The sequence below is a fragment of the Aythya ferina genome, assembly GCF_964211825.1.
Source record: "Aythya ferina genome assembly, chromosome: 1".
In the NCBI taxonomy this organism is placed as follows: Eukaryota; Metazoa; Chordata; class Aves; order Anseriformes; family Anatidae; genus Aythya; species Aythya ferina.
In genome coordinates, this window is record NC_140296.1 from 148,228,334 (window position 1) to 148,349,685 (window position 121,352).

The 121,352-nt window shown below is 36.0% G+C and overlaps 3 protein-coding genes and 1 long non-coding RNA gene across 6 annotated transcripts; 2 read left to right on the forward strand and 2 right to left on the reverse strand.

The window, feature by feature from the left end:
* Positions 1-6,941: 6,941 nt before the first annotated feature.
* Positions 6,942-30,492, reverse strand: NUP37 (nucleoporin 37). 2 transcript variants are annotated; one of them, XM_084531252.1, is made up of 10 exons: positions 30,376-30,492; positions 28,918-29,137; positions 27,190-27,314; positions 26,093-26,165; positions 19,896-19,990; positions 10,556-10,646; positions 9,111-9,292; positions 8,563-8,613; positions 8,142-8,235; positions 6,942-7,349 (listed from the first exon to the last, which is right to left on the reverse strand). In XM_084531252.1, the coding sequence occupies exons 2-10, from the start codon at positions 29,071-29,073 to the stop codon at positions 7,236-7,238; spliced, it is 981 nt and encodes a 326-aa protein (XP_084387378.1). In that variant the 5' UTR covers positions 29,074-29,137; positions 30,376-30,492; the 3' UTR covers positions 6,942-7,235. The 2 variants fall into 2 exon arrangements, with proteins under 2 accessions (XP_084387378.1, XP_084387379.1); XM_084531253.1 differs by lacking the exon at positions 30,376-30,492 and adding an exon at positions 29,830-30,050.
* Positions 30,445-83,114, forward strand: PARPBP (PARP1 binding protein). 2 transcript variants are annotated; one of them, XM_084531241.1, is made up of 11 exons: positions 30,445-30,571; positions 32,169-32,321; positions 37,677-37,907; positions 39,720-39,827; positions 41,872-42,042; positions 44,102-44,256; positions 62,859-63,042; positions 67,011-67,219; positions 70,906-70,987; positions 81,629-81,758; positions 82,432-83,114. In XM_084531241.1, the coding sequence occupies exons 2-11, from the start codon at positions 32,172-32,174 to the stop codon at positions 82,764-82,766; spliced, it is 1,755 nt and encodes a 584-aa protein (XP_084387367.1). In that variant the 5' UTR covers positions 30,445-30,571; positions 32,169-32,171; the 3' UTR covers positions 82,767-83,114. The 2 variants fall into 2 exon arrangements, with proteins under 2 accessions (XP_084387367.1, XP_084387368.1); XM_084531242.1 differs by having other exon boundaries at positions 30,446-30,571; positions 67,041-67,219.
* On the forward strand, positions 33,270-37,000 carry LOC311442286. The gene is made up of 2 exons (XR_014696545.1): positions 33,270-33,384; positions 36,766-37,000. It is a non-coding gene; the product is annotated as an uncharacterized lncRNA (long non-coding RNA).
* Positions 83,115-83,137: 23 nt separating the features above from the next.
* On the reverse strand, positions 83,138-84,400 carry PMCH (pro-melanin concentrating hormone; the record flags this gene model as incomplete). Its single annotated transcript, XM_084531272.1, has 3 exons — positions 83,138-83,188; positions 83,453-83,654; positions 84,155-84,400. The coding sequence occupies 3 exons, from the start codon at positions 84,398-84,400 to the stop codon at positions 83,139-83,141; spliced, it is 498 nt and encodes a 165-aa protein (XP_084387398.1). The 3' UTR covers position 83,138.
* Between the last annotated feature and the right edge of the window lie 36,952 nt (positions 84,401-121,352).

A 121,352-nucleotide genomic window follows, 5' to 3' on the forward strand; every position in this document is an offset into this window, starting at 1 on the left:
CTTGATTCAGTTCCTATGCTTTGATTGGATATGTTAGCAATTGAGAAAGCAAGCCGACACACTCAGGGTGTTCTCTTAGCCTTTTAAATCACACCCCCCCTCTCTGCAGAATTCTCTTCATGTACCCTCGCAATGCCAACAAAGTCTACGAAAAAGGGTTTTCTGCTTGAAAGATAAAAGCAGTAAGCTATTTCTGTAAAGATTTAGTAGAAAGTACAGGTCTTTTCTGAGCTACAGTGTCAGCAAAGAGTTCAATGTCATACTAATTTCAGAGGCTGATGTATTCCATCAGTTTACCCTGATAAACTAGCCACGACTTTTGTCTTCTATGAAGAAGTTAGTCAAGCCACGGAAGTCTTTAGATGCGTGCACAGGTATGTTCTTATCCACTTGCTACAGGCCTGAGCAATAAGCTTCAACAAAAGAAGCCTTCAGTGCCATCCTTTGTGCGTATCACTGAAAGACGCAACACAGATGCCACTTCAAAATCCCCAAGGTTCATTGCGAACAGCACACCATGTCTGGAAGAATTTCTAGGGCCTCCTTGCCAACTTTTTTGTATCTTTCCCTCACCTGTGCAGCAAACAACAAATATTTCACCTGGCTGTGCATTCGTGTTGCTTCTACCTCCTTGGAAAAGGGCCATACAACAAAAACAAATGGAAAAGCTTACAAGGGAAGCAAACAATCACAAGCAACAAAAACATACAGCGCTCTTCTCCATACACCTCTGACTAAAAATTCATTTGGAAGCAAGCAGACTAGTCGCAGTTCTATGACCAATGGCAGTGTGAACTAAATCTCCAGAACGGCAGTAACAATAGAGCTTGCCTCTGAGACTGATAATCCCAGCCTCAGAAGGGCTTAGGCTACTTCCTGAAGGACTTGATCAAGAACGAGGACGAAGCTAGTTCCATCTCCAACTTCTTGCTCTTGCGTGTGGGAAACCTTCACAAGCATTTCTGCAGTAGGGTGCTGGACCTTTAAAAGAAGTCACACATCTTGGTCACTAACATCTCAGCTGGACTGCAGCTCCTGGTTTTTCCTGTGCGTCCAGTATAAGCTCCCGAATTTCAAGCTATATCTAAAGATACACTGAATGCATGAAGTAGGAAAAGAAGGCAATACGGTTTAACTTAACTGGGTAAGTTCACTAAAAGCCAAAAGCACAACCAGCTATGAAAAAAAAAATCACAACGACCCGAACGTCTCCCCTGCAACATCCATTAGACATCCTTGTTATTGGTTCTGTGCTATTTTGACAGTGTGCAGAGGTTTCACTGTCCCTTCTGCAACATGAGAGAAGCCTGAATTTAGACCTTTAAGCTGAATTCACATATGTGTGTCTTACGAACAAGATCTCTACATTACAGTTTAATTCTAGTGGTTTATCCACCTTGGGAATTCACTGTTTCCCCCCCTCTCGCACCAATTTTATTTATTATTACCCAAAGCGTAATAACAACACTACGTTCTTGAAAATAACTGGAGCAACTGTCACCTTATGCCAGAGAGTAAGGTGCATGACTTCCTTAGATTAAGCAACTAGTCTTCCGATTTTTATTGTTTTTTAAAATCAGAATGGAGACTTCCGTACTAGCCCTACTTAGACTGCATACATTAAGTACGGAATTACTACTGCTTTCAAGATGCTGTCCTATAGCTGGCCAGCTTTCTTGATGATTATCCTAGAAAATAATTTCTCTCTAGAAATGTGTCTAGAACTTCTGTCTAGTGTAGAACTCAGTAAAGTCTTATTTGCATAGTAAGATAGATACACTTTGGCTAGTATGAGAAAAAAGCTACAAGTCGGTCTTTCCACAATGTTGACTTTACTTTATTCAGAAGAGGATGCTGTTATATCCCCAGCTTCATATCTCTGATTCCCATATTGTAGGCAGACAAAACATGGCAACCACCACCATCAGGAGATTAATACACCAGATATTTCAGTCAGTTTTCCAAACACTGCATTGTCTAGGCGTACTCTCTTCTAAATCTGCAGTGGTTTGGGAGAACAAAGTACCCAATGACTAAGCGTCTTCTGCAACTGCTTGATCGCCATGCTGGATATAGCTCATTTACTTTCCTCCAATCCAGTGAAGAATGTAACAAAATGGCATACCCAAGTCATCTGGCAGGTGACACACTTCCAGTTAGCATCCAGAACCATCTGGACCCATGCTAAGAGAACCAGTAGTTTACAGCCTTGACATCTTCTGAAGCAAGAATGCTAGAATGCATGGAAATGGTGAAAAGCTGCAACGGTTAAGTTCAGACTGCACATTAGGAAAAAATTCTTTACTGTGGGGCGATCAAACCCTGGAACAGGCATCCTTGAGAGGTGGTTGACACCCCAGGACTTCCAGTGTTCCAGAGGCATTTGGGCAATGCCCTCATGGATATGCTTTAGCTTTTGATTATCCTCGAAGAGGTCAGACAGTTGGACTCGATCTTTGAAGGTCCCTTCCAACTGAACTATCTTATTCTAGGAAAACTCGCTTCCAGCTCTCTCAAGACAGTAGCAGCATCATTTCTAACTAAAAGCTTGGCCAGATGATTGTACCCATTTTGTTCCTTGCTAAAGGGGAAAAGAAATATCCTTTAGACTTGTTTGTAATTTAATAATCTATTTTTATTTTTTTTTTTCTGAAATAACACTCAGGAGTGTGTTACATCAAGGGGAACTCATTCATTTCTGAAGAAGCAGTTTTCTCTTCAGAAGTATTGGTACAGAATTTAACTAATCAAGACTGAAGATCGTGGTTTTGGTGTATGTGTCAGAACACAGTCTGGTTACATGCAAGATGATATCTACCAAGTTACCATCTTTTATTTTCTGTAGGTCTCCCATATAGGACTAAGACAGCAAAGAGGACACAGTGACCTTACCAGTTAGGACTCCAGTGATTCATCAAGACTTAACATTTTGTCATTTTTTTTACCATATATTTCACATTCTTCATGCCATCATCTGGTTGTAGCTACTTCACTAGTGCAGGCCTTATAGGAGCACTTCTTTTTTTCCAGGTAGGAAGCAGAATGGTTCAATGACGAAATGCTTCCTGAAAAGTTTACAGTTGTCAGCCAGAAAGTCTGTGGCTCTTTTCCTGTAGGGTCGTCTCACTTGCCAGCACTACATCATGCTAGGTGGAATGCCAGACTGGACTTCAATTACGATACCCCAAACAGTACCCGTTTGTATTAAAAACATTTCTGAGGCAGTGTATATACAGTGGTGTTACTCTCCTGTTGTGGTTTAACCTGGCAGGCCGCTAAGCAGCACGCAGCCATTCGCTCATTCCCCCACCCTCCCCGTGGGACGGGGGAGAAAATTGGGAAAACAACAAAGTTAGAACTTGTGGGTTGAGATAAAGACAGTTGAATGGTTCACTAAAGGGAGGAAAACCAATAACAACTACAATTATAATCTATCTACAAAAGGAATGATGCACAATGCAATTGCTTACCATCCACCAATTGATACCCTGCCAGGCCCCAAACAGCACCTCTCCATCCATGGGCAACCCCCAAAGTTTTGTTGTTCTGCATGATGCCATATGGAATGGGACATCCCTTGGGCCAGTTTGGGTCTCCTGTTCTGGCTGTGTCCCTTCCCGACTTGTTTTGGAGCATCTGCAGCCGCTTCGCTGGCAAGGCAGCACGAGAAGTTGACGAGTCCTTGTCTCTGGGTAAGCACTGTTCTGTCACAACTGAAACACCTCTGTGTTATCAGCAGCATTCTCATCCTAAACCCAAAACACGGCACCACACCAGCTACCTACGAAACGAACTCTCTCCGAGCCAAAACCGGGATAAGCTTTGTCATGATAATCAAAGGAGGCCTACTTTTGTTTGTCATTCCACCATCCAGAAATAACACATTATTTCTTTGACTTCAGAGGCACTTTCAGTTCTGAGGGTGTCTCCCCGGAGTCTTGGAAAAGACATACCCTGGGTAAGAAAAGAGCTCAGAGAAAGTGCAGCGTGGCATTTTGGCTCAGAATTAAGGACTAGGTAGAGATAGAGGGAAAAGCAGAAGATAAGGAGAGAGATGAGCTGGAGAGATGCTTTGGTTATGTTGGAACATGGTCAAAAGTGAATGGAGAAGGTCACAGCAGAGGCACGATGACATTACTTGGGAAGAGGCAGCTCCTAGCTCTAGCTGCATTACCACAGCTTGTCTTTCATGCCCTTTTACAATCGAAAGCCAACAGGCACTGGACAACGCCAACACTAAGACAAGTGATGAGATGCTTGGTGAAATGGAATAACCAAAGGCAAAGCCTCCAGCAGCCTGATCCTGTATGCCGAAACACAATGCACTTCAGCAAAGACACCTAGAACACTGCTGTACAATTCGTGGTTGCATGCAAAGCAGTCATGCACTTTTGAGACTTATTTGCACAACTTCTCTGTGCTATTTTGCATGTTTTGAACTTTTGGTGCTTTCCTATAACCAGCTTTTTTGTAACCAAAACGTTTTTATAAGGTTATCTGAATACTTACTTTTATTACCAAATCTGTTTTTGTTGCATTGTATGTTGGTGGGTGAATGACTGGGGGAAGAAAAAAGAAAAAATAAAAGGGGGTGGGGGTCAAAAAGTTGCATGCAGCTGATTATTATTGGATGTTACGGTAGTACCAAAATATTTACCCACATTTCAATCTGTTAGATACCCTTACACCAAATCTCTTTACTCTTTGTGGCACCTGGCTTTTGGATTACATAATGTTCTTGCTTTCCATAGAAGGATCTCTAATATTGGATTAAGAATGACTTCTTTCACAGAAAGCCTAGCAAAGTAAGCTGTCTGTCAGATTTCACGACTTTGGACTCCTCACATTTCTATCTATAGAAGTTGTTTATATTTGGGATTTGGAGTTACTTTCCTGCAAAATGCGCATACCAGCCCCTATGAAGAAAAAGAACCCTATCCTGGCTGAAACCAGGACAGCTCTTTACCTGATTTTCCCCAAGTCTCACAGCAGAAGATCCAAAGCAATGGTATTTGGCACGTTAAAGGAATGGGGTTCTCCAATTTAAAAGACTTCTCAAATGTGCAGCCATTATGATATTCTTAGAAGAGTAAAGGCTCAAGATGACTCTTTTCATAGCTTCTGAACTCTGTTCTCTGTTTTTTTTTGGGTTTGGACTCTCCAAAGCCATTGGTTTCTCAGCTCCTTCGTAAAAGTTAGCTCAGAAATCGAATCCAGGGTTGTTCCTGCCTGCCAATTTAGTGTGAACTTTGCAAGCATTCACCCGAAGGTGAATTGGGGACCTTATCAATGTGACACATATCTTAAGTGTGGGAGGCAGAGGGATTTGGCCAACCTCTTTTTGGTGGTTTGTGGGGACAGGACAAGGGGCAATGGCCACAACATGGATGACAGGAAGTTCCGCAGCAGCGTGCGAAAGAACTTCTTCACAGTGAGGGTGACAGAGCACTGGAACAGGCTGCCCAGGGAGGTTGTGGGGTCTCCTTCTCTGGAGATATTCAAGGCCCCTCTGGACGCCTACCTGGGCAAGCTGCTCTCAGGAACCTGCTTTAGGAGGGGGGTTGGACCCGATGATCTCTTGAGGTCCCTTCCAACCCCTACAATTCTGTGATTCCGTGACATTCCCTGTCTGAGTCTTCCATAATTAAAATGCTGTTATTTAATTCCTCTCTCCTATCTTTCCGTTAGAAGTCATCATTAGGAAGAGCATCCTCAGTGCATGTGGCTTGCAGACATTTTCCAGTCTTTTACTCTATGGCTAAGAAGCTAGAGAGCTGGTCTGTTCTGGAAAACGATCCAATTGATGTTAGAACAGTTGCTTCTACTTCCTTTTGAGAGACAAAATGCACATTCAATCTGAGATTTCCCCATTTCAGAATTAGACAAAAAAGACAACTGGAACGGCAAAAGTTTTATTGTTCAAATAGATTAACACCAGAGACTCCTCACATTCCTATCTATAGAAGTTGTTTATATTTGGGATTTGGAGTTAATTTCCTCCAAAATTAGGAGAAGTAAATTCAGTGATAACTGCAGGTTTTGTTCCCTTATTAAGGATAACTGAAGATGAAGCTGTAGGAAATGGGAGCCCCACTGGATAAAGTGGAACAAGGTCTTTCAGACTGTTGCAGTTGCCTGATTATATCATGATTTATGGAGATGGGGCATTACCATATAAACAATTGGAAGTTCCCAGTCTAGGCCAATTATTGCTTTTTGTTTGTATTGTGGTAAGTTTTTACTGAATATTAAGAAAGTTCACATGGAAGCAAATGGTGGTAACATACAGCAAATCTCTCCTGCTTAGAAGAGGGTAATTCAGTTTAGACTACATAGGACAACCGTGAAATTAAAAAGACCTTACAGGTTTTAACTGTACCAATTCAATTACTAAATAGTTTTTCTAAAAAAATATTTACATTGATAAATATAAATCAATAATGATAACAGATTGGAATATGTCTTTTAGTTTGCTGGTAGCTCAGATAAATCTACAAATAAACAAGAGTTAAGCCTGATTTTTTTTGTCTGTTGATATTCAAAAACTTTGTGTTAAAATAATCGTTTTTTTTAAATTAGTCCACAGTCCAAGGTGACTTAAAAACCTTAAGAGATAACTCATTAAAAAGTAGGAACATATTTTAAATGTGTATAGGAACATACAGAAAAATGAAGTGTGACTTCCAGGAGAAGAAATGTTACAGAACAACTTTATACATTTTATATTTTAAAGTGGGCAGCAGTATAATATCTTTTTGAAAAAATAAATAAATAAGCAGAACTTTAAAACTTTGATTTTCCTGTAAAAGGTTGTAAACAACAACAAGAACAAAACAAACAAACAAAACACCACACAAGCTGTTTGGTATACTGGAACTGAAACCCTATGTTATCTTAATAGAAATAATACTGCTTAAAGTTATTATGATTACACCATTAGCTTCTTCCCAGTTTGTGGAAATACTTTATTCAACAAACACATGCACAGACAACATTTTAAGATATTACATATTGTATCTCTTTCTTATAGAACAGTGATGGTACAGAAAGTTAAGGCAAAGACAGCTGTTCTTGCTGTAGGTACTCTCTGAAAACAACTGAGACTGTCAGATACAAAATCTCTTTAAAAAACTTTAAAAAAATAAATTCACACCAAATACAACATTTAAAAAGTGTATGTTTTAAGGTAAGTAACAAAGTGTCAAATGTACAAATATTGGAAGTAAATGCTTATTTTACATTTCAGTTACCCAAAAGAAAATTTTATGATCTCCTCCAACTGCACATAAGGGAAGAGTTCTGTGCCAGGTCAGTCCAGATCCTACAGCTGCAGTACCAGTAAGAATGGGCTTAAAAAAAGAACAAGACTGATATCAATACAACTTACCATGAGTGATTATTATACCACATAGACCAAGTTACACGAGCAAACCCCACATATCTAATACTCCTTAATAAACACAGTGAAAATACAACAGAAATCACACTGAAAAATCTGATTATCTGCTACCCAGTTCCAGTAGCTACTTACTACACTTAAGGAAGATGAATCAAAAACTTCCGTGATAACAAACTATTTACCTATTTTCATTATTTTTATTAACATTATTATTTTTAATGCATGCTTTCAAACCTAGAAATTGTTGTAATGACTTCCTGTCATTATGTGTACTCACAACTACTATGTTTGCAAATAATATTTTTATTGTAAACTTTGCAAATGTACACTAACATCAGCAAAACCAAAATACTTCCTGTGCTTTACTTGCAATGTCTCTGAACATATGATCATTACTAATTCAAACCTCAAAAATACACAACCAGATGATTTTTGCATCCTTAGAATTACAAATAAAAAAGAACTTATTAAATAAATAGCTATTTTTTTTTCTCTTTGTATGAATGAGACAAAGTAAAATAAAACATATAGATCAAACTGCATTTTAAATAACAAGTTGAATAGTGTGTGGGAGTTTTTTTTTTTTTAGAATGGATGAGAAAAAAAAAATAATAAAAAAAAATGACAAAGCAGCATTTCTGGATGGCTTGGGCTACTTTTTAGCTACAGCTTTTAACTATTTATGAGTTTGATTTGAAAAGGACAGATGCAATTCCACCTGAAAGCTGAATTCAAAATTTACCTGGGGATGTCCTAAATGATGAACAAGCAGTTGAGTAGTTGTCTTTCCTGGATAGCCAGTGGTTGCAAACAGGTTTTCATTCACTCGGGACCACCTATGAATTAAAGGGACATACCTTTACAATATTCCTAACAAAAGTGCACACATGCTGGAGTTCTTTCCCTTGTGAGTAACTGTGTGAAGCTATCAGATAGTCCACTGATACCAAAGAAATAAATACATCGCCCACAGCCCTGTATGCATGTTGTGTTACAGAAAAAGTTAATGGTCATTCATAAATTTCACTAAGATTACGGAGCAGGTCCCACTAATAGTGAGTGAAGAGACACAGTTGTCCCTAAACTCCCAAGTAAGTGCTTGCATATACACAGACTATATCAAAAACAAAACTTGGATAACAAAATATAGATAGCACTTATACCTGAATAATCTGGCTCGATCAACATGGACAGGTCTCTTATCCTGCGGATAACTAAAACAGACATTCCATTTAAAAAACTGTTCTGAAAACAACTATGCATTAAGTATCCAAACCATACTTTTAAGCAATGAAGGGGAAACATTGTCTACTCTTTGTGAAGAAGCTGAGGGAAAAACAGCTTTCCTGCAGCTTACATTTCAATTTGGAAGAAGAAAACTGAAGTAGGTAGTGACTCTACTGAGGTATTTATGATTGTAATAAATGCATAAACCTTACAATGAGAGGTAAACAGTAGAGATGCTGTCTGAAGTGGACCAAAAGAAACAGCATAGTATTTTTCACAGATAAATACTTATTTCACAGATAAATAAGCATGAAAAAGAATGATCTGTACTGATTCCATAGCTGCTGAAGAATGTTCATTTATTTACTGAAAAGGAGGTGTAATACACTGAGCATTTAACTGCTATTTTACCAAAGTAGCCCCATTACTTCATGGGCTGCTTAAGGAGATTCTGAAGAAATACATGTCCTCTGCATAAAAATACCTGGAGCAAGTGATATCCCATATGAGCCAATCATTTCCTGCAACTGCTCCAACTTTAAGAGTATTCTTTAAACACCAGTCTGCTGACATCAGTGGCGTTTGTTCACATTCTAGGGAGAGGATGGCCTGCTGTGTAATTAGATCATAGAATCGTATTGTCCCATTTTTCTCTGCTACCATCAGCTGTAAGAGAAATTAATAGAACTTAGACTGTAATGAATCAGATTTTATCTAAGCTTTTGCTGTTAAAATAGACTATATTTGTTTTTTGTTAAGCAATGTAGAAAGAGTTTCCTTATTAAATGATTAAAAAATGCATTCTGAATGAGGAGGATGCCTTTCAGACAGTCATGAACAACAGTTAAGGAAGGCAAAGCAGCATTAAAAATACTCTGTCCCCTCCTCTCCCATCTCCACCTACTCCCATCCCCCAACATCCAAAGCTGCTTGGGAAAACATGGCTGTCACAGAAACACACTCTGCTGCAAACTAGAAGACATGGTGCACCAAGGATTTTGAACTTCAATAAACTTTTCAGTAACCACCAGTCTGTAAGGTTTTATTAGTTTTTTTTTGAAGGGGATTTTATTTACTAAAAAAAAAATAAATTCCTTTGCGTGCTCTTTGATAAGGGTCAGACTAAAAACAAGCTAATATGTAAGATTGGTGTAATATTTCAATATTTTTGCACAGAAAAAATAGGGCTAATTAGGGCTTATCAGGGCCCTAATTAGCTTATGGCTAATCTAGTAAATTTGTTGTGTGAACTAAACTGCCCCGTATCAAATATAGTGGCAAACATTCGAGTTTGATGACACTGGAGTCAACAGTCTTCTTAGTAAGGCCTAAGATACTGGTGGAAACCACAGGAAGAACACCAAGCCTTCCTCTCTATAGCTAAATATTTTGATACCTGATTTGACTGCTTTTTTTCTGTTGTTCAGTGAGTTTTTGTGGTAACCTGAACAGCTATTTGCAGCTACTTAAGGCAGTTATTGATTCACACAACAGGAATAATAAATCCAAGATTGCAAAGACTAGAGTAATTCAGCTAATGAAGCTGAATATTTTTCTCTTGGTAACTTCAAACAGATACTTGGCTTGCTTTACAGGAGTCTGTGTTATCAGTGAATCTTGCTATCATGACTGATACAAATTGTCCTCTGGTAACTGTAAGTTATTATGCAATCAACAGTGACTGATGTATGTAATCACTAAGGAGTATTTCTCATGGGAAGAGCAAGGGATTGACAGTAAAAATAGAAGAATCTGATTGAGAATTAATTTACAGTGATTTCACATTAGCAGATCCTTCCAATATCTAGTTTCAATATCCACAGGCTCTCCAAACTTAAATCTTACTATAGCATCAAAGATACATAATTAGAGAAGTATATCCTCCTGTTATTTTAAGGGTGGTAGTGATGAAGAGCTGTAAAGCACAACCTTAAAAGCCTCATCAGGATGCCAGCACACACTCATTCCAGGAGAACGTAAAACAAAATGGGCCTTCTCATTTCCTTCCAAATCCCAGACTCTAGAATAGGAAAAAGAAAAAAAAAGAAAAAAAGGTCAAGTAATTAGCCGTGTATTGCCATTTGACTGAAATAAGTTAAGATTTGGTGCCTCAATACATCCAACAAAGGAAGAGATCAAATGAAACACTGTTCATGCTTTATCACTTCAAGAAGAAAACAGACTAATGGAACACCTAGAATTAAATTTGCAGATGCTTAATATTTGTGCATGGGAGTCAGTAAAAGCAAGCCAGTTCTGAAGAGAGTAATTAAAAAATGAACTAGGTACACCCTTGATTTGAAAGGGCAACATCCAAACAATTTGACAAGCTTAGTTGTCTAGACGTGAAATCTAGATGATACCTTCTCTCTTTATTCATAAGTCAACACTGCAGTATTGGGTCAACATAGATTGACAGGGAAGTGTATGCTGAAACACCAAAACTAGGTTATATGATGAGTGAGTTTTCTCTGGATGCACTCCATGTGAGCATTACTGAGCCATGAAGCTACACAGCTTATAAAATGCAGCAAAAACAATACAGACACTATTTTACCTCATAGCCACTGCTCAGTTGCCTTGTTTCCTACAAAATCAGGAGCTCAGTTGTAGGACAAGGACATCACAGTTGTGAACATAAATTTTAACCACAAGTTAGAGTGCTATTTATATGCATTTTAATACACAAATATATATACATACATCCTTCCTTACTGACATACGAAACCTTAGAATCAGCCAAATTTTCAAGTGTAGTGTTCTGCTCAGTCTTTAGATGAGTGGCTATATACTATTATTGTTTTTTTTTTGTTTTTTTTTTTTTTTTTTGTTTTTTTTTTGTTTTTTTTTTTTTCTAGGGGATTTTTGCTGACTTCCTCCAGACTTTTTTAGTTTGTATCTCACCAGGGTGCTGAGAACTTTATATTTAAGAGATTTCAAAAAATTCTTAAATAATACATCATAAGTCTAGACAAAATATATGGGAACAAAGTAAATATATTTAATGAACAATGTTATTTTCTTATGCCAAACCACAACAGATCAAATATTTGTTTTCCCTGCAGAAAACACAGTCTCCAATCTTGAAGGATCAGTGTCCTTATTAAAATAAAGTCAAAACAAAAACCTGACAACTGTTTAAAAAATGAAATATCTACTTGATTAGGTAATTTAGAAACATACAATACTTTCTTCTATTGCCAGAAATTTTGCCTTGTAGATTTGTCCAAGTCAAATCAACACTTTCCATTTGTATTTACTGTGCAGGGAGAAAATTATGATATAACAGAAGACGGTGAATCATTTTGGCCAAAGAAGCATGCCATCATGTTTCCTTCCCTGAACTGAGTGAGATTATTAGGTGTTGAGACAGAAATTTATGCTTTCTACCTCCCTAACTATGTTATTTATAAAATGCCAAAACTAGTATCTCTTATATTGTCAGGATGTTGGGATTGCTAGTAACAAACACTATAGAAAGAAAGAAAGAAAAAAAAAAAAAAAAAAAAAGGATAAATGCCCCTCATGTATTTCCTTCTTTCTCTATTGATAACAAACATGGTATCATTTAGTTTTGGAAAGAAACTGACAATACATATCAAAATAGATCCTTGACTGAATGCATCAAGAACATGTTGTTATGGAAATGTATTTGTGATTATGGAAATTAACTCTTTGTAATATTTCTTTTTGACTAGCACAAGTTACAAATGTGCCGACACAAGTTTTAGCCAAACTGAGTTTCAGTTACTCAGTAATCATAACCAAATCAGCTACAGATGCTAAAAAAGCCTCCTGTTTTCTCCACATTCCTATCACATAAATCAATCTATAAAGACCTAGCATCTTGGTTCCCATTCAAACCCCATGAAACTTCACTAATATTACCATGTTTTTATACTCAAACTAGTGTCTACTTTTATCCAAACATTCTTATTTTTTTGTAACTCTGCATTGCATCACCCTCTATCAACCCTCCTCCCTCCATCAACTATTGTTGAACAGACTTACTGAGCATGTGGTATTATTAATTTTTTTTTCCAATAGTTATAAAAAGATTCCAAAATAAATTTAAAGGATATAAGTTTGAATAACCCCAGTTGAAATGAAGGCCAAAGTTGGAATAATGGAAAGCCTCAAAATTACACATAATCTGCTCAGTAAATTAATTCATTTTTACATAACTAAGAATTGAGAAATCATATACTGCAATGATCACACTATTTAAACTAATACAAAGTTAGAGATAGCTACAAATGTCATTCAAGAGAACTCTTGAAATATTAGTATATTCCTCTTATCACTCACATTCTGTGATTAAACGAACAAATGATAACTGCAGTTATCTCAAAGCATGGAGCTATTCAAACTATGTTGGAACAACTATATTTTATGTAGTATACATGAATGTGGATGATGACATGCGGCGTATGTGCAGCAATTTTACCACAAAATGGACTTTTATTAAAATTGCCAAAGTATTCATTGGAACATCTGAAAACCTGTTTTGTGGCAATAGAGATTACCCTTATTGTACATTCTAACTTTCTGAATAATGAATAATTCTAGCTAGAGAGCAAAACCAAATTATAAATGAATAAAAGTCATCAAAAAGAATAGTATAAGAACAAAACCATATTGTAACTTTAAGGCATTTCTAAAATCTTCAGACAATGGAAGTAAAAAAAAAAAAAAAAAATATTTTAACATAAGGTTTCGAGCAGTCTTTGTGAGTGGGGCTGGGGCACAGAACATCTAGTATCTTTCTGTGACATCTAATACCATCTAATACCTCACCACAAAGCAGGATTGGCTATCCTTGAACTGTCTGACCTACTCTTATAAATGACCAACAATTTTTTTGTGTGTGTTTTTTGTTTTGTTTGTTTGTTTGTTTTTTTTCCTTTTCTTTTTAAAATTTGACTTAAATATCCTTAAAGTTTCTTTGTATCTCCAGCAGACATATTTGCATTGCAATTGTATAACCAAAAGTATAATGAAAAATTGATGGTTAATATTTCGGTTTTGACTGCGAGGTATAAGAAGTATCATGTAAGACTCTGGGGGGACACACAGGGATGCATACAAAAAACATGCAAAGCCACAAGCTAGACTCCTAAAAATAATTCAAGACTCCCAATTATTTTCATCAATTATAATGCACAGCTAGTTTGATAAACGCTATCAGCATAGCTCAAAAAGGATAACTATTTTACTATCATATTTCTTGTATGAAGAAATACTGTGGAATTCTATCACAACAAACTGATGAACATAGAACAACATGGAATAAAATACTTTATTAAAAAAATCTATAGTTGACAGCACAAAATGGGAACATACAAATGAAATATAAATTTAAGGCAGGAATAGGTGAGAAAGGCAATTTCACAATATGGCCAGAGACTGAATTGGTCTAACAAAGTAAGACACAAATGCAACAAGCACTGAAAACATTAAAAAAAAATAAAAAATAAAGAAAAAACACCAATCAACCAATAAAACCAACAAAAAATAATTTATCACTGACTTTTCTTGTCTACTGTCTAGTGAAATACCCATGCAAAATAACTAAGACATAAGAGTACCATGTAAACAAACACGCTGTAGGTAGAAAAATGAAACAAAACTAAACAACTAAACTACAAGCAATATAATAAACTTTGTGACTTTAGTTATATTTATTTTCCAGTGATATCAAACCTTTCCCCAGGAATCTCTGTATAGAGACTAAAACTAACCTCCTGATGGACTGATATTTGTGGTATGTGCAACAAAAACTGGAATTGACAGTGACTGACAAGCCTGGATACCTGAACAAGCTTGCAAAGTGGGCCCATGTGAACCTAAGTCCAAATGCAAGGTGCTGCACCTGGGTCAGGGTAATCCCAGACATAAGTACAGACTGGGAGAAGAACTCAGTGAGAGCAGCCCTGCAGAGAAGGACATGGGGGTGGATGAAAAGCTCAACATGAGCCAGCAGCACGTGCTTGCAGCCCAGAAGGCCAACCGTATCCTGGGCTGTATCAAAGCAGGCCAAGGGAGGTGATTGTCCCCCTCTACTCTGCCCTTGAGAGATGCTACCTGGAGCACTGTGTCCAAGTTTGGAGCCCCCAGCACAAGAAGGATGTGGGTCTGTGTGAATGGGTCCATAGGAGGGCCATGAAGTTGATCAGAGGGCTGGAGCGCCTCTCCTACGAAGACAGGCTGAAAGAGCTCTGGGGTGACCTCACTGCAATTTTTCAATACTTAAAGGGGGCGCATAAAAAAGATGGAGAGCAATTTTTTGCTCAGTCAGACAATTTTTCACTCGGGGTGGTGAGGCACTGGAAAAGGCTGTCCAGAGAAGCTGTGGATGCCCCATCCCTGCAGCTGTTCAAGGCCAGGTTGAATGAGGCCCTTGGCAACCTGATATGGTGGGGTGGCTTCCTTGCCCATGGAAGAAATGTTGGAGTTAGCTGGTGTTCCCTTCCAATCCGAGCTATTCTATGATTCTTTATTTATATTTTACTTTAACTGTGCTCCACATTAACACATATGACTCATTGATAAAACTGATTCACATTTTTCTTTACTGCAATTAATAATTTAACAGTAGTTATTTTAGCTATTTCCTCTACCAGCATTTGTAACTATTTTCTTTACAATTTTGCGATCAAATTTTAAAAATTTATTTTTTCTGTTCTTAATGAAAGAGTAAAACAATTATGAAATGCTTAAAAAAGTGAAATACAGGAAAATATCCCGCAAGTTCTTCATTAGTTTACTCTATATTATACTTTAAAATATAGAATAAGCAAAATTTGAAATTTGCAATAGCCTGCCAAAGACATAAGTAAACCATAGGTTTGTGAACTGCTTCATCCATCTTGGAATCTAGCCATCCTTGGGAAGGTAATGCACAATACACAGAACACAGGGTTTGAATTTTTCAATCAACTTTTTTGCAAGTTCTAATCTTTTATTTATTTATTTATTTTGTAATTTTTACAGCTGTGGGAATTTTGATCTTGTATATACATACAGTTGTGAATAACTGTAACATGGTGGGGTTTATGAATATTGCAAAGGTGTATTCTTTCAAAAAAAAAAAAAGATACTTTCTAAGGTTATATTAGTTTTGAGATTGTCAGTGCAGAGAATCATGATAATTTTCAAGTGTACATCAGATTTATAAACCAACACCTCTTGTCAATGAATGCCCTTCAATTTACGACTACATGGCACAGAAGACAACTGCAATTATTTTGATGCTCGAGTATTTTTAAACAGTCTCAAATAATCAGTTCTACTTTGCAGCTGGTCTTGTGAGACCAACAAGACCAAGAAATCTACATGTAAAAGCAACAAGAACTCCTGAACTAACTATTTAGAGGTAAGAACGCTGAAGGCATCACCACAGCCTCTTCTCAACTGGTATCTGACTTAACATTGTCTTCCAACAACAACAACAAAAGACCAAAGCCATCCATGAGATGTAACTGTTGCAGCAGCTTGTGGCAAGATTGTTTAATGCATGAAAATTGAAAACTTGTGCTCCTTATGAATCTCTGCTAAACTTACCGGAGTGAAGAGGAGGGAAGAACTTGTTTGTCGCTCTGTATGATATACATACTGAGGCACAGTGTTAATTATATCAAGACACAGAGGTGGAACTCTAACAGAACAACTCTGACACACTTGAAACTCCTTGTTCTTGTGCTAATTGTTCTACTACTTCATTCCAAAGGTATTAACAGATGATGTATCCTGAGAAAAATTTCTGAGTAGAAACTGAGTACAGACAGAAAAATTATTCCTCTTCTTACATTACTGCTGAAGCAAATTACACAGTAAGTAAGGAATGATTTTGGTAAGTCTGAGGGAATGCATTTTCCATTACTTTTGAAAGTTTAACCTTTAAGTTCAGTAAAAAAAAATCTTCATGCTCCACATGCATAAATGGAAAAAATAAGAACTCAGCCAAAACAAATCCTGCTTACTTCACGTGGCTTTGAACCATAGATTTTATGGTTTACTGCATAACTGTCCTTCCGTTATTAACTCCTGATAGCATACACTAATTAAATCATTTGTATTTCCTTCTCCTTTAGTATCAGACTATTGGTTTTAAAACAGTCCTCTTATCTCAGAAACACTGAGCATTTCAGAAAATAAACAAAACATGCCACATATTCAAATACCTCTTTGCTGAATAAACCCAACATTAGTTTAGATCTAATAAAAAAAAAAATCAAGAATAGAGAATAAATTGGAACAAGCTAGGAATAAGTCATACACATTTTTACTACTTATTCCTAATGATTTTGTTGGAAATAGAGACAGGGCAGCTGTGGAAAATCTGCCTGCTGGTTAAAGTACTATTTTTGAGTTCCCTAGGGGTTTTGAAAAATCACAGGCGTTTTAGATTTTCAATTCACGTAAGACAGAGTAGCTCTATTAATGCTACTAGACTGATTTACACCAGTTGATGTTCTGCCCTTTACAAAATCTCATACACAGAATAATCATCCTAACAGCTATTTCTTTCTCTCTTACCAGGTAGCAGATTGCTTCAAACACAAGATCATTTCCTTTGTTTTTATAGCACTTTTTTTCTTCCCCTGAACATTAAATGGTCATGTATATAGCAATCAATATGGTCATAACTTCAAAGAGCAAATATATAATTCATATAATCAGAGAAAAACTAAAACAGTTCCTTAACTGAGACAAATTTTAGGCTATCACAATTATACCAAGAAAAGTCAATGATGATGCTTTCTCATAAGCCTCTTCCCCTATTGCAATGGCTTGCTAAGCCTGCACAGCTGCCGTGCTGCCTTCTCCAGCTGTGAGCTGCACTGTAAGGATGAAGACCAACAGCTTTATAGATTCACAAGCACTATTAGGAGTGTAAGATGGGGGACATTTTGCCAAGGAAAAACAAACTTGTGCACTACAAAACAGTGCTTTTTAGCATACTAAGCTGGTGAAGGGCCTGGAATACAAGTCCTACGAGCAGCAGCTGAGGTAACTGGGGTTGTTTAGTCTGGAAAAGAGGAGGCTAAGGGCAGACCATATTGCTCTCTGCAACTACCTGAAAGGAAGGTGTGGGGAGCTGGGGATTGGCCTCTTCTCTCAGATTAGTAGTGATAGGATCAGAGAGAATGGCTTCAAATTGTGCCATGGAGGTTCAGGTTGGAAATTAGGAAACATTTCTTCTCAGAAAGAGCAGTCAGGCATTGGAATGGGTTTCCTAGGGAGGTGGTGGTGTCATCGTCCCTGGGGGTGTTCAAGGACCTGTTGGACGTGGTGGTTAGGGACATGGTTTAGTGGGTGACATTGGTGGTAGGGGGATGGTCGGACCAGATGATCTTGGAGGTCTTTTTCAACCTTAATGATTGTGATTTGTGTTTGCCTTTTATTTCCCACTGCAAACAATTAAATATATCATTTTGGAATGGCTATGATCATGGTATTATGAGCTGCCAGTATCACTGTGTCAGTATGATACTGTCCTTAGGCTATATAATTGCATCTCCCAGTAAGGCTAATAAGTTCAGGTAAGCAAACAATTTCACATGAGTATACTGGTTTTAAATTTGACTCATCTGAAGATAGAATGGATGGACAGAGTCTGTACAGCTCAGAGCTGTACATCATGTCTTATGTCTCCTATTCTTGGAGATCTTTTTTTTTTTTTTTATTTCTGTCCCACCTGGGGAAATTGACAGTGTACATAATCATAGAATATCTTGAGTTGGAAGACACCCACAAGGATCATCGAAACTAATTCCTGGCTCCACAAAGAACTATGTAAAAATCAGACCATGTGTCTGAGAGCATTATCCAAACATTTGATCTCCAGCAAGCTTGGTGCCATGACCACTGCCTTGAGGAGCCTGTCCGAGTGCCCGACCACCCTCTGGGTGCAGAACCTTTCCCTAACCCCCAGCCTGACCCTCCCCTGTCTCAGCTCCATGCCGTTCCCTCGGGTCCTGTCGCTGTCCCCAGAGAGCAGAGCTCAGCGCCTGCCCCTCCGCTCCCCTCGTGAGGGAGCTGCAGGCCGCCATGAGGCCTCCCCTCAGCCTGCTCTGCCCGGGGCTGAACAAACCACGGGACCTCAGCCGTTCCTCCTGTCTTGCCCTCTGGACGCTTCACCATCTTTGTAGCCTTCCTTTGGATACTCTGTAACAGTTGTATGACTCTTATACTATGGTGTCCAAAATTGCACACAGTATACTGAACGTGATGCTGCATCAGTGCAGAGTAGAGCAGCACAATCACTTCCCTTGACTAGCTAGCAGTGCTGTGCCTGATGCACCTCAGGATGTGCTTGGCCCTCCCTGCCATTTACCAAATTCCTTTCTGCAGAGCTGCCCTTCAGCCTTTTGTCCCCCAGTCTGTACATACATCCAAGGTTGTCCCTTCCCAGGTGCAGAATCTGGCACTTGCTCTTGTAAACTTCATATTGTTGGTGATTGCTCAGCCCTCTCGTTTGACAAGATCTCTTTGCAAGGCCTCTTTACCCTCGACAGAGTCAAGAGCTTCTCCTTATTTAGTATCACCTGCAAACTTAGTGCACATTTGAGTCTTGCATCCAGATCATTTATGAAAACATTGAAGAGAACTGGCCCTTGACTGAAGCTTTGTGGAACCCCACTAGTGACTGGCCTCCAGCCAGCCTGATGTAACCCCACTTACTTTAACCCTTTTAGCAGGACACTCAGCCAGCTGTTCACCCATCGCATTATGGTTTTGTCTAGCTGTATGCTGGGCATTTTGTTCAGAAGGATACTGAAAGAAACAGTAGTGAAAACTTTGCTGAAATACGAAAACATCACATCTACTGGTTTTCCTTGGTCAGCTAGATGAGTGACCTTGTCACAATAGGAAATTCAGTTCACTGAACAGAACATTCTCCCTCATCAACTTGTGCTGGCCATCACCAATAACCGCACCATGTTTCATGTGTTTTTCAATAACTCCCAGAATAATCTTCTCCATAATACCAAGGCAGAACATTTTTCTTCTCATTCATCTAGGAAGTTCAAAACCAGATAGCTTTGAAAAACAAAGAAAAAAAAAACAACCCCACAAACACACAAACAACAAGAAAAATACACACACACACACAAAAAAGCAAAACACAACCCCCCACAACCCAGTTCACATGACTAATCTTCCCTTTCAAAATGAAGACCTACTAAAAATAAGTAAGGAAGCATATACACACACAGAAAAAGCCAAACTATTATTTCAATGATATTTTGAGCAAAATGCATACCTGCAAGTGTGATCATCACTTACACTTGCAAATTCTTGACCTTCTTTGGGAGAAAACACCAGATCATTAATGTAATCTGAGTGGCCATGAAACATCTGTCAACCAGAAAAAAAGAAATATTTTTAACTTTGAGCAGACTGTTCCACCATTAGTCAACAATATATTCAACAGATCCAGACAATGAAAGATTTGAGTGTAAAATAAAGTTATAATTTCTACATGGAAGGGAAAAATATTCATTAGTAAAACTGGAGATATTTAAAACCTCTAATGCTTGTGTATATTTACACTGTAGGAGAACAGAACCCCACTGCTCCTTGTCGTTACCACAGAGGTCAGCTTGATGCTCTGGTAAGTGGATCAGACCAGAACTTCTTATTCTTTTTCAACCACTGAATTTTGGAGGTAGAAGATAATAAGTCTCAGAAAGAAAGAGGAAAATCAGCAGGAAGTGAATGTACACATAATTTATATATTTTAAAGAACTCCAATTATTCATAAGTAACTCTTATCTCTAAACAAGAGTTTTTAATTGGAACTCCTGCAAGCAGCAGGAGGGTTTTTTCCTGAAGGAGCAATAAGCCAATCACTTGTCCAGTATATTCCCTTTCCCAAGCAGTCAATACATAAATTCGTCAAGAGCAGATATCCACCAGAGATGGCAAAGGACCAAAAGGCTACCTTTAGAATAAAAAGTGAAAAAAGTCTCAATGAAACAAGTAACAATGCATGCTGAAGTCTTCATGAAAACTAAAAGTGGGGAACAACAGCACATGAAAAACAAGCAGGCCACACAATATCGCAGCCATTAATCACAGTTTCTGTTAAACATTTGAGAGAAACTGACACAGTACTTTATGCTCTTTGCTTTCTTGTACTGAAGAGTAAGGAAAATTGGGTATAGTGCACACTGTTACTGTGAAAGTAATAGATCATCCATTTTCAAATAATAGGACATAATTACCTATGGTGTGAATGTACATATGAACTAGCAGTCAAAAGCAAACATTCACAGTTGTATCAGAAAGCATGAAGTCATTTCAAAGGAAACTATTACTATGTAATTGTCCTCAGCTGAAATTTATTAATCATGACATTTTATTTCAAAGTACTGAGAATAATTTATCTATAATGAAATCCAACTTAGTAACATAGCTTCTCTGAATGAGAAGCAGAATCACAGTTCTTAGTAAAAGTTAAAAGGATATTTTTTACATATTCGGAAGGCTTTTCAACTGTCTTAGCCATAAAATCACAACACCATTTTCTTCTCAATTCTGTTAAGTGTTTTGTACTTATCTACAGATATAAGTAATCTTTTAAGCTTTACAGTATCTTCAAACATCTAAATTAAAGATCAAATACAGATTCAGCATTAAGCAAGCAGGCAAAACTCATCTCATTTAGGCTGAGTCTGAAGTACTTTCAACCCTGCTGAAATACTTTTTCAACCCTGCCCAGGGCAGGGGGGTTGAAACTAGATGATCTTTAAGGTCCTTTTCAATCCAGGCCATTCTATGATGCTATGACTCAAATTCATTCACATGGTTGTTAGGTATGAGTACATCATCTCTGATCTCATTAGAAAATCTGCAGCTAGTAAGTATCAGAGTTTGTTCAATCTGAGGATTCGTGTGTGTTTTCTCTCCCTATGGTCTTTATGCCAAAAAAATCAATTATAATTACTTAAATCACTTAAAATTTGAACTCAATTATTTGAAGCCCACATGCAGATGTTGGATCTATTACTGTTTCATCCTCTTTACTCTCACTGAGTAAGTCACTAGGCATAGCTGCTATTGTTTTGCCCAAAGTATCATAAAAAGGACACAGAAATATCCACTGGATAATGGCATGACATGAAGAGATGGCAAGGAAAAACCAGGTCGAATGAAAACAATCACTTCTCAGCTTTCTGAAAGAACAAAATACTGTTCTCTGTGTTTGTTCCTCAGAATGAGCTATGCAACTGATCAAAAAGAAAAAAAATAAATCTGTAAACCATGCACAATAATGAAGCTGCCCCTCTAAAAAGTTATGAATGTTCAATACATCAGTTCAATACAGAACCATTTTCAGCAGCCAACTTATTTTTTTTCCCCCAACAGCCCATAATTTCAATGAAACCTTGTGGATTTTACTAGAACTAATACATCCTAAGATGATGCTAAACTATTTAGACAGAAATGCAAGTCTTTTGAAAATTTTCAGCATTCAGAATTCAAATATCCTGCCTCATTTTACATACATAGTTTTGATGAAATATGCTTTTTATTAAACAACATTTGAAGCAGGAGAAGAAAGCCACAATTCATTTCCAAATGAAAACCTCAGAACAAGAAAAGACTTCATGAAGATCCATCAACCGTACTTTACCTTTTGTTTGTTGTTCTGGGCTTGATCCAGCCCATAAATTTTGGGTTAGTTGTGTTGACAAAGTAATGGAAAACTCAGTATGCTTGAAGTTCCTTGTTGATAATTACATCAAGACAGTTTTTCCACTGGGAAATCAGAGTAAGATTACTCTGTCTATCCCTCCAGAAGCAACACATACTAATTGTTTAATATAAAAGAAAATGTTCAGAGATTACATTTTGACTGTAATGACATACTTCCCTCAGCTTTTTTGCACATTTTGTACCTCCCTTGAAAACCTCATGTGTAAAGTGTGCACTGTACAATGGATCAAAGTCTTCCATGTGTTCATTATGTATTCAACCTTAGGTTCATGAAATAGTTTTTCTGAGGTTTTGATTGACTAATACTAAGAAACCATTCTATCAAACTGTTTACAATTAACTTGGCATAGCTCATAGAATATTTGTGAACCTCTGAGATTTCCAAATACTTTAGATGAGTTAGGTGGTTTTTTTTTTCCAATCACAAGACGTATATAGCTCAATGATCATCCAAGTGTAAGAAATTATGATGACTACTTGGAGAAAGTATTTTCTCCACTTTTTGTCAAAGCAACAACAAAAACACACACAAAAGCAAAAAACAAACAAACAAAAACAAAACAAACAAACAAGAGCCTGGAACGTGCTCTTAAAGACATTTTTACCAATCAAAGAATCACATAATGTTTGGGATTGGAAGGGACCTTGGAAGATCATCTAGTCCAATCCCCCAATATAAGCACACTATTCCTTTTCACTAATGAGATTCTCACTATTAGGAAATAATCCACATTTTAAGCTGTTTTCTGATCATTTTAAGCATTAGACCAAGCCCGATCCAGTAAAAACAGGAATTTTTACTTCTTCCTCAGTCTCAGTATACCCTTGATGAAGTTCTTAGACTAAGTTCCAGTGGTGAAATTGGCATAAACAGAGCTAATAACTTCATTGCTAAACTGAGGCCCAAACTTCTCATTTGCATAGCATAAGCCCCAAATGGTCTTCAGTATTCTGTTGCGTCAAAAATAAACCATCTATTGTAGCTTCATCTGGCCACATAGTCGTAACACCTCTTGTATTAATACATCCTCTGTGATCATTACAGTCAAGACTTATCATAATTTTTTTTTCAGATGTGTTACGTAATTGACATACTTTTGCAGTAGAAGCTTGTAACTGCAGGTCAGCACAGTTTGTGTTAGAAAGAAGTCCTAAGGGTAGAAGAATCAGTTCCTCAAAGAATCTTTTTGTACAAAAAATAATTGCTATCTTAATAGAAATATAAGTGTGGCATTTTAAATTTATTTGTAGGCACCCAGACAAAGCTACTGTGTAATATATTCTGCTAAATTAGAAATACATGTTTTAAAGTTTCATTTGTATTGGTCACATACCAGAAAAAAAATCTTATTAGACCTGGGAAAAACAGTAACCCATCACAGAAATTCTATTTTGAAAAAACAGCATTTTTTCAGAATAGAATAGAATAGTAGCACAGACTGTGCTACTGCATTGCCTCCTTTGCTTCTCTGGTTTTAATATTGATCATGCATTGACAGTAAACTACAAAATAACTGTCTCATCAGGTATATTCAAAATGATTATTTTAAGTGTGTTTTTTTTGTAATCTTATTATAATTCAGCAATAAACAGCTTAATATAATTCTTCATTAGAATAAACTTGCTTATTTATACTTCTATTTAAAAAAAAGTTTAAGTTCATAAGTTATCAAAAATGCGTTTGTGTGAAGTTGTAAGGCTGAATATTTATCATATGTATTTAACTGGAAGCAATGGGTTCCTATTGAGGAAAACAACAAATCCCATTGAGAATTCCTAGCATTAGTCTAGAAGGAGCCCTCAATCAATGTGCAACAGTCTGAAAGCTGGTATAGACATTAAGGCTGCTCTGGAATGTATAAAAGAATACCTTCTGGTAAAGACCAGATGATAAGAGACAGGAGACAAAAAGAGGTATGAAGGCTATGAACTACCACAGCTGTCACTTTTTCACAATTTTTGGCAAAAACACAAAAATTTGTTGGTCGTTAACACCCAGTAATTAAAGATTTCATATTCATTGCACAAGGAAAAAAACACTTATTCATGCCTTGACCCATGCTGAAATTAAGAGACTTGTCACTGATTTTAGCAGACAGTCCACCAGGCCCATTGTTAATCCAAAAAAAAAAAAAAAAAAGAGAGAGAGACTAGACAGCTGAATTTAGAGCCTGTAGTACCAGGTTCTTCTATGTGTTTGATTATTTCCACTAATTAACCATTCCATTGTCTATACTGTTATTAATGAGTCTACCTATTCTCTTTCTTCCGCGTGCTTACAGACAATTCTATAAATTTCTCAAATTAAAACAGACATACGTAATGAGTAAAGTAACTTTATACTCTGCTAAACAAGTTGAAAGATTAACTCACACCATCAAAGCTGCTTGTCTACAATATCACAAAACTGGCAGATATTATATAAAATGGTAACTTCGGTAAGGAGTGACACACATCAACTTACAAGCAAACAACATTAACAATTTCTAGAAATATTTTGCTAGAAGTGCCAGCCAAGCTGTTTGCAACTGTGTCAGTTATCCTACTTCCTGGCTGACAAGGCCATACAAGGTGATGGACCAAGCATGAAGGAAAGAAAAAATGGGAAGGTGCATGCATGAAGTAACATAGAACATCTTTTCTGAAACTGAAATACTTTTTATTTTTTAGTAATGTCCATTTTTACTTATATATAGCTTTATTTTACTCCATTATTATTTGACCAAGAGTGACATCTGCAATTAATTTACTTTCTGTATGACAAATATTGTCTTACTAATACATACTGCCAAACCACAAAGGAAAGTCAGTTCTTTTCCCCTTCATATTGAATACACAACTCTCAGAGGCATTATCATATTCCAAAGCACTGAAGAAGGAACCCTCACCCCTGATTTTTCAGCACTGATTAGCTTTGTTTGTTCTTGTCTGAAACCTCAACAAAACAAATTCAAACGAACATCTAATTAATATTAATATTTGGACTGGGGTATTGTTTCAAAGGCAAAATTTTGAAGAATATGTACATACCCAAGTGACATAGGAGTTACAAAGACAAGAATGTCTTACAAACAAAAGAAATCTCTTAGACCCGACACCTCTTACATCACTGGTGAAAGAACACTACACTGAAAGAACAGGAAGCGAAAATGTATTTGAAGGAGTCATTCCCTTTCTTTTTATTTTAGACATAAACAAGCGCTGGCCCATGGCCATGTTTTATATAACTGTCTGCAGTTATGTAAAAAATTCAGTATTCTTTCTTTAAATCTTCTACTGTATGAAATGGTTTCATTGCAACTTTCCTGTTCCCCAAGGAAAGAGACAGATCATTAAATTTGCTCTCCATATAGACAAGTCTAATAAACAATACCACATAATATTTTACAGGTCTCTATGTAAAGGAACCTTTTCCAACACAGTACTTCAAATTCACCTGTAGAATATTTTTAGACCATGTTTTAGACCACAAATAAACCTCTACTTACTTTTTGTCAATTTGTCTGTTACATAAATACTTTAAAATCAAAATATAATATAGCTGATAATCAGTTATGCCCACTTTAAAGATATAAAGGTATATTCAATACACTGATCTTTGCTAGAGATGATGGGTCTGCCAGAGTTTAGTGTTCTACATCATACTGTACATTAAGAAAAGTGAAGCACAAGGTCAGTGAAAGATTAGATTCCACTAGAGACTAAAGAAATATTCAAAATCAGCTCAGTTACCCTTACCTTATATTCATTCTTGTCCTGCAGGTCTGAAGTAAATAGCCTTAACTTCCTATCAGGAGCTGCTGTACAAAACCTACACTCAACAGAAAAAGAAAAGCCCTTCTGTCAGGTAGCATTGTAATGGCTGATTTTTTTTTTTTTATTTTATTTTATTTAAATAAACAAATAAAACAACAAACCAAACCAGATCAACCAAGAGTTTCACCCCATTTTAAACCTGCAAAATGACATGCAAAAGGAAATTTTGATTTTCAATCAAACGTATATTCTAATTTTTCTGCTTTAGCATCAAGCATTCAGAGCTATAATTGGAACTTGCCTATAAAATATGGTGTATCAAGTGCCAAGAACACTTTTTAATGGAAAGTAATACAAAACATTTTACAAAGCTAAATCTGAATCAACTATGAATTACCTGAAATCTCTCATAACTGCCACAGAATTTACCTTGGAGGAAGTGGCTGATAGAAAAAACAGAACCCTCATGATCAGTGTTTTAAATTACCTAGGGATCAATTTATTAACCAGTCTCCAACTTATTTTAAACAAAAGACTAAAAATATGTAGCAGTAAGCAAACAGTATAGTTTTGAAGAGGCTTATAAGCAATTGAGAACATCTGAATTCATGTTATGTGTATATTTAATAATTGACCATTTTTCTAGACTTGCAGCTTGACAGGTCTCACAAATAGCATCCGACTTACTCCTAATCATAGCCCATACTATGAAGAACATCATATGTAATTTTACAAAGCAGGCCACGATACTAGTATCATTCTTACAAAGATACATACACATTATACAGATACATACAACAAAAACACTAACTAGGTTGCAGATCAATTAAAATTAAAAGATCTAGTATCTACTGTGAATCCACTGTGGTGAGGAAAGAGTAAGGGGCTCAGGAAGCAGAAAAAAAATATATAAGGATGACTAAGAATGACACTGTTGTTCCAATGGTGTTCATAGACTTCCAACAGCAATTTCTTCAGAGTTAGATTTCAGCTGTAAGCATTAAAGTTAGTTCAATATTAAGGACTTAGAGAAAACAGATATGAGACAAGGATTGATTATAGTAATTTATTCAAAATACCTTATCTGGGGAGGTAAAGCATCAAGTCTAGTTTCTGGACTCCATGCTATGGCATCAACTCTGATTCCATGATGAAATGTTCGTAGTGTCTTATATTGCATGCCTTCCACTTCTGCATCCTCTTCCTACAGAAATACTGTAGTTAGCTAATTCAGAATAACAGGTTGATGACTTCTAACAAGTCAGATTGATATGAAGTTGAAAGTTAGATGTATCTGCTGCAATAAAGAAAGTATTTACTTGAAATATGTAAGTAATTAAAAATCCATGAAATGATTGCAGTTTCAGACCAAAGTCAACATAGCACAAAACCAAAACTACATTGCACAAAAAGATTTGCAAGACGAACATGCTGAGCCCATTCTTTGCACAAGCAATATCGGCATAGATACAATCAGAACCACTGACAACAGCATGATAAGCACACACTGAAATGCGAAATAATGGGAACAAAAGCAAGGAGGCCATGTAGGCTATCTTCTCTCCCAGTTGTTTTTATTTTATGGAAAAATGCTAGAACAACCTGGTTGTTCTGGAAGAACAGCAGCAGGTAGAAACGTACCCTTCATCATTTAATACGACCAAAATTACTACCTTGGCTATTCTTCCCAATGGTGAGGGAACTGGATGGTGGCAAAGATGAAACAATTGCTGGGATTGTGGACTTAATGAATCAACTGATCTCCAAAAAGTTCTCAAAAGATCCAGCATAGTACCTCAAAATAACTGAAGGCTATTTTGACAAAATGTTCTCTATGGCACAATTCTGCTTTAAGGAAAAAAATCTCTCTGTATACACTCTGCATAATGTAGAAGCTAGGAAGGACCTAGGTGATTTTCAGAAAATTTCCAACAGTAAGACTTTGGGGAATAATAAAGACCAGTTATACTGTTTTCTATATCAGATAGTAAAGTATAAAAATAGTACCATGTAACAGAAAAGTGAGCTCAAGAAAAAAAAAGTAAAAACAGATTCCAAAGATAAAGGTGTTCTACTATTGATTTTCAAGCATCCAGGGAAAAAAAAAAAAACTGCCTAGTTTAAAAAAAAAAAAAAAAAGTATTACATATAAAAATATACAGTATGTTATTTTACTTTTTAAAAACTTTCATGATATGATGACTGGAAATAACGTCAAGGTGAAAAAACATATTTTACTGTTTCTAACAGTCTGTGAGAGAGACGTAAAAAAAAAAAACAACCTAGAAAGCAGATGTATATTAACTAATTATTTGCCACTGTCCTTCCCTGAAAGAAATGTCTCTAAGCTTACTTTGGAAATTTTAATTATTCCTTTCTATTCCAGGTATTTGAAATCTTTGCTGCTTTGATAGCTACCTGAAAGCCTTAAAAAAAATAAAACACCGTACAGCAAATGTTAAGTTACATATTTCCAAAGCTACCTGCTTAAGTTCCCAGGTAGTAGTCACAAACATTTGCAAGAAATACTGAACTGAGATTACTCTTCCAGTAGAGCACTCCTGTTTTCATTGCAGCCTACTCAAAAAGAACTTTACACCAGCAGGATGCTAATACCAATATGTATTTATATATACATTTTTTCTCTTTAAGACCAAATATCCCAAAGTCATTAATGTAATAAAGGAGTAAAACACTTCTTGGCAAAATGGGGAAGGAAAGAAGCAGAAAAGTGACTTTAGTCTTTGTCAGAAGACATGCTGTCAGTTTCACGAAGCAACTAATAAAAGCAATAAACACAAACTAACCTGAAATCTACATGTCCCTATAACTACATAGTTATTGCCACCATATGCAATGAGGGAACATGCATCTCCACTATCAAATGGATTGAATTTTATCACATGCACATAATCTTCACAGTCCACAGTGTAAGCAGCATTTCTAGTAGAATCTTGCTTCATTTTCAGGGGACTATGTCAAAGGATCGTGGAAGTGATGTCTTCTTCAGGATGAAGGTCAATGTTCCTATATGGAAAGTATTACAAAGCATGTATTATGTATTTGCATAAAGAGAAAAAAGTATTTGTGGTGCAACGAATCAAGATTTCTTGTAACAATGTATTTCTGGACACAAAAGGTCAATTTAAGCTCATTATATACAGACTTAACATGTAATTCCAACAATCAAGAGATTAACTAACCTAACTGACCTAATTCACTAACAGACATTCAAAACTTTTTCTACAGACATCAGTAACAACTGCAGATTTTGTGCTACTGATGGCAACCTATCAAGACATGGGGTTAAGTAACTCTACATAACAGAAAAGTCACATACATAATTTTAAAAATTTCAACCAAATGACAACAAATTATGTATTATTACTATCAAATTCTCTTCCCTGGTGTATCTCTTTAAAGGACAATAGGTATCTAACTAAAAGCAGAATTAAAACCACCAAACTCTAAATGCAAACACTATTTTGCAGAATATTTGTTTCATGACATAAGCCAACCCAACTGCAGACAGTGCCTTTATGCCTCTGAACTTGCACAGAAAAAAGTTAATTTTCAACTGGATCAAAAGTATACCTAAACATCAATGCTTTACTCTATTCAAGCACTTTTCAAGAAAATCAGACTCCTGTGCTTGCACATAGGAGGCTGAGATACACAACTGATTTTGGGATCATCCCAGATTTGACATCAGTGCACACCTTTTGAGAAATGACAATTTTCTCCACGTGCAGCATGGAAAGACAGCGTTAAACTTCAGACCCTCGTCATATTTTGTTGCGTTAATGACCTGAAGGGCTCAGCACCGAGGCTGAACATCACGCCTGGGAGCCACCACAGTTTGATGGGGATAGCACCGGGGACTCAAAGAGGCTCCCCACGTTTGTAGCGTGTATTTATTAACCAACACAACAAACCACCACGTTGACAGAAGTATCTTAGCCACATAACTCGCATCGCCACGCTCCTAAGGCCAAACACAACTCCTAGCCACCCCGAAGGCTCCCCACCAGGGCAGACCCCATGCCTTGGGGCAGCACCAGGGGGACAACCCAGCGCCCCTCCCCACACCCTTCACCTCCCCGCTCCCTCCCTTCCCCTTGGGGGCCCAGCGGCTGCCCCAAAGGAGCCCACCCCACACCGTGCGGCCCCACAACGCTACGAGCAAGGACCCAACCCCCGCTCCTGCTCGGGTCTGGGGGGAAGCCCTGAGCCCTCTGCGGCTCCCCCCAGCCCTCCCCACGCACCTCTCCGGCCCTGCACGGCTGCGGCTCCCGGCAGCGCCTCCCAGCCCCGGGCCACCTCCTATGCTTCCGGGGCAGCGGCCCTGCGCTCCCTAATTGGGCGGCAGCGGAGGATTTAAATTAAAATCGGCGGAAAGGGCCGGCAGCCGCCTCGCACCGGAGCCCTGCCAGCAGCCCCGGTCCCCCCCCAGGGCCGGAGGTGGGTGAGCGGGGGCAGCCTCAGCCCGCTGGGGCCTCGTGTTGTGCCCGGGGAGCTGGGCGGGGGGGACCCTCAGAGTTTGGGGTGGGTCCCGGGCGGTGGTGGCAATACCGGGTATAGGGTGCAGGGCTTGTCCTGCGGGCTATTTTGGGGTTGTTAGGGTGGGTGCTGGCTCCCAATGACTTGTATTGTTCCTCAGAAGCCTCCCTCACTGAGGAGGGTGAGGGGGCAGAAACCCCTTATCGAGAGTTTGTTATGCTTGCCCTGGGCTGATTTGTACCTATCCAACGGTTTTGTTTGCTATGACTCCTGTTTTTTGTTCATTTCAAAGTAAAATGGGATAAAGTAAAGCGAATTCACTTACTTGGAGGGGGCCTGCAAGAAAGATAAGGAGGGACTCTTCATCAAGGAAGTGTAATGATAAGACAAGGAGGAATAGCTAAAAACTTAAATAACTTATTTTAATAACTCAAGTAAAACTTGTGGCTTCACATTAGATATTGGGAAGAAATTCTTTGCTTAGACAGTGGTGAGGTGCTGGCACAGGTTGCCCAGAGAAGCTGTGGATGCCCCATCCCTGGAGGTGTTCAAGGCCAGCCTGGATGGGGCACTGGGCAACCTGATATGGTGGGAGGTGTCCCTGCCCATGGCTTCCTATGGTTGGAAACTGATGGTCTTTAAGGTCTCTTCCAACCCAAATGTGATTCTAACTCTTCCCCTGCAAACATCTTGGTAAGTTGTTGCTTTGTCTTGCTTGTTGCAAGATGTTGCTTTGTTTTCCCCGCCCCTCTCCTGTTCCTGATCATACTAATTACCAATAAATAAATAAGTGCAGTGACCTACGCGTTAACAAGGTGAAATAAGGGGAAAGGTCGGGTTTGTGGTCTGAAAGTAAAAGACGGGGGTCTTCATTGTGTACTGTATGCAGCGTTAGGGAATTGTGTTTCAGAAATTAATGGGTTTAGAGAAGGCAGTTTGAGTCTCAGGTACTTTTGGCTTGGTAAATGCAAGAAGGTGAAAGACCAAAGCATGAAGTAGTCAAATACAAAACCAATGTTGAAACTCATTTCCAAAGGAAATACGGAGAATGATGACTTATGGGAGGAAAGGAAAAAAGGCTTTGTGCATAGGTAACAAAAACAACAAAAAAAAATCAGATGTCTTTATTAATAACTTGAAAACAATAGTGAATAAAACTTTCCAATTTTAAACTCTTTTAATAGATATGGACTGGACAAGCAGTGAAAGCAGGTAGTACTGAAGATACACTTTAGGGTATCAGATTGGGTCCTTGCTGAGACAAAAGTGTCCTTTGTAGTAACTTTAATTCTTTCAAGTTAGTAAAATATACAAGGAGAATAAGGGGTCTTTGTGAAGACATCATGCATAAGTATGTTTTACCCTGCCTCTTCATTGTTGCTCTGTCATTAGTGAGGTGAGTCTTAATGCACTATGTGTTTAACGGAAAGAACTTATTCTCTGGATTTGATGTGAAAAAATAAACAACAGCAGATGTGTAGCTTAATGGAAGGTGAAAACATGTTGGGCCTCTCTTATTTTTCACATTTATTTCTCTTAATTTTGTGTTCTACTCTAGGCAATGGTTGACTTCCAGCAAAAGATTTTAAACTTGATCAAACGTTTCAGAAGACAATGGCACTTATTTTCCAACTCAGAAAGAACTACTGTATGTGGAGCAGATTGCATGCTGATGGCGTTACAACTGTCAATGGCTGAAGTCAATAAACAGGTCAGCACTCTTTCAGAACATTCTTGGTACTGTGTGAAAAATCTCAAGTTTCTCAGACAGGGTCTTCTGTGAAGCTATTTTAGTCGCAGTGGTGAGTGTCCTTCAAGCAGGAGCTCACAGTAGAAGTTCATCATAACCTTATATTCCCTATTACTCGACACCCGATTTCTCCCGTTCCCTCATTGGCTGAGTACTACAGGTTCACACACTATTCGATGCACTTCTACACCATATATGTACAATTTTATTTGAGCAACTGTTAATTTCTCCTTTTCCTTTTTCCTTCTTTTGTGACTAGAGGGCCTGTGATTTTTGTTTTTACGGATTTTGTACTGCTCATCCTGGTTTTCTTAGCTATCTTAATTATTTTGGGACAGTGGGACCTACCCCTTATCTGCTTAACATACTCCCCACTGCTATGCTACTGTCATGCCTGCACAATCACTTTTGAATATTCAAGGTTAGTGGATTTTCCACTGCAAAAACAACTTTCATTGCAAAAACACAGCTTTGTTTCTCACAGTATTTAGTGCATCTTAAACCGGGTTCACTTACTGGACTTTTTGTTTGGGCACCTATTTAAAACAACCATTTTGGTCAATTCAATGTTTCATCTGAATGTTTGATGCCATGAGATGCTCTAAAAGTAATGATTAAGCACTTTGTCAAATTAGGGCTTAGAAAAAGAACACCAAGACAGATGAGAGGATAGAAGTGTTTTAAGTATGTATCTGAGTCTTCAGCTTTAAATACTAGTGTATTTTGTTTGCTTGTGCAACTTCAGTTTATTTCTACTGAGTGTTTCTCATTCTCTGCAGAGCAGAGTGAGGTAACTAGCATTTGGGATGTTCTTATCCCATCAAGGCAATTCATTTGGTCCACTGCTCAGCTCAAGGTTCTCTTTTTATCTTTTTGCTAAGGGCTCTGGAAATGCTTTGGAATGACATGAGAAGAATGAATGTAAGATGGATTGGGTATAGGCTGCACAAGTTGCTTGCAACATTGCGTTCTTGGCTGCTGTTTTTCCTAAGGCTCCTCAGTTGAAGTCCTATGCATCTGAGCTGTGAGTGTGTACCCAGTACTTCTAGGAGGTGTACAATGTTCCTTGCATGTGTATAAGATACATCAAGGGATGAAGAAGAGATTGCTCCCAACCCAGCTTTGGAAAACTCCAGAAACATTTAAGTCTCATACTTTTAGACTTAAATTTCACCAAGTGTAATGGTAGCAAACAGCATGAGAAGTTAACTGAATAGTTGTGATGAAAGGGGAAAAATGTGTTATTAGAGTTCCTCTGAATGTATCTTTTGTTGTAGCTATAAGACATAAAGCCATTGGTGGCATATAGTGTGTAGTGAAAGTTACTAATCAATCTAGGTAAATGCTTAAAAAAAACAAAAAAAAACAAAAAAAAAACTTAGGTAAACTTTCAAGAAGAGCCACCTTTCCTGAGGTTTGAAATAGAAGTAAAATTCAAGGTGAAGTTCAATTGAGAGTAACTGTCTTGTTGGTTATGTTTGTACCTGTGGACCTCCCTGTATAAAAGCAGGGCCGCCTAGAAACTGTTTCCTAGGACTGGTCCAGACACCTTTTGAGTCTCAAGGAGGGAGATTTATCCCTCCTAGGGAGTGAGATTTCATAGCCTTTATAGGCAACCTGTGCCAGAGCTCGGTGACCCTCAGTAACAAAGACTTTCCTGATGATTGGATAGACCTTCCTGTGTTTGTGCCTGTTATTATCTTCTCATGTCAGTGGGGCATTACTGCAAGGAGCCTGGCTCCCTTCCTTGCATCCTCTGCTCAGCTGTCTGTACTCATTGATGCATGCCCTGCTGAGCCTTCTCCTCTCAGGGCTGAGCAGCCCTGGCCCTCTCAGCCCCTCTTCAGAGGAGGGGTGCCTTGATCATCTTTGTGGGTCTTCACTGGGGTCTCTTCAGTATGTCAGTGTGCCTCTTGTACTGAGGACTACCCTCTAAAACATTGTGCAGTCCCAAACAACTAGCTCTGCAAGTTATACTGGCTTTTCTAAGCCTGGGATCTTGGCCTGAAAGTTCATTGCCTTTGCTTCTGCCAGACTTCAATGTCACAGCTATCAGATGCTTATGTCTCTATATTTGCTCTTACATGGATGGGTTTCTAAATCTGCATGCAGCCCTATCAACATTTCCTGGAATAGGAAACCCATTTGAAGTGTTGCTTTATATTGCTTAATGTGCTTTATAGGCCACAGTCTGGGAGCCTCCCTCTTAGAAGAGAGCACATGCAAGCACTAAAAGCTCCGTGTAGGGTTGGAGACTGCAAGATTGCAGAATCTCACAAATCAGGAAGAGTACCAGACAGGAATACTGCAATCTAGGAGTATGCCTGAAAAACTAGAATTAGAGACAACACCAGGATGATGGTTAAACATAGCAATCTTGAAAGCACATGTTTCAAAAGCAGTTAGTGGCCATTTATTTAGGGAAGGTAGGAGAGACCATAATATTGCTGGAATATGCATCGTGTTTGTGTTTTTCTTAACAACTCTATGGCAAAATAGAAACGGCTTTGCTATGTAATTAGCCCTAGAAAGTTCACAATACCTAGAAAATACTAAAAAGGTGTATTTAGGCATGAAATGTTGCTACTGGATTTCAAACATGCTAAAATAAGAATCCAAGGAGATTTAATGTGCTAAATTATCAAGAAGCAAAGGAAGTGAAGATGCTTTATAACATCTTTTTTCTATGCCCATGAAACACAATACTTGCAATGTCTATCATGGAATGAAAGTCCAGAACTTTTTGAACTTCCTTTAGACATTAGTCAGCTGGCATATGCTTGTTGGAAACCATCACGCACTTATTTTTTCATTTAACATCAGACTTGTGACAATTGACTGTGTAAGTAATAGAATACACTGCCACAGTGAGCACCTGATCATGAAAGTTAATATCTGGAGTGCGATTTTACTTATATTAGAGCTGCAAAAATATTTGAAATTTAACTTTGCTAATCTCTGCATGTCCTTTGTCTTGCAAGGAATAGCTTTGGTTTAATAGATACTATATTGAGATTCTACTTTGTTTTGAAACAAATTCTTCCACAAGTACCAAGCTAAAATGACTTTTTCCTCTGACCAACTGCTGATCTCTTTGAGTTGTGTTTATAATATTATATATTTAATTTTTGGAGGGGCTGAAGTGGAAAGAGTTCATATCATAGAATGGTTTAGGTTGGAAGAGACCTTATAGGCCATTTATTTCCAACTTCCCCTGGCAGCAGGCAGAGATACCTCCCACCAGCACAGTTGTCCAAAGCCCCATCCAACCCAGCCTTGAACATTTCCAGGGATGGGGCATCCACAGCTTCCCTGGACAGCCTGTTCCAGTGCCTCACCACCCTCACAGCAAAGAATGTCTTCCTAAGGTCTAATCTAAATCAACCCTCTTTTGGTGTAAAGCCATTCCCCCTTGTCTTATCCCTACATTCCCTGATAGAGTTCCTCCCCAGCTTTGCTGTAGGACCCCTTAAGGTCTCTGGAGCCTTCTCTTCTGAACAGTCTCAACTCCCACAGCCTGTCTTTGTAGGTGAGGTGCTCCAACCCCTTGATTGTCTTTGTGGCCTTCCTCTGCACTCGTTCTAATAGGTCTGTGCCCTTCTTGTGATGGGGGCCCCCAGATGAGTAGCAGAAGCCTTTGCTATGTATTTTAACTTAGTCAGGCTCTGACTGTAATTCTTTGTGAATGTAGTTTTGCTTAAAGGGATTGAACTTATTTTAAGTCTTTCTCATTATTGCAGTCTTTAACCGCTGATAATATTCATTTCCTTTAAATAAGAGATCCTCTAAGTAGTGTTATATACTGTACCCAAGCGCAGCATTACCTAAGCTCTCCCATCTTCTTGCTGACGATGAAGGTTGTAGGCTGCAATCCAGTTAACACATCATTCAGTTTTACTCAAATAAGACGGATGTGTCATTTACTCTTTTTGATTTAAAACTGTGAATTCCATCCCTATTTGTTCCTGCCTTCAGTAACTTTTACCTTTTTGCTTTTCACTTGTGCCCTGCTGTTGTTCTTGTAACCCCCGACTATGGCACCTTTGCTAACAGCTTTGGTCCTTTAGTTTTCCACTTACTTATATGTAGTCCATAATGCTATGTTTAGTCTTTTATTTTTAGTCTCTTCTGTTCTTCCACGTAAAGACTTAATAAAAAGCATTTTCTATATTTTCCCTTTTGGTTTCTGCATAATAAAACTGCAAGCTATTGCTTTACAGTTAAGTGTTTGCACATCTCAGAAGTGCTTAGGGATCATTATTTGACGCACCCCTATATATAAATGCATTTATAGCAGATGACCTTATTTTGATGTAAATCCTTTGGGGGGGAAGTAACTGATAGATAAATAAAATGTGATTTTAGTCCTTCCTCTTGATGTATTTTCTGTTTCTGTCCATCAAAGGTCAACAGAGTGCTCTTCTCTCGAGAGTAGGAAAGGAACTGCAGCTGTGAAACCAGCCTCTTACATTACTTGGATACACATGAATTTTATTTTTTTGCCTAGAATAGGGAAAGATTCTCCAGTTGCTGAAAACATGCTGGTGGTTATTGTGCTACCCACATTTTGTCATTTTTTGCCTACTTTATTTGCACTTTAACTCTATTAATTGCTATTAAATCTTCTATTTGACTGTCAAGTTGTAATTCTCTTTCATTTGGGGGAGAGAGGGGGAAGGGCTAAAGGGAAGGAGGCAGATGGGTGCATGGGAATGTAATCTAATCATTCTGTAAGGGAGTGTGGGCCCAAAGCTGGGTATAAGATAGTGTCATATGGTTGATGTTATTTATGATACTAGTAAGGGGTATATGGATATAATTAGGTGTGTGTTGCTTTAATGCATTTGTTAGATCTGTGTAGCAATGCTATCAACATTATAGTAAACTATTAATAAGGGAGGGGGGAAAAAAGTTCATTTTTGTTGGGAGATGGCATATGTTTTCTCAGATCACTACTTGAAGCATGTTAATATTATTTACTGCTTTTGGAAGGTAAATGCCTGCTGTGAAGAACACTATTTCTGCAAATAATTAACTATATTTATGCAGTAGTCCTGTGAAAATCAATGTATTTTCTTATGAGTAAAGTTCAAAATGTATGCCTGGCATTTTAAAGATCAGGATAAAAGACTTAATTACAAAAAGTTAGAGCTAAGACCAAAGCACTGGAATAACTTCAATTATAAGTAATACTTTGTTACAAATGCAAATATTTAGTTTATATTTTTTTTCTGTAAGATACATATATATATCTTGTTTTAAAGTAACTTTTAAAGCTATGCTGAACATAAAACATTGTTTTTTCTGTCCTATTAGCACCACGGAGACTTCACGGTATTACTTAATGATGTGATGGAAACTTGGAAATATTTGTTACATGACAAACTAGGATTATCACATGAAAACATGGAAGAAAGAGAAAATTATGCTGATGTTAAAAAAGCCTATGATTCCTTCTTAGCAAGCAGCAATATGTTAGATATCATAGATATATGTCAGAAGTGCTATGCTCTTGCACTTGTATCTGAAGAGGAAAGCATAGCCCCTGTAAGTATTTTGCTTGTTTGATCTCTGTTTTACCGTATTTCTGATTCCAGTTGTGGATTTACAGTGCTTCTAAAATATATGTGGAAGTCTTGAATTATTCACAAATGACTTCCCTTTTCTCTGGAGGAACAGATGACTTTAAATTGATAAATCTTTAAGACATCATAGATCCATTCAAAAATTGCATATTTCTGCTGTCCTGCTGGATGGGTAGATCACAGCTCCACTGAGTATATTGTTTTTTCTCACAAACAGAACTGAAAACTGAATTGTAGAGACTTGATGTAGATAGATCAAAGCTTAGTGATTAATGTGTCATGGAGTTTTGGATATATGTTGATAGACAGTCCAAATATTTTTGGTTTTCACTTTAAAAATACCTCGCTCCTAAAGGCAAAAAAATTTTCCATATTCTTCATGTATCTTCATGTTCAATTTTTTCCAGAGACTGCAAGAGGTTCCACTTCAGCTACTCAGTCAAGCATCTGTTGCAGTTTATTGTGCTTCAGATGTTATAACACCGCACATGAGGCCATGCTCCAGGCTAGAGAAGTTGTAGTACATATTGCAGTCTGACTACAAAAATAATGAAACTTTGGTTATATATTTTGATCTGATAACAAAGATCAGAATAAGATGGATACAGTTGGAAGGGACCTGCAAAAATTGAGTCCAAATGTCACACTGTGAGTCAGTTTTTCTCACAGTTAGGCAATTTGTCTAGAAGGACCATGAGGGACAAAACCAAAAACCATGTGAAAATCCAGAAAAATTACATCCACTGCCTTCCCTTCCTCTACTAAGAGTGTGATCTGACCATAGAAGGGTGTCAAATTAGTGAGATGGACTTTCCTGAACCCATGTTGCTGGGTCTGATGGTTGTGTATTAGTAGCAATTAAAAGAAGTTTAAAATACAAGCATGCCACATGATTTTATTTGATTCTGTGCTCTCTAGAGTATGGGAAGATTAAAAGACAAAGGAAACATATAATGAAAAATTAATTAACATTGGATTTAGCTGCACCTATTTCTAGCTTGTAACAAAAATTACAGAGAGGAGTTAGCTGTCTGCTTGCAGGAAGGTAACATGCATTATTAGAGGAAAAATTAGTCAATAAAGGACAGGATATTTCAATTGCTTGGAATAACTCTTCCTCCTGAGTTGGGGATAAAGCTGTGTCCATGAAAAAGTAGTCAAATACTGGAACAGGTTGCCCGGAGAAGATGTGGAATCTTGCCTTTGGAGATATTAAACTTGGCTCGGCAAGTCATCACTGAGCAACCTGGTCTAACTTGTCTTGCTTCAAGCAAGTAACTGTACTAGGTGATCTCAAAAGATCCCTACTAACCTAAATTGTTGTATGAGTCTATGACAGGTATGCTTGTAACAAACTTGCCTACTTAAGTTTAGAGAATCTGCACTCAAACAGTTCTTCAAAAGAAATAAAGTTTAGGACTAAAGTTTAGGAAGCTGTAATTGCTTTTCTTTTGTTTTTTGCTACTTTCATGGGAAAGGTAGAAAACTTTGGAGGGTTGATGAGTTCTTTATAATTATGGCATAGTGCTAACTTTTTTTTTAAAAAATAGCTGCTTTTAGGGCAGTAACTGTAAAAGTTCTCCTGAGTTAATTTGAATCTTACATGTCATTTCTCTCTTAGAACAGTTGTATTTCTAAAGACTAAAGAAAAAGTAGCTTTTGGTGTTCAAAACATTAGCAAACTGGAGAAAATCATAGTTTTACTTGGTGTTATTACTACTTTTGTGTTACAGTCATCTTTGTATTTAAATTTATGCAATTCTTTTTATTAAAGGTTCAACTGCTGGAATTTATTTCTGGCATAATGAATGTACCAGAAAATAGTGGCTGTGTTCCTTCTACTCCCACACCAGTCAACAGACAGGACCAGAGCAATGCGAAGGTAAATAAATAAATAAATAATAATAAATGTGTCTATAAATTCTTTTTTTAGTGCTTTTTAGATACAGAAAATTTAATGGAATATGGAATACAAGTTTTCTTTTGCAGTTATTTCTATTAAGATATTGTTGTGGTTTTTTAAGTATATTCAAGCTCTGTATCTCTTTGGTATGAGTGTGTGCATGGGGCAAGCGCACAAATTTATTCCCTGGAAGACAGTCCTTTTATGGTGGGCACTTGACATAGATTTAATCTGCCTTTAAACAATAGGGAATACATATTTTTTGCAAGTATATTATCATTCAAACATTGTCTTGGATGTGAGTTAAAGAATTTGCCTGATGCTGCAAAGTGAAATGGTAAGAGATAAATTTAGGTTTAACTTTTCAACTTAAGTAATGCTTATTTACTTTCAGAAGAAATCTGAGCACCAACTGTAGTGGTAGCTGTAGAAATGCAGACAATGCTGATCTGTTGCAGTAGACAACTGAGGACTTTGTGGGGATACTGAATTCAACCACCTAAACAGTATCAGTATAACAGTGTTTGAAATGGTGAAGCTTCAGTCATTTCCAAGCTTGCTTTCCTCATTAAGTGTCAATTTCAATACAATATTTGGGTGCAACTCAAAATAGTTCCCAACAAGTGAGCAAGCATCTTCCCAGCAATCTGACATCAGGATAACAAAGTGTTTCAGTTAAATGCACTTAGGTGCTTTTCTCTTTGTTACTAAGTTTATGCCCTAGATAGCACTTCTACCAATAGGCTCGCTTGGTGCTCTGACTGTGACATGTATAATAAAAAATATTCTTGGCCCCTTCTTTTTGACTGCTTACATTTGTCCTATTTCCTGTTGAATAAGAAATTCCACAGCTACAAAAGGTTTATATCTTTCTTTCTATTAATGGCCTTTTCTTGTCTTTGCTTTCTTTGCTTATGACAAAACTATAAATTATTAAATTCTGAGAATTTTGTTCTTATAGGATCCTGAACTGCAATATAAGTAATTATAATTTTATATTTTTGGATATAAGGGTAGAGCTGGGTTGTAATTTAATATAAACTCGAAAACTTCAATCAGTGGGACTTCTGTTATTTAAATCCCAGGGGAACAACCAAGGGAAAAATTAGTGCATCTGAGCTGGAGCTGGTGAGGTGTTGAAAGTCTAGCTTATTTGAAGTTAATGTAAAATCATTGTAGTTTAATGGTGTTACTATTTTGGCTTGAGATGTAAAAGGGATGTTTGTGGAGAGATTGCTAAATAGAAATAGAAAGCCAACTTTAATAACTGGAGATACAGTTCTCAAATATTTTGTGAATACTCAAGTACAGTATATAGTATGTCGAGTACTGCTTGCAGTTTTGGGCACCATAGTATAAGACACACAAAACTACTATAGAGCCTCCAAAGGAAGGCTACAAACATGGGGAAAGGTCTAGAGGGCAAGACAGGTGGGGAGTGGCTGAGGTCCCTTGGTTTGTTCAGCCCAGAGCAGGCTTTGGGGGGGGCCTCATGGCAGCCTGCAGCTCCCTCACGAGGGGAGTGGAGGGGCAGGCGCTGAGCTCTGCTCTCTGGAGACAGCGACAGGACCTGAGGGAATGGCATGGAGCTGGGACGGGGAGGATGAGGCTGGGTATTAGGAGAAGGTTCTGCACCCAGAGGGAGAGGGTGGTCGGGCACTGGGACAGGCCTCCAAGGCAGTGGTTATGGCACCAAGCTTGCTGGAGTTCAAGTGTTTGGGTAATGCACTCAGACATGGTCTGAATTTTGGGTGGTTCTATGTGGAGCCAGGATTTGGACTCAATGATCCGTGTGGGTCCCTTCAACTTTAGGTATTTTGTGAATCTAATTTTAACATATTAATCATGCTTGCCTTTGTCAGTGCTTCCGTAATTGCCATACGTGAAGTAATATTTTGAAATTATGTAAGGTAAGATTCTTACTTTTCCAGAGTCCTATTAGTACATGTGTAATTAGATTTAAAAAAGTAGCATGTAATTGAGCAGTAAGATGACCAGTTAATGTTGATGCTTTCTTATACAGGTGATGTTCTTGGCAAAGAAGTGTGTTTATTCATATTTAAGCCTGTTGGTGAATTCTAAGGATGATCTGGCATTGGCTCATATTCTAAATGTTCCTGACAGAGGACTCGGTAGAGAAGCCTTTACTAAGCTAAAACATGCCTCACAGGAGAGAAAAATGTCCATTTTCCTGGTATGTGTGTCCAATGAAACTTGTTGTAGATCAGAGATAATGGAATAGTTCTGTAAACATGAAATGTTGCTTTAGTTTCATACACAAGACTGACACTTGCAAGCCAAGCTGAATACCACCTAAATATAGTTTCTAGGTTTAAAACAAACAACAACAAAAAAAGTGACAGATACAGCCTGAAGAAATGGATGCTTGCTTGATTGTGAGATATAAAGACACAGAAAAATGTGTGCATGTGTACCTCTAGAGCACTAAAGTGTGGCATTTCAAAAACAGGAATCGGGACTGTTAACAAAAAGAATCCATTAACAGTGCATTACAATGCGTTTTACCTTTTTTGTTTTAAATGTTGAAGGTACTTTAGCTAAATGTTTTTTTTTTTTTTTTTTAAAAAAAAAACAAACACTTTTTGTGCACTTTTAGATTCAGTTTAACTCAAGTTTTAAAGTATTTCTTTTGCACAAAATCGCTTTTATAGACCAATCTAATGATAAAAATACTGCCTTTGACATGTACATGAGAACAGACTCCAAAATTTGGAGTAGCTGTATTGCAGCTTCTTCAGCTTTGGCAGAATTTTTGGAGGGTAATGCTTGTCAGTTGTCTATAGCTTGATTAGTCTTGAAATATTCTCCAAGATATGATATGGGATATTCCTGCCTATGTTATTCTCAAAGGCACAGAGCTAGAGGAAAAAAGAGGTATGCTCCCTTGCATAAGAACATAAAAAGCTATAGCATCAATTACAGTACTCAGAGCATGTGAGGTGAATTTATACTTAGAATAGTTATAGCCACCATAGAGCCATCTCAAAAATAGTTATAAGAAGTAAGAATTCTTTCTCCAAAGAACCACTGTGGTACCTCATAGTTAAAATAATCAAATTTTGCATACACAGTGCAGACAACAGTAGACAGAGGAAAAACAGTATGGGTATGTAACAGTCACTGAAGCAGCTGCAGTCTCAGATTTTATGGTTGAAAAATATGGAAAACTTCTGAAATCTCAGTTCCAGGATTAATTATCTTAGCTCCTAATGCTCCATTAAAATTGTATATTAAAAAGTTGTTTGGACTGGATTTGTTGCCTCTTCCTCATACTTGCCAGAGGGGAAACTTCTCTACTGTATAAAGAAGTTGTCTTTTCTGGCATCTATGTCTTGTAGAAGTCCTGCAAAGCCAGAATATTTTCCATTGGGAAAGCAAGGTCCTATGAACCATACTTTATCCACAATAAGTCTTTAGTGCAAAAGCAGGAATAGTGGCAGGTTTACTTTCTTTGCTAGAATAATTCCAGCTATATTTGTTACAGTCCCAAGAGCTTTATGATTTAGCTGTATAGTCTGAAATTAATATGTAGAATCAGCATTACGGCATCAAGCAGTTGTAATTGGTTTCTTATCTAACTTTTATGGAGAAATGCTAAGCTGTTTGTTTTGATCATTGCATTAAAATTTGAGGGGTCATGATCAAAAGTGTACTGCTTTGAGGCCATCTCTTATTTTCAATGTCTCTATTGTATGCTAGATATATGGAAACTTTCAGAATTGAATATCTGATGACCTTTTAATGGTCACATTTTTTCAGCTTTGAGCATTCATAGTTTTTATTTGTACCTCTGAAAATATATATGCTACTGGAATCAATTTTTACATGCTTATATTAAATATTCATAGGCTCTTAGGCCATAGACAAGGCTCTGAATGTTTGAGTATTTTTTTGATGTCAGCACAAGCATTTAGAGAGCAACAACAAAAATATATATACTCTATTAATAAAGCTTTTACCAAGCTGTCAAAAAAAAAAATCAAATTAGTTGGGTCACTTTTGTTTGGCTTGCGGATTTTTATACTGCTGCACTATTTAAGCATTGATCTTGCAAATACGTATAATGAGATGTAAAAAGCTTGCTATTAAAATTCATTCTATTGATTTTGGTTTATTTCTGCTATTATCCAGCTGTATACACTGCTTGCAAATCTGTAGGAGATGATCACTTCAACATACATGCATTTTTGGATATGCCTACATTTTGTATTCCCAAATGTTTCTCCTAATAGATGGCAACATCTTTTATCCGAACTGTAGAACTCGGAGGAAAAGGCTGTGCAGCTTCATTATTTGATCCCTTAAGAGCCCATGTAAAGGGACTTTCAAACTTTGTTAACTTTATTGACAAGCTGGAAGAAATTCTTGGTGAAATCTTGGATCCAAGGTAATAGAATTTGTTGTCTTTGTCTTGTTGAGCACCTTTTATTTTTCTTGTGTGTGTCTTGGGCTGGGGAGGGGGAGATCGAAAGAAGATCTAATCATTTACTTATTTCAGAGTAAGTGTCTCAACTTTAAACATTTTTCTGAAAAGAAAGTTTAATTTTGAAAAGCAAATGGGGTAAGCTTTTAGATTTTGAGGGTGTTCCTTGTATTAAATTTTTACCTTCACATATATGTATTTGAATAGTTCCCTAATCATAATTGAATTAGAAAAATTAAGTCTTGTGGGTCTGATGAATACATACTGTTTTGCTTTTTCTTGCTCATTTATTACTTCAATTTTAACTCACTGTATTTATTCTTGTATAAAGGACTCTTCATTGCCACTCCTTTCTTTGGTAATAAGAACCGATAAATAATATTGGTTATTTAGCCGTTCTGTTCTCTTATTTTTAACTACATATGCCAAATGTAAGAACTGTTTCTTAGGGAGGCTCTTGTAAAGTTACTGGTTTTGCATGTTTCTGAAGACCTGAAGCTAGTGTTCTTGGGCAGGATTATAAATGTGAGATTAATTACATGCAAGTGGTAGTATGACGTAATTTGAATTGGTAAGTGCTGTCTATAGGACAACAACCAAAAAAAAAGAACAGTTTAAGTATTATACAAGTTAGCAACTCTTTCATTTATAATCAGTAATTTTTCTAAACAGAATCTTAGCCAACTACCTGTAATAGTTATGTGCTAAGGAAATTTTTTTGGTTAAATTGAGTCTAATCCATGCAGCCATGAAAACAATGTTGTAAGCAAACAATAGACATTATTACCATTCAGATTCCACTGATGTTGGAAGTATCTTTGTAATTTCTTTTTTTTTTTCAGTTTTTGTTTAAATTTTTAATGTTGCTACTTGTTTCTTTCATTTGAACATCTTGAATGCCTGAGACATGCTGTCTGTGGTGATGGTTAAAGAAAACTTCCAAGTCAACTTCTAATGTATGCTTTTTTTCTATGTTTAAATCATGTCTGGCACTATACAGTCATAAAAATGAAAAAAGGAGAAACATTTATGTACCAACTTATCTTTTAGGGTGGAAAGACCACTTTTGCAGGTTTGTGTGACTCAGCAAGGTGTAACATAAAATGCTACATTGTGTTAATTACCCATCTGTTTAAAGCATGTAAGAAAAATCAAAGTATCTGGAAAAATTGCAGTGTAACTGGAAGAATTCTCTAGAGCTTAGTAATTATTTTCTAATCCCTGTTGCTGTCCCTGCTGTCCTTTTCTTCATCATTCTAGTTCCTATTTTCATTCCATATAGGTGGTATGACAATATCTTTCACTTTAGGATATAAGTTTTGTAAATAGAAAATTCTATCATGTTCAGTAGTGTTCAGGAAATTGCATATATATGTGTAGGTGTTATTGTTTGTTTCACCGACCCAAGCATAAAAGCAGGCTGTACTATGTATTTTTTGTTCTTGTACTCTTTATGGGGTTTATAACCACAAGATGTAAAATACTACTATTGTGTTTATTTGTTTCTATATTTATGTAGTAGCTAAGTGGTTATAGAAATGTACTAATTGGTTGGCTGTCTTCAGAAGAATCTTCATTAGTTTGCTGCAGTCCTCAAAAACCGTAAGGATTACAACATTGGTGAACAAAAAGAAACCACTCAATTTTCCTGAAGTTTTCAGTAAACCATGTGAGTGGGGACAGCCTGCATGTCCTGCCTGTGATTTTTTTTACAGTTGTTACAAATTCTAGAAGTACTTCTGCAAAATAAATTTCTCTACTTCTGTTTCTACTGCAGTCTGAAGAGCAGCGAAAAAAGCAACAGTGCAAAATTTTTTGTTGCTTAGTCTTTAGAAGCCAGCTCAGAAATTTGAGAGCAAACTGGGCAATCTGTCTGTGACATTGCTATTTCTTTGCTGTAAATGTTAGCCAAGCTACAAAATTAGGTCTTGGTATTTTCTATGCTACAAGAAACATGCAGTATTTTTGGCTGTTTACTTAATAATTTGAAGTCTGTTACTTCACTGTTTGAGCTTGTTAAAGTGGAAACCCTATGAAACTTGAACTTCTGTAAAATACAGAGTAGCCAAATAAATGCTGAGTTGATTGTGGAACACAATCTGTCAAAAAGACTTTCTTCATCTGCTTGAGTCATGTTCTTTCTTTTAAAACCTAGAAATTTAGTTGAGAGTGTTGGACATTGATGGGATGTGCTTAAGAATATTTTGAATGTGGAAGATATGGTGCAACCAATTGTCTGCTAATCTATGGAGAATAACAAATGTTCTCGTGCTCAAGTCTTTCATCTAAGAAAGAAAGTGAACAGTAGATGAGATGAAAGCTGTAGGATAGTGGAAATCTAATGAAACTTATTTGATTCAAGTGTGGCACAAAGTTTAAGCAGACCTGTTAGCCACAGAAATGCAAAGATTCAACAAATTTCAGTAGTTTTGAGGAATGTGCAATGAGCAGAACAAGCATTCTTATAAATCTCTGGAATGTTGAAATAGTTGAAGTTTGCCTCTCCTCTTCAGTTGTGTAAGATCAGAAGAAATTACAAATACTTCAAAAATCAGTAGCATGAACAGTCCTTAAAGTTTGGGGGTGCTCTAATACTTGTAACCCTAAAACTATTTATAAATTCTGTACATAGACTTGGGCAACGCTCACGAAGTATATTATGCAAGATCTCCATTTACTTGTTCTTGTCTCTTGACAAGAAATGTATCAATGTTGTGTTTGGAATTGAAGTAGATGATTTTACACCTGGTGATCTTGAGCCTCATTTATGATGGTATAAACAAAAGACTGCAGTACTCATCCATCATTCTAGAAATCCTTTTCTTTTAGACCAATAATGCTTCTTTCTTCCCGAAAGAACTTTTTCTATTTCTGGAATGACATTTTTCAAGGTCATAAAAGCTGTGTGTAACTTATGCTTTTCCATGACTCAGTTTAGTCTTATTTGTTGCTGTGATTTTTGCTTCGTATGCATGTGTGTCTATATAAATATACATATATACTAGTTTTATGGAGTAGCACAGTTGGTAGGCAGTAGAGTTTTCTTCTTGAATCGGGCCCTGACTTCGTTGTAAGAGTACTGGCCACTAGGTGACACTATTGCACAGCTCACAGTACTAGTAGTTTAAGCCTAACAGCTGTATTAAGTGTTCCATTCAACACCTTTGAGTGAGCGTGATACTTTGGAGAGGGTCTTCGGTTCAGGCCCAAAAATAGTCTTCTACAGTGGATTTTAGAAGTTATACACTTTTACTTGACCATGCTTGTGAATTAGTGCATTGAGCTGTCTGGTAGTAGGGAAAATGCTATTACTCAAGTTGCTTTTGTGAAACTGTGATTGTAGCTGTAGGTACAGTAGTATTTTAGGCTAGAAAGCACATGAGACTTGATCTGATCTTGTTCTGAATGTTTGGATTAATTGGTTAGCATTCACACAGCCCTAGAGTTTTGTGTTCTAAAGTTGCTGGAAAACTGTAAGCATGTGCAAAGCAGTGTCTATAAGACTCTTTAAACTTAAGATTGTAAAATAATTCAGGTTGGAAGGAACACCAGGAAGTTTTTGATCCAACATCCTGCTCAAAGCAGAGTCAATTATGAGGTCAGCCTAGGATAATCAAGGCGTTATCCAGTCAGGCTTTGAAAACGTCCAAGGACAGACACGGCAGCATCTTTCTTGGCAACCTGTTCCACTACTTGAGTGTCCTCATGGTGACTTTTTTCTTCCCTGAAACCAGTTGGGACCTGTCTGGTTTCAGTTTGTGCCTGTTCTCTCTTTTCTGTCTGCTGACAGCCAACACGAAGAGCCTGGCTTCATCTTCTTGATTACTTTCTTGTAGGTATCAGAAGGCTATTAGTAGATTCCCCTGAAGCCTTTTTCTTCTCCAGACTGAACAAGCTGTTCCCTTAGCTTCTCTTCATAGGGCATGTCTCCCTGACCATCTTGGCAGCTCTCTGCTGAATTTACTCCAGTTTATCAATGTCTTTCCTGGACTGGGGGGCCAAAAATTGGATGCAGTATTCTAAATTCGGTCCAATAAGTGCTGATTAGAGAAGGATAATCACATTCTTCAGACTACTGGCTACGCTACTGTTGATGCAGCCAAGGATACTGTTGGCCTTCTTTGCTGCCAAGGCACACTCCTGGCTTGTTTAGCTTGCTGAACATGCACCAAGACTCCCAACTTCTTTTCCACGGAGCTGCTGCTCAGCCAGTATCATTGCAAGGACTTATCCCTTTATATGACTTTGTATTTCCTGTTTTGTATTTTGTATGGTTCCTGTCACCCCTTTCTTCCAGTCTACCTAGGTATATCTGCATGGCAGCTCTTCCCTCAAGCATGTTGACTGTTCCACCCAATTTGGTGTCATCTGTAAATGTGATGAGCGTATAGTTCATCACCACCTCTAGGCCACTGACAAATATAAGTACATATATTTTTAAATAAAAAAGCAGGTTCTGGGTTAGCCCCCTATGGTGTTTCACAGAATGTGTTAACTACTGCTCTCAGTCCATTTCACTCATCTAGTCTGTTCATTCAGACTTTAACTTCCAAACTTGTCTATCTATTCAGTCTGCAATATCTAAAGTCGCGTATGGCAGTACTGTCTGACAGTGAAAGCCTTCCTCTAGGCAAAGGAAGAAGGGTGAATGGCATTTACCTTGTTTGTAAAACCAGTAATTTTATAACTGGGAGCAAGCTGATTTAAAATCCATGCCTATACTTACCAGTCACCACCTTTTCCTTCATGTACTCAAAAATGACTTCCAAGAAGTCTTGCTCCATGCTTTTTTTTTTTTTTTTTTTTTTTTTTTTTTAAGAACCTTTTCCTAACACTCAGCCTGACCTTCCTCTGTTGCAGTTCCATGCTCTTGCTGTCACTAGAGAGCAGAGCTCAGCACCTGCCCCTCCACTCCCCTTGTGAGGGAGCTGCAGGCTGCTATCAGGCTTCCCCTCAGCCTCCTCTGCTCTGGGCTGAACAAACCAAGTGGCTTCAGCCACCCCTCATGCATCTTGTTCTCTAGACCCTTCACCATTTTTATAGCCTTCATTTTTACACTCTCTAACAGTTGAATCCAATTGGACCCCTTAAAATTACAAACAGCAGGTAGAGCAGCAAATATTGTGCAAGTTTGGGATGGGTTGGGAATTTATTATTAGCACAGTCATGGTCTTCCATCTCAGGGCCCTAGGGATTTCAGAGCACATCACTGATATTGGAGACTCTTAATGCTTTTTAAGAGTCTTTGCTTTGTCTATCTGCCTATTTGTGAGGTGACCATCCTCATCAACTAATGGACCTCCTTTTGCTTTTAACATACTTTAAAAAGCCCTTTTTACTGCCCCTCACAGTACTGGCCACTCTTAATTCCATTTGAGCTTTGGTTACACAAATTTTCTCCCTACAATGACAAACAGCGCCTCTGTAGTCCTCCCCTGTTGCCTGACCTTGCTTCCAGTGGACACTTTCTTTTTCCCTATAAGCTCCAGAAGATCCCTGCTCAGCCAAGCTGACCACCTGCTTGCTTGCCTTTTGCAATTTTTGGATTGTCTGTTCCTGTGCTCTTAAAGGGTGGTACTTAAAAAGCAACCAGCACTGATGGTCCTTCAAAAGTAGTTTCCCAGGGGACCTTACCAACTATTTCCCTGAGCAGCCTAAATTTTGCTCTCCCCATATGCAGGGCTGAAGTTTTGGTGGCAGTTTTCCTTCCATCACCAAGGATTTTCAGCTCTACAACTTCATGGTCACTGTGGCCAAGACAGCCACCAATCACCACTTCACCCCTGAGACCCTCCCTCTTTACAAACAAATCTAGGAGGGCACCTTTTCTAGTTGACTTCCTTAGTACCTGTACTAAGAAGTTACAATCAACGTGTTTTAGGAATCTCCTGGATCTTTTTCTACCAGCTATGCAGTATTCTCAGTTTTGATGTCACCCATAAGGACAAAGGCTTCTGATTAAAAGGTCTCTCTTAATTCCTTAAAAAATAATTTATTGATGTTGTCATCCTGGCTGTGTGGCCTATGGTAGACTCCCGCAATGACATCTGCTTTTTTTGCTTTTTCCTTAATCCTTACTCTGAGGCTCTCAACCATGTTAGTGAGAGCTGCAAGCTCCATACAGTCCAGCCCCTGCATTACAATGCCACCCACCTGCCTTGCCTGTTCTGTTCATGCTTTCTGAAGAGCCTGTAACCATCCACTGTAACACATCAGTCACAGGACTCTTCCCACCAGTTTTTGCATATGCCAATGATGTAGCTCTGGGACTGAGCCAAGATTTCTAGCTCCTCTTGCTTGTTCATCATGCTGTGTATGTTGTTGTTGAAACACTTCAAATGTACTTTGTTGTTGCCAGCACCTCGTGGAGCAGGCTGAAGGATCTCACTAGCATGCAGTCCCTCAGATTTTGGCATGCCATTCCATAGCTTAGCACTGGCAAACTGGGTTTTATCCCTTTTCCCCTTCAAATCTCTTTTAAAACTCTATTAATCATCCTAGTTAACTTCTGGGCAAAAATCCTTTTTTTTTTTTTTTTTTTTTTTTTTCCCCCTCTGAGAAAGGTGCAACCCATCAGGTGCCAGCAGGCCTGGCATCATTTACACACCATCCTATGATCAAGAAACCCAAAATTCTGCTGATGACACCAGCCTCCAAGCCACATATTGATCAGCTGAGTCTGTCTGTTCCTTTGAATATTGCTCCCTGCTACTGGAAGGATAGAGGAAAACCCTACCTGTGCCTCAGTCCTTTAAACAATAGCCCTAAGGCCCTGAAGTCCCTTTTTCATTGTTCTTGGACCTCTCTTTGCTACTTTTTCACTGCCAACGTGAAAAACCAATAATGGATAATAATTGGAGTGCAGTAGCAGGCTAGTGAAGTTCCAATTACGTCTCTTACCTGGGAGGCAGTGGATTTCCCTATGGTTTGGGCCCAGTTGGCGTATAGCTAGGGCCTAGGTAGGGTTTTGATAGCAGGAATAGGCTGACTTGCCCTAGGTGACCCTTCCAACCTGGATTGACCTTTGTCCATGTCATTGTTTGCCCATCCATCAAGTTCCAGAGCCTCATACCTGTTGTATGGGTGCCTGGGAATGTGAGGTAGGCAAGGAGGGGGTTTGCTTGCCTCACCGAGCAGAAACCTGCTTCTATGCCCCCTGTCTCATAGGTCCTCTCCTTCTGCTTGGTAACAAGAGGGTAGGGGATCCTTCATTACTTGTGTTGTCACTGGCCGATGCACCCGTTTCTGGGATGGTAGAGTATGATTCTACCAGTTGTTCTCTTCTTCTGATTCCCTGATGTTCCTCAGCCTACCCACCTTCTCCTGAACCTCTGGCCGAGCAGTTCTACCTGAGCAAACTTCCCACAGGTGTACTCACTGCTGCCATCAGACACTGGCCCACCCTGCAGCCTGAGGCCTGGAGGGCTGCGTGTTCCCTCGGGAGCTCTGTTCGGGTTCCTGTGTTGGCTCCCTAGGGTTGCCTATTGTACATGTAGGGGTGGCCACTGCTACTCCTGGTCCTGCCACGCCTCAAGCTGCTCTCATGAGGGCTGCCAGCTCCTGGAGGGTCTCTGCGCTCCCCTAGGGTTTCCCTAGCTCAGGAAACCTCCCTGTGCACTGCAGACTCCTGCTCTGTTGCAGAATGTGCCTGCACTGGAGCTGATTGCCTTGGTGATCTGTCTGCTGTTGTAAAATCATCTGCTTTTCAGTACGTCCCATTCTCTTTGTTCAGTGTGTTAAAGCAAAATTTCAGTAGAAGCTCCTTTAACGTTGCTTGTAAGTCTCAGCTCAAGCTGAGCTTTGGCTTTCCTGACACCATCCTTATATACCCAGGTACTGTTTCTAAATTCTTTCTTTGTAACCTGTCCTTATTTCAGCATTCTGTGCAAAGCCTTTTTACACTGGAGCTCTGTCATAGGTTCACTGTTTAGCCACACTGGTCTACTGGTAGTTCTGCATAGTTTCCTAAGTATAGTGATGGACTGTTCCTGTTCTTGTAATACACTGTCTTTAATGAAATATCAGCTTAATCTCAGCTGTCTCACATGGGAGTCCGCATACCAGTTCACTGAGTAAGCTGAAGTCTGCTCCCCTAAAGCAATGCCCTATACTCTGCTGCTAGCCTTCCTTATTACCTCGGCATCTTGAACTCTGCTATGTCATGATAGCTACAGCCAAGGCTGTCATTGATTTTTTGCATCCCTGGTCACTTCCTCATTGTTAGTGAATAGTGGACCCAGCTGTGTAACTGGGGTTGGCCCATTAGTACCTTCACCCAGAAGTTATCCCAGACACCCTCTAGAAATCTTGACTTCTTGTATCCTACTGTGATGTTCTTCGAGCAGATGTCCAGGGTGGCGTTGAAGTTCCCCACAAAAATCAGGGTCTATGACATAGAGTCCTCTGAGAGTTGCTTTAATAATACTTTGCCTATTTTCTAACATTGATTGGTTGATCAGTACCAAAACAATTACGCTGACACACTTACTAGTCTCTCTTCTGATCCAAATTCACAAGCTCTCAACCAGTCTCTTGTCTGTCCCATGGAAGAGGTCCTCCATTCTTCTGAGCTGCTCCTGCATAAAAAGGGCACTCTCTGACCTAGTCTTTCCTACCTGTATTTCTGAAGAGCTTGTATTCATCTTTTGCAGCACTCCAGCTGTCAGTCTCACCAATGAAGTTGTAGTTCTGTAACCACATTTGGAGCTTGTATTCTTCCTAACTTGTTATTCGATGTTTAACTGAGTGAATCTCTTTACACTGTATAGAGTATTTGCAAAGCAAAAGACTAATAACTTAGATGCTCTAACCTTCTTAGTGTCTTAATTTATAGAACAATTGAAAATGTATATCTTGGTCTATAAATCTTTACAGTGAAAGTTACGTATATAATGACACAAATTAGACTATATCACCATTCTACCATGTTAATAAACATTGTGCTTGTAATTTAATTAAAAATATTATTGCATTGTAAAGAAATAATAAAACATCAGAAAGGCTTATGTAAGAAAAAGAAATTATAAGAACAAAACTTAGGTTTCAATCGGACTCTTGAAATATTTTCCCTGAAAATTCCTGCCACTTAGTCTAATGTGTTTCAAGATAATTTTGAAGCAAATTCTGCTTTACTCAAGAATTTAACTTCATAATGGAAATACTGATATATTTTGTCTTCTGTAATACATTTCAACCTAATATTGAGAATGTTTTAGATTTTTTTTTCAAGAAAACAGAAAAAAAAAATTACAAATCAGTTCAAACATTCTTTCAAGGGCAAGTCTGACTCATGACGTCACAGTGGAAGTGTGGTATCTTAAGTGCTCCAATTGTACGATACTATTATTGGGATTTAATTAAATCATGATTACTGTAATCTGCTGTCCTTTAACTTCATAATTCATGCTGGTGCTGGAGAATACACAGATCATTATGTCCTAGATGTAGAAGTTCAAGTATATTCCCATTATTAAAGTGAAGACACGTAGACTGTGGTTCTATGGCACTTGTATCAGTACTGGACTTCACTGAAGGAACTTGTTGTTATGGCATGATAGAGATAATAAACTGTTCATCTGTTTCCCTGGCTTTCTTTTAATCCAGATTTGAGAACTAATATGGCAGCTTCCTGCCCATAATTCCAATCCTGATAACTTTGAGAAAATTGCAGGAAACTGTGATTACATATTACATATGTGATTACATATATTGTCCAACTGTAAAGTTGGATATATTGTGGTGGAACAATGGGACTGTAACATGGAACATGCAGGGCTGCTCATCATAGTCTTATTCTGAGAAGAATACTTGTTTAGTCTTTTAGTAGCTACATCACAGGACTTGAGGAACATTGCTTGGTATGGAGAATACCCCAAATTAATCTTGGTGAGAGCAGACACTGAGAGAACACCAACTCTGTTTTTGGCAGTAAATTCTTGAGAAGGTACCAAATGTTTTAGACGGTGACACTTCCTGAGGAAGGGTTGTTTTTAGCTTGGTGGAAGATACTGAAGACAGACATTTTTGGCAATCTAGCAAAAGAGATGGTAGAAACATAGAAAAATACTAAGGAAAAGTATTTTTTTTTTTCTGTGCTTTTTTTTGGTGTGAATGTAATAACCTGCAAAACTCCAAAGGATTTTCACCATCGATGTAGTTCTGTATGGTTTAAAAAATTAGGTATTAAGGCATAAATGTTCATTGTTTGAGCTGAAGTTTTTAAAGTATGAGTATTTTGATATACTTCTTACTTTCTTTTACTGTTATTTTTTAAATATAGATAAGCTCACTGATAAAAACTTTATTGTTGAAAATTTGAAATCTACACTAACATGAACTGCTCTTTCTTTTAACAACATACTTAGCGAAAATATTGGTTGGCTTTAAAGGCACAGTTACTACTCTATTAAGAGTATCTATACTTTGTATTGCTTTTTAGATTTATTTTCTACAGCTGTTCTACCCTGATAGATGAAACTCTAGTTTAAATCTTTTTTTTTTTTTGAGAATATAATTATTTTGCTACTCTCTTCATCTAATTTACAGTTTAAATATTAGATATCTATTCAGTTCTTAAATTCTAAAGTACCTTCCTAAATCTATAATAAACAAAAAGGCTGTGATTTTGCCCTCTGCCCCATGATGACTAAGTGTTTGTAATCTGTTTCAAGACACTTTTACCCACTACATAAGTTAGATAACTACATTTGTCATCTATTTTTTCCTCTTAGAGCAGTTGAAATGAAAAAGTAAAAATGCTGAACCTAATATAATAGAATTTTGATATATTCTTTCCTGTTCTTGGAATAGGCTTCATGAGTCTGTTCTGCTTTTTATCAGATTTTGAATATTGTCCATATCCTCAACTCTTTTTTTTTTTATGTTACTTTAGTCTTTTTTCTGCAAAAGATGTATTTCCAGAAAATAAATGAAAGTGCTTCTGCATCATATTAACTTTGCACACTAGTGCCCCAGTTCTGTAAGAAGAGTTCCTGTTGATGTCATTTAGATGCTAGGTTGGCAGAGAAGCTTGTTTATTTGATAATCTCAGTAAGAGCAAAATACACAAGGCATACAGTTAGTTTTTAAATACAATTTAGCTACCTCACCATAAGAAAAGACAGTTTTAAAAAAGAAATTTAGATAATAGATAGGACTGGGACACATGATGTAAAGCAAAAGGGCATAAGCAGGCTCAGGATCTGAAAATATTTTTAATAGAAACAACCAGAGACAGAAGATATGATTTATTCAATTGTACAAATTTTACATTGTAGTTTTTATTTTTAAAACCTCCCTTTAGAAGCACTGATGCAAAGAAAACATTTCTAGCATGTGATTTATTCTTATCTTAATGTAGACATCTGTTTTTCTCTGTCTTCAGGGCAGGTGAGATGAATCCCACATGAACTGTATGCTCCTCTTTTAGTGCTAGTTCATGTTGATGATAGTAAGCCATTCCTTCTGTCAATTCTTATTAAAACTTAACCATCATAGGTATTTTATATTACACTCTGCTGAGAAGCAGGATACTAAAAATGGATAGAATTTAGAAAGTAAGAATTGTCTTATTTGAGAGCCTTGTTCACTTCTTGTATAGTTGTTCCTAAGCAGACTTTCCAAACAGTCACCTTGTCACAGGAGAATTGAGAATGGACGATGGCCTCCCAGGTTGAGAGAGCGTGTAGAGAATTGCTGGAAGAAGGAAGGCAGGAGGGAACTTTTTAAGGGAATAAGGAAATATGTTAAGTTTTTGTTGTATGCTTTCCTCACTTCTGTCAGAATCTACAGAAGTGTAAGTGCTAATTTATTATTTCTGAAATTATGATCTGGAGCTGTTCATAAGAACGAATCTAATTAATCATTTAGATTACTTTTACAAGTCTTCCTGGTTAAATATTTGATGGTAAGGATCAGCAATGGTCAAAATTAGCCAACAGGTGACAGTGATCGCAGAATCACAAAATGGTTCAGATTGGAAGGGACCTCCAGAGATCATCTAGTCCAACCCCCCTGCTCAAGCAGGGTCACCTAGAGCATGCTACACAGGAGGTCAACTAATCTAAAATATATGGGAACTTGTTAATTTAAAAAATGTTAACAGAACATTAAGTCTAAAATTAAACACTTAGAGGCTTCCTGTGAAGTCTTAATTCAGTCACCTGAGATGCATATATTAACATAGTCTTGAATTGTGTGATCACATGCTTTCCCCTCTCCCTCTCACCCTTCTGTCCTAACTGTTTTGGGCACAAAATAAAAGAATTAAGTGGGACTATGTAATAGAAGGTAATGGTGTTTTTTGGGCACCTTCTTTGTTTCAACAGCTAGAATAATGCAGGCCATCAAAGAAAGGAAGGAATATTTCGATCTAGCTCCTTTCTGCTGTGGATTTACTGTGCAGTCCTGGACCAGCCATGCTGATGGTCAGTTGAGTCCACTCGGTGGAAGATCACCACTGTATCGTTGGATCTAGGCTTTGTGTCTGAAAATTCCCTGCCAGTCAGTGCAAGGTGGTTGATTCTAAAAGTTTGCTTTGTTTTAATGTTTATAATTACTCTGGATTATCTTTGGTTATTTTTATTATAGCTAAAGATAGCATTGGGTTTTCTAGTTGACATTTCTTTCAGTACATATCTTTTGAACAAAGAAATATTGTTACTTGTGAGTCTGAACAGGAAATTATGTTGCTAGGGTTTAAAACAATTGCTATTTTACAACATCTGTCATAGTATTAACTGACAGATGTCTATTGCTAACTGGGTTTGATAGAAATCCCTCCTATAATATGACTTTAAAGACCAAGGATGTGAGACTGAAGCATTGTGTTCTAGAATATTTCATGTCAGCAGCCTGTGATCTGAATGAAACATCAGAGGAATCTTGTTAGCAGGCATACTAACTGGAAGGGGACAAGGTCTCTCCAGGTCTCTATTGTCCTAGAGGAATGGCATTACTTGGTTTAATGTACCAGGTTTATTCTTGAATTCAAGGTTTTGTGTTCCTGTTTCAGAATTAAGAAGAATTAAAAGTCTTACCTTATGCTGATGCAAAAATTACCTGAATTCAGATAACTTGGTCCATGTAATTTCATATTCAAAACAAGCCTTTGCTGCCCTTCTAGCTGTTAGGAATTGCAAGATAGCTAATAGTTTTCTGTCCTATTTAGTTCATGTAAACATTTACTATCTAGTGCTACACCAGGTATTCTACAGTGTATTTAAGTTCATCAAGTATTTCAGGAAATAAAAACCTATAGAAGAGTGATGTACCAGAGTAGTTTAGCATTGGGTGTCCCCACCCACACTTCTCCCTCCTCCTCCTCCCTCCCCCTCCCCCCCCCCAAAAAAAAATAAATCTGTTTTTACCACATTTTCCTTTCAACCTCATTTTTTAGGTAAACTTTCTATTAACGTTAGTAACAATGAAGTCTTACTAGTGGATCTGGAGTTGCTCAGGTCACTTATTTTATCACTGGAAATAGAACTGTTACATTTATTGTTTAATTTATAAATTCACCTTCAAGATGATTGTTTCTTGAAATGTTTTCTGATACAATTAATTGTTGTTTCTGGTAGACAGATGATATTCTTCTACCACTGAACAGATTCTATTGGACAGTGCCCTAACCATCTCAGTCTGTACTGTAGATGGCATATATAACTTTCAGAAGAATGCCTCTCCTGCCTCTCCTGCTTAGACTGGCCTGACTGTACATTTTGAAGCTATAAGACTTGGTCAGTTAGGGCTTTCTGTAGTACGCTGTAAGATATTTATGAAATAGCACCAAAAAAGTAGATTCAACATTTTATAAATGTATAAATGTATTCAAGATTTTAACAAGAAGAAACTCACAACATAATGTTTTTTGCTATATCATATCCTGATGTAAAATGGTGTAAGCTATGGCACAGTGTTTCAGTAACTAATCCACACACATTAGATCAGCATTTTATGTCTTGGCCTATTTATATAAATTCTAATTGAAGTATGAATAAACTTTTCCTCTTCTTTGCTCCAGTTAGTTCTGTGTATATCAGATGGGGAACTGGAACTCTTTCCTGGAAAAGAAGAAGGAATATGGGGAGAAAAAGAGATTAAATGAACTTTACTTCTAATAGCAAATATCCTTAGTTGGCATTGGGCAGTAGAAGCAAAAAAATAAACATAGAAGATGTTTTTATCACAATTTTTTTTCCTTAGAGGAAAAAATGCAAGGTAATCAAGAGTTACATATTACACATAGCATTAAAATTAAGGAAATGATTATCTTAAGTAGTCCAATGTTGTTATATATAGAATAATATATATTTCTTTTTCTTCCAGCATCTATATACATGTATATATATATATATGCACACCCATAACGTATATATTACATATGCACACACACAAGCACACATGCAAAATTTGTGGAACTGATACGGATATCCTCAAGATTTCTATAGGCAGAAGGGTCTGAACCTGGCTTTCAAAGGCAGCTTTGGTCAATCACTTCACCTGCTTGTTTGTCCTAGAGTTGTAGGCTCCACGCAGTATTGATGGAACAGATGCTACTCAATTAGTACAATGCTTTTTTCATTTGAGGGTATTATTTTGGAAAGTGTCAGTTTAGTGCTGAGGGAAATAAAACAGTTTGGCAAGAAGCATCGGGAGACTTGGCTAGAGTTCTTGTATGCATCTCTGAGGCAGAACTTTCTTCAGCAATGCTCTCTTCTTACCTCTTGACAACTTGCACTGAATGATTTTTTTTTTCCTCTTGAACTTTTCATTCTCTTGTGGTTAGACTGAACTGTGTTTTTTGGAGCAGAGGTACACCACCATCTTTTTTCCTTTTCTCTCTCTCTTTTATTTTTGTAAACTATCCTTTTTAAGATCTGGATGGTTCTTGACCCGTGTGCAGAGAGACTTCACATGGTGACTTTCCTTTGGCTAAGTGCATACGTTGTGCTTGAACTTCTGGAAAGCAAAAGTTTATCTGTTTAACCAAGCCTGCAAATCTAATGTGAACTGAATAATCTTTAATCTGTAAAAGTTCAAGCTGAGAATTGTGTAGAAATATCTGTTTCTGACCTGGAGAAAAGCCAAAAATGTTTCACATTAACTTCAGGGCTTCCAAGTTATTTACCAGGAGTCTTGTTAAGCCAGAATAATCCAAAACAGCAAGGTCTCTGGCACCATTCCCTCCATGTATTTTAACAGAAATCAATATAAACAAACTGGTTTTCCTCTGGTTTAGTCCTTGTTCTTCTCAAGCCCAACCCACTTATTTTATATTTTGGATCATGAATCTAGACAGGCAGAATTTCATTTGATGGAGGTGCTCCCAGCACGAAGAGGAATTCTAGAATTCCACTTCAGAATTTAATGTGTAGAAAACATAGTTGTCTTTGAGTTTGCAAGGTATCCTTTTAGGAGAATTAAGCAGGAGCTAATAAGCGTGGAGGAAGTTGAAAAGTTAGCCATCACCTCACTCTTGGCAAGGGCATGCAGAGTATCAAAGGTGTTGGCATTGCTTTGTGGTTTTTGGCAGAGGTGTGGTTTGCAGCATCATAGATGTATCTACAATTTCTACCACAGGTGCCAATAGTAGTTCAGACTTCAGGATGTATGAATAAATATGAAGTCATTTTGTACAGCCCATGGTATAGTAAAACCAAAACTGTCTGACCTAGATAATGTTAGGCTACACTTAATACGGTGCATTTCTACTTTGATTTGGACTGTAAACCTAACTCTTAAAAATAAATAAATAAAACTAAAACTTTAGTAAGTCTTTTGTTGAAGGCAAGATTTAATGGCCTATATTTTTCATTAGGTTTGGCCATAGTATACAATTATTAGATGTAAAGTAGCTAATGTTTCTTTAATTCCAAAAAAAGAAACTGTAGGTTATTTGGAAAAGGAAGATGGATTACTGCAATAGATCTTGAAGTAGAGAGACTGTAGAGGAAAAAATCGTAGAGCAGAGTTCAGAATGAACAGAATTGCTTTTGGTGCCTGACATACTTCGGTTTTACAAAACTGGTTTAAAAAAAAAAACAACACAACACACACACACACAAAAACCTTCTGACAGGAAATCAGTCTCATAACTGAACTTAGCATCACAAACATCTCTAACTTCATTGGAAAGTTTTTGTCACAAATGTGACTGGAATGCTGTTTTTTTTGCTTGTTTTCATTACATTTTTTGAGAGTCACTGCTGTCACTGAAGAGAATTTACATGTTTTTAAGGATATAAAATTTGAATATACTTCTTCAAAAGAAGGATTCACAAGCACAGGGTCTTGTTTCCAACAGCGATAATAAATTAAATGCCCTGTAAGGACAAAGCACACGTATATGACACTTTTCCTGAGCGCTGTCTCAATCTCTAATTTCAGTTCAGGTATCTTCTGAACACAGTCTTCTGCCTGTTTTTTTTCTGGGAATGAGATTTTTAAAGAATGAATCCTTTGGGCCTCTTGTTATGATGTTATTTCTTCCTTTTTATTACGTGTGTATCAGCTGGTGCTCAAGGGTGAAAGTAACTCCGTAAATGAAAAAGTAAAAGGACAGGGAATCAATGAACACATAAATTAGAGATAAAATAAAGTACAGAGTACCAGATACTGAAAAGGTTGAGAAAACAAACAGAAAGGGAATGAAATCAAAAACCAAGTGTCATGGGAAAATAATGAAGCCCTTAGATATAGGGGATATTAAACAGAAGATAAATGATTGCTTAGTGGGTTGAGGGGAATCTTTATTATAATCAACTTTGTCAGACCGGATGATGTGTTCCTGTTTTGAGTAGGCTGTAGAATTGATGATAAAGTTTCCAAACAGCAAGCAACTTCAAAGAGCTTTGGGAAAGAGATGCATTAGGGTGTAGGTGAGCTGATGATTCTTGCATTGCTTTTTATTTGCCCAAACTCAAGTAATGGTAAAAACATAGTCTCTCACTTAATTTGAATGTTTTACACCTCTGGAGATCTTTTTAGATTTTTTGAAACATTAATTTAACGTTTGAGTTTTGTTGTAATCAATGATTAAAATATAGTCATCATTAGTGTAATTACTGGAAAAAATTAAGCTTTAAGCTCAAGAGATTTAATCTGTCTTTCACTTCCTTATTATCTAATTAAAGTAGTCAAGACAAATTTGGTGTCTTTATATTGTTTGTGATCTCTGAGACAGGATCTGTCATCCCCAACTCATTTGCTTAGCCTGCTTCATAGGCATCATTCGTGGTAGTGGAATCCTATCTTCATATCTCTATATGGCTTTTGCACCTATTCACTACACTTTACATTTGCACACTGAACAATTCACAACTCCTAACACTTAGATTTTCCATTCTTGTGATGTGACTGACTATACTCACTCTTGTTGATTTATTAAGTTTGAGCAGTATTGTTCAGGGCAGCACTTCCAATACCTGAGAGGAAAGATGTGCTTATAAATGGCCAGTGAAGTTCTTGGAATTATAACTGCTTTTCCTCATTCACCAAGTCAGAGATAATTCAAGGCACACTCTTACAAGAGCCTTGGATCCCGTAGCCATTCTGTAGACTCCAAGATCTTTGGGTATTCTTGTGATTATTCCAGAACTGTTTTTTTTTTTTTGTCGTTTGTTTGTTTTTTGCGTACTCAGGATAATACATGTATGCTTTACCTGGGAGCCTGCTATATTTCCATTGTTATAGACATTGTTATATGTCTTGCAAGTCTGAAGACCGAAACATGGTGAAGTTCTCTCTATACTGCCTATTGGATCATCCTCTGTTAATAGCTCAAGAGTTTTGATGGAGAGACCTGGTAGTTCTAATCCAAAAGCAATCCCCAAAGTAGTCTATGCATGCAGTGTGGATGGTTCAAGCTACAGGACAATGAAATAACAAGGAACAGTCTCAACCTATAGTATAGGTGTACTCATAAGATGAGAAGGTGTTTTCCAAAAGAATTGTTGAAATACAGCTCCTATATCCATCATATTAAATTATTTGTATTTTTGATGTTGGATATTGCATAATTAAAATAGTACATTATTTTCTGTAGGTATTTTTTCTCTTGATGAAAAAGAGGATTAATATTGTATGCATTATGGCAAAAAATAATGTTCATCTAGTCTAATTACTATCTACTTAAATGTAATTGAAAGCATGTTGATGTTTTAGAGCACTTCCATGAAGCACAAAACTCTCAAAAACATAATATGATGTTAAATTGGAATCTATGTTCCAGCGAATCATTTTGTTCACACTTAACAGTTTATGAGCAAAACAGAAATTGTAGGTTTAAAGAAAGTACTTTTCTTTGAACTTCATGGAAAAGTTAGTTTTGTATTGCAGCTCAGAGTATTACAAATGCTGAATTCATTACCTTTTCTTATAATCTCTATTTTTCTTAAGCAAGCTATTATGTGTTGGACAATACTACTACACTGCTGTTTGATTTAAAAGATCAAAGCTGTTCTCTGAAGAGTTTTGATTAACTGTGAAGACTGGCTATGTTCAACACTAATAGGTATACTAAAGTGCTGCCAAGATTAATGTGGAGATGACCTCGTGCCTATTTTCAGAATCGCAGGGGGGCGAATTCTGTCAACAGTGAAGATGCATTTGATAAAAGGCCGAAGCAATGGGGATCCTTTCTGTCAGGCAGTAGAGGAAGTTGTACAAGATTTGGATTTGAAGATTAAAAATATTATCGATTCACAACATGAAGTCTTGACTGCCAGCACCACTGGAGTTAGTCCAACACGGGTAATGGGACTTCTTTTGTTCTTCTTACTATTTAACTTTACAAGAAAGCAAATGTCCGTCTCCTGTTTTGTTTCTTTTTATTTTTAAAAGACTTTTATATAGAACATTATCTCTTTTCCTGGTCATTTCTTCTGCGCTGTGGTTTTTAAATTCCTGAAAGACTTATACTTAAGGATTACGGTGTGGATTTCAAAAAGATGTTTTATTTAAACTTCCTACATCAAAATTGTAAATCAAGTACTCTTCAAAATTTAATTTGTTCTTGCAGCAGTTCTGAATGTAAATACTTATAACTATTAAATTTCACTGAAATTTAAAGGTAGTAGAGCTATTATGTTTCCAGGCAAAAACAGTGCTAATGAAAGTGTAATTAAGATTTGAGAACATGTCAATAATTTTGATTAAAATACACAGATTTTAATTAGCTCAGAGTCAAGTATTATTAACGGTAAGAAACTTAAAATAAGGTTAAATACCTTATTTTCTGTACTTTGTATCAACTCAGGTTTATATTAGAATATTTTTTTAATGAAGATGTCAACTACCTGTATTTTATATAACGGTTACTCAAAATATTGTTTAACATCATGTATTTTTGTCTAGGAAACTTTTTGAAACTTCTGGACTTTTTGATTGTGTGTATATTCTTAGTATGCTTTGTATTGTCAAATCACTGGAATTACCCCACAGTAACAGGATTTCTAACAGATTTTTATCAGACTCCCCAATATGCTTTTGCTTCTTAGTAAGAAATAAAATAGCCAGAGACTAGTGAGTAGTTCAATTGGTTTAAATATGTATTTCCACTGAACAGCATCCTCATTTTTCTGAATCTATCATTTCCCATTTTCCCTTTGGTGTCTTTGTGTTTTTCTCTATTTGTGTGATCTGAAAAATTGACCGCCATATTATTTCTCTTTGTCTTCACCTGACTACCTGGATGCTTGATAAATTTTTCTGAAAAAGATTTGGGTTGTATGGCTGTTCTGATAAGACTTCATTTCTTCAGAAAGATTTACCAACAATACCAAAAGTGGTTCATGTTTCTTATTGTTCTGCATAGGTCAAGTTTGTAGTCTAATAAGTGTGTAGAATTGTTTACCAGTATCCTTGTAGGGGCAGAAGATAGATGATTGTATCCTGATGCCAGGAAACATGGAATTACTTAATTCCATTAAGAACAGAATGAAGCTAACATTTTCTGAAAATGGGCAACTGCAGGCAGCTTATGAACTTTATGTTAATGTGAGTCTGTGGTTTTATGTTGAAATTTTTCACAATTGTTGGAACAATCTATCTGCTTGTGAATGGGAAGATTCTACTATAGCTCTTCTCTGTGAAGAAACTTGAGTATACAACAGAGGATGAAGGGCTTTAAGCTAATCTTTTTCACCATATTCACCACAGTATATCTGTATGCAACATACATGTAGTATAACTGAGAGCTGTCACAGATGACTGTGGTCTGGATATGACCGGTATGCTGGTTGGCTTGAGAAATCTAGTATTCTCTCGAAGCATAGACAAAAGTTAAGCTATTATATCAAATTGCAGACTTTATTGGAGCTTTCTGTAGATGGACATTGTACTAATACAGATTGCCATTGTTGATTTTGAAATGAAAAATTTCCTTAAGTTTTCCAAATGAATTTGAGCCATATAGGAAAACTGGAACATCTGTATAGTTTCATTAAGATCTCAGGACAGCAAAGATTAATACTCTCTGCTGAGCTTTCTATATACCGTTTTGTTTTGTTTAACAAGAATGTTACAATTTTCACAAAACTCATTCTGTATTCAGAATAAGTTATTTTTTTGATTGGGTATTTTTTTGTATATCAGAGGTTGACTTATTACTTTGAGAACAAATTACATCAGTGCTCAGTTTTCCTGAATATATCTGTTTTATAAGAACGTAGAGCTATAGAAAAAGTCAGTATTTCATGCAGAACGAAGCACAACTTTGTGTTGAAGCCTTCATAAGTGACTAATAGGAATTGTGATTAATTTCTTCCTGAAAAACTCACTGCTGCAAATGGAATCCAGTTGGCATTTCTGGAACTAGACAGAATAGTCTGAAGTAGATAACTGTTACTACCCTTGAAAGATGAATAATAATTTTATTGAAAAATATTTTGAACCATGATTTTTAATAACAAACAAGATTTTTGTGGCAGAGAATGTTGTTTTGCCTAAAGTTCTATTGTATTTGGACAATTGAATTTTAGTCCATGGTAAGTATACCAAGCTATTGTTGTAGTACAACGTGAGATTTTTGAAGGTCATCATTTGGCAGTTAGGAGGTTATGCTATACTCTCAAGATTATTATTATATTTTCTTTGTGTATAATCAGTCAAGCTGATTCCAAACTCATACTTTTTTTATTAAGACAAATTTACCATGACACTCATGACATTTTATAAAAATCTGTGATGTGGTGATGTAATGAAGAAGTTCAGAATAAATTTTGAGGAAATTAAATGTTACTGAAATAAGCCAAATTTGAAAAACCAAGTATAACAACCATTTCTGTAATTGCTATTTCTAGCTATTGATTATAACTTATAGTAACTGACTGACATGTGTTGCTATGGTTTCTTGAAAGCTACATACATAATTGATGTAATCAAATAGGCAGAGAAATAGAATTTGATCTTTTCAAGACTGTGTTTAAAAGCAGTTAACTGATTAGATAAATGCAGTTTGTTGCCTGTCCTGTCCTGAACAAAGTCAGGCTACTATATGTTTCTGTGTATTGGTAAATAAGAAAGCCAGTAGTTTTTAAAACCTACTACTGTGTATTTAGCACTAAATTTCCTTACAGAACTCCTAGAAATTTTAAAGAGAAGTGCTGCAAACGTGCAATTCTTGCAGTCCCATTGTGGCTATGAAGTTCTATATCTACCGGCTGTAGTGTTGAACACTTCCAGATGTGGATTATTATTTTCTTTAAGGACTTCTTGATTCTTGTGGAAAACTGAGGAATTCATTCTGTTCCAAACAATAGGGGATTGTGCCTCTTGTCAAATCTTGGTGGAAATCTCACTTTTAACCAACTACTTTTGCAGATTCAGTTACAGGAGCTGGACTTCTCTAGTAAGTTTGTGTGCCCCACAGCACTCAAATTGGTTGTGAGGAAATAATACATTAATTTCTGCTGTATGGTTTCATTACAGATTTGAAAATTTGTGTGACATGCTCTTCAGTGTATGCCTCCAGCTGGCAATGACCTAAACTCTAATAGTTGCTTGGGATGAAGGAGAATCTTCCCTGTAGTCAGGTTACTCCATAAATGCTTCCTGGGAAAGGGGAGGAGATCACAGAATCACAGAATCGTCTAGGTTGGAAGAGACCTCCATGATCACAGAGTCCAACCTCTGACCTAACACTAACCAGACTTCCACTAAACCATATCCCTAAGCTCTACATCTAAACGTCTTTTAAAGACCTCCAGGGATGGTGACTCCACCACTTCCCTGGGCAGCCCGTTCCAATGCCTAACAACCCTTTCGGTAAAGAAGTTCTTCCTAATATCCAACCTAAACCTCCCCTGGAGCAGCTTTAGCCCATTCCCCCTTGTCCTGTCGCCAGGCACGTGGGAGAATAGATGAACACCCACCTCGCTCCAGCATCCTTTAATGTACCTGTAGAGAGCAATAAGGTCACCCCTGAGCCTCCTCTTCTCCAGGCTGAACAATCCCAGCTCCCTCAGCCACTCCTTGTATGACTTGTTCTCCAGACCCCTCATCAGCTTCGTTGCCCTTCTCTGGACTCTCTCGAGCACCTCGATGTCCTTCTTGTAGTGAGGGGCCCAAAACTGAACACAGTACTTGAGGTGCGGCCTCACCAGAGCTGAAAGATTCTCCCGTCTTCTGCTGATACAGGTTACTTTTGGGGCTGATATACTATCTGTGTTTTTTTTTTATTATTTTCTTTTTTTTTTTTTTTTTTTTTTTCTTTTCAATAGTATGTTTTCTTTAATTTCATTTACTTTCAGCCAAAGCTGCATTCCATAAACCATGGCACTGTGTATTGTGGCAGAGATACTGTAAAGGTCTTACTAGTTCTTCTGGATGAAGAAGCAGTCAGTGCTCCTACCGAGAACAAAGAATTATTATTATGTGAAGATGAAAACTTAAATATGTTTGGAATCACCTCTGTTTTGACACTCTTCAGGTGAGTAATACAAGGTTTTTGTTTGTTTGTTTGAAGAAAAGATCTTACATTGAGTGACCTAATAAAAAACTGACATTACTTACACTAAGCTAGTGACTAAATTGCAGTCTCTTGTGAGGGTAGGTGTGAAAGGTAAGCGTTCTTAGGACAGTTTCCAGTTCTTGGAAGTATTCTACCTCCTCGTTATTTTCAGCTTGGTTTTGTAATATGGACTTTCTGGGCTATTACCTTTCTGGGCTGCACAAAACCCATAAAGAGTATCCTTTGCAACAAGTCTTCCAAATATTCATCTATATTCTTAAGTTCAAATAATGTGTGTTTGGTAGCTGATTGCATTTATATTCAGTTTGAAGATTCCTCCTTTGTCTAGGTATGGTACAAAAGATTTTTGAATGATATCCTGTTTTCTTCCTACATAGTCATTATTTTGCAGTGAAAATTTTAAAATAGTTAAATAGATTTTCATATCGTGACCCACCAGTCAGGATAGTTTCACACAAAGCATGTTGAAACAAATCCATATGCATGAAGATTTATTGGTAGGGGCTGTAGCTGATAGAATATGGTACTCTGATGGTGAAATTTATTTTGGGGGAAGAATAAAACTGAGAGTGAGAGGATAAGAAATAAAACTCTCCTCAGTTACCAGCCAGGGTTCCCATACAAGCATCTCCTACAATACAGCAGCTGGTTCCCCAGTAATACTTTTCCCATGATAACTATATTGTTTTCATAAGGACCTCCTAAACCCCACTGCTTATTGTACCTGCTTTTTGATGATACTAGCAGTGACTGGAGCATCTACTCATCAGGGCTGGGGCTACACAGCTTTTAAGCTCTGTGCTTACACATTTTTTGGTCCCTTAGCATTAAAAAGAAACAAGAAAAAAAAAAAAGCAACAATGAAAGAGTAGGAAAAGTGGGGAATTAGGAGTGTTTCTTATGCTGGTGGTAATTACGTTCCATGAGAACCCCCTATAGCAACACTATCAGAGTGTGCAGTTGCAAGGTCATGAGGAAAACAGGAAAGGAAGAGAATAACAAGTAATTAGAAAGGAAGAGAATAACAAGAATAACAAATAATGCCACAGAGAAAACTCTGCCCTAGCAGCCTGGGTGAAAAGATGCAGAGCTGTGAGTGGAAAGCAAGCACTAGACTTCCAGATATAAGGCCCTTAGCAATACAGAAGGCAAAGGTCTAAGACACTGTGCAACTCTAGGTTACTGATGTTTTTGTTTGTTTGTTTGTTTTTATATAAGAACTGTATCACCTTTGTCTGTTAGTCCTGAATTGGACAATGGATGATCCTAAATTTAGGACAATTTAAGGGTTCCATTAGATTTATAGTTCCACCTTCTTCACGAAACCAACCAAACAAGCACAGTCTAATAAAATTTAGAAAAAAATAGTTTCATTAATAAAAATTCTGATTAACCCTGTAATATTTTTTTTAATATAGAAGGCAGACTGGAACAACATATTTACATATTTTTCACTGCTCAGATATCTAGAGCTGTGTACATTACTATTGCATTAAGGAACATGTTTAAAATAACCAATATTTAAGTCTCTTATTTTTCCATTATTTCTGATTCAGGAAAATTGATCCACATTTTAACATTTAAAGTTGTTTCATTAAATTGATAAACCCTAACTGGGATGTATTTTTATCAAAATAAAAAGAGCTTAATCTGATTTTAGAATAATGCTCAAGGCCTGACTGAATTCTTCTTCCAAATAAATGTTGCTATTATTCAAAGCTAGGTCTTGATTTGTTTTCTTGAACAACTCTTTTTAATTTAAAATGAAATTAAAACCACCTATATCTGAATAAGAGTGCCTACTGAGTTTCACTTACCACATTTGATTTTTCAGCTAAATTGCCTTTCTTGATTTTTTCTCCAAAAGTTTAAGGCATTTGTTTGACTTGAAATCTTCTCCTTATTGGTGTAAGGAGGTGCTGCTATCTGGAAATTTATATTGTAACCTACACAAAATTATTGTGTTTTCCTTAATATTTCCTAGTGGACAATTTGCTTTAGATTTTATTTTCCAGTGGGCAGTTTTGTGTAGTCATTTTAAGAGAACACTGCTGCTTTCAGATGAAGGCTGAAATTAAATGAGAGCATCTCATTTTTAAAACTTGAACATTTCAGGATTTTTACTTTCTTTGATTTACTGTTTTTTAATAAACTGTGAGATTAAATTAAGTGGGTAGATTTATCTGTCTGTTTTGAAATCCTGATAAAAAACACTATTGCTGAAAAGCAGATATTGTGTGTTGTTTAACTGCTTTGTTGGTTTTATTTAACTGGAAAATATATTTTTGTAATTCTGTGGAATACATGAATATTTCAGAAGTGGAAATGTAAGCAATGATGATACATCCTTGATATTTTGGAACATCCAAACCAAGCTGAAGTTTTTCTTACTTAATGAGTCTTTCAGTGTACACCTCAAATATTTTCCCGTCATAAGGACCACATTTCAATCTTCTTGAAAATATTCCTTTTAGGTATGCATTATAGAAGTGCAAATAAAATTTTCTTCTTTTTTGATGTTTTTAGTTCTTATTTTATTTCAAGGCTGCATGCAAGGCAAGTGTGACTAAAGCCAGTCATTATTACTTGCTCATTTTTTTCCTTGCTTTTTTATTTCTATATAGAGAAGGAAAGTTAACATGTTGACCTGGTTCACAAAGCAACAGATCTCTTGGAAACTGATTTTGTAGGTTCTGAAAAGGAAGCTCACATATCCATGCAGTGGAGAAGCAGTGATAATTTAACCAACCACTTATCCTGAGGAAGCATCAGGTGTTGGAAAAGTGGGACACTGAGGATTTTGTCGCTATGGGTTACAAGGAGGGCTCATGAGCTGTAAAAACAGAGTAGATGGGAGCTTGCCAAAGCTACATATTTTGGCAATTTAAATGGCAAATATATTGTGAGGGCATCCAGAAATTTTGCACCACAGAAAAATGGAAATAAAAGAAAGTGAACTAAACACTAAATTTTATTTATGGAATAAATAATAGAATAATTGAATAGAATGAGGTAAATAAATTAAATAAAGAATGAGTTCTTCTGAAACTAAACAACTGTCTTCATATGCACAGGCCTGCCATGAGCTTAAACCGAGAATTATTTACATATGCACAGATTTCTTTTTTTTTCCAAGAGCAAACAAAAGTCCCTCTTATATGCATCATCTTTTTGCATTTTATACCTCAATTTTTTTCATTAACTTATGTAACTATACATATACATACTAGTACTTCACAAGAAGTGAATATACTTAAGAGTACTTCATACACAGAGGTGTATGGTGAAAAGCATGTAAAAAGGAGGAAAGTTATTCTGGATGTCAGCAATATGCTGCTCAAAGACATGGAAGTAGAATGCTAGGTTGGTAACCCACCATTACATTACCAATAACACTGTTGTTGCAGAGCTATTGTAAATTTACTGCAAAAGGATACCAGAAATCGCAACTGTAGGTTTGATTTCATTATGCAGTCTTTAGTTGTCATGGTACATGTAGTTACTCGGGAAGGAAGAAAACAAAGTAAGGTTTGGAGAGAGAAAATGTTTGGCTTTCTGCTTCTGAGGAGCTTGCTATGGTAATTATTTTTCTTAACTAATTGCATGCATATGTTCTGAATACTTGCTATTTCTTTTTAATATAGATCTCCAGCACAGTCTGATGGATCTTCCCCAAAACCTCTTAGACAGCGTATTCAGAAATCTATGGATGAAAAAATAATTAAGGTACTTCATAAGAATCATTATGCACAGACGGATACACTGAAATAATAATGCTAAAATGAGAAGAATAGTGTTAAAAATCTCAAACACTTGTCTGAAAGGTAGTCCATAGCTAAAGAAGTGATTACCTAATAGTTAGTGGCCTAACTCAAACAGTACTGCAATATTAAAATGAAAACATCTAACACTCTGGAAGATAGAGGCTTTAAACTTAAAAATACTTCCTCATGAAGAAGATATCTTAATGGCAATTTGCTGAGTTAGACTATATTTCTTCATTTAACCATCTATGTATGTCAGGACTATGGAATTAAAACAGGTTATGTGAAAGCAAAAATAATATTGAACATAAGGACCTGATTTCAGTTCTGAAACAATAATTATTTTTCATTATATTTTTTTCAGAACACTTAAAAAAAAACAAACAATCCATGCTATTTTGTAGATGAAATTGAGCATTACAACAATATGTTGATATTGTGAGTGTTTGTAATGAAAAGACCAACTTCAGTGTTTCTGAATATTGCGGGCTTTCTAAAATCGCATTTTACATAGTCTTTTTTTCTCAAAACTGTCAAATGTTAATGTTAGGACTTTGGAAAGAGAGCTTGTATCTTCCACAGGATTTCAACAGAGCGCTAAATGTGAAAGTAGTGACTTAGTATTCTTTACAAACTTTATTCTGACAACAGATGAAAGCACAAATATAATTAGTATGTAGGAAGGCAACAGAGGTTTTATAGGCCATCAGAATTAGTTTTGGAACAGCATAATGAAACATACGTCTCTGCCACTGAAGATGAAGGGAATTTTAATATATTACGTGTATGAGAAATAGAAAGTCATTAAAAAGAATTAAAATGAAAAGTACTGTCAATATTTCCAGCATGTGTTTTAAGCATACTCCAATTCCATACAGACTGTGTTTTTTTTAGAGGGGTAAATAGGAGGACGGGTGGTTTGGATACATGCACTAATTAAGGTGAAATTTAGCTTAAAACTAGTAGGATAACATTTGAAAGGACTGGAGCTGATAAAAAAATCTTCATGATAATTTCGCTATAAATAGCATATTTAAATTGCAGCTCTATTCATCAAATAGCAAAAAAATGTGATATTCTGTTTGCATAATACATTGAAATAATTTTCTCATCTAAACAGAGGTTTTGTAATTCGATTCATGAACAGCTCTATTCAACATCCAAAATATCTACAATTAATTTATCATGATTTACTGGAAACATACAAAGTTTTTTATACAAATTGTCAAAAATATGAGACTTGAGATTGATTCATATTATGAAATAATTTTTACTTTTTGAAAAATATGTTTTTGCTAATCAAAAACATGAGATTAGCTACCATGGAGAATTGCTGTGCAAATAATAGTTCTCATCAAAAGTCTCTGATATGACAATCTCTTGTGCTGCTTTTGCTGATCCTAACAAGTTTGCTGTGACTTCTATGCCCCTTGTTAACGTAGTACAAGAGTCTATTTTTCTCTAGGACTTTTGTCTTAGCCTTGATTTCACCATGACACTGAATATGCCTGTAGCAATAGAATTAAGTATCTAGTGTTTTTAGCCAATAATTTTTGAGGTCTTTCAATCCACTTCTAAATCCAATTTTGATACTCATAAAGTGCCTATTATAAATGGGGAAGGCTATATTGAAATATAAACTTTTATCTTATAAGATCTTTCATCTTAAGAAAAGCAAAATTAAGAGGGAACAAGCGACATGTCTAAAGTCTATGGTTTGCCCTTCTAGACTTTATTTGGTGTCTTGGACTGTAAAGTTTGCTTATAGTGTTACCTTTTGTAGATTATATATGTGATGGTTGACACTCTTTACATACTTTAGCAATGTGGATGATAAGGTGTGTGTTACTAATGTTAACATAAATGGCCACTTGGATCTACAAAACTAAAGTGTTTCAGAGCAACATTGGGGCTGCTAAACTGACTCTAGTAATTATAAGCATTCTTCATGGCTTTCTTCCAGTGTATCACTATTATATGAGAAAGAAAATGTACAGCTTGGAACTGAGGCCAAATATCTCACAATGTTTTTCCATATTAAAAAAGTGAAAATAAAAATCATACAGTTCAAAATGTAAATAGTCTGTAAATATGTATGAGTATAGACTCAAATTCTTACTCTGGTTGTGATACCTGAATGTTTCACATTGTTTGCAATTCTCTTTTCTGTGTATCAGCCAAACATTGCCATCCAAACTACATTGTATGCTTGCGAAGTCGACAGTTATTCTCCTGCTATTCTTATGCTCACTTCAGGCTTACTTCTTGCAGTCAACTGAAATTACTGTTGCCAAAACATCTACTGACTTTTCTAACTGAAACTCAGAGATAGTTCACTGCTCTTTGTCATTGATCTCCATCCTCTCACAGAAAATCCTGCTTTCCTTCTTGAAACATTATTCATCTTTTATTTTGTCTTTTCTTGCTTGTCTTTTTACCATTCTAACATTTTTACAGGGTTTCTTCTGCATGTTTTTTCTCCTTTCTTTTCTTCCTTTTATTGTGAAGACTTACAGGATCCTGTCTTTCCCTTTTCTCTTTCTGTACCTTCTTTGTGGAATGATGTATCTACAAACAGAAGTTCAAGTATCATCCTGTTCATAAATCTACACTTAATCTAAGTATATCTTTTGTCAAAACTAAAGATTTTGTAACTTTTTCTATAGCGTCCTGTGAATCAACACCTGTTGATGTTGAAGTGGTATGTCTGTTTGTCTTCATATATTTAACACTGGGGACAGTATCCTTTCTATTACTTTTTTTGTGCCCTAACAGCTCTGGAATGTATTAATTCATAAGCTCTATCCATACGTCCAGTCAGCTATAATATATTAAAAATTCATCTTGCTTTTTGACCATGGTGGTATATTTTTCTTGGAATTGATAGATGCAGCTTTGGCCTGTCTTCACTGAGATTGACAACCGAACAGCAAAGTGGCTAGATGCTAAATGCCATTCTTCTGTTTGTGTATCAGTCTATTTCTTTAAGTTGTAGTAGATACAAGCTACTTGGTTTAACCCATCCCAGCCACATTGATTATTTCTGATTTGCTGCCCCGAGATATCTGTTTTTACTTACGTTCAGCCTACAATACTAGTTTTCACTGTTGGTTTGTTAATTTTGAGACTAACTCTTCCAGCTGTCTTGTTTTATATTTTTTCTTATGGCTGAAGAGATTTCCTGTGGATATCTGCAAAACTCATTATCCTCATTTAAAGTTTTTTTAGTACCTTTAAATCAGCCTCTCCTCAATACTTAGCAGTTTTATGTATTGAGATGGATGCCTATTACAGTGACTAATTTGGGTTCCTTTCCTTATGAATCCATATATTTCTTGTCTTAGATTGTAATGTCTCTTGGTAGAAATAATTTTTGTTCTGTCTTTACTGTGCAGCACATAACACAATACGTTCCTTGTCCATAACCACAGATTTCAAGTGTTGTCGTAGTATTTATCACCTTTTTATGCTGAAAGTCAGTTTTCATAATTATTTCATACAACTGTCTGAGAATGTGTACAGGTTGCTTGTAAAATTCACACTTCTAAATTTTATTATGTATGGTGCACTAATTTTAACAATTGACTCAGAAGAGATGCTGTACATATATTCTGAATAAGGAAAGTAGAAACATGATGTTTCTTCTTGTTGTTAGTGATTCTTTTGAGAAATTTCTTATTCAGTGTATGTGATGATAGTGTTTGTTCCATAAAATTGTCCTAAGGACCCTTTGTCCAGACTGCCTCTGGCATGTGATTAAATTCCTAGTCTATTAACTATAGGATTTGTCCCATAGAAATCTCTTTTTCCATGATATATGAGAGAGGAAGAAAAATTCAGTAGTGAGTACCCAGAGTAGTAGAAAAACACGGTAGCTTGGTTCTGTGCTGAGTCCCATCAAGAAGCATGAATAAAGAAGTTTAGGAAAAACTAGTAAATGAAGGAAGAAAGGGACACTTCACTAAATTAAAAAAATATATAAAAAATAAAAATTATACCCTGTCCTTCTGTAAGAGGAAGTGATTTCTCACATCTGCAGAATTACGCGGAGAACTGCAGATCGATACTATTTAAACCTATGGCATAATATCATGAACATATTTTTAGTATCTAAAAATATGGAGAGTGGAAAAATAAACAGGTAGCTATGAATTGGAATTTGTATTTAAAAATAAGATAAACCTATGATTTTTTCCATTGTACCAAAACCAACTCCTGGCAACAATGAAAGAAACAAGGAAATATTTCATCTTGCAATCATTAAATACTGAAACAGATGCAAAAAGCTCACCTAACTATATGGGCATTTGTATGCCACCACTTTGTCCTTTGAAGAAGGAGAAATTTGGGGAATTAGTGTGTTGTACTTTTTCATTCCCTCCAGCAGAAGTAAGAAAGAGAAATAATAAGAAACTCAATCCTCTCATAGGGTGATGAAATTAAGAAATCAGTTGTGTTTCAAGGTTGCTATCTGTTGTTAAAGGGAAGTGTCTTAATGGGGAGTGGTGTATTGTGGAAGGAGTTATACTTTCATTAATGTAAAACCCCATTATTTGGTTATTGATTTTGCTGAATGCAAGCAGTACTTACTGTTGTGTGATTTTGTTATGCAAGCAGTACTTACTGTTGTGTGAGAGGAATGGAATGACTGTCACAATCATCTCCTTTAATTAGGTTAAAGATCAACTTAAGGCAATAAACAGGTTGTATAATAAAGATTTTAGTCTTTCTTTTGCACCTGAAAAGATTAACTGGAGTTTCAAGCTGTAGGGAAAGTATTATAATAGAGCTAATGAGGTTGGGTGAAGCTGAGAACACTAGCAGTTAAGAAGGAAGGAATTAAAACATATTAGGCTGTGAGTATATAATATGTGAGAGTAACTATTTTATTTTATTTTATTTTATTTTATTTTATTTTATTTTATTTTATTTTATTTTATTTTATTTTATTTTATTTTATTTTATTTTATTTTATTTTATTTTATTTTATTTTTTAACTCAGGATTGTTTTGGCCTTTTGGTGCATTGTTTTAGAAATCTTGCTGCATTGTTAACACATTTACTCCACAACAGCTGCAAGAGCTTTCAGTAGTTTGGCATGTTTTTTTTTCTTCCTAATGTAACTGTAGATAACTTTTCCTATATGAGGCACTATTTTCTTCCAATTGGGAACATAACTGTAGTTTTAGTTTTAAAAGAATTTGTGGCTAAAGAACTCTAGCAAATCTTGGCATGTTTTAAGTTCATTGTAATTTTACTGTGTATAGAAATCCTTCCAAAGAAAAAGCTCCACAAAGCAAAAAAATTACAGTCTGCCTTTCTCATGTGACTTGTTCATGCTTATGTAAAATGACTTAATATCTAGCTTCATCCATTTCTGTTATTCTTCATTGCTTAGTTCCCTAAATGCTGTTACTTGAGAAAATTGTTTTTGCCTATCTGTGATTCCAGTAAAAATAAACTGTGACCTGGAAAACCATCAACAGGAAGTTATCAAGAGTTTTCTGTATGCTCGCTATAACTGTGAAGAGAAAATTCATAGCAACAGAGAAAATAATCCTGCTTAGGTAGTTCTCTCATCTGTAGTAGCAAGAAATTTTCTGACTGGAATATGAGTATTAGGAACACTAAACTCATTAGTTTCTATGGGTATGAAGTTTGCCAAAAAGATGAGTACCTGGAGGAGAAAGGGGAAGGGGAGACAAAGGTTATGTCTGCACAAAATCTGAAGAAAGTTTTTATTACTTGTGTCGAAAATACCATTTTTGTTTCTACAAGACCCCTAGACTACTTTCCAAGGATCCCTGCCTGTGAATTTTGAGTACTCTCAAAACCCAATAATGATGTGATTTGTGGCTGTTCTCAAATCAGTAGTGAGTTAATTTAGGATAGCAAAAAGCTGGCATAACGTCGCACTAAAAAAAAAAAAAAAAAAAAAAAAAAAAGATGGATTTGGCAAAATCATAGTTTAAGCCATTGCTCCTTGTCCTATCACTGTACTCTCTGACAAGTGTCCCTCCCCAGCTTTCCCCCCTTGCAGGGGGAAAGTTTTTTCCCCTCCTTGCGGGGGGAAAGCTGGGGAGGGACACTTGTCAGAGAGTACAGTGATAGGCCCCCGCAAGGTCTCCCCAGAGCCTTCTCTTCTCCAGACTGAACAACCCCAACTTCCTCAGCCAGTCTTCATAGGAGAGGCGCTCCAACCCCTTGATCATCTTTGTGGCCCTCCTCTGGACTCATTGTAATAGGTCCATGCCTTTCTTATAAGGGGACACTAGAGCCAAACACAGCCCTCCAGGTGGGGTCTAATGAGAGCAGATTAGAGGGACAGAATCACCTCCCTCCACCTGCTGGCCATGCTTCTTTTGTTGTAGTCCAGAATACAATTGACTTTCTGGGCTGCAAGCACACATTGTTGGCTCATGCCAAGCTTCTTGTCAACCAACACCCCCCAGGTCCTTCTCATCAGAGCTGCTTTCAATCCATTCTCTGCCCAGCCTGTATTTGTATTTGGGATTGCCCTGACCCAGATGCAGGACCTTGAACTTGGCCTTGTTGAACCTCATGAGGCCCACCTCTCAAGCCTGTCAAGGTCCCTCTGGATAGCACCCCTTCCATGTCGGCCACAACACACAGCTTGGTGTCATTGGCAAACTTGTTGAGGGTGACCTCAGTCCCACTGTCCATGTTACCAACAGTATGAAATGCTTTGCACAAGTCCAGATAGGTGATATCTGTTGCTCTTCCTCTACCTACCAATGCTGCAACCCCGTTGTAGAAGGCCACCAGATTTGTCAGGCACAATCAGTCCTTAGTGAAGCCATGTCGGCTGTCACCAATCATCTCCTTATTTTCCATGTGCCTTAGCGTAGTTTTCAGGAGGATCTGCTCCATGATCTTGCCAGGCACGGAGGTGAGACTGATTGGTCTGTAGTTTCCTGTTTCTTCCTTTTTTCTCTTTTTAAAAATGGGGGTTATGTTTCCCTTCTTCCAGTCAGCAGGAACTTTGCTGAATTGCCACAACTTCTCTAATGTAATAGCAGCTTAAATAAGCAATAAAAGCTAGCTATTAGGTAATTAGCTATGAGGAGACTTTTTCATGTTTGTATAACATGATGCTTTGCTTTGGTGAGGACATTTATCATTTATTCTTTTCATTCTCTTCCCTTTGCACTCTCTTTTTTCAATTTACCTTTACTACTTTTTCTCAAATAACAAGGGTAAGGGTGCAGAGAATACATTTTCTCTTCCTTTTTATCTCTCTTTTCCTCTTCCAAATAGTACTCTAATTGTTTGGCTGGAAAATAAAAACATGTGTTTGTTGTTACTGATGTAGGTTTTCAAATTCTATTATGCTATTCCAGTGTATAAAAAACAAATCTCAACATTCTTACTGACTAACTATTGGCAGTACTGTCTGTATGCAGATGGTGGAAGGAGATCTGGAATAGATTATCAACTAACTTTTAGAAATAAATAGAGCATGCACCATTAATATTTTGTATAAATGTGAATGTTTTATGTTGGCATCTCAAGGAATTGAAATGTTCCTTTAGGTACAGAAGTCAAGGTGGGAGAATGTGTTACATACTCTGTTCATTAGGACTACTAACTGACCTACATGTGCTGAACACAGCATGTCTTATATTCTGTTTTACTTTTTTCCCACTGAACAATAGTAACAGTAAACCCCATTATATGAAATGCAACAGAATTTCTTTATCCATATAAGTACAACAATAACATCCTTCTTGCTTGTGAAAAGGAACAGGGACACTGAGTATGAATTAATTGCACACAACTTATGCGCAACTACTTGATTAGCAAGTTGAGCTCTCAACATCCTTTCACTCTCCCAGAGCTGTGGGTTACTGGGATGGTGACGTGAGTGGAGTTCAGAGAATTTAATGTGCAAAACTTCTAATTTTTAGGGCTATTTCAGGTTGTTGAAAGGCTTCATTTTGTGTTTTTCAATCAAATTCTAAGTTGCTCTTTTTTCTTTAAAAACTTTCCAGAAAAGCTTTACATTTTATTTCAACGCTACACTAGTGCTCTTTTGTTCTGCCTTCAAGCTATTAAAATTTGCTTGTTGCTAACTCAATGTAATGCAGTTGGCAGATATACATTCCTAGACCAGAAGGAAAGTTTGACTGTTTCAACAAGTCTGGTTTTGCACTCCTAATTCATATAAATCCTCTAGGTTAGTAGTAGCATCAGCTGAAACAGTTATATTTGAGCTTTGTATAATGTTTGTAAATGACTAAATGGCATGCAATATGATACAGAATGAAGTTTTGAAGCATATTTCAAGCTTCAGTGCAGTTGAAATGAAGACAGATGAGTTTGTGAAATTTTTCAGTATTTGATCTTTACTTCAGTCCTTTAAAGCCACATATTCTAGTCCCTGCAAACTAAATTAGTAAAGTGTCAGGTGAGAGTGGTAAAAAGAAACCCTGATACCCCAAAAAACAACTGAATTTGTTGTTTATAGAACAGTAACTATCGAGCTTTCTTTGGTATTTTTTTTGTGCTGCATATATTATATCTTCATCAGCTCAGAATAAATTGTAGCTTATTTTCCTTTTGCAATAAGGATATGTGATAGAATTCTGTGCAAGATATTGTTGCATAAATTTTGATTTGTGTCATTTACTGAACAATAATTGAGGATTGAGTGGATTTAGAAGGATTATGATGAAGTATTGAAGAAAAATAGCAAGCCCAGAGGAATTAAAATTATGTTTTAATATTTCTATTAATATTAATTCTTAAACTAAACAAAATTTAAGCCCCTTATATTCTGATTAAAATAATCATATAAATTAGGATGTTAAATTTAATCAAACAAGATTAGAGTTGTTTTTATAATTATTTCAAATTATCTTTCTGATTATTTGGGTATAGTTGCTTTATTCTTCTGTACTGAGTTTATGTGGTAAGGTAGAAGGCCTACGGTTGTGGCTTCTATGAGAAGAGATCAAGAGCTACCCCTATGTTGGTCAGAGCCAGTTCCAGCTGGCTCCAAAAGGGACCCACCACTGGCCAAAACTGAGCCCATCAGTGATGCTGGTGGCACCTCTGTGATGATAACATATTTAAGAAAGGGTAAAAACAAAACAAACAAACAAACAAAACAAAACAAAACAAAGAAGACAAAAAAAAAAAAAAAAACACACTGAATGGTAGCAGTAAGAAAGGAGTGAGAAAAATGAGAGAAACAGCTCTGCAGACACCAACATCAGTAAAGAAGGAGGAGAAGATGCTCAAGGTGCCAGACTAAAGATTCCCCTACAGCCCATGGCAAAGCTTTAAGTAAGACTACATGGGTCTTATTAAATCAGAAAAAAATGTTTCTTTAAAAACAACAACAATGGCAACAACAAAAACCTGCACTATCGTGGATACTTAGGCTGCATCTCAGTGGTAAAAAGCTGGAGTCTGTTGGTTTATGTGGATAAAAGCAGTATCTGACCAGACTGGCATAAACTGTGACTGAATTTTGTGGATGAAGGCCCCTGTGAAAGGAGGTTTCTGGCAATGTATTCTTTTCTGTTCTGTCTAAATTTGAAATTTTGAGTGTGAACTAAAACGTCTGTAGGGCTGAAACTTGAACTCGAAGAAGAAAAGTGGAGTTGTGTAATGCAAACTTTTAAACCTGAAAAGTAGCTGTAAACTTCCTATTCACCAAATCCAGTCCAAAAAAAAATAGTATTCCTTTTGTGACATTTCTTGCATTTTCTTTTTTTGCTGATATTTCTATTGCATCACTTCTGCAGTTCACATTTACTTGAATTTACCTGTGCTATTGTAATTATTAGCTAAAACTCCTAATCCATGCCGTACCTTTCGATATATTTTATATAATTCAGTAGAACTTCAAATGGTAGTGAGGACACAATTTGTCTTGCAGAGTATGTAGAATTTGTGATAAATTGACCAGAAAGTACAAAGCTTGACCCTGAAATTCTAAATGATAGACAAACTGTAGGCTAACCATAAACTGAGGAAGGTTGACTGGGAACCACTGCTTCCAGTAAATATAGATATATTGACTCTATTAAAATTTCTGTACAATTTTTTGTAGATAAACCATATATTTTTATTTGTTTGTGCTATAGAGCTAGGTTACCTGCTTCCAGGACTAGAAGGAAGACATGGACATGCAGAACCAGATACAGCAGCGTTCTTCAATATTGTAGATTTCTGTCAATTTAGGGTGTGTGGGTATGTTTTGCAAATATGGATTTGGGCATAGGCATTCAATATAGAAATGCCTTTATTCTGTGATTAAATGGAAAATCTGAAATTTACTAAAGAGAGATGTGAAATAATACTGTATACTGAAGTTTTAGGTACAAGTATATTGAAGCTTAATTTATATTAGCTGTCATTCTTTTTTCAGTGTTACTGTTGTAAGTATTCTTGAAAGGCTATATACTTTGTAAATGAGTACTTCATATGAACATTTTTGATGTGAGTATACTCATTTTTCTAGTATTTGATCTAAAACTTTCAAGACAGGAGAATGGAAACTTGGTATTTTATTAGTCTTGCAAGTGATGCCTTTTACTTCTATAATAAAGATAATATCAATTACTATTTACAGATGAAGCAATCTTCGATCAAATCTCAGTTTGCATGTACATATAAAAATGAATCGAGTGAGATAAAGGGTCATGGTTTCTTCAACAGTAGCCGAATGTCAACCTATGAACATCCAAAGCAACATTTACAAGGTAAATATTTCACAGTTAAGCTGTAGTACAATTGAATAAGTGAATGTGATAGCTAATATTTCAAGCGTTATCAGAGAAGGCTTTAGTAAAACTGAAGTAGAAATATGTTTTCAAGAAAAAATTGACCTCTCATTATTTTGTAAATTGTGTGATGCAAATGCCTTTACATTAAAATTGGAATGCTAATGTTTTAAAAGTTTATGTATCTTTGAAACATGTGTATTAGTATTAATGCTATCTTAAAGAAAAAAAAAAGATTTATTTTACACAATATAGTGTAAAATATATACTTTCTTCTTGTATTACGTAAACAAACTACCTGAAATTTATATTTTTGCAATTAAGAAAAGCCACATTTGGGTTACTCCAGTAGAAGCAATATCATATCTGTAATTTCTAGGCTCTTTAAGTATCTTTTCCAATATCTTAAAACTTTAAATACACTTCCCTAATTCAGGTGCCATAACATATTTTTAGCAATATCGTTTTAAAAAGGCAGTGTACTTAAAACATAGCAAATGTAACTATAATGACCAGAATAGTTTTTATTTGCTTTATAAAGCAATCATTTTGATTAAAAATCACTTGACAGTACTCTAATAGAAAACAGATGAATAATTCCAGGTAATATTTTTAATTTTTCACATATGTTTTTGGTACTCTTATATGACAGAAGGTATGAATTCATGTCTTGACACACCAGTGCTTGGAACTATTTCTGAAAATGTTCATCAGAATAGAAATTATACAGAAATGGGAAGATTGAGTTGTCGGCCAAGAAACAAGAACTCCAGGAATGAACAGATGGATTTGAATAATGACAAAGTTATCTGTGATGAGGAAAACGAACTATCTTTGCCAAGAAATGCTAAGAAACGTAAGACTTCAAACCACCCTCAGAAGAAATTGGACAGCAAATTTGATGGAAAAGGAAAGAACAACAAAACTGCAAGCAAGAATAAATTGATTGCTGGTCAGGCAAAATTAACTCAATTTTTTCGACTGTAACTTTTTATTTTGACATACATGGTCTGTTGACTCTTTCAGAAGTTGTAAAATTTTGCAAGTAAAGGGTGAAAATCATTAATTGCTTCCCTTTATACTCAAATAAGTGAAAATAGCTTGTGTGTAATATTAGGCAAATATTTACAAGTCTGGATTATGCAGAAGTCTTTTATTTTTTTTTTTGATTACAGTACAACAGTAGTTACAACTATGTTCTCTTTTTGGTAATGAATTACGTTTCCCTCTACATTGTGATGTAAAAGTATTTTAGATGCATATGTATAGCGACACTAAAGCACAATAACTTTTAATCATGTTAAATTCATAATAAAATGTTTAATCTTTCTCAAAGAAGGTGGTGTAGGTCAGTCATTTTCAGACTTGCCAACAAGGTCGATAGACTCTTCCCAGCATACACCTGAGCACTACAGGAAAAATGTGAAAGTTTAAAACAGCAAAGAACTAGGAGTCTTTACGGCCTCTGGAAATATTGTTAATTTAACAAATGCCTTTCATACACCCAACCAAATACAACAGAAGTAAATTGGAAATGTGGGATTTAATGAGCCCTGACAAATCCCAAATATCCCATGTATTTTCTAAATGAGTTGTTATCAAATGGTGTCAGAGACATTGCACTATACTTTGCTAGAAAAATAATGTGTGTTAAAAAATGAAAATACACTTACTGTCAAAATCTCTCCTTCCTATGGGGAATTTAGCTGAATTTTCTTCATCTGCAGTCTCTCTTTCCTGTATTGATTCAATATTCTGAATTTCAGTGTCAGCTGGAAAAGCCATGGCTCCTTTCAGTGCAAGATAAGGTAGTTGCTTTCTGCCCATGTTGATTGGCATAGCATGACTTAAGAAATCATCTCTGGAGCCTGTACCCTGTTTTAAGAGAAAACAAGAGTAACAGTTTGTCTTGAAAAAGATATAATCAGTTGTGTTGACTTTTTATATTGTCAATACAAGTATTTTATCATTCAATATATCTAAAAGCAAGTAATGACCGGCATTACATCTTTGGCTGAAACAGTTTTATGGAAAAATATACTTTAAAATAATGTCTGTCATATTTGGTGAAGTTGGAAACCTGTTACTTTATATAATGACATACTGAAACATATGCTTTTTACCCATTACTTTTGACTGCGTATTTATCTGTTAAAATCTGATATTATTTATTTTTTTAATTCAACTGCCCAGGTTATGCATTTAAAAAGTTGGAATTAAGTACTTGCAGCTTCTTGAATGTATTATGCTTAGCTGTTGTTTTTTTCCTATATTCACCAGGTTATTGCTTTAAATTATTGTATTTGTCTTATAAAGGGATATAAAGAGAATTTCTGTTTTACACTTAATAAAAAAATGTAAAACTGAAAACTCACAAAAAACTTCGTGTTTCTGTCATCCTCTTCATCCAAAAAGCTTTCTTCAGCCTTATAATGCTTCAGCAAAGGTATGGCTCCTCTCTTTCCAGCTCTATCTCCATTTTGAAGAGTTTTTCCTAGATTGAATGTGGTTAGCAACATATCTTCATCTTCAACCTTTTGCAGAGATTTTGAAACTGAGAGTAGAAATCCTTGAGAAAAGAGAGAGAGAGAGAGTATTAACATATACGATGAGATATACATTCTTAGTTACTTAATGCTTGCATAGAAGTTAAGCAGTTTTCAAGTTCTAAGAAAGCTTTTCAGCTGTAAATTAACATGTTCTCCATCTGTGCCCACTTTATATATGTTACAGAGCGAATGGAAACTACTTCAATTGCTGATGAGTTCTTTTAAATGAGTCATATTAAGGAGTAACCTTTTGTATAATCCTTCTAATCCCATCTATTGTTTAGAACTACTTAAACTTTTCTTTAGTATGGGTAATTTGTTTCATTGTATGTTTTTAGAATAGCATAGATTAGCTCCTTAGAGGGATCAGGGTAGCAAAGTTCACAGAAGACATGGATGTCCATTTGTAGTGTTTATAAAGCTTGGCATCCATTTAAGGCAATTTGAGAAAAGGCAATTTGAGAATTTACATAAGTAAGCAGGACTGTTGTAAAGGTGTGATTTATCGTGGTTTTTGATCAAAAGTGATCTATTAAAGAGCTGGAAAACTTCAAATTTAACAACGTCTTGGACTACTACTGTGTTGGAGCTGAAGTCATTAATTTGTCCATTATGTTTCATTATTCAAAGGAGTCATGTTAGAAATCTTCTTTAATACCTGAGTAATTGTGTGCATTTTCTTTCCAAAAATGGACATTTACCACCTACAAATATAGTCAGATATGCTTGATAGAAAAGTAGAAAGAAACTTCATTTTTATGTTAAAAGTCTTTGAAGTATATCTTTTATTCTGTAGAAGGAAATGCAGGATTTTCTGTATAACATTTTTTTATTTCATCCGGAAAGCAAATGAGACCAGCTCAAATTTAGCTAATCTCTTTATGTCAATGATTCAAACCACCTATTAATTGACTGTGTGTCTCTGAGTTTGTTCTCATCCCTTAAATTTGTGTTTATTTTAACCTTCAGGGTACTGCATAGAACCAAGCATCCTGCTATTCAAGGCAAACCACTAGAAAGTTGACCAATAAACTGAACAGAAGGGGCACCATTTCCCCCTTGTTTTCATCCCTCACTCTCTGTTTTGCTTTTCATGCTTTTTCTCTGTCATATATTAGCAATATTTTTGTTCTATTAGCAAAAGTGATTTCTTACACTGCCTCTCTTTTTTGTTGTTGTTCTTGTTTTCCGATGGTCTTCCATCAGAAGTACCTGCCACTGATGTGGAGTGAAAGAGAAAGACTGACCAGCCTACAACATATCAGTGGTAGCTGCAAACAAGTATACATTATGTCTTTATACAAACATGAAAAATGAAACCTTCCATTTATATGTCTGAGTGCCAGTCCACATATTTAGTTTCAGGCACACTTTTAAACTACAACTATCTCTTCTTGTTCTTATTAAGAACCTCACAGAGAAGTTGAAGTACAGCCTGGATGAGCGGACAGTGAAGTGGATCTAAAACTAAGTGAATGGCTGAACCCAGAGGGTAGCTGTCAGTGGTGCAAAGTATAGTTGGAGGCCAGCAACAACTGGAGTACCCCAGGAGTCAATACCGGGTCCAGTCCTGTTTAGCATCTTCGTTAACAATGTGAACAATGGGGTAGAGTGCAGCACCTCAGTAAATTTGCAGCTAACATGAAAGAGAGTGGCTGACTCACCAGAGGGGTTGTTCAGCCAACCAGAGGGATTTTGGATGGCTGGACAGGTGGGCTGACAAAGTAGTCTGTTGGGAAAAATTTGCCCATATGCTGCTTAACATTAATTGAACTGTTCTTTTCTCTGTTTAAAAACAAAGAGACAACCAAAAACTATTCCTTATCTTCCCCCAGCTAAGTTTCTTGTTCTGAAAGACCTTCTGCAAAACTGTCCATTGATGATATGGCGATATGTGTAACAGTTAAGGGACTTTCAATCAATCAGAAAAGTGGAAGGAAAAGATATTCCTCAACGAGTATTGGTTATTGGCTTCTTACTGCAGGAAAAAAAAAAAAAAAAAAAAGAGTCATGACTCTGAGCATGCTGCTTAAAAGCTACAGCACTAGTCAAATGTTGAATGGCAAAATTATAAATATTGGCTTTTTGATTACAGCAAATTCGAATAAGGTAGGTTTTTTTTTTTAATATTTTTTCTTTTTTTCCTCCTGCTACTAGATTCAACATAAATCTGTAAGCAGAGAAGCTTTTTGGTCTCATAACCCAAGGAGCAACTTTGGACTTCAGAGTATAAAGGAAATACTTACATCCTTTTCTTAGTTTTATTAACCTCAGTCTGCCTTGAGATTGCTTTGCTATGTCTGCCAGGATGCCTGGTGTTTTGCAAGTCTTTTTAGACTATTTGGTTCTCTTCAGTCAACTGTACCTCATCAAGCAAACTGTAGTTTATATAGCCACTTTTGCACTTACGTTTTTATTCTGTAATAAGAGTTTGAATTAGTCTGTTTTGATATACAAACCTGTATTTTTGAGAAAAGCCCCTAATTTGTTCTTTGCTACCTTTATCAATTTCTCTGTGACATTCAGGTCTGCTGGGTACTCTAAAAATATTCCCTTTCTTGAATGCAAGCAGTTCATGGACTCTCCACCATGGGGTTCAGTAGCATCTTTTTATATTGAGTAAAGGGTTTCTCTTTCATTCCGAGGTATCCTGCCAAGCTTGCAATAAGATCTCTCCCTTCTTCCATACAGGCATTGGCTTTTAATAATCACCTAATTTTAAGCTGATTTTATTCTCCTTTTGAAAGAGCTAATAGCTCAATCCAAGCAAGGCAGATAGATTTGGAGTAGGACCTGGGTGGTCCCTAATTGTGTTGTCCCAACCTTTGCCAAATTTCCATCACCCCCCAAGTCCATACAGCACTTTTAGCTAATTTACCTCCAGTTAAAGTCCTTTAGTGCATGAAAGTTTGCTTGTGTGCACTCCTAGCAGTGCTAGCAATCTTAGATGAGAGGTCATCATAGATAGGAATATTTTAAGTCTCCTCTGATCTGAAGAGCCCTTCAGGTGTGTACGGGTCACCCTGTATACATGTGACAGAAAGAATGATGTACTTAATATGGTGATCATGATAACTGAGAAGCAGAGGTGGAAATGTCTGAGCATGGTAATCGTACTCAGAAGTATAGTGCTTAAGATTCTCAAAACAAGAAGAAGCAGTTGTGCATTCATGTTTCCTGACCCAGACCTGTTCACACCTGTTCAATATCCTTCTGGATAGGCCTGTCTGGATGCCAACCTTGGCAACCTGGTCTGGGGAACCTGCTTTGGCAGGGGGGTTGGACCCAATGATCTCTTGAGGTCCCTTCCAACCCCTACAATTCTATGGTTCTGTGATACAGCACAAAATTACTGTGGATGAGACAGTTAATTTGTCTAACAGAAGGAGCTCCCTTGTAAGCATAATAAAAGAGGCTGAGGAAGACTGCAGTCCCTTTTCTTTGCAGGGTGATGAGTAAATTTCAGGTAAATAAAAACAGAAAACAAACAAACAAACAAACAAAAAAAACAGGAGATGCAACTGAAATTCTGAACTGCCTTTGACTTCATGATGTCTTGGGGAAGCCATGAGCCTGGCTATCCTGTGCAAGTCTGCTAGAATTTGTGAAATTTCTACGCTTTACCATTAACATTCATACAGTTTTGACAATGCTGAAATGAGTCAATTGTTTTAGTTAACTAGCACTGAGACAGGAGAATTTCTTTAGAAGATTTGCCTTTTGAAAGTGTTGAACCAGCGCTCCTGGAACCATTACTGGATCAAGCCCTGTAAAGGGCAGTGAGTACTGTTGCTGATATACAATGATCCTACGACTGACCATGGCTTGGATTTGAGAGCAGGAACACTTCCTCTACTTCCAAATTCATATGAAAGAGATTTAGTTGAGGTAAAAGGACTTTATTACCAATATTGTCACAGGTCTTTTACTTGTCCATAAATTCTACTGAAGGTGTATTTATGTTCCATGCGCGTAACTACAAATTCTTTTAGTGAGCTGAATCCTCTGAGTCTGTTTGCATTAAGAGAGATGATATACTGCTCATGTGGGACTGTAAGATGAATGAACCCAACTCTGACACAATTGCTTTCCACAGACCAGGTGTATAGTAAATCAGCACTTTGTTAAAAAAAATAATCAAAACACTTGGATCTTCTTTATCTGAAATTTTTATCAATATTGACTTTTGTGTTCTCTTTTATATTTCATTCCCATTTAAAAATAATTTCATTTTCCTGATTTTTTTTTTTTCCTTTTTTTTTTTTTTTTTTCTTCTACTGATATTTTGTTATTATGGCAGAGCATAAGCCTCAGGTTTTAAGAATCTTGGTTCTTGTGAAGCAATAACATTGCATTATGTGTCCACAAAGTATTTTTATAGTGCTTTGGACGCGACGTACATTCTTGAGATATGCTATTTTGTAAGTAATTCCTGAAATGAACACAAAAGTCAGAGGTGTTTACAAGAAGCTGTGATGCCTAAAGAGAGCACAGAAATGTTCCTATAAACTTCATATGTTAGGCTGAGTCACATACTTAAGGCATGGTTCTGGATTTCTCCTGCTGGGTCTTTTGGTTTTGTTGTTGTGAATTGAAATTCAATACCCACACAGAATCTACCTGGTATTTTTTCTGCTGTTTCCCATTCCAGTTGTTCATACTAACTATTCTGCTGTTTATTCCTGCCATTCATGTGCACATGGTGTCCAGAACCTTACAATATTTGTGATATCTTCATTACAGCTGTAGATTATTATTTCAGTGCTTATGATTGTTATCCAAGATCTAGGATTGGCATTATGTTTTAGTAATCACTGAATCCTTGCAAAACTTTCTCTTGAATATTATCTATGTCAGCAATCTAGCCAAATTGTACCTGTTTCTGTTATCTCAATTACAGTCGGGTCTTTTTCATCCCAAACATATGAACTTTGTATATGATGAATCATGGCTCACAGGCTCTGAGGAAGAGGAGTTGCAGGCTGTTAATCATAGAGTTTCTACACTGCATTACCTTTGTCTTCAGATGAGACTGTGCTACCACTGATATTCAAAAGTACAGCCAGATACTTAAAAAGTTTTCAAGAGTTGCTGCACAGAATGGCAGTCGCACTGGAGATTCCAATGGAAGCTGTCCAGGAGAAATCACATAAGTTTCTGGACATAGTATGCACCTCTATGCCAGCATGCCTTGTAATTCCCATAAATGAGGGCCTCGTGGAGTCAGCCAAATTACTCTGGCAGATGTCTGCACCCTTAATATTGACAATCCAGATGAGTGGATTATTGTTATCCTGTGTTTTTAGCAAGCTTTGAACAAGTTTGTAAATACTGGTGCTGGAATTGTTATGTGCAGGAGCAGTCCACTGGACAGGTGAGCAATGTGGTCTACAAAGATCAATACCACAAGACTAAAAAAAAATACACAAAACTTTAGTTAAATAGAAGCAAAACCAATCTACTTTTAAATTGTCTTGTTCTAGTTTTGAACTAGTGTTGCTTTAATCAGGGATGTTTTTATGGAATTTAGAATTCTTGTTCTGAACTCAAAAATATCAGAAAATTATTTGCAATAATAAAGAATTGTGAAAGATTTGCCTTAGCAAGAGTTACATTTTGTAAAGTCTGGTTCATTTCTTGGCAAGAAATAAAAATGGTTAGCCTAGTATATCCCTGTGTTTAGCATTTGTTTGAACACCAAGGGTCATTTTGCCCAAAGGGAAGCAACATCAGTTGTCTTCTTTGGGAAATGTACTGCTGCAGTTACCTTTGCGAAACATTACTGTTTCAATTTGGTCATTTATTTACATGTCAAATTTTGAATAAAAGTACTGTTTGCAGCTCATATTACTCTGTCTCACCATTTTGGGAGATGCAGTCTGCCATTCACAGTTGAATCCTCACTGATTCATATTCAAAGAATAATTAACTGCCGACAGTACATCCGATTCTCTGAGATGTTATCGGCGCACATCCTATAACATACTCTTTTTTTGTTTGTTTGTTTGTTTGTTTGTTTGTTTGTTTTTGCTGTCACTGCCTGATGTAGACATTGAATTGTAAGTGACATTGAAAGGAGCAAGAGTTCACTGCCCTTTTTGCTATACATGTGTACATGAGGCAGATGAGTACACAGGATAAGCGTGTACTTTTTTCTTTTTCTTTTTTTATTATTTATTTATTTTTAAGTGGAAGTGGTACATATACACAAAGAGTAGAACCAATGTAGGTTACAGCTTTAGCTGGGTGACTCAGTGATGCTTTCTACAGAATGTACATTCTCATTGGATGTATAGCAATTTGCCAGTGTTGTTCTATTTGAGATCTGAACTCAATGGTAGATTTTGTTCCACAGTCTGTTGAATCTTTGTTTACTGTATTGCACTTTAAGCCAGCTTGTCATTCAAAATAACTTGCCTATTGCAAAAAATAATATATATATGTACATATATAAAAATTATACATTAAAAATTCAGCACTGCCTTAATATTAAATAGAAATAATACAAGCTTATAATCTCATCTGGATGTTTGTGTTGTTGTTTTTTTTTTTTCTTGATTAAAATGAAAGACAGAGATTAATTTTACCATTTTCTTACCTCTAGATTTTTGAGAAATGTTTTTCTTGACCAAAATGTGAGGTGGAGATTACTTTTATCCATTGCTTACTCAAAAACCTAATTCCAAATTTTTGGAAACTAGCATTTGAATATTAGAAGTGCTACCATCATTTCAACCACTTCTAAGATAGCTCTCTGTTAGCTATGTTATTTATTTTTATGCAGATCAGACTCCAGCAGAGCTTAGTTGACTTAGAGAAGTGAACACATGGCAGAACTATGTAGAAGAGTTGGAAGTACATTTTAATAAATGGGGCTTACTCTCATTTAAAATTTTACATGGAATCTGTTGTTCTTCAGTAGTTTCTCTTATCCTACTCCCTGTCTGTACTTTCTATTGAGAATTTGAACATAAGAATGGAATATAGCTACAGGAAATACCTTTGACAGTCAGTTTAGAACAAATGATTGTTTCTTCTTCAGTGTCTCACAAATGTGTAAAGTAAAGCAAGACAAAGTAGAACAAGACCTGGTGAGAAAGGCTTCAGGAAACTAACTCTTCAGTCTACATTTCTCTGACCTTTTCAAAGAATGAGATTGAAAGTTTTCTCCACATCCTGCCTTTTATGCATAAAGGAAGACTCATTCCTCTAGCCTTATCAGAATTACTATGAATGCTAACAGTGATGGCATTAATAAGTTCAGCAGCAGCCTGATAAACAAGCAGGATTAGACCAGAAGTTCTGTTGTTCCATTAATAATGTTACAAGAGAAGGGAAATCCATTACATTTGAAAATTTACATGTAAATGCAGATTTTAAATGAATTTGTTTCTTTTCTTGAACATGTTCTTTGACATGTAATATTCTATTACATAGTTTTTCATACGTCAATAATTTTTCTTGAATTTTTTCTGTTCACGTACATATGACAGAGCCAGACATAAATTTGGAGACAGTCTTCTCAATTATTTTTTAAGATAGTATAGTAATGTCATTTGACACAGAACACTTACCATTTTGAACAAGCTGCAATATATATTTGATAATAAAGTAGATAAACTGGAAATTATTTTTGCTTCTGAAATACTACATACACATAATAGTGCTGGTAGAAAGTGTTACAATCTTGAACTTTTAATAATTTAACAGAGTTCATGCTTAGAATTTACTGTTTAATGAAATTTTAACCATTGGATATTTTTCTGAACTGCTAAGATTGGATTCAGTTCAACTGGAAGCTGATTTGCAGTTTCTAAGATATGACTAGCATACAGTCATGAGCAAGAATTGGTTACCACTACCTGTTGATTCAAAGAAGCCATCTGTAATTGCAAATCTTAATTTTAAATAAACATGATAGGCAATTCCTGGCAAAGAAGTCAGGTTTTAAGATAGGATTCTACTGTCAATTCTGTACACTTCTGCCAACTGGAAGGGCAATACAGCAGTGCAGAAGCAGTCCAGAAGACATTTGGAGTGCATTTAAGATGATTTCTTGATATAGGTGAATGAGAAATGATGAAAGGTAACACTGTGGTGGACATAACACCAATATTGTGGAACTCAATTTGAAGGTTTAGGTGGCCTTGACTGTAGTGACCATGAAATGGTAGAGTACAAGATCCTGAGAGAAGACAGCAGGGCAAAGAGGATCACAACTTTTAATTTCAGAACAGCAGACTGGCTTATTTAAGGTTCTGCTTGGAATAAACCCATGGAATGAGGTCCTGGAGAGAAGCGGGGTCTAGGAGAGCTGGGCTACCACCTCTAAGCTCAAGAGCAGTTCATCAGAACGTGCAGAAAAAGTCAACAGAATATGGCAGGAGATCTGCATTGATCAACAAGGAATTCCTGATATAACTCGAACATACTCATGAGTGGAATGGAAGACCTGGGTGATCTGGGAGCACTATAGAGATACTGTCTGAGCATATACAGCTGGGTTAGAAAAGGCAAAGTCCAGTTGGAGCTGAATCTGGTGAGGGGTCTGAAGGGCAAAGATGTGTTTTATAAATTTATTAGCAGCAAAAGGAAGACTTTGGAAGAAGGAAAAAGACCTTGGGTACCATAAGTATTATAGTACACTATACTATAGTGTGTTATACATAATCACTCATTAAAAACTTGTCCTGTTAACAACTGCCTATGTACATGAGTAGGTCTATGAACCTAGATATGAGAGTGTGACTGGAGCTCCATATTTGATCTTTTATGTAACAAAGTATCTTTAGTGTGAAAAGAAGATTTGTTTTCTAAATTGTAAGGTGATGGGGCAGCTCATTCTCCAAACCGTTTCCAAACATACCAAGAAGAAGAAAATGGCTCACTTCTTGACCATTAGCAAAAGCATTTTTTTATTTAGCAGCTTTGCAGAAAAGCCTCTGCAACCCTGGTGGGTTGACTATAATAATGACTATAAGCAGGAATATGCCCTTGTAAGAAAAAACAACAACATGCCAGGCTACATTAGGTAGAGCATTGTCCGCAGGTCAAGGAAGCGATTCTTCCCTTCTCAGCCATTATGAGGCTACATCTAGAGTAGTGAGTAGAGTATGAAGTTCCAGACTCTCCAGTACAAGACCTTGAACAACATTTTGTAGTTGACCCTGCTTAGAGCAGGGGCTAGACTAAAATATCAGTTGAGGTCCCATCCAACCTAATCTATTCTGTGATTTATAATTCTGAATTAATTTTTACATCTCAGTGGAATCTTATGGTTCCTAAATTAAGTATAAAATTATCTTAACTTTCTTTTAATTCATAGATCCTACTCCAGCAGATGTATATTTAACTTGAATTGTCTCTGATTTATTAGTTCATCTACCAAAGAATCTGGAATAATCAATACAAATGCTTTCTCCAGGATGTAAAAATGAGTGGAAATGAGTTTAATAACAACCTGTAAGTGAGCAAGGAGAGATGGTTTTCTTTCTGATCTTTTCTAATGAATTTTTTTCTTGTTAATTTCCGTAATGAAGAAATCTCTGAATTTAACACTTAGCATAAGTATTTTTAACCTGAAGTGATGAACTTGTTCTTTCTGTCTTGCAAGTCAAAAATATCTGCCATGCAATATCACTGTTTATTGCACAAAAAACTTTTAATCATTAACAACTTTTCTAAACATTGGCATTTGTGATGCCTGTTTCATACACAGTTCTTATGACTTTTAATTCTAAAATATAATTAATGTATTTTACATTAATATACTTAATAAAGTCATAGACCATTTCACAAAATATGTTACTGGACTTTCAAATGTGGAAACTTTATGTTCATTGGTGGCAAGTAATGGAGAGCCACATACACAGCTACAAATATGTAATAGTGAGTCAAAATATTCATTGGCCAGAAATGGTGAAGAGCCATTTTTTTGTTCATATTTAATGAATGTGCAGCAAGTGCATATTTAGTGCATTCCATAGGGTCATTAAGCAGTAAGAGAAACAGAAGTCAGAGAAAATACAGAAAAGTCAACCTATGTGGAATAGGTCCACAGTTCTTGACAATTTGGTACAAAGAATGGGACCTACTTGACTTCTGAATCTGATCTAATTTCTGATTTATGCATAATATGTAACATTGGCTGAAAATGGAATATATATGTTAGAGAAATCATGGATTAATATGTGAAGAACTATATGGTAAGATACAAAGATGTCTGGGGTAGATGCCAAGCTGTCCGTTTGCTTCCTCAAATATATAAGTTTAAAGAAAAAATATTTCATACAATTACAATATTTTAATAGTCTTTCTATAGTCTAGGTGCTTAAGAGCACTAGCATACTGGCCCCTATTTGTCACTCTCATTGCAGCATCATTTCTGATTACATAATCTCTTGAATATTTTTGTAGATGAAGTCATAGGTAATCTTAAAACCCAACAGTGTTTTGGTGTTAGAAAAATGTATCAATTGCAATCATCTGGATTTTTTCCTGTTGTTGAGTTTTCTTTCATAAACAGGCAAACATTTCTAGAATGGTAAGGAAATTGTTTATCATCAGCATACTAAAATGGGTGCAAAAGCTAGATAGTTACATATGACATTGATTATATTGAACAAGATTGTCCCTGCAGTATTTGCCACATGATGATTGTGCAAAATCGTGCTTCCGATGACGTACTTGATTGCATTCCTTTAAGTATTTTTTAATTAGAAATAGGCAAGCTCTGCATTTTGCTAGGTATTGTCATTAGCTTTACATATTTCTGTGAGAGCTGTTATGCTTAATGAAAAATTGGTTTTAATTATCAAGAGAAACTTACATAACATTTCCTATCATTTTTAACACTGGCTGGCTACTTCTTTTAATCATTTAGAGATGGGGCTTGCTAAATCATAAACATTTTATCAACCAAAAGAGATCTCTGAACTAAAACTTATAATTAGTCTTAGATTTATACTCATTTTAGGAAACAATAGAATTTGGTCATCAGATAATGAACAAGAATTGTGAAAGTGTAGTAAAATTGACAGCGGGCAGTTTTTATGTCTGAAGTAATTGTTAATTATAGTTTTAAATATAGAAATAGAAATAAGCCATTTATATTGATGATGCATTCCATCATTTATTTTGGAAAGAATGATATATGTTGAACTCAGCTTGCAAATGAAAATGACATGTTTTGTTACGTCTGTGTATGTGCCTGGATATACAATAAATTGAAAACATAATGGGTCTCTGTTGCACAGAAGTTTCATGTGTGGGAGCCAAATCAATCACATTTGTAAGTGGTGTTGATAAATATATTCTGCATATACCATGCGCTACAGTACAAGTGTTTTAAGAATTAAAAAGTCTGAATGCAACTTTCTACATTCCTTGGTCAGAAAAACAGACTATTTAGATATTCTTTTTCCAAAATTGCTCATAGGTAGAGCAGAGTGAATATAAATGCAGAACACTTCAGGTACTGATCAGAAAAAGCTTTTCATTAAAGCTATGTGTGTAAATGTACACTTAAATGAAAGCATAGTTTTCTTCTAAAGTGTGCTATCTTGGAGTGTTCTGTGACTTGGAAATAGGTCTCATAGAGATCTTTGTATTGGCTTGTTATTTCCAGCTTGGCCAGACAATGGAATATCTGATCTTACATGTTAAAATGTCACAAGCTTGAAAATAATAAAATGATGTTGTTGGCATTAGACTGAATAGAACTCAGACCAGTGTCTGAGTATTTTTTTTTTTTTTTTTTTTTTTTTTTTTTTGGGGGGGGTGGGGATTCACATGGAGAAATGTAAATGTTTCTTTGTCAAGTTATTTATAATACTAATAACAATAAAAATGAAAGGCAGCTTGTTGAAATCCACAAATCCTAGCCATGTTAGTCTTGGCAAGAGGGTGACAAAAAGCAGATAATACAGTCAAAGGTCAGTGATAAATTTTGCTATATGAGATCACCTTTAAGTGTCTGGTAATATTGGATCTTGGAAAAAACTGCCTACTTTTATAAAAAATGAGGAAGACAGCCAGGTATGTATGTAAATATTAATCCTAACTGTGAGCACTCTGGTATGCAAAAGAGCAAAGGGATATGTGTGCTACCCTGCGCAGAAGAACATATGTCTTTGGAGGCTTCCAAGGGAAAAGCCTAGAGGATCACTACAGCCAGCTGGCAAAGATGGAAAGTGTCAAGTCAATAGACTGTAAGATTGGTTTGCAATTTAGAGATGTTTGTAGGTCTTGCTGATGAGGAAAGGTTATGTTATGAAATAAATGTAGCTTTTTCCCTTTCAAGCTGATCATATGATATATCCCATTTGGAAAAGAGTGCTTCTATGTTTTGTTTGTATGAGTAAGAGTGATTCCTTTCATTACTGCTAAATTTTTAGGTTAATTTGTGGCTAATAGTCCTTTCCTGATGTGACCCCTGCATGCTGGACAAAGGAAAGTTCTCTCTATTTATCAATAGTACCTCTTGGCTGCATTTCCTAACATGATTCTTGCAGCTGAAAAGAAGACTCTTCTTTTTTCTTCATCTTCACAAAACTTATTTAATGAATAGTTCATAACATTTGAAAGTATATACCTGAAAAATATGCAAAATCAAATATAATAAATACCTCTTGCATACTGACGTATGGCAGATGAAAAACATTAAAAATAGAAGTCTGTCTGTTTCTGTTATGTTTTAAAAATATAAGTTCTTTTGTCCTCTTCCCCTCCAGAGATTTATAGCTATCAAAGATCAAATACTGGGCTCTAATCACATCCTCAAATATATGAGTATGATCTTAATCACCTATGCAGTTATTTCTTTTGTTAGTAGATACATTTTTCAATGCTGAATATGTACTGTCAGTCTTGCTTAAATTTGATTGTTAGGAAACCACTGTACAGTTGCAGTTTCTTGCTCTTGATATAGATCCTAATATAGTTCACAAAAGACTCCTGAAAGATTATCTTTCATTAAAGTTTTGTAACTGTCAAAACATCATATTATAAAATGTATATAACATGCTGACCCAAGCCTTTGGTAGTAAAGCAGAGGAAAAAAATATTTCTGCATGTATTTTCTTTAAATTTTATTTTAGGCATTGCGGCCGATTCATTATTTACATAGTGAATCTTGTTCCTAATTCGAACACTTACATGAATGCGTTTATAACTTACTAATGGTGCCTATATGAACCTGTGATTAAACTGAGACTTGCCTACCAAACAAAGAACTGATTTCACACCTATTCCCTGAAGCGTGAAGCCATTTTCCATGAAATTCCAGAGTTGTCTTCCAACTTCAACTCAAGGTTGATTCCTTAGCATTCCTTTCATACATTGTGTAAGCAAAATATGATTAAACAAGATATAGATCCACTGATACTGGAGATAATAAACATGATTGTTTTATAATTTCCAGGCTGACCATGCACCTTAAGAAAGGTACACAATTTAAAAACAAGTTATGTTTACAGGAAAAGGTCACAAATAAATAAGTTTTGTGTAGATGAAGAAAAAAGGAGCCAGTCTTCTTCTCAGCTGCAAGAATAATGTTAGGAAATGCAGGTAAGAGGTACTATTGATAAATAGAGAGAACTGTCCTTTGTCCAGCATGGACAGAATAGTCCTGCACCTTAATCTTTTTTTGCTACCTATTATCACTCCTCCAGTAGTATTACATATTCTACCATTTCTGTATATTTTATATTCAGAATTAGGGTTCTCTCACCAATACAACATGCTTGCATTTATCATAAAAAGTATTGTAGATTCTTTTTAGATTTTAGATTTCTTTTTAGGAAATTATAGAACATATTTTATTCTTTGTTAATGCATTTTCTTGCCCTTCAACTTATTTTCAGTCCTTGAAAATATTCTGAGTTTGCAACAGTGTGGAGAATTTGGCCTTCTAAAATCATGAGGCAGTGAGTAGTAATCCAACTGTGGCAGTTTAAGTTATAAATGGAAAAGTTTGAAAGATGAGCTGGAGCTGCAGTTAGCTAAGACAAAAAAGCTATATCCTATAATCTCATCCTTTTAAGCATCGCTTGCCTGATGTGTAATGGTGATTCGGGATCTGGGTGAGGTAAATAACATTAGTGTAATTATTTAATTATACAACTATTTAATTATATAATTATAATTAAAATAATGATTATAAACTTTATTGTTATTATTATAATTTTTATTATTTATATTATTTTATTATATAATTATTAGTGTAATTTATTCATGGGTTTCATTTGTCACTTTGAGAAAGAAACGTGTTAGTCAAGCACGTAAGAAGAGAGTTCAAATAAAGCCTGTCTGAAGCTTTCACAGGTATACAATTACCACATTTTAACTAGAGCAGCTGTTAAAGTGTGACCTGTCATGTAAAATACACATATATATACAGCCATAAAAATACTTTTTAGTTAAGAATTTATTCTGTGGAAATATGTTTGTGCTAAGTGCTTCTGAATGTGAGAGACTGCTGGTAGCAGGAATGCTATTCATGGAAGATGTGACAAAGCCCTGCTGCAAGTGAGACTTGGTAAATAATCACATTTTCTTCATCCTCTTTTGTAGAATAAAAAGAAAAGTGGATTGGTATCAACAAAGTACTTAGCCCCATTTCTAGTTTAAACGTGTTGACAGTATAGGAAATGATTAACTCAGGCAACTTGTGTTTTGCAGCACTGGACCTGTGTTACTGCCCTGTGTTATGATTACACTGTTCTATTGCCATCAATGCACCTCCAATGTTTTAATGCCAATAAATATCTGCTCATCAACTGCTGTTGCATAATGGGCACAGGTAGTACATTGTAATAGGATGACCAGTAACATTACAACAGCTCTTTCCCAATTCTAGTTTGGTGATTTCATGTGTAATCAGGGAAATTTGCTAAGATTATGGTATTAGATGGCATTTAATTTAACCCCAATTGTGAAAACTATGTTAGTGTAATTCAACTATAATATAACCCTACATTGATTAAAAACAAAAACAAAAACAATCAAAAAGTTTCTTTAGAAGCATTCTGGGGAACATCTAATATACATCATCCTACTCAGTTCTTAGTTGTATATCAGGCTAGTTCAATAAACTGATGGGAAGTAAGCATTTGCACAGGAAATCTTTCATGTACCTCACTAGACCTAGGTAATTGTTCTACCTGTAGATTATTAATTGAGAAATATACTTGTGGCCTAACATTGTATCTGAATAGAAGCTGCATTTATTACCCTAACCCTATCTGATCTAGAAATATGGGGGAGAAAATTCATGAACTGATAATGATGCTAGTCTTCTTCTACCCCATGGTCAATAGTCTGATAATTTGTATGCAATTTCTTGTTGACATTATATCTTTCAGTTTTCACTGAGTGAAAATAATGCAGCTGATCATGGCTCTTGTGAACATCCTTTCCTATTGTCCCCTTAAGATCATTGTATATAATATAGTGAGATGAAACAAACTTTGAGTTAACTGAGCACAAGAAGGATATTCCACAAGAAATTCACAGTGTTCTCACACAAAAATGGAATGTTAAAATTTCTGACATTCACCTGAGTATTTTTAGCTGACTTCTTATGGAAATAAGATTTAGGCAGCCACACGATGTGTAGATTTTGTAGGACTGTATCGTCAGCTTTTGCTTCTCTGACACTTTCAACCAAATTTGTTCAGGGAGTAGAGGAGAGGTAGGGATGTTCCTATCCGTTTCATTAAAGTAAGTAGCTGGACGAAGAGAGACCCATTAAGTTTCCCAACTGAAGGACAAGTTTATGTCTGAGCTTATACTTTTTTAGACTGCAGGGAATGAATGTGAATGAGAGTTTCACCTACAGGAAAAGCTTCCACTGAAGCTCGTAATAATTACATAAATTTGAAGCAAACTAAGTGTCATTAGTTCCAATAATCATAAAACCATTTATTTGGGTTGAAACTGAATACTAGGTTTGGGGCTGCCCTGCCCTATGGGTTTGTCTCTAGGAAAACCTATGTTTTCTTTCCTGTAGACTTTCTTGAATCTCCTCTCTGCATCCTCTAGGCTAAACAGTCACAGCTATTGCAGCTTTTCCACATAAGAGATATATTCCCATTCCTTAATCATCTTATTAGCCCTTTGTTGGACTCTTTCCAGTATGCCATTGTGTCTCCATTGTACTGGGGAGCTCAAAACTGGACACAATACTCCATATCCATCCTCACCAGCACTGAGTAGAGGCAAAGATCACTTTGGCCTGCTGGCAGCACTCCTCCTAATGCTGTTCCAGAGACCATTAGCCTTCTTTGTGGCAAGGCCACATTGCTGGTGCATGGTCAACTTGCTCGCCACCAGGAGACACGGGTCCTCATTTGTAAAACTGTTTTCAGGCTGTCAACACCCAGCATGGAGTGCATTCCTCACCAGGTACAGGGCTTTGCATTCCTCTTGTGTTGAACTCTGTGAGATTCCTGTCAGCCCATTTCTCCAGCCTGTCAAGTTCCCTTAGAATGGCCACGCAGTCCTCTGGTGTATCACCTGCTCCTTCCAGTTTTGTGTTGTGAGCAGAGTTGCTGAGGGTACATTCTGCCCCATCATCCAGGTCATTAATGAAGATGTTGAAGAGAACTGCACCCAGTATTGATCCCTGGGGTACAAGACTATGTACTGGCCTCAAATTGGACTTTGTACCATTGCTCACCACTTTCTGGGCCCATCTATTCACCCAGTTTTCAATCAACTTTACAGTCTGCTCATCCAATCAATACATCAGCTGTGAGGATCTTATGGGATCCTTACTAAGTCTGTTATCTACTACTGTCCCTTCATAAATGCAGTCTTTTCACCTCAGGCTTGTCAAACATGACTTCCTTCTGATGAAACCATGCTGACTACTCCTGATAACGTTCTCTTTGTTCACATGCCCAGAATTTGTTTCCAGGATTAGTTGTTCCACCACCTTCCCAGGCACAGAAGTGGTAAGTTTCCAGGATCTTCTTTCCTGCCTTTTTTGAAGATAAGTGATTTTGGTTTCCTACAGTCCTTAGCCACCTATCCTATTTTTCATGACCATTCACAGATTAATGAGAGTGACCTCAAATCATCATCCAGCTCCCTCAGCACATGGGTACTGTGTGGGCCCTGTGAGATTCTGTGTGGGCCCTGTGAGTCCTGTGAGGGTCCATGGACTTATGTATGGCCTGTTTGTTTAAATATTCTCTAATATGATTCTCTACCACCAAAACTAAGTCTTCGATGTCTCTGCACTACCAGTTGCTCTGCCTCCACTGCTCACAGGGCATTTGCCACCACCCATGAGTCAATAGAGAGACATAGCACTTGCTGCTTTTCTTATTCAGCAGTATCTAAAGCCATCTAGAAGGCCTTCACTTCTGCCATCACTACTACCTTCCTCCTTCTAAGCTTTCCCACAACACGACAGGACCCATAAGTGAACAGGGCACATTGCTTCTCATTCTCTGCTAATTTATTATACAGTGTGCCCTCTTGAGCATGCATCACCTCGTCCTCTGGCAACATTCTGAAATCCTTGTCTTCTGGCCAATCCATGATCAGTTCCAACAGTCCTGGGTAACTAGGATTTCCTATTCAAGCCCACTGTGTAACACTATGTCACTTATTAACCTTTCTCAAACTAAATGGTTGGGTTTCTACAGTTCAGTCTAATGTAAAATCTTGAATTTACTGCATAAATTACATAGTTAATTGTCATAACTATTTTGTCATAATTGCCTGCAAAACAATAATTCAACCTCCTTTACTCTAAGCAAAGTAAAACTTAACTTACACCATAATTCATGCCAACATTATAAACTTAAAGAATTCTTACATTTTGTATATTTCATTGTTATGTTGTTATTTTTATTTAGTAGCATGTATGGGTTTAATATATTGACAACTTTGAGCCTGAAAATTCAAATGTGTTTTGCTGTTGCTCACAGTTAGCTATATTATAAAACAGCAAAGTCCTAAAAATAATAGAAAATGTCCAAAAAAAAGTGTGTGTGCAGTGGGGGGGGGGGGGGGGGGGGGAGGGGGAGGAGGAGGATTTTTACTGTTCTGTTGATATTTGTTCAAATAAAAATAAAGTATGTTAACTCTGTTAAGTAGTGTACCATATGCAAGAGTGACAATGTTTTCCAAATGTTACATCATACCTATTCAGCATGACAGTAGCTGAATAACTGAATGAAATAAAACTTTGATTGCCATTATTTTAGACTTATGAGGAAGGATGTTTATGGTACTCCTGGAAATGCTGCATTGAATTGCACATATTTTCCAGATTTATATTGGTCTAAGAGAAGTCATTAGCAATTTGCATTTTGAGAGCAGTGTTGGTACAATATGATGTTCTGAGTCACCAAAAGTTTAGTGACATAACAAGTTACTGCCTGAGGGAAAAAATATAGTTTGCTGAGACTACTGCATCTGAATTAGTATATTATGATCAGAGACTTGAATTGACTTTAGACTTGAATCGACTTTTTATGTTTTGTTTTTCAACATATAAATTTAGTGTGGGTAAAAAAAGGTACTGACTGAGACTTTTGAAATGATTCCTCTCTGTCCTTGAACAGACACCAATAATAGGAAAGGCTGTTATAAATCACTGCTGCTGGGTGACCTTGTCTTCTAAAACTAACAAAATTAAAGCCCAGCATGGATTTTATAGATATGGTGGCATTAACATCATAGAGCCCATATATTTGTTGACACTTTTGTATTGTATAATCATGTTATACAATGGTACTGCTTATAGTCGTGTTTCTTCACATTTTATACCAATAGTTGACTAATGTGATATTTTTCATAAGCATAAAAAAATTCATAAACATTTAATGGAGAAAGAATGTTCAATAGTATACCTTTATTTAATTATTTTATTTCTTTATTTCTGGAAAGATCACATGGCTGGAGGACAGATAGAAACACCTAACATTCAGGTATAGAAATGAGAACTTATAGGATCAACTGATCTAGCTGCCAAAAGGAGACAAGAAGATAGCTTTGTATACTGCTGGGAGGTCCCAACACCTGGTCAAGCCAGCCTTGACATAAACAATTTGAAAGACAAACACACAAACACAACAGCAACAACAAAGTCACTTCCAAGAATTTATATTATTCTAGCATCTCGTACAACCTCTTGATGTACTGGTTTCATTTAATAATATTTTTAATTGGTTAAAACACCAAAAACAAACAAAACCATAAACCCTTCAAAAATTCAGTCCTTAATAAATTAGCCTCAATCAGTGTACATTGGGAAGGCCAGAGCTGTTTAAACATAAATTTAGACTGGATCTAAATTGGGCTCCAAATCTATGTGAGTGCGTAATTGTAGTACAAAAATATGTCTTTGGAATTTTTTTAATAAACTCATAGCACTTGGAAGCATAAACTGTGTCTGGCTATTTTGTAGTTAGTAGAATAACCTTATTCTTTTCTTGGAATTTTCTGGATTTCTCTCTGAGTGTGATGCAAAAATACTGGAAAAGATTGCAGGGAGGGCTATAGAATTACCATCACTGACAACCTCTAAGTCATGGCTATATACATAAGTGTATCTTATTTTTCCTTGCTATTGCAATATTGAAATAAGTTTCTAAACCCATGATTTTAAATTGCTTTGAACCGGAGACATTGTTGTCTTTTTTCTGAATGAATGTATAGTTTCGGCAAATCATTAATAAATAATTTACTTAGTAATATTTCATGCCCCAAACAATCAAAATAACAGTTGTTAGAACATGCACCAAGCTACCAAATTTAGTTTCTTGCATTATTTCATTATTCTGATCTGTTCTGATTATTCTGTTCTGTTTTATTCTGATATGTCCTTCTTTGTTTAAGAATACATACCATACAGGCCCAAATCTGTCCTTCAATAAACTTTCCTAAGCACCTTTCCTGATCAATAAACGTGCAAGAATCAGCTATAGGAGTAAACAATTCCAGACATGGTAAGAGTGACTTATATTGAGAGAAAACATAGTTTGATTGAAACGTTGATTTATTTATTTATTTGTTGAAAATGTAGTAGAAAACTTGTGGTTGAAGGAAGTATTTTAGAAAATCTTCAAAAAGAGCATCATAAGAGAAAACCTGCCCTTGACAGATTTTTCTTCCACAGTTATTGTGTGGAACTTTGTCAGCATCCTGGGTAATTCTTTTTCTTTCTTGCTGCTGAGAGTTACTTAGCTTCTGCTGGATGATCTGTTCTGGCTGGAGGCATGGTGACTGTCATGGGGACAAGTGGAGGGCAGGCTCTTCACTCATAGTACATTTGAGAAAGAGTCACATGAAAAAAGCTAATTAAATAAAAGAAAGCAGGTAAATGGTTTAAAAATCTGGGTTCACCTTTTAACCAGCTATTTTACTTTTAGACTTTAGGAAGTAGTCCACTTCCTGGGCAGAGGGCAGCCAGCAAGATGGATTTCATGCTTTGAAATCCTTCAGCTAGTGTTATGTGTAGATGCCAAGATATAGTTTTCCTCAGTGCAGCAAAACCACTTAAGGTCACTAAAGTTTTACTGCACTTCTTATGCCATCAGCAGATGGAAAAAAAAGGTTGTCAGGAAAAGTGGACCTTAAAGTCAAGTGAGTGCTTTCAAAGACTTTCTAGTGCAAACTGAAGTCTGAGTACAGTCCTTACAGCTAAGAGGTGGGAGGAAGTTGTAAAACCTTAAATCTGCCTCAATCTGGTAAAATATGTATCATAGCTGGCAGTGCCTTTGGCCTTGGTGATAATTAATGGATACCTGCAGACTCAGCAAAACTGGTCTTATTTTGGGGAAGCTTATGTGATATCACCTTTCCAAAACATGGCATATGCAGCACAGAGAAGTGATATTTGTCATAGTTAGATAGTCCAGTTGTTGCCTGGCATTTAAGCCCAAAGGGTCACTGATGTCTTGTGGCAGATGTAGTGGATTGAGAGTTAAGTGAAACTGCCCCAGCTTGCTTGCTTTCTTTTCCTTCTTTCTTTCTTTCTTTCTTTCTTTCTTTCTTTCTTTCTTTCTTTCTTTCTTTCTTTCTTTCTTTCTTTCTTTCTTTCTTTCTTTCTTTCTTTCTTTCTTTCTTTCTTTCTTTCTCTTTCTTTTTCTTTTTCTTTCATTTCCTTCCTTCCTTCCTTCCTTCCTTCCTTCCTTCCTTCCTTCCTTCCTTCCTTCCTTCCTTCCTTCCTTCCTTTTTTTTTTTTTTTGATTTGGCACTCAAGTATTAATTAGAATTGCACTTTGGATCTTAATAAGATTTAAAGATTATCTGTTTTCAAGATGTCAGTAATCTCAAAACTGCTATTTTTGACAGTGTTGGAAAATTGTTGTTTTTCCCTTTTAACATGCTCGATTCTGCTAAAAAAAAAGTATACCCATTGATTATATTGTTTAGTCATGCTGCCATTCCCATCAGTTTTGAGTAATATTAACAATGTTAAATATATGTTCAGAAATGAAAAATTCTAATTTGTTTTAACTATGTTTGGAAACATGTTTCATCATTCCAAATTTATAAGTTCTAGATTTCTTCAGAGAATTGTCACATAAAACAGCTGCATAAATTCCTGTCTGCATGCTTATCATCGTTGTACAAAGGAGAATTTTGAGAGACTCCATGAAGTAGTTTATTTCAGTATAACTTACTACCCTCTTAAAAGTTGTGTTACTATCAGTGTTAGTGTTTTTGTATAGATTAAATTTGACTCTGAGATTCAATCTTGAAATGGCTTATTTCTCCTAAGATGTGTCAACATTCTCTATTTCCTCCAAGATTAGTAAATATTTATTCAGTGCCATGTCAAATTAAGTTCTTAGTCAAGACCAACAACCACTCATGTAAGAATGCTTTTTTTTTTTTTTTTCCTTTTTTTTTTTTTTCACTCCTCCAATGGAAAAGTGAATTCTTGACTAATAATTGATTGGTATTTGTTTGGTGTTGATACTTTCTATGCAGAAGGAAATATCCATTTTCAATCACATATACATTTTAAGTAAAACTGATGATTCTGTTAAAAGTGAGGAAATTAGCTTTATTGAAAAGTAAGACCTGTAGCTGTCACTGGAAGTTTGTCTCAAGCAGCTGAAGTTGAGGAAATAAAATAACTTTAGTAAATTAACTTAAATTTAAGAAATATGTACTTGGATGTTTTCTGATTGCAATTCTTATTTCCTTTTAGCTAACTGAAAGCTTTATGTAATTTCCAATAACACATGAGATTCAGCTCATATTGTTTGGCCCTTAGCTGGATTTCTTCTAATTTCTTTTCAGTATTAGTCAGAAACCCTGTAGGCTTTTAAAGAGATTTGCAATCTGTACTAGTCATATTATACAGAACAAGAGGAAGAGTCTGTGCTTGGTCTTCTGTTTAACAGGAAGACTGTCTTCAACAGAAGTGCTCCACTGCTATCGCTTCTGCAACATATCATTACAATCAGTATCATTTGTTCTATGCTTTTTCAGCATCTGTGGAGCAGCAGCTGGTTAATGCTTTCTTCTCCATCAAAGTGCTTTCAAGGACATTAGACTAGAAACTTCCAGGAGAATTTTATTAATTTGCAAAACACAGAAATATGAGTATTTCAATGTTGTTTTCAAAATGTAGGTCAAGTAAGATATTAAAAATATTGGGGAAGGCTCATCCCCTATTGGAATGTGTGTGTTGATCAAATATGAAATATCTTGGAAGTAATTAAAATTTCTTCTTATAATCTTGGTGAATCTTCATTATATTGGTAATTTTAATTTTCTTTATAATTTCATTTTATTTTGCTAGGGATACCTAGCAAAATTGGTGCCTTTAAATCTTTATGTCTTATATTAAACATCTTCATTTAATACACTTAAGTCCTGGGATGTACACAGTTTTAACACAAATAGCTCTTCAAACTGAAATCTGGTCACATTCTAGCTGTCTCTAATCATTCTGCAACATTAAGCATGGACAACTCGAACTTAACTGACAGCCAGCAGCCTACATTTTAGTTATGTGAAGCTTGGCAACAAAGTAGAAGAATTTGGATGTTTCAGTTTAGAAGGTGTGATGCTGTAGGAGTGTTCTTTGCTTATCTTTTCTTATGCAATACATGTATATGGGATTCCACTTTTACAGTAAATTATCAATAAATTTCAGTATATCATGAAGAGGTAGCTGCTCTCTTAGATGCTCATCAACTTCTTTTTGGTAACAATTCGACATAACTTTGGGGAATAGAAGATCCCAAATGGTCAACAATGAAATGAAACTTCTTTACGGAGAGGGTTGTGAGGCATTAGAATGTTCTGCCCAGGGAAGTGGTGGAGTCACCATCCCTGGAGGTCTTTAAAAGACATTTAAATGTTGAACTTAGCAATATGGTTTAGTGGAGGACTTGTTAGTGTTAGGTCAGAGGTTGGACTTGATGATCTTGAGGTCTCTTCCAACCTGGACAATTCTGTGATTCTGTGAAATGCTTTCAAATAGGTCAGAAATGATGGTACAGGCTCTATGGTACATAACAGTGTTAGATCATCTGAGTGCTTTGTCCTATTCTTCATTTATTTTAGGCTATCCCATTGCAGATGATGTAAAGAATGACAGTCATTCTGCTAAAATGAAGTATACAGATAAATTGCTTTGATAGTATTTTAAGATGGCCTGTTTGCTGTTTGTTACACCTAGAAATGTATGTGAATTCTTCCTTTCAAAGTTCTTTTTGAATGAGTTTTTTGAATTTAGATGATTTTGGAAAGTGATATAGGATATGTTTTCTGTTTAGATTTTTCCAATTAAAAACATAATGCTAAAATATCTGTAATTTCATTGCCCTTCCTCTAATAAACATAGATTTAAGGAATTAGTTTAATTGGCAGCTGTAGTTTTCCCCAGAGAAGTTATTTTATTTTATTCTGTTGTTACAGGACCATAGAATCACTGAGGTAAGAAGGAACCCTGCTCAAAGCAGGGTAAGCTATAGCACTTTGCTCAGGATCATGTCCAGCTGGATTTGGTTATCTCCAAAAATGATTGATTATGTCCAAGAATGATTTTGATTATCTCAAAGGATTATATTCACTACCTCTCTGGGCAGTTCATTCCAGTGTTTGGCTACCCTTATAGTAGGATGATTTTTGCTACATTTGAGCAGAATTTCCTTTGTTTCACACACCTATTGCCTCTTTGTCTTTCACTAGATACGATTGAAAAGAGACTGTCTCTGTCTTCTTTGCTACTTTGCAGTCTGGTACACTTAGATAAGATTCCCCCTTGAACCTTTCTTCTGGAGGCTGAAGAGTCCCAGCTTGCTCAGCCTTTCCCCATATGTCAGAAATTTGATATATATATATATTTTGATAAATAAGGAAAACATATTTTATAATTGTTAACACAGTTTTAAAGTTTATTCCAACTGCTTTATTGATGTATTTGCATTTTTTATTTTATTATTATTTTTTTTATACTTATGGAAGAGCTGAACTTAACAAGTTCACTTTCTTCTACTATCCCCACTTATTGAAATATCTCCTGTGTCTACAGAACATCTCTTTAATGTCTAAAGTGAAAGGAAATGTCTTCCCATCAAAAATTTCTCATTATAGTTTGAAAAAAAAAAAAAAAATTTATAGTAAATGCCTGCAGCTGTACTACATTTAAGATGCAGTGGTTGGAACTAACATTGTGGATATTTATTTTAAAACTCTACTCTGCTTTTGATTTTTTCACCACTAGGAGGTGAAAGTGGCCTTTCAAATAATCAGCACTAGTAAAATCTTGTTTTGTTCATTGCGTTTTATATCCTTCCACCATCTTTTTTTTTTTTTTTTTTTTTGAATGGTAATGAGATACGTTTGGTTTTCCTTTTATAATACTTCTTTAGTGTTTGTGGCTCACCCTGTTCACACAATCATTTCCTCTTGTTTGATAATCTTTTCTTCCCTCCCTCAAAATGGCCTAAAAACATTTCCTCTTTTTACCTTTTCCAGCAATTCTGTTTTACTTAAAAATATATATATATATTTAAAAAAAAAAAAAAAAAAATCTTTCACATTGGAAGCCTTATCTCTTTACAGCCAAATGCTTTAAGATCAGGTGAATGCAGGGAACTGAAAGTGTTCAGTAAATGTCAACAGCTGGGGCTATTCAGAATTGCCCCAGGAAACTGGGCTCCCATTTCTTATTAGAAGTCTTTGTGAGGACTTCATCTCTAGTTCTTGGACCTCTAAATTTGTTGCTGTTTGTTAATATATAATATAAAAATGCTTTTTTATTTAAGTGTTTTAAAATTCCAGCAAAACCACTGACAGAAGCTATCTATGTTTTTCCCTAATTTTGGTTTTCAGTAACACTGTATCATATTTCTGAGTAGCTTCCCTTCTTCAAAATTGTTGGCCCCTGAACTATTTGTAACTTCTCAGGATAAACGTTCGCCTATCATATTAAATGCTGCAAGTTTGCATTCTTAACTGCCATCCTCTCTGCACTTTCAACAGATAAAGGTCTGTGAGTGACAAGAAATATAACCTCAAGTGAAAAGGACCAGGCAAAAGGCATTACATGGGGCTTGCATATAGTAGCAAGTGCTAAATCTTAAGATTTTTACTGTGTCTTTAATTCAGCTGCTTCCTTAGGAGATGTCTCATTCTGGTCAAGCATCTTAGAATTTCGTCCTGCAGAAATAGGTAAGAAAATAGGTTTTCAGACTATTTCTTGCAAATTTATACACCCACAAATTAAAACACTTAAGAAATGATAGAAAAAATATTTTTTTAATTGGAGTATGCCTTAAAAGTTTTATTATATTATGCAAATTGCAGTATATATATAAAAAAGATACATTATGAAATAAATCACGGCGTTGTGATTTTCTAAGTATTCAGAATTAGGGATACCGCATCCTCATTTTTTTTCTTGTTGATTTGAAAATGCAGATACGTGAATTTTATCTCATTTTATTGTTGGTACGTTCCCCTGCATTCTAAAAGTAACTGAAATGAGGCCAGTTAACTGTATCCATTACATGCCTTGTCATGGGATACAGCAAGGATAAAATAATGTAAAAATAACTTTTTGTCTTCTCATTCTTGATTCAAATGTAAAATATTTACGTAAAATATTTACCAGTTCATTAGAATTTATCTTCTTTCTTACTTTTACTTTTTTTTTTTTTTTTTTTTTTTTTTTTCAGCAATTGCTCCTATTTTCTGAAGAATTGGAAGTAAAAGTCTCAAGCACACAAGAACAACTATTTTTTGCCAAGTCTCTTAAAGTCCATAGTGTCTCTCCACCCTTTGGTGGACTCTCTTGTCATTACTTTTTTTTTTTTTTTTTTTTTTAATTTATAGTAGTTTTATAAGAATGAAGAAGATTACCAGGTTTTAATTAAGCAAATTTAGGTATGGCTATAGTGGTGGTTTTTACGTAAATTATTGGATTCTGCTATTTGATGTTCTTCATATGAAATTTGAAATAGCACTTTTTTAACATAGTCTTATTTTCAAAAAACACTTAAGTAAATGGTTAAATTCCTTTTTTTTTTTTTTTTTTTTTTTTTTCCCCCTTTTTCTTTTGCCTATGTGTTTATGAGCTTTGCTAATGCGGGGAATGTGATGATAGTATTATTCATATAATTTCTTTTGTCAGCTACACAGTTCTCCAGATCTGTCTTGCATCAATCACGCTGAGCCAAAATCTGTGATTTCTAATAAGTAAAGTTCTTGACTGTACAAGAAGTTTTGCTCAATTTAAGACCTGAAGCGTTTGGCCTGTATTTTTTCCTGTATTAAAGAACCTCATCATGTTTACATGAAGTAAACCCAGTATTCTTTTCTTTTCTACTGGTTTTCCTTTCCAGGATCCCGTTTCCTCTAAGACACCTGGCATGTAAAATTGGCTGACAGGAGTTTTGCAGAGTGCATGAGCCTTGGAATGAAACTCCAAAGCTCAGTGCCATATCATGAGTGTGTTTTTCATAATGTCGGGAAGGATGAATTTCCAGTTTATTCTTGTGCACAGACTCAAGATTTTTCTTTTAACGGTGCCTTGACCAGTTGTCATGTGTAGGATATAAATCTCTAATTGGTAATGTAGACAGAGCAATCACTTGTTCAAATATTCAGTCTCAAAACAATACCCCAAAACTGAAATGGTTGCTTTTTTCTCTGAACTGAATGACATGAATGCATTCAGAATTACTGCAGTGGATTTTTTCCACAGTTATGTTTATACTTACCTGTTATAAGTTTGGTGGACTGTAGAAATGCTTGCTTTGCAGAATAATAATAATATCTTTTTTGTAAAACTAACAAAACCAAACTGCAGTCAACCAAAGGACATTCTTTACTTTCATTAGTATCAAAAGTTCCCATTGATCATGTTAGATTTTGCATAGGGTTCTTATGCAGGCTTATAGCTGGGCTATTTTTAGTTTTCTATTAGAAAAAATGTGCATTTGAAATATTCAGAGCTGCTGTCACCTAATGTACATTGCACATCCGAGTGGTATTATTCTGTTAGTCAGACTTGCATCACATTTGAGCTGTCATACATTCAGCTATACTGAAGTCAGGGAGCTGCAGCTCCTATCAAAACTCTCTTGAGGTTCTGTGTCTGTCATATTAGACATTCAGGTGAGTGCCAAATTCACTGAAGCTAACAGAGCTGAATATATTGAGGCTACAATTGCTGCAACAAATTAAGTGAAGTAAAGCTACAGAGCAAGTGGGAGTAGAGGGTGGAGGGGACCAAAATAAGAAGGCAGAGCTGTAAGCAAGCAAGCAAGCAAAGAAGAATTTGTTCAAATCAATGAGGAGAGGAACCAAATGTGGAGTGCTTAAGCTTCCTTCGACATAGTCTGGTCAGTCATCCCTGGTATATACTTTCCCCATGCATCAGTTTCTCCCTGATATCACTGTACCTCTTTCTTGCTCACAGCAACCTGACATTTTCTATTATTTAGTTTCCCACTCCACTGGTTTATTTCACTTTCCTTTCCTGTCTGGTTTTCCTTTATTCTACATTATGCAAAAATTAAAAAGCTTTTGGCTGCTTCACATCCATTGGATCTCCAAGGGGAGAAACAAGATGATTTTTTTCCAATCGACAACAAATGTAACAGTGAAGTACCCTTCTAGCTGCAAATATATTTACTCTGGCACTGTAATAAGTGTGTTTAAACTTTTAGGATTTCTATTGCTATGAAGGTGAAGAACTTGCATTGATTCCTGTGTTATTGAAAGGCGACAAGCACTTAAAAACAGTATTTTAGAGACCAGAACTTTTTGCATGCTGAGCGCAGACTTGAGTGCTTTCTGAGAATTTGCACTGGTGACTGAACCCAAATTAATATTTGCCATAGAAAAAAAACTGAATGAAGCTGAAATCTGTGCCTCTTTCAAATTTCAGCTACAGCTTCAGCACAAAGAAAATTGTTCCTTGTTTGTCAGATATAAATTAAGGCTTACTATGTTACATTTCACTACAGTTCAGAGGAACATTTTTTAAAGATTTGAAGAAAGTTAATGTACAGTTCCTGGTATGTTGTTTTAATTAGCATATAATGTATCTTCATCAGGAAACTGTATAAGTAGTTGAATAAATCTTGTTTGCTAAAGATGATTTTTTTTTTTTTTTTATTGTATCATTAAATCTATGTGTAAAGTATTAGAAGACATTTTTTCTTCAGTGTGGTCTTTTTGTATTAGTATGTGAGAAATTCCTCGGTGGAGGAGTTATAATTTTGGATCCAAAGCATCATGCTACACAAGTGATGAGGCTTTCTAAATTGCTATATCAGGAGGCTTGTCATGATTTCTCCATCCTAGATTTTGTGCTAATAGGAAGGTTAAGCAATAATATTTAAAATAGTTGTCATGTTTTTCTCAAACTTTGAGTAGATACTTACAAAGTAATTTATCATTTCGAGAGTACCAGAGAACATATTCTCACATATCAAGTGAGTTTTTTGTAAATTTGGAATCAGTACAACTGTAAAAACTAATCAGATGGCAGGCCACGATCCTGTGAGATTCACAGAGGACGTAAGAATTTTAACAGGATATAGCCTATGGCTGGCTTGATGTATAAAGGAATTAGAAAACATTTACCTTCAACAGCTAAAAGCTATGATAATCATCTTCCATACATATGTTGTAGATTTTAAAAGATTTGTCTCATTTAATTGTAGACATTTAGATGTTCGTGCTGCTTCTGTTGACAGTAAAAAGAAGAATCTCAGTGGGAAAGTTCATCCTATGTACAGCAGGACAAAATGATGATACTTTCAGAGACTTTTTAGGCATCTTCTATTGCGTACAGAGAAGGTCTGGAAAGTGAAATTATCAATGCTGACATGTAGGTGAAAGGTATAAGTTTGAATTCACAGAGGAGAAAGATGGAAATTTCTTGTAAATTCCTCTCTCTATTTTCTCTCTAGTGAGTCAAGTAGATGCTAATGTAAAGCTAAAAATTTTTGTTAGCAGAAATGGATCCTAATATAGAAATCAGAAATTACTTCAGTCTCCCATAGTGTCTCAAATTCTAGAGTTGGAGGTGTACATTTTCTAATATGGATGACCAAAATTACTACTTTAAACCCAGAGCTTTAATTAGGCATTTAGAGATTTCCCTGGATCTGCAGCATTCGTCTTTGAGTTCACATTATGAATTAGCTCCTCTGCATGATCTAGAACATCAAAATGAGATTTTTAAAACTTCTTTTTTATCACCTGAAAATGATGATTTGTCAATACATAAACTACACACATAATACTTCATGTCAAAACATTTTTTTGAATGACAAATTAAATTCTTGAAATGTTCCATACTATATTTTCCATATGTAAGATTGGGGCAGTAGTCTGATTTTTATTTATTTTATTTATTTATTTATTTTAAGTAAGAAAATGTGCACTATAATTTTTTTCTTATGAATCTGATCTTCTTCAGATTTTGAATTTAATGTGAGACAAAGTTTTCCTTCAGTCAATAATCAGACGCTTACATGTTTTTACGTTGCTTTCTCCCTAACACAATATGTAAACAGACAAGTCACTTTCAGGGCTTTAAAATGATCAAAATCTTATTCCTTTTCTGAGGAAAGTGCACGATAAATAATTGACACATGAATTTTGTGTATCATCTTTTTCCTGTTCAAAAACTGTCCAAGACTCATTTGATTAAGCATAAAAAACCTTTGTGAATGCCAGTAAGAATATGGATGAATATTCAGTTTTTTGTTATTTCTGTTTGTTTCTTGATACATTATTACATTGTCTGTTAGTCCTCTTACATGAATATAGGTTTATTCTCCATAGACTTAAGGAGTTGTTTTCATGCTGGGATTTTTTTAAGCATTTAGTTTTTCAATTAAAGTTGGAAACTTTAGTCAGATAGTAATTTAGTGCATACTTTTTAGAGACTGTTTGTCTGTTGCAGCCTTCTCTTTTCTCCTTCATAATTACATTGCAAAACTTACCAACCACGTTGTGATTAGAAGAGGGATCTCAGCAGTGATTCACAAAGTATTTGTTTGTTATCTTCTTGAATTAGCCTGTTTTTCTGGTTTTGACTGTTTTAAAGCTTTTACCCTTTTGCTGAATGGTAATATCTATAGTGTAGCCCTACTGAAAGAACAAGTGTTGAGAAATATGGGGTAGGTGCCGATTCCTCCCAATTCAATGTCACTTGTCTGCTTACATGATGTAAATTCTTATTATCTAGCCATTGATTTCTCAAGAGATTATTAAAGAGAGATACCAAGCCCCTTTACCACCTCTTGTGGTAGCTGAGTGTTTTACCAGGAGACCAATGAGGCTATGTTTTTGCAGAAGAGTAATAAAAGTTAACCTGCTCAGGAATATCTGCATAACCTAGATTTCAGTCCAAAGAGCTGCAAAGAAGAGTTTACAGTGTTCAAAAAAGAACAATGACTCTTTTTGTTTGGAGGACTTTTTAAGAAGTCTGTGATAAATGAAGATTAACACTATGTAGTGCTTTCAATGTGACTTCCACAATAATGTCAGAACACTAGTTTTGGAGCCTCCACCAATTGGAGACTTCCAGGCCTAACTTTAAAATTGGTATGCTGAAAGTTGCATAAATATATTCCATATATATATAGACATGATGTGCTTACATAACACTATGTTCAAATGAATGTAATGGCTTAATTTTTCTTTGAAGTTACTGTGAAAAGTATGGGTTAACTTTATCTAAGTATTTTAGTACACAGGTTAAACTCTTTATTGACAAAGATGAATCAGTGGCTTCAAGCTACTGAAACACAATATAATATTAAAGAAGAAGGTAGCAAATTTATGTGTATGAAGTAGCATTGTCCCATAATGTATAATAGATAATCTGTATGTAACTAGAAAAGGATGTCATAAACATTTCAAAGGCCTTGATATTACTTCCTATTGATTTTAGTAAGTTTATCATCAGAGCTATCTTACATATGAGGCTTTATTTCCCAAGTCTAGAATAATAGAATACCTGTAACAAGATACTTGTTTTTAACAGACTTGGAATTCTCAAATGCTGCACTTGGTTCTGTTATATTTTTGAACAAATTAACTAGAATTTTGTCCTTCACTTTCCTCTGATGCAAAATGAAGATAATTCTGCTTCATTTTCTTCTGAAAAACAATCTGAGATGTTCCTTAAGTAGAAAGAATTATTCATTCATGATCTCATAACGTAATTATCTGTACTAGTTGCTGTCATTTTTTTTTATGTTATGTTCAAATTATATGGCATACCACCTTGATAATAAGTTCAGTCTTCAGTAATCTGAGGCACCACATGACACATTTCTAAACTGAGAGTTTTAGAGGGGCTTTCATCATAGGGTATTATGTAATTACTGTTATGTTTCAGCTTTTACAATTTTGCACGTGGTCTTTCAGTTTTCTGAAACTTTTGAGGTTAACATTTTTCCTTCTTTTTTTTTTTTTTTTTTTCCCTCTTTTCTCTTCCCATGTACTATCTCTAGTTATATGTAACTAGATTATGTAACTACATTAGGGATTATGTTTTCATGTAATGTCCTTTTAAAATAGAAGGGATACAGCACTGGCTATTTTCTTCTCATTGCTTTTATTGCCAGGCCTTAGTTCTTTACAGTCATGGTCCATGAAAGTTTGAACTGTGTACACTTAAACTGGACAAGTAATAGCCGTTCCTGTGTTAGGGGGCAAGCTGGATAGGAAAGAATCCTCCCTATTATTAGAAATTCTTGAAGAATGTTTTTATCCAAATTTTGAACAGAATATTTTAGAGTGGGATAGACATTCCAAATGCAAGTTACATTTGATTTGTTGCATTGTTGACCTGATAGATTTATGAACCTTTCAAAGTTTTATCTTACATTACATTTTTACCAGCTTTTTGTGCAGTGCAATATCCCTCACCTACATAAGCTTGTGCTTATGTAAGTCCATGTAATTCTAAAAAACTGGTAAATTTTACAGTTGCTTGAATTAATCTCCCCAAAATTCAGAATCTGTTAATCAGTAAGAAAACAGGATCAGGTTAATGGGCTTATGTTTTCATGTAATGTCCTTTTAAAATAGAAGGAACACAGCACTGGCTATTTTCTTCTCATTGCTTTTATTGCCAGGCCTTAGCTCTTTACAGTCATGGTCCATGAAAGTTTGAAATGTTTTCATAATACAAAAATATTGTCACTTTCAATTTGTTAACTAGATACTCTTGGGTACAAGAACTTTATGAGCTTGCCTGAAGTAATGAGAAATTTGTGGTGGAAAAAGAGCAAAACCCTTTATAACTTCATGAAGTGTTCATATCCCAAAACTCCAGCAATTTTCAGGAATACTGTTCCAGATCTTATTAGCTGATTGCCCTCAAAGAAAAGGTATGTGTGCTTGCTTTTGCCACACACTGTAGAGAGAATGGGAAAAATCCTGTGCAATTGAAGGTAGTAAGACCTGTGGACCACTTGTACTATGCAGGTAGTTAAGAAAAAGTGGAGAATATATTTGTGAAGAGGATGGAAGGAAAACACTGTGCCTTCTTGCTCTGGTAATTTTCCTTTGCCAGCAGGGAAGTTGAAGTTAGAGGTAGCTGGAAGTAGTTTTAAGTGATGATAATGCTAGGAGTATCTAAATCAAAGTAAATTCTTAGATGCTCTTGATTGTTACCATTTCAAATGCTTGAGAGAATTTAAGGAACAACAATAACAAATCAGAAAGAAATCAAAGATCCTGGAGAGGCACCATAGTGGCATGGGTTAAACACTGATAATCAGGGTACCAGGGTCAATCTGATACTTGGAGGCTGAATGATACTGGGGAAGTTGTTCTGTCCAACCAAAACAGAATTAAAACGTTGCCATTCATTTCCGCCATTTGAGGATTCTTTGGAAATTTTCAGCTTTAACTGAATAAATTATTGTTTTTATCTGCTGCTGGGAAGCTTGAAGGAGTAGTGAGCACCGCAAAGGGGAGGACAAAGCTTCTTCCTCATGACCTAGACTTACTGTCTCACGCAGAAGCCAGATAGCATGGAAAATACTCTCTCGAGAGATTCTCTGTATGTATAATTACTAGAGCAAAAGGGATGGGGAAAGAATGTTTGGCACTAACAAGTTTTTGTACAAAGAAACATGCGCAGTCATGAATCAACATTTGAAAAAGAGAGAAATAAGGTGCTTACAGTACCGATGAATGCTTGAGATGTGCCCAAAGGGATGGTTTTAAAAGAAGATACATAATAAATTACATTTTCTGAGGTAATAAATTGCCAATACATTGGAAAAGTGCTTTCAGATGAAACATTAACTACACACTTACAGAATATTCTTATCTCAGATATATTGTATTAGCTAAATGGGATTATAAGGTATCTTCTTGGAGGTTAACTTTAATAAATGGCATTGGCAGCTGCTTCATTAAGACAGTTACCTGAAAATCATACTTTGTCAAAAAATCCAGCTGTGTAAAAAAATTAAGTCTGTCCGTTTTTAGGAGGCAGTGCAAAAACCTTTCCCTGTAAAAATCCTCTTTCAAAAAACAGAGGAAATACATGGAATAGATGTTTTTTGCATTAGATAAGAGAACAGAAAAAAGGAAGAAGTAAAGGAACAGGGAAAAGAAGTAGGGTAGCATACATAAGAATGATAACTAGGAAAACAAAATCAAATCAAGGATTTTACACCCTGACATGGCAAAGAATTGAAAGTTATGTGAAATATAGGAAGCATGAAGTTTATACTTTGTTATTAATTTGAAATGCATACAGCAATTTAAAGTCCTTAAAAAAAATGAGGCTTAAATATGCCTCTTATTAAATATGATTGAAAAACCTTAGTGAAGGAATTAAAAAGAGAAGCAAGAGAGAGCAAAAGCATAAAGAATAAAATACAATTGCATAGGTTTCTGTTGAAGTAGCTAAAGGCATATCATGTATTAATGAATAAATATATACCTGTATAATGTAATAGATTATATTATAGATATCTATTATATTATAATAGATAAAATGTAGGAGTAGACTTACAATACATGACATGGACAAATACTCATGAAGGTATCATTATAATTTTCATAATATAGGTTTTATTAAGGAGAAACATTGATTTAAATGACAAAATTGCTTGTCTCACTGAAGTCCTTGTGTAGTGATAGGGTTAGTACACTGCAAGTTCAGCTATTAAGTTATCTTGTATCTGTGGTTACAGACAGCATGGACACTGACATAGAAAGAGCATAAAGTGAAACTTTATGGAGGAGGAGATGCTCTAATATTAACTGAAGCTGTTGGTGTTTTGGCTGGCATATCAAAAAACAGTCTGTATTTGACCTAAGTTAAAAAACTGCATAAAAAATTCATGCTATTTGGATAGAAAAAGAACAGCAGGAAAAGTGTTTAACAGTAAGTTGTATTTGCAGAAAAAGCTAATTCAGGTGTTTTGTCTGAAGTCAATTGATTGTTTATTGATTACTGAAACAATAATGGGATGTGCTTAATAAAACAGTATAGGACTGTGTTCAGCATGCTAAATTACCAAAAAATTTACTGACTAATTTGGCTTTAAGAGCCAGGAATGAGTTATGTCTACTAAAAAATATTTGAAGCTGGGAAGTACCAGCAATGATAATGATATACAGATGAAGATCTGCAGGAAAGGCAAAAATAATATAAAGTCTTTTCAGAAAACCAAGGATTGGAAGAACATGAAATTAAGAAATGTATCTCTTTAGCACAGTGTGAATAAAGATTCTGAAGTCAAGAGTATGCAAACATAGGTAACAGACCAATGTAATGTGAACTAGAATACAAATTTTGGATGTGATGGTAACATAAACTATTTGAAAGAATTAAAGAAAATAGATATCTAAATTGACAACACCTAGGCCAAAATTGGACAAAAATCAAGAACTTTCTTTGAGCTTATTAATGGAGGAAAAAATAAATTTCCCTGCTCTATATGCTTTTAACATAAAAGACCTAGAAGTGATTAACAGTATTGTGATGTGTTGTACTTCCCTCACCTGTAATCCAAAGTAGGAGCTGGATACCATCCTGTATAAAGTTTTAAGTCTTCAAAGCCTTGATCTTATTAAGTCTTTAAGCCTTGATCTTATTGAGAGGCTCAGGAAATGCTTAACGCTTTAAATGCTTTTAATGCTTATCAGGAACCCCAAAAATGCTGACATTGTTTGTGTGTGTTTTTTTTTTTTTTTTTTTTTCCAAAATTGCAAGATAATTGCAATATGTGTAGAAGGGAAATCTGATTTGATTCCATTTTCAGCCTGAAGGGTTTGACACACTTCTTGACATAGTTGACATAGTGCCCAACTCTGGGCAGACTTAACCAGCTTTTTTTTTTTTTTTTTTTTGGAAGGGACCCCGAAGAGCACCTATTTCCAATCCCCCTGCCATGGGCAGGGATGCCACCCACTAGATCAGGTTACCCAGGGCCTCCTCCATCATGGTCTTGAACACCTCCAGGGATGGGGCATCCACAGCTTCCCCGGGCAGCCTGTGCCAGTGCCTTTTCCTGCTTCTATTGAAGCAGGTCACTATGTAGCAAGAATACATGTATGATATATGGAAGAGAAGGGAAAAAAATAATACAAACAAAAGCAAAAAGACTGAATAAATCCTAGAGAATAGAGTACATGCTGAGAAGGAGAGTCTTGTGGGGCCTGGTGGCTGGTGCAAAGACAGTGCATTTTAATTGAAATGGTTAATTTAATTTATGGTAAATTTAATTTAATTGAAATGGTTGTTGTATTAAAGGTTAAGACCAAACACTCCACAAACAAACAAAACTAAGCCCATGGTAATCTGGAAATCCTGCTTTCATCTTTGTTTTATCTCAGTTTGACTAATGCTTCTCTTCCTGTTCTAATCAGTTGCTTCTCTACATTTTGGTTGTCAAAATATAGACATGACATTTGACTTCTTTTCAGAAAGACTGCATAAAATCTGTGTACCACTGATATGTAGCACACCATGTGCAAGCTGTTACAAATGTTAATAGCTCTGTCACCCTCTCAGTTGGTAAAACATACTTCTCAGAGGTAGCTACTTTTCACTGAGATGAAAGGTTTAGAATCATTACTAATCAACGTAATCTAGATATTTAACAGAGATATAGTAAGTAAAAACATAAATTCTTAAGCCACAATTAAGGTAATTTATATATAAAGATATTTTAAACCAAACAACACTAAGACAGTAAAGGAAAAAAAACTCAAGTAGCTGAATAAACTCTCCCAAGGAAAAAAAAAATATCAGTTTAAATTTACATACACAATATCGACTTTATACTAGTAAAATATGAATTTCTTCCATGACATTTTAAACAGCTGCTATTGATAGTCCTAATTCTTACTAAGCTTCCGGAAGTCCTCTTGCCTCTAAGTAGCAATTGATTTGTAGATTGATTTTTATCCTTAGCTGTGATCCAAAACCAGTTTCAATTTCAGGAGATAAATAAGATAATTCCCCAGTAAGCCAATAACCAAACCTGGTTAATCTGCAAGAGCTCTTTAATCAAATGTTCTATAAATTAAACTACCT

Bases quoted from the DNA above. Each gene is read 5' to 3' on its own strand.
- NUP37 (XM_084531252.1), bottom strand. From the start codon at position 29,073: ATGAAGCAAGATTCTACTAGAAATGCTGCTTACACTGTGGACTGTGAA. The intron at 26,166-27,189 runs GTATTTTGAATA...TGTTGAGTGTAG, and splicing joins GCTTTACCTCCCCAGATAAG to GTTTTGTACAGCAGCTCCTG. The intron at 9,293-10,555 runs GTTGTGCTTTAC...TTTCTCTTACAG, and splicing joins ATCCTGATGAGGCTTTTAAG to CTGATGGTAGCAGAGAAAAA.
- PARPBP (XM_084531241.1), top strand. From the start codon at position 32,172: ATGGTTGACTTCCAGCAAAAGATTTTAAACTTGATCAAACGTTTCAGA. The intron at 44,257-62,858 runs GTAATAGAATTT...GCCTATTTTCAG, and splicing joins GGTGAAATCTTGGATCCAAG to AATCGCAGGGGGGCGAATTC. The intron at 70,988-81,628 runs GTACTTCATAAG...TACTATTTACAG, and splicing joins TGGATGAAAAAATAATTAAG to ATGAAGCAATCTTCGATCAA.